The sequence below is a fragment of the Stegostoma tigrinum genome, chromosome 3 (assembly GCF_030684315.1).
Source record: "Stegostoma tigrinum isolate sSteTig4 chromosome 3, sSteTig4.hap1, whole genome shotgun sequence".
Classification (NCBI taxonomy): domain Eukaryota; kingdom Metazoa; phylum Chordata; class Chondrichthyes; order Orectolobiformes; family Stegostomatidae; genus Stegostoma; species Stegostoma tigrinum.
Window position 1 is genome coordinate 126,990,835 of NC_081356.1, and position 144,179 is coordinate 127,135,013.

Here is a 144,179-nt window from a genome sequence, read left to right on the forward strand (position 1 = left end):
CCTAGCACTGTGAGGCAGCAGTGCTAACCACTGAGTCACCATGCTGCCCAATTTGGCTGCTGCATTTTCTGTATTACAGCAATGACCATACTCCAAAGATACTTCTGTAAATATCCCAAAGTTAAAAGCATGAGAAACTTCAAATGCCATAAATGGCTCTCTCTCTCTCCCTCTCCATCAGATGAATTTTAATTTGGGTTGAAGACAAGAATGCGACCTGAACTGACCTCCAAGGAATTGCAGTATAAGATAAGAAGGTGCCTTCCCTTCAGATGGGAGAATACTTTATACATTAGCACAAGACCAGAGGAAATAGGAACAAGAGTAGGCTATTCGGCCCCTTGAGCTTGCTTTGCCATTCAATAGAATCAGTGATCATTGATCTGACATGCCTCATGTCCACATTCCTGTGTTTTCTCCTTGATTCCCCTGCAGATCAAGAACCTATCTCAGTCTTAAGGATACAGACGGACACTGCCTCCATAGCTGTCTTAGCGAAGAATTCCAAAGACTGTCAAACCCCTGAGAGAAGAAATTCCTCTCACCTCAGTCTTAACTTGGGGTCCCATTATTTCGAGACTGTCCCATGGGGGGAAATGTCTCTCAGCATTTACACTGTCAAGCCCCTTCAGGATTCTGTATATTTCAATGAGATGACATTGCAACCCAAATTAGTTCAAGCTACTTTCACAAACACTTTCAAAAATAACTAAAATATGAATGGTTCAGAACAAGGCTGAAGGTCACACATAAACAGAAATAATTGCAGGACTGAGCGGTTTGTGCTCCTGAGTGAAATGATGAGTCACCTCTTGAATGACACAAGTCAGATTTAAGTGACACAGGTGCAAAATTGGACTCTTGTCTCATCATTCAATTGATTGATTCCTCATTGATTAAACATGATGGATAATGGGACATTTCAGGATGTATTCACAGAAGCAAAAGCTTGATCATACGTTCAACACCCTCACCCACGCTAGACTCCTCACCTCCGCACCTTCCCCTTCCCCGTCTCCCTATCACCCCCATCCCAACATCCACCATCACCCCTACTCTCGGAATCCCAAGTTCCTGATGAAGGCTGAAGGATCTGCACAGGCGAAGATGTTCTCTTTTGGATGAGATGTTGAACCAAGGTGTCATCTTTCCTCTTGGATGATATTGACCGATGTCGTTTTGAAGAAGAGAAAGTGTGAAAGTCAATTACCACATTTTCCCCAATAAAGCGCCTAGAGAAACTATTTCATTCGCAATAACGTGTCTTGACCGTATGAAGTAGGATGGGATCATGAAACAAATGCCATTCCATCAAATAATTACCTTCCTGAAGACATTGTGGCTGCCATAATTGATTTGGATTGTTTCCATGATGCACTTTATACATTGCACAGCTATTACTCCATGAGTATGACCTCTCCGCTTTTAATTCAAGGGCTGGACTTTATGTGATCACTCTTGAGGTATTTTCAACAGGGTGGGAACTAACATAGAATGGGCTCCCGGACTATCATCTTTTCCTTCACTCATTCCTGAGGAGATACACACTGGGTGGGCATTAGAATCAGCAGCACAGCTTGCCAACTTTTATTAAAGATTTTTTGATCTTGACATCAAGTCAATATTCAGCATTATCCAGTTAGTGCGGGCAAGAGGGCAGGAGCACTTCTGGGATACGAGGTTGAGAAAGGATAAGAAAGAAGAGGGCGGCATTCATGAGGGTGGGTGCATAATGGACAAACCCTCTGCATATTGGGGGCAATCCCAGCAGACTAAATGTGATGGACACAGAAATAGTGGACCCACTGTTTTCCACCTTCTAAAATTCTGCAGGCTCTGGAACAGTCCTGGCATGTTAAAGGAAGGCAAACGTAACCTCACAGTTTAAACGGCAGAGGGGAGAGAATTACAGTATGGTTAGCCTGACATTAGCCAGTAATAGAGAAACAGCTGCCATCTATTATAAAGGTTGTGATAACAGGACACTTGAAAATTATCAATGGGAGTACACAAAGTCAGCAGGAATTTATGAAAGGGGAAATCTACAAATTGATAAGTTTACTGGAGTGTTTCGAGGATTTACCTGGTGGGGTAGTGCATGTGGTATATTTGGATTTGCAGAAAGCTTTTTACAAAGTCCCACAGTATTTTTTATGAATCAAATACATCAAAATCACAATCAGCACATGGGATGGGTGTTAATATACATGGAAGGCAATGACACTGTTATGTACAGTAGGATGAATGCTTGGGTTTCAGATATTCACACAATATGTTAATGATTTGGTCAAGGGCATTGAGGGTAATATTTCCAGGTTTGCTGATAACACAAACGAGGGAGGAGTTGTGACGGCATAAAGACGTTTCAGGGATATTCTAATAAGTTGATTGAGTGGATCACATGACAGATGCAGTATTCATAGAAACTCTATAATGTGAAAGCAGGCCATTCAGACAATTAAGCCCACACCAATCCTCCAAAGAGCATCCCACTCAGACTCATTCTCCTACCATACAATCCTGTATGTCCCACGGCTAACCCACCTAACCTGCACATCCCTGAATTCTACGAGTAACCTGCACAGCTTTGAACTGTGAGAGGAAACTGGAGCACCCGGAGGAAACCCACGCAGGCACGAGGAGAATGTGCAAACTCCACACAGACAGTCACCTGAAGATGAAATTGAACCCAGGCACCGTGAGGCAGGAGCGCTAACCACTGAGCCACCGTGCCGCTCCAAATGTGGATAAAGGTGAAGTTGTTCATTTCAGTGGGAGAAACAGAATATCAAAGTACTTTTTAAATGGTGTTAGATTGAGAAAAACAGGAATGTGCAATGGAATAGGGTGTCCTTGTCCACCAGCAATATGAAGCATACACATGTAGCACGCAGTTAGGAAAGCAAATGGTAAGTTGGCCTTCATTGAATGAGGGTTCAAGTCGAGAAGCAGGGATATCTAATGTCAGCTGTACAGAACCATTGTAAAACCACACTTGCAATACTTTGTGCAATTTTGTCTCTGTCTAAGAAAAGATTCATTTGCCATCGAGGGAAGGTTTACCAGGCTGATTCCTAGGATGAGAATGAGGGGGACAATCAACTGGATGGCAGCAAGTGTAGAAAGAGAAGCAGAGCTAACGTTTTGAATGCAGTTCTTCTTCCGAACTGAGTTCTAGGATGGCAGGTTTGTCTTATGATGAGTGACTGAGTTGACTGTCATAATGGGAACCGCAGATGCTGGAGAATCCAAGATAACAAAGTGTGAAGCTGGATGAACACAGCAGGCCAAGCAGCATCTCAGGAGCACAAAAGCTGACGTTTCAGGCCTAGACCCTTCATCAGAGAGGGGGATGGGGTGAGGGTTCTGGAATAAATAGGGAGAGAGGGGGAGGCGGACCGAAGATGGAGAGAAAAGAAGATAGGTGGAGAGGAGAGTATAGGTGGGGAGATAGGGAGGGGATAGGTCAGTCCAGGGAAGACAGACAGGTCAAGGAGGTGGGATGAGGTTAGTAGGTAGGAAATGGAGGTGCGGCTTGGGGTGAGAGGAAGGGATGGGTGAGAGGAAGAACAGGTTAGGGAGGCAGAGACAGGCTGGGCTGGTTTTGGGATGCAGTGGGTGGAAGGGAAGAGCTGGGCTGGTTGTGTGGTGCAGTGGGGGGAGGGGACGAACTGGGCTGGTTTAGTGATGTGGTGGGGGAAGGGGAGATTTTGAAGCTGGTGAAGTCCACATTGATATCATTGGGCTGCAGGGTTCCCAAGCAGAATATGAATTGCTGTTCCTGCAACCTTCGGGTGGCATCATTGTGGCACTGCAGGGGACCCATGATGGACATGTCATCTAAAGAATGGGACTGAGTTGACTGAGCCTGTATTCACTGGAGAAATGAGAAAGATTCAAATAGAAACATATGGAATTCTGACAGGGCTGAACTTAAGGATAACATTCCATTGACCAGTGCTCCAGAACAAGGGGTCATGGCGGACCATTTCACACCAAGATGAGTTAAAATATCTTCACTTAGAGGGTGCTGAGCCTGTGGAATGCTTTACCACAGAAGGCTGTGGATGTCAAATCACTGAGTGTTTGAGAAAAAAATAGATTACTAGAAGCAAAAGACATCAGGTGTATAGGGGCTAGATGGGAAAATGGTGTGGAGATAGAGGATCCATCATGTTTATACTGAATGGCAGGGCAGGCTCAGTGGACCAAAAGACCTCCTCCTGTTGCGCTAGTAGGAACTGCCAAAGCGGGAGAATCTGACATAACACGGTGTGAGCTGGATGAACACAGCAGACCAAGCAGCATCAGAGGAGCAGGGAAGTTTGACGTTTTGGTTCGAGACCCTTCTTCAGAAAAAGGTGGTGTGGAAGCCAACCTTCCATCCATGGACTCCATTTACACAGCTCACTGCTGCAGAAAGACAGCCAACATCATTAAAGACCCATCACACCTTGGTAATGATCTCCTACCACCTCTTCCATCAGGCAGAAGATGCAGAAGCCTGAACACACGCACAAGTAGGCTCAGGAACAGCTTCTTTCCAGCCAATATCAGACTGTTGAATGGACTCTAGCCTCAAATGTTGTGACCAGCAATGTAATCTGTATGCCTCTAAATCTTTTTGACCTGTACATCCTTTGCGTACTGTGATCTGCCTGTACTACTCATAATCAGAGCATTTCACTGTATTTGGGTACACATGACAAAAAAATTATTCAATAAAATCAATAAAACCTGTCTATCTCAACCTTCAATATACTTCCTGAGCCATCACCCTTTGAGAGAAGAAATTCCTCCTCATTTCTGTCTTAAATATAGGGCCTTGTATTCTGAGATCATACCCTGTGGTCCTAGACTTTCTCACAAGGAGAAACCAATCTTTCCATGTCTACCCTGTCAAGTCCTCTAAGAATCTTACTTATTTCCATAAGATCACCTTCCATTCTTCTATATTCCAATGACTACAGGCCCAATCTATTCGATTCTCCTCATAAGAGAGTCCTGCCATACTTGTGATCAGCATAGTGAACTTTCTCTGGACTGACACCAATGCCAATATGTTTTTCCTTAGATAAGGGGCCCAAAACTATTCTGTGTTTGGAATAACTCCACAAAGGCCAGTGTCCCATCACGAAGTCACCCTTTATGCAGACATGCACAGTACATGAACTCTGACCAGCTAGCTCAGGGCCAGTCCCAAGAGTGAGGAGAATCCCTGACACTCCTGTTTATATCTGTCAGCCAAGACTCCTCAATTGGCTCAGGTTAACAACCCCAATCAGGGAACTCGTACTCAATGAGATCCACCTGGTCAACCTCATTCCAATCGCTACAGTATTCCCGTTGTTCATACCTTGTCTAGTTTTAGAAAAATCTCTCTACTTCTTTAGTTCATTGCTTTTGAAATGAAGACCACATTCAATTTGCCTTCCCTATCACACTTTGAATTAGATACTAGCTGGGAGAAGAAAATATTGAAAGGAGATGTGTTAAATATTCAAACCTCTAAGGGGTCTAAAAAGAGCAGATGGAGATTTGTGAACATGATGGCACTGATTTAAGATGATTCAAAAAATGAGGGCTGAGGTATTAATTCCTTTCAGTCTTATTGTTTGCCAGAGAAAAGCATCTCTACAATCTATCATTTAATTTTTTTTCAAATTGACCTGTTCAGCAATGTTATTTTATGCATCTGGAGTACATAAGACTTGAACCCAGGCCTCCTGGTCCTCAGGTAAAGACATTACTACTGCACTACAAGAGGCTCTGCCAACTGTTGACCCCATTCCAAGTTTTGCCTCAGATCTTCATTGCTTTAAACTCAACCAGTAGCTTTATTTTTCACAGCCTGTTGGGCCACCAGGATTAAACATCAACAACAAACTGTACTTATTTAGTGCCTTTAATGTAATGATACATCCAAAGATGCATCACAGGGGAGGAAGAGTTGGATAGGCTTGGCTTGTATCCACTGGAGATTAGAACAGGTAGAGGCAACTTATTGAAACCTGTACAATCCTGTGAAGTCTTGACATGATAGATGTGAAAAAGATTTCTTTTCCTTCTCAGGGAACTAGAATTCAGTGTACAAATATCTGCAATCACCCATTTTGAAAAAATAACATGGCGAAATTCTTTTCTCAGACAGTCATGGTTCTTTAGAACACTTGGCGAGAAGGTGAGGAAAGCAAAGGCTTTGAGTATGTTGAAGGTAGAGTGGATAGACTCTTAGAAATCAAGAGGGGTTGAAACGGTATCAGGGGAAGTTAGAATGTGGATTTGATGTTTAGGGTCTGACTTGCTGACATCTCCTACTTTTGTGACCTCAAAAGCAGTTCAGAAGCTACAAACCCTGCCTATTCATATACCAATCCTGACGCCTTTTAAATATTATAATCGTACCAGCCTCCACCACTTCCTCTGGCATCTCATTCTACACACACACTATCCTTTACTTGAAAATGTCGCTCCTCAGGTCCCTTCTCACCTAGACCTACGCCCACTAGTTTTGGACTCCCCTACCCTAGGGAAAACACCTTGGCTCTCCATAGAAACATAGAAACACAGAAGATAGGAACAGGAGGAGGCCATTTGGCTCTTCAAGACTGCTCTGCCATTCCTCATGATGGTGGTTAATCATCCAACAGCCTAATCCTGCTTTCTCTCATAATTTTTGATCACATTCACCCCAAGCGCTATATCTAGTCGCTTCTTGAATACATTCAAGGATTTGGCATCAATTACTTCCTGTGGTAATGAATTCCACAGGCTCACCCCTCTTTGGGTGAAGAAATATCTCCTCATCTCCATCCAAAATTGTCTACCCCGAATTCTCATACCATGACCTCTGGTTCTATACACACACACCATCGGGAGCATCCTCCCTGCATCTACCCTGTGCAGTCCTATTAGAATTTTATAAGTCTGTATGAGATCACCCCTCATTCGTCTGAACTCCAGCGAAAACAATCCCAATCGAGTTCCTCTCTCCTCATACATCAGTCCGGCCATCCCCGGAATCAGCCTGGTAAACCTTCACTGCACTCTCTCACAACCTATCTATGCCCTCATGATTTTACAAACCTTATAAGGTTCCTAAGCCTCCAACTATTCAGGCAAAATGCCACAACCTATTCAGCCAAACCCTATAACTCAAACCACCTGGCAACATCCTCGTAAATTTTTCCTGCACTCTCTTAAGTCTAGCTACATTCTTTCTTTGGAAAGGCAATCAGATTGTACACAGTATTCAAAAATTGACATCACCACTTTCCAAACTTTCAACCTTTACCATCCAAAATGCAACAGACACGAAAGCAAGGGGTGAACACCGCCCCCTGCAGGTTCCCCTCCAAGCCTCTCACCCTCCTAACTTGGAAATATATCATCTCCTATTCACAGTCACTTGGTCAAAATACTGGATCTCTCTTCCTTACAGTACTGTTTAGGAACTGCAGCAACTCAAGAACATCACCATCATTTCAAGGACAATTAAAAATGGGCAATAAATGTTGGCCTAACCAGTGACTTCCACTTTCCATGGAGCATTAAAAAAAATGATTTGCAAATGGCTCATGATAGACAATTCCAATCTCTTTAGTTTATTTGGGTAATCCAGTGAGTGCCTCTCATTTATGTTTGCTCTTCACAGGCCGCGGGATTCCAGTGGCATGAACAACTGCAGAATATAATGGAAAGTACATTGGTTGAATTCCATCCCTTTGTTTATCAAAGAATTCAAATGAACAAATGTTCTGCATTAAATAAAATCCAAAAGAACTGTGATAATGGGAACTGCAGGTGCTGGAGAATTCCAAGATAATAAAATGTGAGGCTGGATGAACACAGCAGGCCAAGCAGCATCTCAGGAGCACAAAAGCTGACGTTTCGGGCCTAGACCCTTCATCAGAGAGGGGGATGGGGAGAGGGAGCTGGAATAAATAGGGAGAGAGGGGGAGGCGGACCGAAGATGGAGAGTAAAGAAGATAGGTGGAGAGAGTGTAGGTGGGGAGGTAGGGAGGGGATAGGTCAGTCCAGGGAAGACGGACAGGTCAAGGAGGTGGGATGAGGTTAGTAGGTAGCTGGGGGTGCGGCTTGATGTGGGAGGAAGGGATGGGTGAGAGGAAGAACCGGTTAGGGAGGCAGAGACAGGTTGGACTGGTTTTGGGATGCAGTGGGTGGGGGGGAAGAGCTGGGCTGGTTGTGTGGTGCAGTGGGGGGAGGGGACGAACTAGGCTGGTTTAGGGATGCAGCAGGGGAAGGGGAGATTTTGAAACTGGTGAAGTCCACATTGATACCATATGGCTGCAGGGTTCCCAGGCGGAATATGAGTTGCTGTTCCTGCAACCTTCAGGTGGCATCATTGTGGCAGTGCAGGAGGCCCATGATGGACATGTCATCTAGAGAATGGGAGGGGGAGTGGAAATGGTTTGCGACTGGGAGGTGCAGTTGTTTGTTGCGAACTGAGCGGAGGTGTTCTGCAAAGCAGTCTCCAAGCCTCCGCTTGGTTTCCCCAATGTAGAGGAAGCCGCACCAGGTTCTACACTTGTCCCCACACCTCCTCCCTCACCCCTATCGCAGGCCCCAAGATGACATTCCACATTAAGCAGAGGTTCACCTGCACATCTGCCAATGTGGTATACTGCATCCATTGTACCCGGTGCGGCTTCCTCTACATTGGGGAAACCAAGCGGAGGCTTGGAGACCGCTTTGCAGAACACCTCCGCTCAGTTCGCAACAAACAACTGCACCTCCCAGTCGCAAACCATTTCCACTCCCCCTCCCATTCTCTAGATGACATGTCCATCATGGGCCTCCTGCACTGCCACAATGATGCCACCCGAAGGTTGCAGGAACAGCAACTCATATTCCGCCTGGAAACCCTGTAGCCATATGGTATCAATGTGGACTTCACCAGTTTCAAAATCTCCCCTTCCCCTACTGCATCCCTAAACCAGCCCAGTTTGTCCCCTCCCCCCACTGCACCTCACAACCAGCCCAGCTCTTCCCCCCCACCCACTGCATCCCAAAACCAGTCCAACCTGTCTCTGCCTCCCTAACCGGTTCTTCCTCTCACCCATCCCTTCCTCCCACACCAAGCCGCACCCCCAGCTACCTACCAACCTCATCCCACCTCCTTGACCTGTCCGTCTTCCCTGGACTGACCTATCCCCTCCCTACCTCCCCACCTATACTCTCTCCACCTATCTTCTTTACTCTCCATCTTCGGTCCGCCTCCCCCTCTCTCCCTATTTATTCCAGCTCCCTCTCCCCATCCCCCTCTCTGATGAAGGGTCTAGGCCCGAAACGTCAGCTTTTGTGCTCCTGAGATGCTGCTTGGCCTGCTGTGTTCATCCAGCCTCACATTTTATTATACAAAAGAACTGTGGCTGCTGTAAATCAGAAACAAAAACAGTAATTGCTGGAAAAGCTCAAAAGGTCTGGCAGCATCTGTGAAGAGAAATCAGAGTTAATGTTTTGGGCCCGGTGTCGCTTCCTCAGAACGGAACAGAAATGTTCTGCACAGATTTTCATTCAAATTCCAATGACCTGAATTTATTGCCGCATTGTTAGTCTTCGGTAATAGGAAATGTTAATGAACTAGCAGGTCTGTTTATGCCCTGCTTAATTTCACTATCATTAATGATTGCCCTCTTTGCACAGTTGAGACAGATCCATTTCAAATGACTCCTACAGACAGAGCTCACCTTATTTTGACAGTTATCCACCTTCTAATCTCAAGTCACACAAAGGCAACAGGCCGAATGGTATATAGATTTTGTGCATTCTGTAGAGATTTCCAAATGTCAAACTGTTTCCATAGCATTGAAAAGAAATATCAAGAAATTATTTCTTCTCTTGATGAGTCAAGCTCTAAAAATTGGAGCTGGGACATCTCAGAGGGAAACCAGCAAGTATTTTCTTAGAATAGAGTCCCTGCAGTGTGGAAACTGGTCCCACATGGATCCTTGGGGCATCCCACCCAGACCCATCCCCTTATAATCCACCCAGGCTACACATGCATGAACACTACAGTCAATTTAACATGGCCAATCCACCGACCCTGCACACCTTTGGACTGTGGAAGGTAACCCATGTAGACACAGGGAGAATTTACAAACTCCACACAGACGAGTCACTTGGGATAGGATTGAACCTGGATCCCTGGCGCTGTGAGGCAACAGTCCTGGCCACAGAGCCACCGTGTTGCCACGCCACCCTGAAGGGGTGGGAGGAATTCAGACTTTTCTGTCTCCCCAGAAATGTGATGACATTAGACAGATTCCGGAAATAATTATTTGGGAATGACTCTGGGAATGAGAAATCTCAGTTACTAAAATAAAGATTGGAGATGGTGGGACAGGTTTTCCTGGAGAAATGTAAGTCTTGGAGGAGCCTTGATAGCAGAATTCAAAATCATGAGGGGTTTGAGTGCAGAAGGAGAAACTTTTCCCATTTGTTTAAGAATCAGAGGGCACATTCTGAAGGAAATTGGCAAATGAATCAATGGAGCCATGAGGAGGAACATTTCTTGGAATAATGGGTGACTTTAACTTTCCCAATATTGATTGGAAACTCCTTCGAGCAGAAGATTTGAATGGAGCTGTTTTTGTAAGGTGTGTTCAGGAGGGTTTCCTAACTCAGTACGTTGACAGGCCGACGAGGGGAGAGGCCATTCTAGACTTGGTGCTCGGAAACGAGCCGGGGCAGGTATCAGATCTTGTGGTGGGAGAGCATTTTGGTGATAGTGACCATAACACTCTCTCATTCTACATAGCTATGGAGAAGGAGAGGATTAGGCAAAATGGGAGGATATTTAATTGGGGAAGAGGAAACTATGATGCGATTAGACGTGAGTTAGGAAGCATGGACTGGGAGCAATTGTCCCGTGGTAAAGGCACTATAGACATGTGGAGACTGTTTAAGGAACAGTTGTTACGAGTGATGAATAAATATGTCCCTCTGAGACAGGCAAGAAGGGGTAGGATAAAGGAACCTTGGAGTGACGAGAGCGGTGGAGCTTCTCATCAAAAGGAAGAAGGTAGCTTACATAAGGTGGAGGAAGCTAGGGTCAAGCTCAGCTCTAGAGGATTACAGACAGGCGAGGAAAGAGCTCAAAAATGGCCTGAGGAGAGCCAGGAGGGGGCACAAGAAAGGCTTGGCAGAACGGATTAGGGAGAACACAAAGGCATTTTACACTTATGTGAGGAATAAGAGAATGGTCAAAGAAAGAGTAGGGCCGATCAGGGATAGCATAAGGAATTTGTGTGTGGAGTCTGAGGAGGTAGGGGAAGCCCTAAGTGAGTTTTTTGCTTCTGTCTTTACGAAAGAAACGAACTTTGTAGTGAATGAAACCTTTGAAGAGCAGGTGTGCATGCTGGAACGGATAGAGATAGAGGAAGCTGATGTGCTGAAAATTTTGTCAAACATTAAGGTTGACAAGTCGCCAGGCCCGGACCAGATTTGTCCTCAGCTGCTTTGGGAAACGAGAAATGCAATTGCTTCGCCACTTGCGAAGATCTTTACATCCTCGCTCTCCACTGGAGTTGTACCTGAGGACTGGAGAGAGGCAAATGTAATTCCTCTCTTCAAGAAAGGAAATAGGGAAATCCCCGGCAATTACAGACCAGTAAGTCTCACGTCTGTCGTCTGCAAGGTGTTAGAAAGGATTCCGAGGGATAGGATTTATGACCATCTGGAAGAGCATGGCTTGATTAATTGCAGTCAACACGGCTTTGTGAGGGGCAGGTCATGCCTCACAAACCTTATCAAGTTCTTTGAGGATGTGACTAGAAAAGTTGATGTGGGTCGAGCTGTATATGTGGTGTATATGGACTTCAGCAAGGCATTTGATAAGGTTCCCCATGGTAGGCTCATTCAGAAGGTCAGGAGGAATGGGATAAAGGGGAACTAGCGGAGGCTTGGAGACCGCTTTGCAGAACACCTCCGCTCAGTTCGCAACAAAGCGGAGGCTTGGAGACCGCTTTGCAGAACACCTCCGCTCAGTTCGCAACAAAGCAGAGGCTTGGAGACCGCTTTGCAGAACACCTCCGCTCAGTTCGCAACAAACAACTGCACCTCCCAGTAGCAAACCATTTCCACTCCCCCTCCCATTCTCTAGATGACATGTCCATCATGGGCCTCCTGTACTGCCACAATGATGCCACCCGAAGGTTGCAGGAACAGCAACTCATATTCCGCCTGGGAACCCTGCAGCCATATGGTATCAATGTGGACTTCACCAGTTTCAAAATCTCCCCTTCCCCTACTGCATCCCTAAACCAGCCTAGTTCGTCCCCTCCCCCCACTGCACCACACAACCAGCCCAGCTCTTCCCCCCCACCCACTGCATCCCAAAACCAGTCCAACCTGTCTCTGCCTCTCTAACTGGTTCTTCCTCTCACCCATCCCTTCCTCCCACACCAAGCCGCACCCCCAGCTACCTACTAACCTCATCCCACCTCCTTGACCTGTCCGTCTTCCCTGGACTGACCTATCCCCTCCCTACCTCCCCACCTATACTCTCTCCACCTATCTTCTTTACTCTCCATCTTCGGTCCGCCTCCCCCTCTCTCCCTATTTATTCCAGCTCCCTCTCCCCATCCCCCTCTCTGATGAAGGGTCTAGGCCCGAAACGTCAGCTTTTGTGCTCCTGAGATGCTGCTTGGCCTGCTGTGTTCATCCAGCCTCACATTTTATTATCGGGGAACTTAGCTGTCTGGATACAGAATTGGCTGGCCAACAGAAGACAGCGAGTGGTAGTAGAAGGAAAATATTCTTCCTGGAAGTCAGCGGTGAGTGGGGTTCCACAGGGCTCTGTCCTTGGGCCTCTACTGTTTGTAATTTTTATTAATGACTTGGATGAGGGGATTGAAGGATGGGTCAGCAAGTTTGCTGACGACACGAAGGTTGGAGGTGTCGTTGACAGTATAGAGGGCTGTTGTAGGCTGCAGCGGGACATTGACAGGATGCAGAGATGGGCTGAGAGGTGGCAGATGGAGTTCAACCTGCGAGGTGATGCATTTTGGAAGGTCGAGTTTGAAAGCTGATTACAGGATTAAGGATAGGATTCTTGGCAGTGTGGAGGAACAGAGGGATCTTGGTGTGCAGATACATAGATCCCTTAAAATGGCCACCCAAGTGAACAGGGTTGTTAAGAAAGCATATGGTGTTTTGGCTTTCATTAACAGGGTGATTGAGTTTAAGAGTCGTGAGATATTGTTGCAGCTCTATAAAACTTTGGTTAGACCGCACTTGGAATACTGCGTCCAGTTCTGATCGCCCTATTATAGGAAAGATGTGGATGCTTTGGAGAGGGTTCAGAGGAGGTTTACCAGGATGCTGCCTGGACTGGAGGGCTTATCTTATGAAGAGAGGTTGACTGAGCTCGGACTCTTTTCATTGGAGAAAAGGAGGAGCAGAGGGGACCTATTTGAGGTATACAAGATAATGAGAGGCATAGATAGAGTTGATAGCCAGAGACTATTTCCCAGGGCAGAAAAGGTTAATACGAGGAGTCATAGTTTTAAGCTGGTTGGACGAAAGTATAGAGGGGATGTCAGAGGCGGGTTCTTTACGCAGAGAGTTGTGAGAGCATGGAATGCGTTGCCAGCAGCAGTTGTGGAAGCAAGGTCATTGGGGACATTTAAGCGACTGCTGGACATGCATATGACCACAGAAATTTGAGGGTGCATACATGAGGATCAATGGTCGGCACAACATCGTGGGCTGAAGGGCCTGTTCTGTGCTGTACTGTTCTATGTTCTATGTTCTAAGTACTTACAGTCAAGAATGCACTGCCTGAGAGTGTGGCCAAGGCAGTGTCCATTGGAAGCATTCAAGCGAGATTGGATTGTAGTCTGGGACTGCAGAATGCGCAGCACAGAGGGGAGAATCATATGAGGCGCATTGCTTGTTCAGAAAACCAGCGCAGACATATTGTGCCAAATGGCCTCTTTCTGTACAGTCGTAATCCTATGATTCTATGATCCAAAAGACTGTGGACTCCAGAACAATTGGAGCCTCCATACAGCGCTTGATGATCTGGTGATGTGACAATGCGAATGGTATATCAAGGGTCTGGTGATGTCACTGTGAATTGTGTATCAAGAATCTGGTAATGTAACACTGAATGGTGTATCAAGGGTCCGGTGATGTCATTGAATGGTGTTTCGAGGGTTTGGTGATGTTACTGAGAATAACGTATCAAGGATCCAGCGATGTCATAGAAAGGTGTATTGAGAGTCTGGTGATGTCACTGCAAATGGTGTATCAACAATCTGGTGATGTCACTGTGAATAATACTTGTAGTGTTATAAATGATCCTTTTCAATGGCTTTCCCCAAATATAATAGGAGAAATCCTGGATACTATAGCTAGAGAGAGATAAAAAGAACTTTCAGGAAAGGTTGAAGCCACATGGTTGACAGAAGAATGAGAGAAGGAAACAAAACACTCCAGAACTTCTTCACTCAGAGGATTGTTAATCTATGGAATTCCTTGCCCAGTGAAGTAGATGACGCTTTTAAAGCTAAGGTAGATTTTTTTTGAACAATAAAGGAATTAAGGGATATGGCGAGGGTGCGCGTAAGTGGATCTGAGTCCACGAAAAGATCAGCCATGATCTTACTGAATGGCAGAGCAGGCTCGAAGGGCCAAACGGCCTACTCCTGCTCCTGGTTCTTATGTTAAGAACAAGTTTGGCCTGGATCAGATGCAAACTAGCACCAACCTGTGAAAACCAACACAAATCAGATCACTTCCACAGGCTTCAGGTACATAGAACATAGAACATTACAGCACAGTACAGGCCCTTCGGCCCTCGATGCTGTGCCAACCTGTCATACCGATCTCAAGCCCATCCAACCTACACTATTCCATGTACGTCCATATGCTTGTAAGCCAGCTCCTTCTGGGTAAGGAGCACATGCAGAGGTTACAGTCTCTGGAATTATACAAAGGAAGCTTTCCAACTGAGTCACAAGGTTATCAACGAGTGGCAGCAGCTGTCGGTGCTGTTATTCCCGGGGAATTATTTTGATGCACTATTTTTGGAACAGAACTACACACTGTTATTGGCCATGGGTTTTCTTTTTCCCCTCATGTCTCTCGCCTCCCCCAGGAGTTAGAATTCCCAGAGGTTGGCTGAGCTACCGGGTGACAGGTTGACTGATGGCCTATCAAAATAAATAAAGGTGCTGGAAACACGAACAAAATACCCACGGGAATTCCTGTGGAGTGGCTTGGTGGCTCAGTGTTTGGCACCGCTGCCTCACAGTGGCAGGAACCTGGGTTCGATTCCAGTGTCAGGTGACTGTGTGAAGCTTGTACATTCGCCCCGTGTCTCTGTGAATTTCCTCCGGGTGCTCCAGTTTCCTCCCACAGTCCAAAGATGTGCACATTAGTTGGATAGGCTGTGCTAAATTGTCCATAGTACCCAGGGCTGTTCGGGTAAGGTGGATTAGTCGTGGGGAAGGCAGAATTATAGGGGTAGGGTAAGGTCTGGGTGAACTGTTCTTTGCAGGGGCAGTGTGGACTCAATGGGCCAAATAGCCTGCTTCCACACAGTAGGCATCCTACAAGGAAAAGGACTGGACAAACGGTTAGCTGGTCAGTCAGAGGAGAGAAAGAAAAGGGGGCTTAGGGTTCCCAGGCATGACCTGCTTTAAAAAAAGTCTTCGTTGACAGGAGATGGACATTGTTTGCAAGACCACCATTTACTGTCCATTTCAAATTCCCCTTGGGAAGGATATACTGAGCTGCCATCTTGAATCATTGTGGTGCAGGGACACCCATGATGCTGTTAGGGAGGAAATTCCAGGATTTAGATCCAATGACGACACTGAAGCAACGGTGGTATATTTACAAATCAGGATACTGAGTGGCTTGGATGGGAGCTTCTCTCTGTTGGTATTCCCAAATATCTACCACCCTTACACTTCCAGCAAGTAGAGCACATGGGTTTGAAAAGTGCTTTCGAGAGTTTGGTGAGTTGCTGCAGTGCATCTTGTAGAAAGCGCACAGAGCTGCCACTTGTGATAAAGAGAGTGAACCGTTGAGTCAGATATTAGGGTGAATCTTTCAACAGAATTCAAATTAATATTACAGACAAGAACATTTATGAGGAATCAGATCATCAGAGATGAGGAGAATAAACAGGTAATCAATCAAAGGTACAGACAGAAACGCACTCACAGAAACACTCAGGGACACATACAGCTACAAATACGAAGACATATCAACTTAAAAATGCAAAGAATCACGGGTCCATTCATACGCAGAAGAAACACAGAAACACACTCCAGGCACACACCTACGCATCTCAACTCATACAGAAACATAAACATACTCTCATACCTGGGCTTACAGAAACACACAGTCACATAGAAATACAAAATGACAACAAACCTACATACACAGGAACACGTCATTAACACAAGAGCCACTAATTTATACCCCAGTGAAAATGTCAAATAAAAATCACATCAGCTGTTTCTATTGGTGCAGCCTTGAGTGCAATGGCTGTTGCTACTAACAATGGTGTTTCCAACCCAGAAAGGCTCTGCATTTTGATGCAATTGAAATCCTGCATGAACCAGTCTGTAATCCCAGCAGGGCAGAGGAAGGCATCCACTTTAGAGAACGCTGCCAAAATTTTTCAGCTTCACCCAGGGGAGAGTTCAATTCCACATTCCTGTGTTACATAACATCAGGGAGGAGCCGCAGTCAGATGGGGACTTGTTTACCTTCTCAGTGACTTCACACGAACGTGGTTCCTGATCAGACACCAGGCTGTCAGGCTGGCTTTGCTGCCTGGGCCAGAGAAAGGCCCAGGGAGGATCAGCTCCGAGCACAGGAAGATGTCAAAAATGACAGCTTCTCATCCTGCTCAGGTAAACATCTGGTGACAACTGGTGCAGTGCAGGAGGGATCTGCCAAACATTTCCAAATGAAACTACCCTGACAGTGTAGCATAAGGCCATTCAGCCCATCCAGTTCTAAACTGGCTGCTTGGAAGAGCTTCCCGCTCTTTGCTCCATCTGCTCCATCTTCACAAGTTTCATAGAACATAGAACTTAGAACACGGAACAGTGCATGCCCTTCGGCCCACGATTTGTGCCAGCCTTTTACTCTAATCCTAAAGTCTATCTAACCTCCACCCCTAACTTATACTATCATCCATATGCCTATATTAAAAGTTTCTGCTTTTCAAGCATCTATATCCTCTTCCCATTTGCAAATGAGTATTGATTCTGCTTTCACTGTCTTTTCCTCAACCTTGGAAACCCGTGATCTGTGAATTGAACAAAGATAGACTTAGTCTTCATTTTTTTTAATATATGATTTCTATCATTATTATAGGTGCTGGAATATGGCGACTTAAATACTTTTCACTGCAATTTTTCATAAAAGTACAAGTGGCAGCAAATTACAATTCTATTCTATTATCAGGGGACAATTTTCTAAAATCTCAGAAATACACATATCTGCTTGTATGCAAAGGTGTGGATGGAGTTATTTTCTCTCCCCAGCATTTAATCTTCCTGGAGGGGCAGAAACTGTAACATCATGGTAGGGAAGAGTCCCACCTCTCTGGGCAGCTCCATTACTATCCAGCATGCCACAGAAAGTGGGTTCAATGTGAGAACAGGAGAGGTATTGTCAGCTCTCAACGAACTTAAAAAGATTAACTACAGCAATAAGCTTCCATGAAAATGAAGTTTTAAGTTCCATTTTATCAGTATGCTTTCCATTCACTTGCATGAAACCTGAAATCCGGCCAAGGAAGGGAACTGGATACCTTCGATAGCAAGTGTCTCTGAAGAATTCTAGGTACACACTGGGATTATATACGCCATGTGAGCATTCCTCACCATAGATCTCCTTGTTCTCTGAGGTTGTGTGTGTGGCTGGTCATCCTGGAATTGGTTTGCTGTGACCATCCTCTTTTAGGGCAGGCATCCATGGAGCTCACTTGGTCTGATGGTAGTAGAAGAAAATCACCATTTAAACCAACAAGAAAGCTGCTCTTACAGTCCCGACAGTGTGGAAGCAGGCCATTCTGCTATCGAGTCCATGCTGACCCTCTGAAGAACATCCCAAACAGACCCACACTCTCCACTCTATCCCTGTAAGCCTGCATCTCCCATGGCCAATCCACCTAACCTACGCATCCTTCGACACTATGGACAAGTTAGCATGGCCAATCTGCCTAGCCTGCACATCTTTGGAGTGTGGGAGGAAAGCCACACAGGCACAGGGAGAACGTGCAAACTCCATCCAGTCGCCTGAGGGCAGAACTGAACATGGCCCCTGGAGCTGTGAGATAGCAGTGTTAATCACTGAGCCACCATGCCACTCCTGCTCTTGTTAGCAATGTACAGGTTATACAGATGTGGCATAATTTAAAGTAAGCAGTAAGGTTTAGAGAAGATCATGAGGAATACCTTTTTCACTCAGAGGCTGGTGGGAATCTGGAATTTACTGTCGGTAAGGGTGGTAGAGGCAGACACCCTCATAACATTGAGGAAGTATTCAGGTGTGTATTTGTGATGCCAAGGCTATGCACTGAGTGCTGAAAACTTGTTTTTATTCATTCACAGGTTGAGGGCATTGTTGGCCACACCAATCTGATTGCCCAGAGAGCAGTTAAGAGTCAAACATATCGCTGTGGGTTTGGAGTCACATTTAGGCCAGACCAGGTAAGGATGGCACCAGTGTGCTAGATGGCCTTTTCTGACAATCAACAATGGTTTCATGGTCATCATTAGACTGTTAATTTCATATTTTTATTGAATTCAAATTCCACCACCTGCCATGATGGGATTCAAATCCAGGTCTCCAGAACATTACCTGGATCCCTGGATTAACAGTCATAGAATCCCTACAGTGTGGAAGCAAGCCATTCAGCCCATTGAATCCACAACAACCCTCTGAATGGCATCCCATCCAGTCCCAGCCCCATACGTTATTCCTGTAACCCTGCACTTCCCATGGTCAAATGACCTAGCCTGCACATCTTCGAACTGCGGGAGAGAGCTTGAGTACCCAAAGGATGCTCGCACAGACACAGGGAGAATGTGCAAACTCCAGACAGGCAGCTGCCCCAGGGTGGAATCGAACTCAGGTCCTTGGCACTGTGAGGCAGCAGTGCTAATCACTGAGCCACTATGAGTCCAGTGAGGCCATTACCTAAATGGAATTGAAATAGTTTGAGGGTTGTTTTTGACTGGTACAGATTTGATGTGCTGAAGGGCCTTTACTTTGTTGTAGGTCCCTATGATTATGGGTCTATGGACAATGACCATGGGCAGTTACTGAATGGACGACCATCGTCCCCTTGCCCACCTCCATTTGGAGGCTAGTTTTCATTCCTTCCAAGAACAAAAGCTCCTTAATTTCCAAAATAATAGGGTAGCAAGGAGCCCAATGAATCTTTGGCTTTTTTTGCTTGTAGAAGGCTCATTACTACAGCAGCACAGTTAATTGAGGTCTCATGCCACACACGAAATTCAAATATGGAATCCTAAAAGGACACAGTTTCAAAGGGAACTCTAAATTTCAACAGGTGAAAGCAAGAACTGCCGATGTTGGAGTCAGAGACAACACAGTGTGGAGCTGGAAAAACACAGCAGTCAGGTAGCATCAGAGGATCAGGAAAGTTGACATGTTGGGCTTCTGAAGAAGGGTCTCGAACCAAAACATCAACTTCCCTACTCCTCTGACACTGCCTGACCTGCCAAGTTCCTCCGGTTCTACAATGTGTTGCCTCTAAACTTAAACATATTGCTTAACTAGAGTTTAACTTAAAGAGATTAACCGCCTTGTTCATAGCAATCCATTAGGATCAAGGATGAATTGTCGCCACTTAGATTCAATGCCTTCTGAGATGACTGATAAGTCCAGTGTTTGATTTACAGACTCTGCCATATGTAGGGGCAGATGACACTTAGAGGGTTAGGTCATCGGTTTGTTTGAAGGTTAGCTGTTACCAGTCAGGGAATTTGTGACACAAAAGTCTAAGAAAGTGAGTGTAGCCAGCACAGGAACTCATGAAGCTTCCAGCACAATAGAGATCAAAATATATATAAGCAGGATTCAGAGACCTTATGATTTAAGGGGGCAAATTCCGCCATGGCTGTCGAAAGAAGTGAGAAAAATCAGTGGCCTAGCCTCTGGGCACAGTTTGGTACTCAGTGTACAGGTTAAAGTATCAATGCTAGTTACAGTTCATTTAATAGCAGCCTTGGTCTGTGAGTTCAAATCCCACACGGAGAACTTAATCTCAAGGTTCTAAAGCATCATTCTTTCAAAAGGGAAGTTATAAAAATACCATGACTTCCCTCATAAAGCAGATTTATCTGGTCAGCCTCATGTTGGAATTTGGTCATGATCTTGCTTTGTGAAAATTGGCTGCCAACTTTCCTACATTGCAGGTTAGAGTCACACAGTGTGGAAACAGACCCTTCAGTCCAACCAGTCCATGCCGACCATAATCCCAAACTGAGTGAGCCCACCTGCCTGAGCTTGGCCCATATCCCTTTCTTATTCATGTACATTTACAAATGTGTTTTAAACATTATAGCTGTACCCACATCCACCACTTCCTCTGGAATTTTATTCCAAACATGAACCGCACTCTGTGTTAAAAAAAGTCCCTCTTATCTTTTTCAATCTTTCTCCTCTCACCTTAGAACTATGACCCCTAGTCTTGAAATGCCCCACCCTGGCGAAAAGACACCTGTTATTCACCTTATGTATCAAATGGAGATACCGGTGTTGGACTGGGATGGACTAAGTCAGAAATCACTCAAAACCATGTTATAGTCCAACAGAGATAGTAGGAGCTGCAGATGCTAGAGAATCCGAGATAACAAAGTATGGAGCTGGATGAACACAGCAGGCTCTGAGATAACAAAGTGTGGAGCTGGAAGAACACAGCAGGCTAAGATGTGCTCCTAAGATGCTGCTTGGCCTGCTGTGTTCATCCAGCTCCGCATTTTGTTATCCCTTATAGTCCAACAGGTTTATTTAAAATCCTAAGTTTTTGTAGCACTGCCCTTTCATCAGGTGATGTGATTTTAAATAAACTTTTGGATTATAACTTGGTGTCATGTGACTTCTGGCCTTATCCACGACAGTTATGACATAAGTGATATGCAAACTGGGCTTTTTTTTATTGTTACATAGGGATCGAGGAATGAGAAACTGATTCAACTGCAGTCTTCAGAAAGGAATGGATAAATGCTGGAGGCAGAAGGAAGGTTGCAGTGATATAAAGAATGAGTAGGTGAGTAGAACGAAGTGGCTGCTAGTCAAAACAACCAGTCCAGAATTGATAGGCTGAAAGTCTCCACTCTGTGTTTGCTAATCTGCAATGTTGTGATTTTTAGCAGTGCTTTGTTCATTCTGTCCATTTCTCTTTGTAAACAGAACAGCAGAGAATTTATCTCTGAGACATTAAAAACAGCTGCTCTTCCTAATGAGCAAAGCCAATAATTCATGGTATTGGAATTCATCAAGTAGTCAAATGGCTTTCTTCTCAATTCCACACATTTATTAGTCTTTTGGGTATCACGTCCCATGACACTGTCCATCTTTCAGTGGAAGTGAAATAGATCTGTGTTGTTGAATGACGCCCATTAGTTGCTGCAGAGTTGTGACTCATAACACCAATAAACCTGTTCAATTATTTATGAGCAAGGCCCGCAAAGTAATTGCAAGAGGAAAGATCGCAAGTGTTAATCTTATTTTTACACGGGATGTCAGCACGGCCAACATTTGTCACCCATCACTAGCCTCCTTTGAACAGAATGACTCTATACACCGTTTCACAGGGCAGTTAAGGGTCAACTACGTTTCTGCGTGTCTGGCTTTACATGTAAGCCAGGCTGGGAAGGATGGCAGATTTCGCTTACTGAGGCACATTGGGGAAGAGATGGGTTTTTTTTAAGGTGGCTTCTAATTCAATCTATTTCTTAACCCTAAATGGAAATGTTGCAATGTGAGATATATGAGGGCGGCATGGTGGCTCCGTGGTTAGCACTGCAGCCTCACAGCGCCAGGGACCCAGGTTTGATTCCAGCCTCAGGTGACTGACTGTGTGGAGTTTGCACATTCTCCCCGTGTCGGCGTGGGTTTCCTCCGGGTGCTCCGGTTTCCTCCCACAGTTCAAAGATGTGCAGGCTAGGTGGATCGGCCGTGCTAAATTGCCCGTAGTGTTCAGGGGTGTGTGGGCTATAGGGGGATGGCTCTGGGTGGGATATATCAAGGGGCGGTGTGGGCTTGTTGGGCCGAAGGGCCTGTTTCCGCACTGTGGGAAATCTAATGTAATCATATATGAAAGCACATTTCCACACAAAATCTGCAATGCCGTAACGAGTGGTTTGAGGGATAAATGTTGACAAGGGCACTGGGCATAGCTATAGCCTTTCTTCAAACTACCAGTCGCAGGGCCTTTCACATCTACATCAAAGAGCAGTTGTGACAATATCTAATGTCTCATCCAGGAAATAGTTTCTGTCACACAGGAGCCCTTCAGAACTGCGATGGGAGCGAGTCACATTGGGTCCTGGGTTGGGACTCGAACCAGCAACCTTAATGCACCCTTCGAACACAGGGCTTTTCATATTCAGCTAATAACCTACCGAATGCCTATTTAAAAAGTTGTTTTTAACATGCTTAATGAAACATTCTTCCAGCCAAAACCCTCCTTGCAGACCACGCCAACCACAAGCCCCACACCTCCAAAGGGTCAACAACAAATTGAAAGAATGTACGCTGTTCAAGACCTTACTGTCCTCAAGTATTTCACAGTAGCAACCATTTAAATAAAACCTAGCACTGATTCACACATAAGGTGATATTAGGACCTGGATGAAGAGGTAGAATTTAAGGTATGCCATAACATGCATGAAGCAGAGAGATTTAGTAAGGGAAACCCAGAGCTTTAAGCCCCAGGCTGATGAAGGCATAGCTGCTATTATCACAGAATTCCTACAGCGCAGAAGCAGGCTATTCATCTCATCAAGTCCACACTGACCCTTTGAAAAGCATCCCACCCAGAACCAACCCACCCCTAGAACCCAACATTTCCCATGGCTTCTCCACCAAATCTGCATACCTTTGGATTCTAGGAGGAAACCCACACGAATACAGGGAGAACATGCAAACTCCACACACAGCATTGTCCAAGAGTAGAATCAAGCCTGTGTCCCTGGTGCATGGAGGAGGTGTGTTAACCACTGAGCCACTGTGTTGGTGGATGGAAAAAACTGAACGAAGAAGAGCCAAGAGTTGTAGGTGACCAGAATTCTCAGAGGTTTGTAGGGTTGGCAGAGATAGAAAGGGATTTGAGGACCAGAATGAGAATTAAGTTGAACTTGAAATGAAGATATTACTAACCATTAAAGAAGAGTTAATGTAACAGAAAGATGGGCATTGATAGTTTGAGTGGACCAACCAATCCATTATCAGCCACTAAATGGACATCATTAGTAGCTTTCGGTTCTCCCAGGCTGATCATTTTTATCCCTCCCTTTTCCAAGATCAACAATTTCCACCGAATTGGAAGTAAAAACAGGAAGTGCTGGAGAAACGAAGCCCAAGTTAAATCAAAGAGGTTTTGAAGAAAAGTCACATGGGATTTGGAACATTAACTCTGTTTTTCTCTCTCTAGAGTCCTGCTGTGTTTCTCCAGCACTTTCTGTTTTTATTTCAGATCTCCAGCACCCACAGTATTTTGCTTTTATGCAGCTGATTGGAATATGAAATGGTTGTTGCGTGAAGTTAATAAATAATTCACATTTGGAATAAAAACAAATCGAAGAGGCATTCTGTCCAGGAAGCTCTTTGGGAAATCATTGTGCATTCTTTCAATTTCATAATTGCCTGCATTTAGTGAGCAGCACCATGCTGTTTAATTAAATGCTCCAGCAGTCAGATTGTGCAAGGAAGGCAATGGGGCCTCTTATTCCAAATGTTAGGTCATGTTGTTATTAAATTATTCATTCGTGGTATGCAAGTGTTGCTGTATTTATTGGATATCCCTAATTGCCCTTGACAATCTGCTTTGTTGAACTGCTGCAGTCCATGGGGTGTCAGGATGCCCACAGTGCTGTTAAAGACTGAGAGTCCCAATGACACTTATACAGTTTTTGATCTGAATGGTGTGTGACCTGAAACTTTCAAGTCGTGGTGTTTCCATGTTTGTCTTTTTTTAAATTCATTGGTAGGATGTGTGTTGCTGGCTGGCCAGCACTTAAGTGCTCACATCCCATAATTTCAGTTTTTATTGCCCACACCTAGTTGCCATTGAGAAGGTGGTGGTGAGCTGCCTTCTTGAACCGTTGCAGTCCACCTGCTGTAGATGGACCAGCAACGCGCTTTAGGAGGGAATTCCAGGATTTTGACCCAGTGACAGCGAAGGCTTGTCACTGAAGGCTTGTCACTGTATTTCCAAGAAAGGATGGTGAGTGGCTTGGAGTGGGACCTGAAGGTGGCGGTGTTCCCATGTATCTATCACCATTGTCCTTCTGGAAGGAAGTGGTTGTGGGTTTGGAAGATGTTATCTTACGATCTTTGGTGAATTTCTTGGATTGTACACACTGCAGCTGCTGAACGTCAGTGGTGGAGGGAGTAAATGTTTGTGGATGTGGTATCAATCGAGTGGCTGCTTTGTCCTAGATGATATCAGGTTTCTTAAGTGTTGTTGGAGCTGCCTCCATCCAGGCAAATGAGGAGTATTCCATCACACTCCTGACTTGTGCCTTGTAGATGTTGGACAGGCTTTGAGGAGGCAAGAGGTAAGATACTTCCACTTCACTTGTCAAGTGGAAGAGGTCGCATGTTTCAAAGGTACTTTTGCAAATTACTGATTGGCATCTCGTGACAGTGCACACTGCTGCTAGTGTGTTGGTGGTGATGGGAGTGAACATTAAAGGCATTCAATGGGATACCATTCAGGAAACTGTAGCAGGAGCTGAACCCACCCACTCAGTTGGCATTACTTTTCATTAACACATTTGACACAATTAGTGCGCATTGTACATTCTGGGCATTCAACTGAAATTATTAATAAATTACTGATAAATAATATTACCTGTGCTCATAAACCTTTTTCACTTGGAAATTTCTTCAATTGGTGAACTCTAGAAATAGTTTCAAAGTACTGGGGACTGTTGTTGTCCACGTGGCTCGAAGAAACATAGAAACACAGAGAATGGGAGCAGGAGGAGGCCATTCAGCCCTTCAAGCCTGCTCCGCCATTCATCATCATCATGGCTGATCATCCAACTTGGTAGCCTAATCCTGCCTTCTCCCCATGACCTTCAATCCCATTCGCCCCAAGTGCTATATCATTCAATGTTTGGGCATCAACTACTTCCTCTGGTAATGAATTCCACAGGTTCACCACTCTTTGGGTGAAGAAATGTTTCCTCTTCTCCGTTCTAAATGGTCTACCCCAAATTCTCATATTGTGACCACTGATTCCGGACACTCCCACCATCAGCAACAGCCTCCCTTCACCTACCCTATCCAGTCCTGTTAGAATTTTATAAGTCTCTATGAGATCCCCCCTCATTCGACTGAACTCCAACAAAAACAATCCTAACCCAGTCAATCTTTCCTCATACGTCAGACCCACCGCCTAGTAAATGTTCGCTGCACTCCCTTGACAGCAAGAGTATCTTTCCTCAGAAAAGGAGACCAAACTGCACACAATATTCTAGTACGGTCTTATCAAGGCCCTATAACTCAGCAACACATCTCTGTTCCTGTACTTGAAACCTCTCGCAATGAAGGCTAACATGTCATTTGCCTTCTTTACCGCCTGCTGTACCCACATGCTTACCTTCGGCGACTGGTGCACAAGGACACCCAGGTCCCAACTGCACAGTCCCCTCTTCAGTGAACGACATTTACATTTCTCAGACGGTGAGTTCAAATCTCAATCCAGAAATCTGAACACAAAGTCTGAGATGGCATTTAGATTGAGCGTGCATTTCCCCGTCTTTCAGCTGAGGTGTCAAACCCTGACTGCCCTCTTTGTTAAAAATTAAAGATCTCCTCACTGTCTTGAAGAGCAGTAGAGTTGTTTCTGGTTTCCTGGATAATATCTATCCGTCAGTGGGAATATGTGGGAGCTCGCTGTGTACAGTTTGGCTGCTGATTTACCTGTTGCTAAAATGCTATTTGGGATAAAGAATAAAGTGGTGCAAATTTCAGGCTGAGGTGAGTAGCACAGTGGTTCAGTGGTTAGCACTGCTGTCTCACAATACCAGGAACGTGGGCTCAATTCCACCATTGGGTGAACATCTACGTGGAGTTTGCACATGTTCCTCATGTCTGCATGGGTTTCATCTGGGTGCTTTTCCTCCCACTGAGCAAAGATGTGTCCGTTTGGTAAATTGGACATGTTAAATTGCCCAGGAATGTGCAGGCCAGGAGGAGTATCTGTGGAAGTTGTAAAATTACAAGGATAGGTCAGGGTGGGGAGGGTGGGACGCTTTTTGGAGAGTTGGTGTGGACTTAGGCTGAACTGCATGCTTCCATGCTGTATGGGTTCTTCTGTATAGAGGAATTTCTCTTCTCAAAGAGTTGTGAATCTTTGGAACTCCTTACCACAGGGAGCTGTGAGGGCTGTGTAAATTTAAGGCTAAGATTGTTAGGTTCTTGATCAGTTAGGGAATCAAGGGATATGGGGAAAGATCTGGAAAATGACATGAGGAATCTTGGATCAACCATGATCCTGGTGAATGACTGAGCAGGCTCAGGGGGCCTATCCCTGTTCCTGTTTCTTATGGTCTGAAGATGGGAATAGTTCCGTATAAAGTCCAATCTCAACAGACATGAGGTCTACCAATTAAGTTAAGCTCAGACAACAGCAATTCGTATTTGTAGGATATGGGCCTTATTGACTGGGCCAGTAATTATTGCCCATTCTTCATTGGCTGGCAGAAGGTGATTGTGAGCTGCCTTCTTGAGCTGAAGAAGTCCTTGGGGTGTAGGAACACCCACAATGCTGTTAAGGAAGGAGTTCCAGCTACACCAAAGGAACAGAGATATATTTCCACTTCCAGATAATAAGTAGCTTCAAGGTGAGTATGCAGTGGGTGCAAGTGTCTGGTGAAGCTACCTTTGTTCTTCTAGGTGATAGCAGTCCTGAGTTTGCAAATTCTGCTATCAAAGTAATCTTAACAAGTCGCTAGAGTGCATCTTTTGAATAGTATACACTGTGCATCGGGAGTGAAGGGAGACAATGATTAAGGCAGTGGATATGATGCCAATCAAGTGGGCTGCTTTGTCCTGGACGGCGTCAAGCTTCTTGAGTGATGTTGGAGCTGTACCCATGCAGGCAGGAAGGGGTGGATTCTGTCACACTCCTGACTTGTCTCTTGTAGACGGTGAAGAGGCTTTGGGGAAATCAAGAGGTGATGTATTTGCCTCACAATTCCCAGTTTCTTGTACTCGCAGGAATTATATGGCTGGCCCAGTTTACTCGAATATATGAACAAACATAGAAACTCTCCTCCTTCAAGGCTGCTCCACTATTCACTATGATCATGGCTGATCATCCAACTCAATGAGCTCTTCCTGCATTTCCCCCATATCCTTTGATTCCCTTTAGCCCCAAGAGCTATATCTAACTCCTTCTTGGCATCATACAAAGGGACAGTAGTAGGCCACTTGGTCCTTCAGGCCTGCTTCAATAAGATTGAAAATGGAGCATTGAATACAAGAGTCAGGGCATGATGTTGCAACTTTACAAAACATTGGTTAGATCACACTACGAGTGGGGGTGGGTCTGGGTGGAATGCTCTTCAGAGGATCAGTGTGGACCCAATAGGCTACATTCAATTCTGATTGTCTTTACAGGAAGGATTTGGAGAGGGTGCAGAAGATGTTTACCAGGAAGCTGCCCGGATTATGGGGTGTGAACTATCAGGAAAGGCTAGAAAAACTTGTGTTGTTTTCTCTGGAGCTGTGGAAGCTGAGGGGAGACCTGATAGAAGTTGAGAAAATGAGAGGCATAGGTAGGGTTGACATCAGAATCTCTTTCCCAGGGTTGAAATGTCTAATACTAGAGGGACTACATTCCAGGTGAGGGGGGGAAAGTTCAAAGGAGACATGAGGGATAAGTTTTTTGCACAGAGAGTGGTAGGTGCCTGGAACGCATTGCCAGGGATAGTGGTGGAAGTAGATACAATAGGCATGTTTAAGGGGCTTTTAGATAAGTGCATGAATATGTAAGGAACGGTAGTATATGGGCCATGGGCAAAAAGAAGGTATTTAACTTTGGCACAACATTGTGGCTGATGGCCTTGTTCGTGTGCTGTACTGTTCTTTGTTTTATGTTCTAAGATCATGACTGATCTGATTTTAACCTCACTCTACAGCTGATATCCAGTTTCTCACAATGTTGATGGTGATGGATTCAGTGATGGCAATGCAGTTGGAGATGGTCTGTTAGTAGGGAATCTCACTTGCCAAAGATCAACCCAAGCCTGAATGCAATCCAGGCTATGTTACAGGCAGGTGCAGGTGGTTTCAGGAAAGAAAAGTTACAAAGAAAACAGAGCCCAATGGTAATTCATATTTATACAGTTTCTTTAGTGTAATGTGGGTCAAAGTGCTTCACAGCAGTATTGTAAATATTTACATTCATTTAAGAAGCGTTGGTTTTTATCAGTGCCTTCAGAAAGATAGAGAAGCAGAGAGGTGGAGGAAGGGTATTCTCAAACTAGGGCCGACACAACTGAATGTACAGCTACAAATGGTGGAACAATAAAAACTGGAGATGGTCAAGAGGCCAGGAATAGATATGGCAGGCAAACAGGAAGAACACAGCAAGCCAGTCCTGAAAAAAGGTAACACCTAAAACTTTGACTTCTCCTTTCCTCCAGATGCTGTCTGGCTTGCTGTGTTCTTCCAGCCTCCTCCTCGTCTACATTGGACTCCAGCATCTGCAGTTCTTTTTTGTCTCTAATAGACATGGCAAACATCTCAGAGGGTTGTGGGCTGGAAGAGACGACAAGGATAGGGTAGGATGGAAGCATGGAGGGATTTGAAATAAGAACGTGAATTTTACAACCAGGAAATTGCTGAGTAAGACTGGAGACAAATGAACAAAATCCACAAGGAATATAGGGTAAATAAGTGTTTATTTCAATACAAGTCGATTCTTTTCCAGTACACCTCAGCTGTCGGCCAACTCTCAGTCACACCAGTATATGGACTGCAGTCAACAATTACACCCCATGTGGCAATTTAGTACAGCTATTTGTATGTCAAATAAAGATTAGCGTGTCTGACAGAACAAACTACATTCATATCAAGTTGCATAGGTATTTGGTTAATCTTTTCTCTGGTGAGAATACCCTAAAGCAAGGCCAGCTTGCTATAGCATCAACAAATAAAACTAGACATTTGTAACATGAAGCAGAAGGCCAGCAGAGGTTAGAATTGCTCCAAATTGATATGACCCTGAAATGACACAAAGGGACACTAAGGAACAAACACTTAATACCTTCCTTGGAAATAACACTTTCTGCCATGGCAGCAACCTCCAGACACCATTATTCTATTTTTCCCTATTGAAAATAAAAGTCAACAGAAATTTATGATTGTAAGACATATCACCTCTTCAGTGAGCGATCAGGTGGTCAGGAGCTGTAGTCCGACCTTTTCTCATGTATTTCTTTACATTCGTGGCTGACCCTCTCAGGTTTCAGATGGTCAATGATCAGAGGGAACCTTTACAAGTTAGCCAGCAACACAGCAACGGGAACTCTTCTCACTTTCCTCCAAAGTCTTCACAATAAAGTATTTTGAAACAGATGGGTCACATTAGCCTTGAACACTGTTGTCTTTCGCTACTGTTTTTAGCACATCTGCTCCAAAGCACAACAAGCTCATTAATGTGTAGAATTATACCAAGGCTTACCCTAATTCCTATTTCCATTAGATTTTAGTTTTGCACACATCAATGGAAGAGAGAATCCATTATTAAACAAATTCCCAGGTAACCCATATGCTTATTTCATATTCCTGAGAAAAAGTACTGAAGAAAATTATTCTTGTGGGTGTGAACAAGGGGCATTATAATTTGCAATCCTTTAAAGATCCCAGGGCATCGATGCTTCAGTCAAAGAATGGAGTACCCACTGGACAAAACATGTGAAAGGTTAAGATATCTGATTTACAAGAAATGCAGCAGGAATACACTGATCACATGCTATGCTAGACTGACTATGGGAGAAATCACTTGAGGGTCTTAATAGTTCACTGGAAAGAGAAGCATAATATCCACAGGCATTTCTCTGCACACATTATCGAGAGCTATTACTTCTGAGTAAACATTGCCATGGAGCCTTTGGGAAAAGCCTTTATAAGTCAAGCTGAGTTTGTTAGAGGTTGCTGACTCAATCTGTGTGCAGGGAGAAATCATGACAAAAATTGTGTGTCATATTAGACAGAATAATTTGCAAAAATATTGCTGTGCATCTTGAGTATTAGCATCCTACAATTGCCCCACCCCTGCCACACTATACTTATGGGGTAGAGGGAGTTACGGAGTTCAAAGTTTCACTCCTCTTTGAATGACAAATTGCTTCTTGACAGCACCCAAGAATGGTCTGAAGTGATGGGTATGTTCCCCTATTCTGAAGTCTCACAAAACAGCACAGTTCATAGTATTTATAGACATAGTAAAAGTGTCTAAAGTAATATCCTGCAACTGCACTGCTTAACAGTCTACATTGTATTTATTTTTGTTTCTGCACAGCACTGGGGAACACACACTTCAGCCACGGAACCTGAGCATAATGAAATCACCAGGTATTAGCTGTGAGCAGGTGGGATTCCAAGCACAGAGGCCTAACTAGACAGGGAGATGGCTCGAGGAAAGGGAGAACGTTATGAGAATGGAAGTAAACACTGTAATTCTGAAATAAATGCAGAAAACCTCAGTGAAAAAAACATTGAGAGTTGGCAAGAACTGCAGATGCTGGAGTCAGAGACAACACAGTGTGAAGCTGAAGGAGCACAGCAGGTCAGCCAGCATCAGAGGGGCAGGAAAATTGACGTTTCAGGTCAGGACACTTCTTCAGAAATGACTTTGTCAGCCTACTGGAATCTTCCAGTGAAACTCAATGCAGGCTAGAGGGACAGCATCTCATTTTCCAGCCTTCCAGAGTCAACATTGGTTTCAACAACTTCAACCCATGAATTCTGTCATTTCAATCCCATTTTAATTCCTTTCTTTTCTTTTGGCATATGCTAGCTTGAATTTAAATTTTCCTGCTTTAGCTCTCAGTGAGAGTTGGTCACTTTGATGACATTCATACTCACTCTGGACAAACACTTTGTTTCTTATTCCATGACTTTGCCATCACGTAAATCCTTTATCCTCATTTAAACTCTTTACCCTATTCCAGCCTTCCATTTTGTTCTCTCCAACATGATGAAACCCATCCCATTCTCTCAAAGGGCTGGATTGGCTTACTCTTATTGCTGTTTTCTGTGCTTCTATTTCCACTCTCCTTCAGTGCCCAAAGAAGATTCATACTCAAATTTAAACTTTTTTTAAGTTATTCATTCACAGGATATGGGAGTCACCTACTGGGCAGTGCCTTCTTGAACCAGCACAGTTCATGCGGTGTAAACATAGCTGCAGTGCTTTTAAGAAGGAAATTCCACTGAGTTACAGTGATCGAACAGCAGTATCATTCCAAGTCAGGATAGTGTGTGGTTTAGAGACATCTACTAGCCTTGTCTTTGGAGACAGGTTCTCTCATTACAGATACTGTCAAATCCACCAAGCTTTGCGGCACCCTCCACCTTTATTACATAATAAGGGGCAATTCTGCAAAGCATTCTCAGACACGAGTGAAGCCTCGCCTCACAGAATTGCCATGTGCATGGATTTTTTAAGTGTGTTGCTCCATTATCTTTATTTCCTCTTCTGCTATTACATGAAAAAGCTGCAGTTGGCCAAATTAGTCGCACATTGCGTTGCTGCAGTAGGAAATCTGGCAAAAACCTTTCATAAAAGCAGCACAGTGGCTCAATGGGTTAGCACTGCAGCCTCACAGCAGCAGGAACCCGGGTTTGATTTCAACCTCGGGCGACTGTCTGTGTGGAGTCTGCACATTCTCCCTGTATCTGTGTGGGCTTCCTTCGGGTGCTCCGGTTTCATCCCACAGTCTAAGATGTGCAGGTTAGATGGATTGGCCATGCCAAATTGCCCAGAGTATCCATGGATGTGCAGGATTGATGAATTAGCCATGAGTAATGCACGGTTACCGAGATAAGGTAGGTCTGGGGTGGATGCTCTTTGGAGGGTCTCTGTGGACTCAATGATTAGTCTGCTTCCCCACAGTCGGGAATCTATGATTCTAAAAAGAAGCTGACAAGAATTGATGTCGATGTTATTTTGTCAGACAATCCAAGCTGTGCCCAGTTCCAACAGATCATATAACTTCGCTCAAAGCACATCAGGAGAGTGCGACCAGAAATTGTGACAGTGACAATACTGCAGGAAGTTAGTGTGACATTAACAGGAAATGCAAGTCTCTTATGTTGAGTTCCATCATGGCAGGGAAATAGGGATAGATGGCGTGGGTTGGAGAGTGTCTTTGGATCAAGGTAATGCAAGTCCCAGTTTCTAAAGCTGAATCATTTCATTCCTGCATTCATCAGATGCAAGAATGCAAAATTTCAAATAATCACAACAGTTTTACAGTGCAAGCTAAAAGAACCATCACTCATTTTTCCCTCTGTGTAAATTGTTATGGTCATTTGAAATTTGGCATTCTTGCATTTAACCTGATGATTTAATTTGATTTGATTTATTGTGTCATGTGTCCGAAGATGCAAAAAACCTACCTCAAGAAACAGCCAAAAGCATGCAGGTTTTGCACCATTAGATGCAGGAAGCTCCCATCTCCAAGCAACCAGAGGGTTGAAACCAGGATGCACCAGCAGATCATAAGCAGCATGTGTTTGCTATTGGAAAATCCACCTGAATAGAGTGCATGCTATACAGGCAAATTAGCCTGCTTCCCCACAGTAGGGACTCTATGATTCTAAAAAGAAGCTGACAGGAATTGAAGTGATGTCAATGTTATTTTGTCAGATGATACAAGCTGTGCCCAGTTCCAACGGATCATATAACTTCGCTCACAGCACTTCAGGAGAATGTGAACAGGAAATGTGACAGTGACAATACTGCAGGAAGTATTGTAGGAAGTATCAGTGTAGCAGAACAGAGCGCAGAGTCACAGAGAAGGTGCAGACAGAGAGAGATCAACATTAACATTTGAGAGGTCCATTCAAATGATGAGTGCAAACAGATTCGGCAAGGTGTCTCTCTTTGCTGTGACATTAAAAGTTCCATAATACCTGGTGGCATTTTCACTTTGCAGTTCAAGATTTAGACAAAGAAGCAGAAAAACAGAGCTGTTTCAGTATCAAGATTTCTCCATCACCCAGACAGCAGAGCTGGGACAAAAACTAAACTGAGACATTTCATTAGTATCACTTCAGGAGGGGAATAATTACAGCAGATAAAACAGCCAGAGACTATTTCCTAGGGCAGAAATGGCTAGCACGAGGGGTCATAGTTTTAAGCTGGTTGGTGGAAAGTATAGAGGGGATGTCAGAGGCAGGTTCTTTACGCAGAGAGTTGTGAGAGCATGGAATGCGTTGCCAGCAGCAGTTGTGGAAGCAAGGTCATTGGGGTCATTTAAGAGACTGCTGGACATGTATATGGTCACAGAAATTTGAGGGTGCATACATGAGGATCAATGGTTGGCACAACATTGTGGGCTGAAGGGCCAGTTCTGTGCTGTACTGTTCTATGTTCTATGTTCTATGAACAGAGACATCAGAAACTAATGGGAAAAGTCAGAACAGAAATGACACACAGCCTAAAGATATTAAATGTATCATAATTAGACGGCTGATGCTTAAAATAGTTAATTAAAAGGTGCAACATAAATGTAAATTCCCGTAATTCTCGATAGGACATCTAAATAGTAACATGCTCGCTGTCTTTCCACCTCCTTGAACCACTACTTATAGTCATTCAGTCTCTTCTAGTACTTTGTGAGAATAAGCTGAGACCAGGCTATTGAACCCAGTGGCATCAGCTGGCCAGTCTGCTTCTGTCCTCACCCAATGCCCATACTTGCCCAGCGTTTAGCAATGGGCTCAGACCTTGGCTTTGATATTTCTTTCTGCAATATCTCAGGTGTGCGGTGACCAAATACTGCAACCCTACGACTCTGCCAGAGCCTGTGAAGTGATCTCGACTCACCCACCAAAATTCCATGTCCCTACGGACTTAACCAAGCAGCCTCTGAGGCTCACATTAACACCACTGGCATAAAACACCAACATATTGGAAGACTCTAGCTGGTCTTTCATACCAGCCCCAAGCTCAGACCGTCTCACCAGACATTGATGATATCCGACACCCCAGTTCCTCCCCTTCCCCACTGCTGTGGCCATGTTATCTCCCAACAGGGAAGACAACAGAATATCCATGGATCAATAAAAGGAGGGCAGAAACGTCAGCAACAGAGATCTTGCAGGGCAGTGGTTTGCCAGTGAGCCAGAAGTGTCCCAGGTTAGAGTTCCACTCCAGCATTTGAGAGCTATGGGAGGGTCCTTCATAACATGGCCGAAGAAGGGTAACCTGTAGTTCCTTGTGATTGGCCTCTGGCAGGTGCTAAGAGCAGCAGAGTATCCTGATCAGCCATCCCTGGTGTGGGGTGGTGCTCCTCAACCTTTCACCTTTGGCAAAATGAGATAGTAACCAGCACCAAGCAAAAACCAAGTGAATGAAACAGGCAAAAGCATGTGGGTTTTATCTCTCTCATACAGCATTAGATGCAGGAAGCTTCTATATCCAGGTTCCCCGGGGATTGAAACGAGGATGTACCAGTAAATCACAAGCAGCATGTGTTTGCCATTGGAGAATCCACCTAAATCGAGTGCACTCACCAACTGAGTTGTAATCAATTGTCAGAAAATGAAGATTGGTAATACTTCATGAACCACATCATAAGCTACCGTTCACCGCTGATCACATGTTTCAAAGCTCGACAATTTCCTAATATGTTTAGTGTCCTGGTTTTTAGTGGGAACAGAGAACTTCTACTCCTTACTTCTTCACTTCAGAACGTGGGGCCATTCTTTCGAGTCTGTTCTGAGATTCAGTTAGATAAGCTTAACTCCACTTAGCCCATCCAAGTCTCATATCCTTTAGTAGCCTTGCTGAACAAAAACATAGAAATATAGAAAATTGGAGCATGAGTAGGCCAATTCACCCTTCATGCCTGTTCTACCATTCAGTGTGATCACAGCTGATCATCCTATACAGTGCCCAATTCCTGCTCAATCCCCATACCCTTTGATCCTGTTAGCCCTCACAGTCAACTCTTTCTTGAAAACATACAATGTTTGGCCTCAAATGCTTTCAATGACAGAGAAATCCTCTGGCTCACCACTCTGATTAAAGAAAGCTCTCCTCATCTCAATCCTAAGTGCCTAACTGGCATCTAGTTCAGGACTTGCCAGGCATCAGAAACATGCTGCTTGTCTTTACACTATCTAGTCCCTGTTAGAATTATACAGGTTTCTATGCGATCCCACTCATACTCTTAAATCCCATTAAATATAGTCCTTGCAAATCCAGTCCCTCTGCATCCATCAGTCCCAATCTTCCAGGAATCAGTCTGGCAAATCTTCATTGCATTCCCTCCATAACCAAACCATTCTTTTTCAGATAAGCAAAATGCGCAAAATACTCCATGTGTGGTTTTACCAAGGTCCTGTACAATTGCAGCAAGACATCTCTGCTCCCGTACTGAAATACTTTTGCTATGAAGGCCAACGTAGCATTTACCTTTTTAATGTCTGCTGCAATTGCCTGCTTATGTTCAGCAACAATCTTAGGTTAGATGTTTCCTAAAGATTCCCAGCAGGCTTCTGAGGTTTTCCTAATTTTACAGGAAGAGTTAAGCTTTTGAACAATGACCTGATAAGCCTAACCCGAGGTCAAAAAGCATCATCTTCACTTTTCTAGAAGATGGAAGATTAAGAAGCACTTGACAGAAACATACATGATTCTGAAGGGTTTTCACTGACTGGATCTGGAAACATGCTTCCTCTTATGGGAGAATATAAACTAGGATGCCCTGATTAAAAATGAGGGGATTAAGACATATCAGATGAGATTTTTTTTTCCCTCAAAGGGACATGATGGCTTGGAAATGTCTTAATCAAATGACAGTGGAAGCACAGTCTTTGAATATTTTTAAAGACAAAAGTGAATTCTTAGAATCATAGAGAAGTAGAGCACGGAAACAGACCCTTTGGTCCAATTCATCCAAGCCAAGCAGATTTTCTGAATTTATCTAGTACCATTTGCCAGCATTTGGCTCATATCCCTCTAAACCCTTCCTATTTATATACCCATCCAGATGTCTTTTAAATGTTGTAATTGCACCAGCCTCCACAGCTTCCTCTGGCAGCTCGTTCTGTACATGCATCAAACTCTGAGTGAAAAAAATTGCCCCTTAGGTCCCTTTTAAATCTTTCCCCTCTCACCTTAAACCAATGCCCTCTGGTTTTGAACTCCACTACCCTGGGGGAAAGACCTTGGCTGTTCACCCTATCCATGCCCCTCATGATTTTATAAACCTCTACAGGATCACCCCTCAGCCTCCGACGCTCCAGAAAAAAATAACCCCAGCCTATTCACCTTCTTCCTATAGCTCAAACTCTCCAAATGCGACAACATCTTTTTCTGAACCCTTTCAAGTTTCACCACATCCTTCCTATAGCAGGGAGGCCAGAATTGAACGTAGTATTCCAAAAGCAGCCTAACCAAAGTCCTGTACAATCACAACACAACCTCTCAACTCCTATACTCAATGCACTGACTGATAAAGGCAAGCATACCAAACACCCTCTTGCTAATCAAAGCGGTGAAAAGTTATCAGGGCTAGTTGGAGTAATCAGGGGTCAGTCATTGAGCAGGCTCAAAGGGCCTTCTCCTGCTCTAAATTCATACATTCTTATGTAAGGCCTACTGCTAACTTTAACTTAAAATTGCCATTCTTTGTTCTGATCCCTAACTCTTCACCTGCATCACCAGCAGTTTCATGCTCTCTGTTCTATCAAATCCTTTAATAAGGTGATAGCGCAGTGCAGAGGAAAGTCAAATAAAAGCAAAATACTGTAGACATTGGAAGGAGAAACAGAAAATGCTGGATAAAAGCTTGGCAGCACCTGTGAAGAGAGAAACAGAGTTAAGCAGGGAGATGATGGCCTGGTGGTATTTTCACTGGACTGTTAATCCAATAGACCTGGGTTTGAAATGCACCACCACAGATGATGAAATCTGAATTCAATAACAAAAATCTGGAACTGGGAGTCCAATGGAGGTCATGAAACAATTGTTGCGAAAAAAACCATCTGGCTCACTAATGTCCTTTAGGGAAGGAAATTACCATGTTTACCCCAGCTGGCCTACATGTGACTCCAGGCCCACAGCAAAGTGATTGACTCTTGACTAGGGATGGGCAATAAATGCTGGCCTAGCCGGCAATGCCCTCATCCTGTGAATGAATAAAACAAATTAATATTCTGGGTCTAAAGATCTGCAAATGGAGCAAGTGTGTTGTTAAGAAAATACCTTTTCACCTAGCGAACTGTTAGGCTCTGGAAAACACTGTCAAGGAATGTGGTGCAGGCAAGTTCAGTGAGGAGGGCGTTGGATGGTTTTTTTGGATAGAAATAATGTACAGATGTATAAGGGCAGGTGGGGAAGCAAGAGGTCGGCACAAGATAATGAGGGTCATTTCAAGGGCCAGTCATGTACCGAGGGGGCGAATAGCCTCTTTTTGCACCATAATGATTCCGTGACTTCTTATTAGAACAGAAGGGTGGCCATTTGTCCCATCAACTCCGGGCTGGCTATTTCAAAGAGGAATACTGTTTCTCCCACACTCCCCCTCTTTCCCTGCAAACATTTTAAGCACCTCAACGGGATCAGTCTTGTAAATACCACAAAGGAGCTCAAAGCTAAATCACTGCAGCCAGCCCCCTTCCCCAGCACATAGTTTAAGCCTTTTTCCTCCCAGATGACATTTTTTGTGGGAACCTGCTCTAAGGTGCAGCACTTAGAACTGAATGCATCGAAGCATCATACGAATGAATAGCTCCAACTGGATGCCTGTTTGTACAAAAGTACATACTGGGCACAATTCCAGTTCTGAAACAGCACTAGCTTTCATTAATCACCACAGAAAACAAGCTACTTGTGTCACTTCACAGGCAAAGTGATGTTCCCACCCTGCAGAAAAACAAGCTTGCTCACAAACGGTATGGCAGCGTCTCTTGAAATCCTCTTTTTTTTCTGACTGGGGCTATCTGCAGCCTTCTGGCACCCCACCCGCACCCTTCCTCAAGCCCAGATCATCCCCAACACCGCCCCCACAACACCACTGGTCAATGCAGCTCAGCACCGAAGGTTTTAATCAGTCACAGAGTTGCATAGCACAGAGACAGACCCTTCAGTCCAACTTGTCCATGCCGACCAGATATCCTAAATTACCCTGGGGAAAAGATGGTAGCTCTGCATTCTCTCCACAAATGCTGTCAGGCCTGCTGAGTTTCTCCAGCAACTTCAGTTCAAAAAAGAAGCAGCCAGTTTGCCCAATCTCCCACTGTCTGCGTGGGTTTCCTCCGAGTAATCTGGTTTCTTCCCACGGTCCAAAGATGTGCAGGTTAGGTGAGTTGGCCATGTTAAACTAGCTGTAGTGCCAGGGGCTTGTAGGTTAGGTATGTCAGCCATGGGATATGTGGAAGTAACAGGGAAAGCGTAGGGGGTTTGCCCTGGGTGGGATGCTCTTCGGAGGGTCGGTGAGGACCTTGTGGGGCCGAATGGCCTGTTTCTACACTGTAGGGATTCTATAAACTCTAAAGGCAGCTTTCACTCAACTGAGAATTATAACCTGCAGCACTGGTTGAACAGGAACCTTTCAGTGTATGGGAGTCATAGGTGGAGCTGGTGCCAAAATAGGCCCTTTACACTTTAAGGGCATGTAGCCAGTTTCCTGCACAGTCTCCTGATATATGCACAGTCCTTCTTTTCTGACGAAACAAAGAGGCTTGTTATTTGTTACACCTTTCCAACAGTACGGATAAAGGAAAGCCTAGAAAAGCAAGGTGATCGCTGCTTGGAAATTCTTCAATGCAGCCCTTCATAAAAGCAGGCAGTTATATCTACTACAATATTGTGCCGGAAAAGTTCGCTCTATTTATACCTCCCTCCGCTGCCAGGAGCTTGTAGGAGCAAAGCCCTCTCTTCAATTGGTGGGCCCAGCAGCACCCACGGGAAATCAAGGCAAGCTCCCACCTCAGGTCGAGGCAAAAAGATCCCATGGAGAGGGGCAACAATTTACCATCAATTCTCCTTCACCAAGGATTTAAGATCTGCTTCCTTGTCAACGTCGCTGTCTCTGGGGAGGCTGCTGCACATAAATCGGGCTGTCGACGGCCTTAGGGCACCGCGAAACATCCGGCAGGGTTGCGGCAGACGCTATACAAATGCAAGCCAGGCTGCCCGTTCGTTGCAAGTCCTCATCTCCTCGGCGGTTTGGGAGGTTGGGCGGGGAGGGGGTGGTGGTGAGCTGAAATCTTTTCGTCTCCCTGTGAATACTCCTGCAGCATCAGCAGTAAATAAAACGCTCCTCCCCCTCCCCTCACCAACCCTTCCAATCCAGTCAGCAGGCGAAGCTCATTTTATTTGCAAGAGGTGGGTGTTAATTATATAAAAAGCCCATACCATATGGAAGTAAAGTAAAGATTACTGTCAGTTTGGATAATTGACAGTAAGAGGCCTAAACCTACCCTTTATCAAAAGGAAAACTGAAGGTTTCACACATAAGACAGCTGGATTCATAGATAACTCTAGGTTCTGCAGCAATCCCTGATCATCCCTTCACTGTCTGTTACCAAAATACATCAGACGGAAAAAAGGCCATGACATAAATATCTTCTCAACACTAAAAAAATGTTTCTCAGGTTAGGCTTTCACTGACACAGCAGACTGTGTAACAATCTTAAATCAGCAGATTACACTGACATTTGTACATGGCATTTATTAGACCTTTTCTCCAGTACTGTGTTCAGTTCTGGTCGCCCTCTTGAAGAAGAATATTATAAAGCTAGAGAGGGTTCAGAAGGGATTTACCAGGATGTTGCCAGGAATGGAAGGCTTCAATTACAAGGAGAGATTGAATAGGCTGGGACGTTTTTTTTTCGCTGGAGCATAGGAGGTTGAGAGGCGACTTGAGAAAGGTTTATAAAATCATGAGGAGCAGAGATAAGGTGAATGGCAGGTTTTCCCTTGGGTTGGTGAGTTGAAAACTAGGGGACATATTTTTAAGGTGAGAGGAGAAAGATTTAAAAAAAAAGACATGGGGGCAATTTTTTCACGCAGAGAGTGGTCAATGTGTGGAATGAACTGCCAAGGGACCTGGTGGTTGCAGATACAGTTACAACATTTGGGTAAGTCTTTCTTCCCTTTATCCAGTCATGGATTGTGGGCATCGCTGACAAAGCAGCATTTATTACCCATCTCTAATTGCCCAGAGGGCAGTTGAGAATCAATCACATTGCTGTGGGTCTGGAGTCACATGTAGGCCAGACCAGGTAAGGATGGCAGTTTCCTTCCCTAAAGGGCATCAGTGAACGAGATGGGGTTTTCCAACAATCAACAATCAGTTTCATGGTCACCATTGGATTGTTAATTCCAGATATTTTAATTGAATTCAAATTCCACCATTTGCTGTGGTGGGATTCGAACCCAGAGTCCCAGAACTTTATCTGGGTCTCTGGATTAACTGTCCGGTGATAATACCACTAACCCATTGCCTTGCCCAAGTATACGAATAGGGAATATTTGGAAAGATATGGGCCAAGCGCAGGCAGGTGGGACAAGGTGAGTTGGGAGTATGGTCGACATGGGCTGGTTGGACCGAAGGGTCCATTTCCGTGCTGTCTGACTTTTAAGATAAAATTCTTAAGATTACACATCATTTAGCAACACAACCAGGAACTTTTTATTCCAAATCCACCCCCTGCCCTCTCTCCTGTGGTCTGAGATATTTTCTGGATCACGTGATACAGAGATGTTAATACGCACCTCAATGGCAGGTGGGGCTTAAACCTGGGCCTTCTAGTTCAGAGGTGAGGACACTATGACTGCACCACAAGATCCTAACCTTTGATGTTCTCCACTGCACTCAACAAGCTTAGGATGTAAATTGAACCTTTGGAAAACACGAGTAATTTACTAATAGATGAGAACAAAGAACACAATTTGATGAAGGGGACATAAAATGTTCTGCTGTGTGTAACAACACTCTGGATGGATTCAAAACAAGGAACAAAAAAAAATGAAAATTAAACCAGAAACTCTCTCATGCAGTCAAGTGACAGCTGCCCAGACAGAAACATGAGTTAACGTTTCAGTTTGCTGAACTTTCATCAGGACTCACTGGCAAGCCATGTTTAGTCAAATGCAGGGAAAAGGAGTTAAGTGGGTGAAGAGAGGGGACAGGCAGGAGTCTCTAAATGAATCAAAGGGGGTGATGATGAGAGAGGCAAAAAAGGTGAGATAGTGGAATAAATAAATGAACAGAGTGAGGGGATGACCCTTTAGAACTGAGATGAGGAGGAAATTCTTCAGCCAGAGCTTGGTGAATCTGTGCAAGTCTTACCCCAGAGGGCTGTGGGTGCCAGTCATTGACAATATTTAAGACTGAGATGGACAGGTTCTTGATTAGTAAAGGGATCAAGGGTTACGAGGAGAAGGCACGGGAATGGGGTTGAGAAACAGCTCAGCCATGATCGAATGGGAGAGCAGACTCGATGGGCCGGATGGCCTCATTCTGCCCCTGTAATCTTATGGTCTAAAAGGTGGGTGCAGAGGATGGCAGCAGCAGGAAGATTTAAACGTTCTAGAGAGGAGTTAACTCAGTTTATCTCCCCCCACACGGTGCTGCCAGGCCTGCTGAGATTTGTCAGTATTCTCTGCATTTGTTTCAGAATATCGAAGGGAATTGGGACAATGCAGTAAACTACATAAAGCTCCTGAGGCCAGGGAGCTTGATAGGGGAAGGCGAGTTGGCGGGAGCGGCGTGAATCTGACCATTGAGAGCAGGACATACTCCCACCAGCTACAGCCCACACCTCCCTCCTCCCAGGGTGCAGTCACCAAACCTTACCAACACCTCCCCCATCCCGATGGGAAAAATGGGGCGCCCACACTGAACCTCAGGACAGAGAAGTTACGCTAAGTTTTATTCAGACACTGTTCTTGAAAACATTGGGAACAATGCACTTTCACCAGACAGAGGATGCTGGAGTAACTCAGCTGGTCTGGCAACATCTGTTGAGGAGAGAGAGAAATGGAGTTAACATTTTGAGTCCAATATGATTCTTCTTCAATCTCAGCATTTCCAAACATGAGTGATGCTGCCCAGGGATGCACAAAGTGTGCAGTCACATTTGACTGATCCTTCTACGACAACGGTTTCAGGGAGCAAAAGAGACATTTGCATCATATTGTTAATGGTCTACTTTCCCGCATTATGTGGCTTTCGCTGCCTTGGCCTGCAATCATTGACCATCCCAAATTGGCTTTGGGAACAGAGGTTTGCTTTCCAGGCCTAGGGACAATGAAATAGAGTCTTTACAGGGAGTAAATTCCATTCCATTCTCCCAGTTCCACTGTCGCATCTGCTCTGATAATGCCAAATTCGACAAGGGAGCTTCCGAAATGTCCACCATCTTCCTCAGCCAAGGATTTCCCCACCACCCATGGTTGCCAGGGCCCTCAGTTGGGTCTGACCCACCTCCTGCACTTCAGCCCTCACCCCCTCTCTCCCTTTCCACAACAGCGATAGGGTTTAGTGGTTAGCACCGCTGTCTCATTGGTGCCAGGGAGCTAGGTTCGACTCCAGCTTCAGGTGACTCTCTGTGTGAAGTTTTCACATTCTCGTCATGTCTGTGTGGGTTTCCTCCAGGTGCTCCAGTTTTCTCCCACAGTCTAAAGATATGTGGGTTAGGTGGATTGGCCAGGCCAAATTGCCCATAGTGTGCAGGATACACGGGCTAAGTGGGTTAGCCATGGGAAACGCAGGGTATCAGGGACACGGTGATTATTGAGTTAGGTGGTACGCTCTTCGGAGGGTCAGTGCAGGACTGATGTGCTGAATGGCCTCTTTCTATGATCCTACAACAGCTCAGCTCACAATACTACTGGAATATTATTAAATGCTGCTGGCCTCCTTTAAGACAATGTTCCAACAACCTCAAAAATTGGAGGTTTCAAAATACAGAGTGTGTCTAATTGAATGGTTCTGCAACAAGGTACATTTGGATCACTGTCAGAGGCCATGGGTTTATCATACCTTGAGCTGTTGAATTAACCTAGTTGCCCATGCACCACCACTATTCCCACCCAGAGCAACCCCACTAAGCAAGTTTCCCAGTATATTCAAAACCGATGATAGTCTTCCGATCTCTGCTGGATGATGAGGAGTTGGCAATGATGGGGAACAGCCATATGCGGTGCCATGTCATTAAGTGAGGACAGATTTGATTTTGGGTTAAGCTATTGATTAATGACAAAATGATTTGGGGTCACCGTCTTGCGCAAGGAGATGCCTCAGATTCTAATGAAGAAGGGAGATTCCGATATTCAGGACCAAAATTTGTGCCTTCAAATCCTTCTATGGCCTCAGACTTTTGTACAACTCTTTGCTTACCCATTATATACTCTTCCAGCCTACAACATTATTCTAGTTTGCCTTCTTCTGCATCACAGCTCATACCTCCTGCCAATCTCAGCCCCTTGCCAATTCCATCCTAATTATTGTTCGGGACGCCTCCAGCTGCCTAGCCCCTAAATGTCTCTGTACCTCTCTTTTCTCATTTCCAACACTCTTTCTTGACCAAGACTTTTGTTCCCTAACCTAAGATCCCATTCTGTGGCTCAGTGTCAATCCTTGTTTCCTCTTTGGCTTCTTGGGATGCTTTGTTATATTAAGGGCTCCACGTAAATGTAAAGTAGTCACTATGGACGACATGACTCCCTGGTTTCTTGGCATCCCACAGGGGAGAGACCGGATGAAGTTACTGAGTTGTACAATACTTTGACTGTCTACACTCAGCATTCCTGACATCATAACATCCTTGAAGGACCCTGCACTGATATGTAGCAATTCTCAACTGGCAGGAATTTTAGAGCTTCAGTTGACAACCAACAGAGATTAAATTACCAGTTAGGACTAGAAATCGCTAAAGTACCACAGCTGTGAGCTGAAGCAAATATTGTGTTCGGTGGCCTTTGATCAGATATGAATTTTAACTTTTTTTTTAAACATTCATCAAAACTTCCATCAGAAATAATTACTCGTCCTGAGTTGGTTTTGACCAGGGCTTCCCAAACTGTGCTTCAAGATGAGATTTTAACATGGAACTTGGGTGGAAAGCTAACTGCTGTTGGTCCCTTTAAATTCTTAGATTTTCTATTCATTGGTCTGACCTAATGGACTACTGTCTGGGGCTCAGTTGTTGCTGTGAGAAAATAAGCCAGTGCACGTGTTTTGTTTTCCCATCTGCCTTTCCAGCAATGCACCCAAGTTAAAATTGCAAACACATCTCCTCACTCCATTGCAACAACAAGAACTAGCTCTCCCTCCCCTCCCGTCCCCACTCGCTGAAGCCTGTCCCCCATTTCTCAACAACTCCTATCCCCAACACATTTCCCCGACCGTTTTTTCACCCTGCGGTCACCCGAATTCCGAGGTTGTGAGACGTTAAAGTGAGGTCAGAATGTTAGGGAAGTATTTCTTTAGACTGAACAGTTTGCTAGGTCATATCAGATGGGCAGAGTGGGAGGTAAACAGATTGGCACAGGACTGATGTCACATTCATAAAAAAATAAATCGGTCAACGTGACCTCTTCCCTGAAGGACCCATGTGAATCTGGTTAGGTGTGTAACTACAGTCAGAAATGAAATTCTTTGCATATTTTGAAAATTTACTCTAAAGATTACAGAACCTCTACTAGCCCAACTACATTTTAGCGTGCAACATGTCTGTGACAACTAATAATACAACATTGGAGTCACTTTTACTGATGCCAAACTCTTAATAACTTGGGTTATTTGTTTTATTTCCAAAGAGTTCAAATTCTCAGATTAGCAGGACAGGGTTTGAACTAACAAACTATTAATAACATCTTTTTTTAAACCATAATAAGCTCAGATTCTCACACTAGCATGATGGGGTTTGAACATGAGAAAGAACCTTCCCCTTTTTTTCCCCCCTCATTTGTTTTCCCATCGCCTTGTCAGCTTTAGTTCTGTGGATAGCAGCACTACAGCACAAACTCAATCATGACACACAGCCTTGTACTGGGGAAGTGATGCCCTGCCTTCAGATGTGACAGTGAACTATGTTCCTCCCTGCCCTCTCAGGTGGCTAGTAAAATGGGAGACAATCACCCTCTGTCACTAAACAAATGGCTCAGACCTACAGATAGGGGAATTTCAAATCATAGAATCCCTACAGTGTGGAAACAGGCCCTTCGGCCCAACAAGTCACACTGACCCATCCCCCTATAAATCCACCTCATCTAAACATCCCCTAACACTACGGGCAATTTAGCATGGCTAATTCATCTAACCCACACATCTCTGGGCTGTGGGAGGAAACTGGAGCACCTGCAGGAAACCCACAGAGACACAGGGAGAATGTGCAAACTCCACACAGACATTTACCCGAGGGTGGAATCGAACGTGGGTCCCTGATGCTGTGAGGCTGCAGTGCTAACCACTGAGCCACTGTCACCCCATCATTGGCATGTTTAAAGTTTGTCTTGATAACAGTAACCACATGAATTTTCTTAAAAACCAGACTGCGGATGCTGTGAATCAGGAACAAAAACAGACGTTGCTGGAAAAGCTCAGCAGGTCTGGCAGCATCTGTGAAGAAAAAACTCAGGTAACTTTTCAGGTCCAATCATCCTTCCTCAGAAATGATCTGTTTATGGCTGAAAAGCCCAACCGATCCACTCACATTAAGAAAGACACATGGAATTTCCCTACAGTGTGGAAGCAGGCCATTCGGCTCAGTGAGTGCACACCAACCTTACGAATAGCATCCCAACTTGACCCACTCTATCCCTGTGACCCTGCATTTCCAATGGCTAATCCATCTAGCCTGCACATCAGGAGGGAAATCTGCCATCCTTACCTGGTCTGGCCTACACGTGACTCCAGACCCACAGCAATGCAGCTGACTTTTAACTGCCCTCTGAAATAACCTAGCCGAGCATTCAATAATTGCTGGTCTTGCCATGGGTGCTCAAATCCCGCAAAAAAAAATCCAGAGTCTTTTCTTGTGAAACTCTGGAAAAGCACGGAATTCTGCTGGACTGATATTCACTCCCAAATCAAATTGCTGCATCAGGTTGATAATTTGTGGCAGCTTACTGTGTACAAACCTGCTGGTGTGTGTGTGTGTGTGTGTGTGTGACAGTGTCAGAAATGTGCAAAAAAAAAAATTTAAAGTGCTTCAGAGATTTTGAGGTGTTGAAAGGTGTGTTTCAAGTTTTTTTTTAAAATCTGTAAACAGGAATTCTCAGGCTTTAAAAAAGTGACCTCCATCTAAAACCGCCATATTCCCGGTAATTTACAAGTGATCTTTTTTGCCCCTTCTCCCTTTCTAAAATCAGAAATAGTTTTCTTGTGCGTTAAAATTACACTGTGTTCTGGAAATTTAGTCTAAAGATTACAGAAATTCTACCGGGTCACCTACATTTTAGTACAAAGCATGTGTTTGATAACTGTGTGTAACAACTGATATACAACCAAACCAGCTGTGTGCAAGGCAGTGAGCTAAAACGGCCGGTTTAAATTGTTCAATGGACAGTGACATTTACCCAAAAGAATTTTACTGAGAGGAATTTCGAAGTGGGAGTTCATTTTTTGTTTTAAAATAAAAACTCAAAGTAATCTATTTTCCCCAAATATGTCAATCACCTAAATATGATGTCAGTGATAACCTAATGCAACAGAATTTAAACAGAAACCCATGCATTATCATAATTGTCTGCTCTTCCACAATGATCTTCTTCCAGTTAAGGCTAATTTTATTCATCGGTGATCCCACCACACAGTAGCCAAAAGGGGTGATCCAGTTTTGTGTGACAGCTACACATGGCTCTCGTATATGACCCGAGGGGTTTTCCCAATCACCCCTGGCGTCACAGAGTTGCTGTTCTCCGCTAAGACAGAGGTGGCGCAGTTGGCTTTTTCGGTGACCACCGTCACAACTTTGCCGGCACTCTCCGTCACCGTCAGCCCGACCTGGGGGTTACTTTCTATGGGTGCTGGCACCGCCACCGCCTCCTTGGCCTCTTGCTCTGGTTGGCAGGCACCGACCGGTCGGCTCTGCCCCTCTCGTTTATCCCCAGCCGTCAGAGGGTGCACCGACACCTTGATCGCAATGTGCTGGGGCTGCTCGTGCAAAGATGATTCGTCTGAGTCCCCTGCTGACGAGTTACTGCGTTTTAAAGAATTTGGTATCGAGTACACCTCATCTGGAGTTTCCTGACTTGCTGGTCCAGCTCCCACATAGATATGGCTCGGCTCCTCCATGCCCACGGCTTCCATTATCTCCTCCACGAACATCTTGCAGTTCATGATGAGAGGGGGGAGTGGGACGCTTCTGGCAAGCTCCTCGATGTAGCGGGCAAACTCCATCGTCTTAAACTGGGTGACTTTGGCCAACTCCAGGGTTTTGGCAGAGGTGATGATCGGGATACGCTTGGCAATTTCAAAGGCCTTTTGCAGTTTCTCCGCTCCCTCGGTCCTGAAGAACTCATTGATGGCTTTCTCGGTCTTCTTGAGATGACTGCTCATCATGCACAGGCGTGTGATGTTCAGGATCATCACAATGGTGAATGCAACAAGGCAAACAATCATATAGTATACACCCATATCCCCCGAGGTGAAGACGACTCTCAGAGTCACAGTGTAATTGACACTGCCATAATGGTTCGAGGCTACACAAGTATACTTGCCTCGGTCACCAAACGAAACTGTGGTGATGTTTAACAGTCCACTGTCCGATATCCAACAATTTTCTGGTGAAACAATAGAGAAAAATCCTTTAAATCATTCAATCAGGAAAGCGATCACTAAATTTAAATTTAAAAATCTACCCTGCATTTATGGTTCCCTCATGGCCTCTGCCATTTAGAAGGACAAAGGCAGCAGATACTAAGGAACACCGCCAGCTCCAAGTTCCCCTCCAAGTCACTAACCATCATGACTCGGAAATATATTGCCGTTCCTTCACGGTCACTTGGTCAAAATCCAGGAATTCCCTCCCCTAAGGCATTGTGGGAGTAGCAACAGCACATGGACAGTGGCAGCTCACCCCCAGCTCTCAGGGGTAACTGGGGGTGGGTAATAAATGCTGGGCCCAACCCAGTGATGCCCACATCCTACAATTAAATATTTTAAAAATCTCTGTCCTTCTAACTTCACGTTATCTACAGGCGGGTGACATTGAATTTGTGAGAATATCATTGGATTTGCAATCCAAAGGCACATGGCAATAATCCAACCCTCTGGGGATACGGGTTCAAGTTCCACGATGGCGGGTAGAGGAGTTTAAATTCAATGAATAAATCAGGGATTCATGGACTGTGAAACTGATTGTTGTAGAGACCCACCTAATTCACTGAGATCTGCCATCCTTAGCTGGTCAGGCCTATATGTGACCCTGGACTCACAGCAAATCTGACTTGAGGTCAGGATTACTATGGATGGGCATCAAATGTAAACCTTGATAATGACAGCCTCTACCCATGAAAGTTTAACTGAAACATCCTTGTTGCTGAACAAAGTGCTCCTGTTTGGAGCACTTCACATTGTTCTATATCAGTCACTAGTCTGCCCAACCAACTGGTGTGTTCAAATCCATTAATGTTTTTGTGTTGCATTTTATGCCAGATACAAGAGTTTTGTACCATAGGCAAATCTAACCACCCCGATTGTAACTCCTGCTCCCAGATTATTAGTAAAACTATTAAACTAAACAACCTCTGTCAGAACTCACAAACAATATTCTCCTAGGGTGGCAGAAATAATTGTTTCACTAGACTTTGTCTATGCCCGCCTTTAAATATATTTACTGATTCTCACTTCCTGTTTCCAGTTAACAATATTTTTTTTTAAAATTGTGTAAAATTGGCCAATTTAAACAACAATCCTAGGCCCAGGCTGTCATTATTTTTAAAAATAATGACACCCTGGGCCTAGGATTGTTGTTAAATTGGCCATGACACTGGACGGTATGGAACTTTGAAATAATTTGCGTATCTCCCAAGTTCACTTCTGTCACCAACCTCAGTTGTTACAATATTCCCCAAATAATCCATAAGGCAAATTGATAAAACAGCAGGAATAGGCTACATGGTCTGTTCGGTCTGGTCTAGGCTTTCGTAAGATCACAGCTGCCCTTTCTTCTCAACACTAATTTCCCCCTGATCTTCAGATTCCCTAATTCCAAGAGATAATTGTTCAAACCTGTCCCACATTAGGCTGCAACATTAAATTAGATCAGATCAGGTGACTTGAACACCAAAAACTGTTGCAAAATCTGCTAACAGTCTTCAGGCAGGCTCCTTCAAACTGACAATGGTTTTCACATACTCGGCAACAACCCAAAGCATCTTAGTTTGTGGACACTGTGATTACAGTCATTGTAGTAATGTAAAAAGTCTATTTGAGTATTTCAATGTTCCACAAGCAGCATTGTAATTAGGACCAGATAGTCTGCTATTATGACCCCAGGAAGAACTCCAATCTTTTTTAATAATATGCTCACGGGATGTGGGTGGTGCTGAATGGACCAGCATTTATTGCCCATCACTAAATGCAGAGGGTGAGGGTGGAGTGTTAAGAGACAACCACATTGCTGTAGGCCTGGAGTCACATCTAGGCCTGACTAGGTAAGGATGGCAGTTTCCTTCCTGAAGGGACATTAGTGAATCAGATGGTTTTTGTTTTAAAAGCCAAAATCAGCAGCCAGCTCTTAGATTAGAGATAATGGGAACTGCAGATGCTGGAGAATCCAAGATAATAAAATGTGAGGCTGGATGAACACAGCAGGCCCAGCAGCATCTCGGAGCACAAAAGCTGACGTTTCGGGCCTAGACCCTTCATCAGAGAGGGGGGATGGGGTGAGGGTTCTGGAATAAATAGGGAGAGGGGGGGAGGCGGACTGAAGATGGAGAGAAAAGAAGATAGGTGGAGAGGAGAGTATAGGTAGGGAGGGGATAGGTCAGTCCAGGGAAGACGGACAGGTCAAGGAGGTGGGATGAGATTAGTAGGTAGGAGATGGAGGTGTGGCTTGGGGTGGGAGGAAGGGATGGGTGAGAGCAAGAACAGTTTAGGGAGGCAGAGACAGGTTGGACAGTTTTGGGATGCAGTGGGTGGAGGGGAAAAGCTGGGCTGGTTGTGTGGTGCAATGGGGGGAGGGGACGAACTGGGCTGGTTTTGGGATGCGGTGGGGGAAGGGGAGATTTTGAAGCTGGTGAAGTCCACATTGATACCATTGGGCTGCAGGGTTCCCAAGCGGAATATGAGTTGCTGTTCCTGCAACCTTCAGGTGGCATCATTGTGGCACTGCAGGAGGCCCATGATGGACATGTCATCTAAAGAATGGGAGGGGGAGTGGAAATGGTTTGCGACTGGGAGGTGCAGTTGTTTATTGTGAACTGAGCAGAGGTGTTCTGCAAAGCGGTCCCCAAGCCTCCGCTTTGCAGAACACCTCCACTCGGTTCGCAATAAACAACTGCACCTCCCAGTCGCAAACCATTTCCACTCCCCCTCCCATTCTTTAGATGACATGTCCATCATGGGCCTCCTGCAGTGCCACAATGATGCCACCTGAAGGTTGCAGGAACAGCAACTCATATTCCGCTTGGGAACCCTGCAGCCCAATGGTATCAATGTGGACTTCACCAGCTTCAAAATCTCCCCTTCTCCCACCGCATCCCAAAACCAGCCCAGTTCGTCCCCTCCCCCCACTGCACCACACAACCAGCCCAGCTCTTCCCCTCCACCCACTGCATCCCAAAACCAGTCCAACCTGTCTCTGCCTCCCTAACCTGTTCTTCCTCTCACCCATCCCTTCCTCCCACCCCAAGCTGCACCTCCATCTCCTACCTACTAACCTCATCCCACCTCCTTGACCTGTCCGTCTTCCCTGGACTGACCTATCCCCTCCTACCTCCCCACCTATACTCTGCTCTCCACCTATCTTCTTTTCTCTCCATCTTCGGTCCGCCTCCCCCTCTCTCCCTATTTATTCCAGAACCCTCACCCCATCCCCCTCTCTGATGAAGGGTTTAGGCCCGAAACGTCAGCTTTTGTGCTCCTGAGATGCTGCTGGGCCTGCTGTGTTCATCCAGCCTCACATTTTATTATATAGCTCTTAGATTAGATTTTGTTTCTAAATTCCAGAATTTCTGCTTTTACCGTGGTGGGATTTGAACCCAGACACCAGAACACTAGCCTAGTGTTGTGGATTATAGCCCCAGCAATATTACCACAAATAAGATTGTGGGATTTTTTACATTTACTAATGGAGGAAGGCCAGGTCTCAGGTGAAACATCACCTCTGGCAATGCAGCATTTTTAACGACTGCCCTGGGTCATAGCCTGCAGGGAGACGGTGGGATAGCAGTCATGTCATACACCTCTGCATTAAAAATATTCAATGATCTAGCCCCACTACATTCTGAGGTCGAAAGTCACACAACTCCCAGGCGAAAAAGGTATCCTCATGGTTGTCCTAAAAGGTGACCTCCAATTTTAAAGCTGTCTCTTGGATTGGACAAACTTGGTTTGTTTTCATTTGAATGACAATGGATGAGGGGTTGGCCTGATAAATGTTTACATAATTACGAGAGGCATAGTTGAATAGTCAGAGCCTTTCTCTTGAGGTAGATGAGTCAATTACTAGGCAACAAAGATCTAGGTAAAAGTTTAAACAGATGTGAGAGTCATTTTTTTTTACAGAGAAGACGATGAGTGCCTGGAATATGCTGCCAGAGGAGTTGGTGGAGGCAAGTGCAACAGCAAATTTTAAGAGGCATTTTAACAGAAATATGAATTGGCAAAGAACAGAGGGACATAGACTGCATAGAGGCAAAAGGTTTTTAGTTTAGAAAGACATCATGAGTCAGTGCAAGCTTGGTGGGCTAAAGTGCTTACCCTTGTGCTGCACTATTCTTTGTCTCAGTTTTGGGCTTACCCACAAGAGATTATACCATGTCCACATCTAAGTTGACAAGGCCTTTCAGGACCTAATACATCAATCACCTCACTCTTCCAAACTCCAGTAGAATCAAGCCGAGTCTGCATGTCCTTTCTTCGTAAGACAACCCACTCATTCCGGGCATCAACCAAGTAAACCTCCTCTAATTCACTTCTACATCCTTCCTCAAATAAGGAGGCCAAACGTGCTCGCAGTATTCGAGATGTGGTCTCCCCATTATGACTGAGGAGTAACAGCCTTACTTTTATGTTCAAGTCCTCTTGTAACAAAGAAAGGCCTCTCATGAAGGCTTCTTTACTACATATTGAAACCTTGCATTTATGCAACACTCATAACTGAAGTAAAAGATCCCAAAATGCTTCACAGGATCATATTCAGGTCAACACTAATATTGAGCCAAAGTAGGTGAGTTTAGGATAGGCAACCAAGAGATTAGTCAATAATGGGTTGGATGGGTGGTTTGAGAAGCAGAGTGATGGCCAACGGTTGGGGTTCAATTCCCACCACTTCCTAAGGTTACCAGGAAGGACTTTCCTTCTCAACCTCTCCCCTTCACCTCAGGTGAGGTGATCCTCCTCCAGTCGTCTATCTCTCTCTCTTGATTTTTAGGAGTGGACTGTCCTCTGGGACTATGGTGACTATTCCTTTGCTCCTATAAAGTCATAGAGCTGTGCAGCATGGAAACAGACCCTTTGGTCCAACACAGACCTTCAATCCAGCTATCAGAAATGTGGAAGATAGGGAGACAGAGAGAGAAAGGTGGTGAAACAAAAAGACCTTGAGGAAGTAAGCTCAAGATTTGATTTGATTTGATTTATTACTGTCATATTTAGCTAGGTACAGTGAAAAGGTTGATTTGTGTGCAGGACGGACAGAGTGCATTAGGGTAATTGAACACAGCAAGGAATACAATGCTACAGCTACACAGAAGGTGCACAAAAAGCAAGATCAACATTAAATATAAAATAGGAGCTGTCCATTCAGAGAATGAAGGGAAGAAGTTGTTCTTGAATCTGTTCATATGTGTAAATAAACTTTCATACATTCTGCCTGATGGAAGTGGTTGGATGAGAGTATAACTAGGGTGGAAGGGGTCTTTGTTCATGTTTTCCTAAAGCAGCAGGAAGTATAGATGGAATCAATGGATGGAGTAAAGTGTTTAAGGCCTGCACTGCTACAGGCCAATGGTGAGGTGGAAAAAATGCGAGAAGTGAGAATTGGAAGAGGGTAGGGGGCTATAATATTGGAGAAGAGATAAAAGAAAGAAGGCTACAGTAGGAATTCTGAAAGTCGAGGCACTTCTGTTCTTATGGTAGCTTGAAAATGGGTTTTTTTGGCACCTTTACCTCTTTGATTAGTAAATCATCAAGCAAAGTGTTAACATCTGTCATATTTGCAAATCATTTGATGCAAATTAATAGGAGTTATGAGAATTTAATAATTGATGGATTAGAATGAATGTCGTAAAGATGCATTAATGTAGAACCTTCTGGTGTCCCAAAGCACTGTGCAACCAATTAAGCACTTCTGAAACACAGCCACAGTTGTAATGCAGGATAATGGCAGTGGATTGGCACACAGCAAGCTCTCACAATAGCGATTACATAAATGAGTAAGCCATCTATTTCAGTGATTGAGGGAGAAATATTGAAACATAGGAGCAATAGTAGGTCATTTGGCCCTTTGAGCTTGCTCTGACAGTCATGAAGATCATAGTGCGTTCCTGCTTTCTCCCCATTTCTTTTCATCCCTTTAGCTCCTCCTGCTATATCCAACTCCTTCTTGAAATCATACAATGTTTTGGACTTGATTGCTTTCTGTTAAAGTGAATTCCACAGGCTCCCCACTCTCTGGGTGAAGAAATTCCTTCTCATCTCAGTCCTAAATGATTTACCCCATAACTTCAAACTGGTCCCCTGGTTCTGGAATCTCCCTTCATTGGGAACATGTCTCCCTTCTGCTGGAATATCATAATTTTCTGAGATTCACCCACCTATCCCCCTCCCCCAACCATTCTCCTGAACTCCAGTGAATATAATCTAATTAATATAAATGACTTAACCTCTCCTCTTACATCAGCCCTGCCATCCCAGGAATCAACCTGGTAAACTTTCAGTGAACTCCCTCTACAACAAAAACAGACTTCCTCAGATAAGCAGAGCAAAACTGCATACGATATTCCAGGAGTGGTCTCACCAGGGCCCTGTATAAGTGCAGCAAGACATCCTGCTCCAATATTCAAATTCTCTTGCTGCAAAGGCCAACATATCATTTGCCTTTTGACTGCCTGCTGCACCTGCATACTTACCTTCAGAAAACACCAAAGGAACTGCGGACACTGTAAACCAGAATCAAAAACAGGAGTTACTGGAAAAGCTCAGCTGGTCTGTCAGCATCTGTGTAGGGAAATCAGAGTTCACGTTTCACTTCACGGTGACCCTTCCACATCGCTTACCTTCACTGACTGGTGCACGAGGACGCCCAGGTGTCAATGCCCATTTCCCTCTCTCAATTTATTGCCAATTCTGTTTGAACAATTTCAAGTTTATTCACAATGTACTGCATCTGCCATGCATTTGCCCACTCACTCAACTTGTCCAAATCACAAAGAAGCATCTCGACATCCTCCTCACAGCTCAGCCTCCCCCCAGCTTTGGGGCAGGGTGATGGGGAAACTCTGATTTTCTCTAAATATTACCATGGGGTCTTTTCTATCCACTTGGAAGCACTTTAGTTAAAAGCATCATCTGAAAAGCAGAACATCCGACAGCACAGTGTTCTTCCAATGCTGCACTACCAGTCCAGTTTGTGTGTTCCCCTAAGGTATTGACTCAGACACAAAGTTAACCTTGAACACGGTATCACAACATTTACATGGAGCACTCAAGGCTCCCAGCAACTTGATAATGCAGGAAACAGCTGCTAACGTCCCAATTCTGCAGTAGATGCCCATCTATCAAAGACGTGTGAGCAGAAGTCACAAGCCAGGGTAAAGAGATATTCCACAACACAAGGGAAGTGAAAAGCTCTTATGGAATGTAAAAAGATATTCATCGATTTGAGGCCATTTACAATGTCAACATGGCTCAGTAAATAACTTTTTTAAAATTCATTCACGAGATGTGGGCATCTCTGTCCAGGCCAGCATTTACGGCCCAGAATGCATTTGAGATTCAACCACATTGCAGTGGGTCCGGAGTCACATGTCAGTCAGACCAGGGAAGGTGGCAATTTCCTTCTCTAAAGGACATCAGTGAACCAGATGGGTTTTTTCGACAAATGACAACAGTTTCACGGACCCTTAATCCCAGATTATTTTTTAAATTCAAATTCCACCATCTGCCATGGCAGGATTCGAACCTGCATTCCCAGAACATTAGCTGGGTCTCTGTATTAACAGTTCAGTGGTAATACCACTCAGCCATCTCCTTCCCTGGGGAATAAATAAAGACAAACCAACCCCTGCCTTGGGACCTTGCCCGGATCCCCAAACTGAGGCTGTTTATGGAACCAGGTTTCACCCTGCTTGACTATTTTAAGAATCTGTCACCTTCAAAGTCCCTGGTCTAGCGTGAAACTCATTGGGATTCTCATTCTCATCGGAAGAATTAATGCAATTGACTGCGCCTCATGGTGACAGAGATTGCACATTTATCAGGCATTAATGCCCAGTCGCATTCCTCCTTTGCCCGGATGGATGACTGTCCCACTGAAGCAATTAGCAGGAATGCACAATCAGCAACAGGCTCCATAATCACATTCCTAGAAGACCTTCAGGCTACTTGAAAAAAAACACCAGGTAATGTGCCACAAGGGTCTCTGGAAAGTGCTAGTTTACAGCAACTTTCTTGCAATCTTGAGGAGGGGTCAACTGGGGTCACTGAGTCACTTATGCAGTTTAACTGAAGTGAAACGACACCTTCAGACTCAAATAGACTTAATCCACCAAAGCCCCATCTTCCCCATCCACCTAGCATTCAGGTTCAGTCCCAATATTTGTGTAATAGGAGTGCTTCCCCTCTCTGGCAGTTGCACTACATATTTGAGGTCAGCATTTCTTGGCTATTTGATTTTCAAGGATAGTTAAAATAAACTCTGGCCAACAAAAGACAGATTGACCTGAATGTATATAGAGACCTTCACAACCTCAAAATATCCCAAAGTTTTATAGCCAGTGAAGTAGAGGTGTAGAGCTGGATGAACACGGCAGGCCAAGCAGCAGAGGAGCAGGGAGGCATACATTTTGAGCCTAGACCATTATTGAAGGGCCTAGACCCTCTGTCAGCCTCCCTGCTCCTCTGATGCTGCTTGGCCTGCCATATTCATCCAGCTCTACATCTTGGTATCTCAGATTCTCCAACTACTATCTCTCGCCAGCCAGTGAAGTACTTTGCTATCAGAAATGTGGTGCCTAACCTGTGCACAGCAAGATCACATAAACAGCGATGTGATAATGACCAGAGAAGAACATAAGAAGCAGCAGCAGGAGCAGGCCCTCTGGCTTGTTGGGTCTGCTCCGCCAATAAGTAAGATCATTGTTGATCTTTTCATAGACTTAGTTCCACTTCCCTGCTCGGTCACCATAACCCTCAATTCTTTTGCAGTTCAAAAATCTACCTGTCTTTGCCTTAAAAACATTCAACAGAGTAGCCTCAACTGCTTCACTGGGTATGGAATTCCACAGATTCACAACCCTTTGGGTGAAGAAGTTTCCCCTCAAAACTCAATCCTATGTTTGCTGTGGTCTTCTAACTAAAGTTGGATGATGGATGAATAGAGAGAGAGAGAGAATATGAACATATGAATTAGGAGCAGGAATAGGCCACTTGACCCTTCAAGCCTGTTCAACTATTCAATAAGATCATGATCAATCTACATTCTTGCAACCCACAATAACCTGTCTCTCCTTCGTCAAGAATCTCTGTTTTTAACACCCAAAGACTGTACTTCCACTGCCTTTTGAGAAAGTGATTTTAAAAGACTCAAGCCACCGAGAGAAAAAAAAAATTTTATATGGACAACCCCTTGATTTTAAACTATGTCCCCCAGTACCAGATTCTCCCACAAGCGGGGACATCCTCTCAACACCCACCCAGTCAAAATTTCTCAGGATCTTACTTGTTTCCATCAGGTCAGGTACATAAATCCTTGGTTGAACATCTCATCAACGCAGCAGCTGCAACATTGAAGCACTCTTAGTGCTGAATCATAGAATCCCTACAGTGTGGAAGCAGGCCATTCGGCCCATCAAGTCCACACTGACCCTCCAAAAAAACATCGCAGCCACCACCCTATCACTGATACCCTGCAGTCACCGTAACTAATTGACCTAAGCCTGGTCACTGTGGGTCGCTTAGCATGGCCACCTGACCTAATATTCTACCTAACCTGCATATTTTTGGGCTGGGAGGAAACCTGAGCACCCAGAGGAAACCCACGAAGACAGTGGGAGAATATGCAAACTCCACACAGACAGTCGCCCAAAGATGGAATCAAACCCAGGTCCCTGGCACTCTGGAGCAGGAGTACTATCCACTGTACTACCGTGTAGCCCTGTGCTGGTATAAAGGCTGGATTTTGTACTCTGGAGTGGGCTCACAAACCGAATCCACAGATTTATGATCCCACAATGAAAATGCTACCTGGCTGACTTCTACCATTTTAAAATGGTACCATGAAATGAACATTATAATTGCGTATTGTTGACAGACAGTTTTTTTCGCTTGTAAATGAAACCTGAACCCCAAGTTGTAGAAAGAGAAGATAAAGTGAAACACTGCATGTTATTTTTGAACTTTACTTGTTTCCTTTAAGATGGAGCATACGGTCTTTGTAATAAGACAAGCCACACCATTATTATTGGTAAAGAGAAGACATTTTTAAGATAGATGCTCTTCACCTTCCTGTTACATGAAACTATCATTTTTATTTTTGGATAATGCCAGGGACCGACTATTCATGCAATAAAACAAAGAACCGCAGATGCTGGCGATCTGAAACCAAAACAGGAAGTGCTAGAGAAACTCAGCAGGTTTGACAGCATCTGTAGAGAGAAACACAGAGTTTACATTTCAAGTCCAGTGATCCTTCATTAGAGCAGAACATTCCGAGCTTGGTCTCCGATTTCCAGAGTTTTTTTTTGGTATTTTTGTTATTTCTTCAATAACAGAGAGGATACAGCAAGGAAACAAGCTCTTTAGACTAACCAATCCATGCTGAACATAATCCCAAAGTAAACTAGGCCCATATCCCTCCAAATCTTTCCTGTTCATGTACTTATCCAAATGAACATTGCAAATGTGCCAATATCCACCATTTCCTCAGGAGGTTCATTCCACATGTGAACCACCCTCCATGTAAAAAAATTGCCGCTCATGTCTTTGTTAAATGTCGCTCCTCTCACTTTAAATATTGTGTCTTGAACTCCCCCATCCGAGGGAAACGACATCTACCATTGACCTTAACTATACCCCTCATGATTTCATAAACTTCTAAAAGGTCACCTCTCAGCCTCCTACACTCCAGTGGAAAAAACTCGCAGCCTATCTAGCCCTTCTGTATATCTCAAACCCTTTCGATAGCCAGAGACTTTTCCCCAGGGCAGGATTGACTGCCACGAGGGGTCGTAGTTTTAAGGTGTTAGGAGCAAGGTATAGAGGAGATGTCAGGGGGAGGTTCTTCACCCAGAGAGTTGTGAGTGCATGGAATACTTTGCCAGTGGTAGTCGTGGAAGCAGAGTCATTAGTGACATAAGCGACTGCTGGACATGCACATGGACAGCAGTGAATTGAGGGGAATGTAGGTTAGGTTATTTTATTTTTGGATTAGGATTATTCCAAGGCACAACATCGTAGGCCGAAGGGCCTGTACTGTGCTGCACTTTTCTGTGTTCTATGTTTTCACCTGACAACATCTTGGTAAATGTCTTCTGAAATATGGACAGCACCTACAATCTCTTGGTCGCTGGATTGTGGGGGCAAGTCCGACCCCAGGAACTTGTACACAAAAGTCAGCATCGATACCTCTAGCACAGTAGATGAAGAATCCCCACAGCACGGAAACAGACCATTCAGCTCATTGTGTGAATGCCGACCCGCTGAAGGGCCACCCACCCTGACCCATTCCTGTAACTCTGCATTTTCCTGGTTGATTCCCCTAGTCTGCCCATCCCTGGGTAATTTAGCATGGTTAACCCAACTAACCTGCATTTCTTTAGGCTGTGGGAGGAAACCCACACAGACGCAGGAAGAACGTGCAAACTCCACACAGACAATCACCTGAGAGTGGAATCAAACCCGGCTCTCTGGCACTGTGAGGCAGCAGTGCTAACCATTGAGCCACCGTACCCGGTTTTTAAAGAAGCACTGCCTTTCAGATGAAATTTTAATCCAAACCCCCATAGGTGGATGCAAAACATACAGACAAAGATCTACAGCACAGAAAAAAAGCCCTTCAGCTCATTGAATCGGTGCCAGTCAAAAATAAATACCTAACTTTTCTAATCTCATTTTCCTGCACAATTATAGCTTCTTATGCCTTGGCATTGTAAATGTACATACAAATACTTCTTCAATACAATAAGAGATTCAGTCTCTACCACCATCATAGGCAGTGACTTCCAGATACCCACCATCAGGGTAATATTTCAAACAAGACAGGGAACATCTCCGCAGTGTACTGACCCAAACGTATCCCTCAGTTAGGCATCATAAAACAGCTTGTCATTATCGCCTATCTGTGGGAATTTACTGCAAGTATGAAAACCGGATGCTGCTTTTCCACCAGTACAATAATAGCTACACTTCAAAACATTCCGCAACGGCCTGGAAAGCACTCTGGAGTTGTGAAAGATACCATTTCCACCCCAAGTGTTTCAACTCTCTTTACACACATACAGAGCTTGAAGTGATCTGGCAACATTTGAATGTCTGCAAATAAGCCAACAAGTGTCACGTAACCTACTGAAAGCCACACAAAGCTAACTTTAGAAAGAGAAATGTGCACTTCATTGAATCAAATCTTCCACTTACGCTCCCTGTACACGCTTCCTTCAAGCCTTGTACTCTTACCAGGTTATAAACAAAGTAAAAGTGCCAGTGGGTGGCAAGGCAAATTGCTAAGATTGACACACTGTGCAAAGAAACAGTGGGGGTGTTCTATAATTCCACACACATCAAGCTCCTGACTGAAGTTGGGCCACATGGAAAGCAGCCAAGCAGCATGGAGGCACTTTATCACCTGGGGAAGGGAGAAATGAATTTGCAAATTCACGTGAAAGGCCATTTCATATCGTCAGGATATCCCAAAGTACATGGCAACAAATTAAAAGAGTTCTCACTATTACTACACAATTAATTAGGCACAGCAGGGTGGGCAAGCAACAATTGGGAACAAAAACCTGTCAACATGAGATAGTAGGAACTGCTGATGCTGGAGTCTGAGATAACAGGGTGTGGAGACGATGAACACAGCAGGCCAGGCAGCATCAGTGAAGCAGGAAAGCCGACATTTCAAGTCTGGGTTTCTGAAGAAGGGTCCAGACCCGAAACGTCAGCTTTCCTGCTTCTCTGATGCTGCCTGGCCTGTTGTGTTCACCCAGCTCTACAAGCTGTCAATATGTTTCTTTTTAGAAATTGTACTGATCCTGGGAGAACTGCTGGCCACAACGATTCTCAATTCTTTTTCTGTTGGCGTCAAAGGATCATTTACATCTCCTTAACGACCTGAGAGACAGCACCACTGATAATGCAAAGTATACCAGCCACGAATGTACATAACTCAGGTGTCAGAGTGGGATTCAAAATCTCGACATCTTGGTTTCAGATGGTGAGAATGCAGCTGACTTGAACTGAGCCACATTATTCACATCACTGTCAGTAATCAACAACCAAAGAACAGATTAGCCCCTTTAGTGGTGAAAGGACTGAGAAAGTGAGACAATTTTGGGAGATCTTTCAAGGCCTGAATGGACCCCTTCATGGCTGAAAGTTCCCACTATCCTATGATAAAGAATAGGGGATCCAAATTATGAAAAGATCCTTCCAACTGTCTCAATTTCAATTGAAACCTGAAGATGTACTTGAATTGGCTCACAAAAAGAACAATATCATCACCTGAAGAGATAATGGGAACTGCAGATGCTGGAGGATCCAAGATAACAAAGTGTGAAGCTGGATGAACACAGCAGGCCAAGCAGCATCTCAGGAGCACAAAAGCTGACGTTTCGGGCCTAGACCCTTCATCAGAGAGGGGGATGGGGAGAGGGAACTGGAATAAATAGGGAGAGAGGGGGAGGCGGACCGAAGATGGAGAGAAAAGGAGATAGGTGGAGAGGAGAGTATAGGTAGGGAGGTGGGGAGGGGATAGGTCAGTCCAGGGAGGACGGACAGGTCAAGGAGGCAGGATGAGGTTAGTGGGTAGGAAATAGAGGTGCGGCTTGAGGTGGGAGGAAGGGATGGGTGAGAGGAAGAACAGGTTAGGGAGGCAGAGACAGGCTGGGCTGGTTTTGTGATGCAGTGGGGGGAGGGGACGAACTGGGCTGGTTTTGGGATGCGGTGGGGGAAGGGGAGATTTTGAAGCTGGTGAAGTCCACATTGATACCATTGGGCTGCAGGGTTCCCAAGCGGAATATGAGTTGCTGTTCCTGCAACCTTCGGGTGGCATCATTGTGGCACTGCAGGAGCCCATGATGGACATGCCATCTAAAGAATGGGAGGGGGAGTTGAAATGGTTCGCGAGGGGGAGGTGCAGTTGTTTATTGCGAACCGAGCGGAGGTGTTCTGCAAAGCGGTCCCCAAGCCTCCGCTTGGTTTCCCCAATGTAGAGGAAGCCACACCGGATACAATGGACACAGTATACCACATTGGCAGATGTGCAGGTGAACCTCTGCTTAATATGGAAAGTCATTTTGGGGCCTGGGATAGGGGTGAGGGAGGAGGTGTGGGGACAAGTGTAGCACTTCCTGCGGTTGCAGGGGAAGGTGCCGGGTGTGGTGGGGTTGGAGGGCAGTGTGGAGCTAACAAGTGAGTCACGGAGAAAGTGGTCTCTCCGGAAAGCAGACAAGGGTGGGGATGGAAAAATGTCTTGGGTGGTGGGGTCAGATTGTAGATGGCGGAAGTATCGGAGGATGATGCGTTGTATCCGGAGGTTGGTGGGGTGGTGTGAGAACGAGGGGGATCCTCTTGGGGCGGTTGTGGCGGGGGCGGGGTGTGAGGGATGTGTTGCGAGAAATGCGGGAGACGCGGTCAAGGGCGTTCTCGACCACTGTGGGGGGATGTTGCGGTCCTCTTCCCATCTTCCCACTGCAGCATCACACAACCAGCCCAGCTCTTCCCCTCCACCAACTGCATCCCAAAACCAGCCCAGCCTGTCTCTGCCTCCCTAACCTGTTCTTCCTCTCACCCATCCCTTCCTCCCACCCCAAGTCGCACCTCCATTTCCTACCTACTAACCTCATCCCACCTCCTTGACCTGTCCGTCTTCCCTGGATTGACCTATCCCCTCTCCACCTATCTTCTTTTCTCTCCATCTTCGGTCCGCCTCCCCCCCTCTCCCTATTTATTCCAGTTCCCTCCCCCCATCCCCCTCTCTGATGAAGGGTCTAGGCCCGAAACGTCAGCTTTTGTGCTCCTGAGATGCTGTTTGGCCTGTTGTGTTCATCCAGCTTCACACTTTGTTATCATCACCTGAAGAACTCACATTTACCACAGCTTCAAGGAAATAGCCATCCTTTCTATGCAAAAGCACAGGGGAATGAGGTTAGAACAGATAGCTCCAATACAAAGCAAACACTGACACAGACCAGGATAATAAAATGTGAGGCTGGATGAACACAGCAGGCCAAGCAGCATCTCAGGAGCACAAAAGCTGACGTTTCGGGCCTAGACCCTTCATCAGAGAGGGGGATGGGGAGAGGGAACTGGAATAAATAGGGAGAGAGGGGGAGGCGGACCGAAGATGGAGAGTAAAGAAGATAGGTGGAGAGAGTGTAGGTGGGGAGGTAGGGAGGGGATAGGTCAGTCCAGGGAAGACGGACAGGTCAAGGAGGTGGGATGAGGTTAGTAGGTAGTTGGGGGTGCGGCTTGGGGTGGGAGGAAGGGATGGGTGAGAGGAAGAACCGGTTAGGGAGGCAGAGACAGGTTGGACTGGTTTTGGGATGCAGTGGGTGGGGGGGGGAAGAGCTGGGCTGGTTGTGTGGTGCAGTGGGGGGAGGGGACGAACTGGGCTGGTTTAGGGATGCAGTAGGAGAAGGGGAGATTTTGAAACTGGTGAAGTCCACATTGATACCATATGGCTGCAGGGTTCCCAGGCGGAATATGAGTTGCTGTTCCTGCAACCTTCGGGTGGCATCATTGTGGCACTGCAGGAGGCCCATGATGGACATGTCATCTAGAGAATGGGAGGGGGAGTGGAAATGGTTTGCGACTGGGAGGTGCAGTTGTTTGTTGCGGACTGAGCGGAGGTGTTCTGCAAAGCGGTCCCCAAGCCTCCGCTTGGTTTCCCCAATGTAGAGGAAGCCGCACCAGGTACAGTGGATGCAGTATACCACATTGGCAGATGTGCAGGTGAACCTCTGCTTAATGTGGAATGTCATCTTGGGGCCTGGGATGGGGGTGAGGGAGGAGGTGTGGGGACAAGTCTAGCATTTCCTGCGGTTGCAGGGGAAGGTGCCGGGTGTGGTGGGGTTGGAGGGCAGTGTGGAGCGAACAAGGGAGTCACGGAGAGAGTGGTCTCTCCGGAAAGCTGATAGGGGAGGGGATGGAAAAATGTCTTGGGTGGTGGGGTCGGATTGTAAATGGCGGAAGTGTCGGAGGATAATGCGTTGTATCCGGAGGTTGGTAGGGTGGTGTGTGAGAACGAGGGGGATCCTCTTGGGGCGGTTGTGGCGGGGGCGGGGTGTGAGGGATGTGTTGCGGGAAATACGGGAGACGCGGTCAAGGGCGTTCTCGATCACTGTGGGGGGGAAAGTTGCGGTCCTTGAAGAACTTGGACATCTGGGATGTGCGGGAGTGGAATGTCTTATCGTGGGAGCAGATGCGGCGGAGGCGGAGGAATTGGGAATAGGGGATGGAATTTTTGCAGGAGGGTGGGTGGGAGGAGGTGTATTCCAGGTAGCTGTGGGAGTCGGTGGGCTTGAAATGGACATCAGTTACAAGCTGGTTGCCTGAGATGGAGACTGAGAGGTCCAGGAAGGTGAGGGATGTGCTGGAGATGGCCCAGGTGAACTGAAGGTTGGGGTGGAAGGTGTTGGTGAAGTGGATGAACTGTTCGAGCTCCTCTGGGGAGCAAGAAGCGGCGCCGATACAGTCATCAATGTACCGGAGTAAGAGGTGGGGTTTGGGGCCTGTGTAGGTGCGGAAGAGGGACTGTTCCACGTAACCTACAAAGAGGCAGGCATAGCTGGGGCAGTTCGCAACAAACAACTGCACCTCCCAGTCGCGAACCATTTCCACTCCCCCTCCCATTCTCTAGATGACATGTCCATCATGGGCCTCCTGCACTGCCACAATGATGCCACCTGAAGGTTGCAGGAACAGCAACTCATATTCCGCCGGGGAACCCTGCAGGCAAAGCGTTCCATTTCCTTACTACTCTCTGAGTAAAGAAACTACCTCTGACATCTGTCCTATATCTTTCACCCCTTAATTTAAAGCTATGCCCCCTCGTCGTGCTCGCCGTCACCATCCTAGGAAAAAGGCTCTCCCTATCCACCCTATCTAACCCTCTGATTATTTTATATGTTTCAATTAAGTCACCTCTCAACCTTCTTCTCTCTAATGAAAGCAGCCTCAAGTCCCTCAGCCTTTCCTCGTAAGACCGTCCCTCCATACCAGGCAACATCCTAGTAAATCTCCTCTGCACCCTTTCCAAAGCTTCCACATCCTTCTTATAATGCGGTGACCAGAACTGAACACAATACTCCAAGTGCGGCCGCACCAGAGTTTTGTACAGCTTCACCATAACCTCTTGGTTTTGTGCTGTTAATTCATCTAATTTGTTGTGAATACTATGAGCATTTAGATAAAGTGTCTAGATTAGAACAAAACACATTCAGAACAGTACTTTTTTTTGGCTTTTGTGGGGTAAACCACACTTGACTGGACAGGGCATCAAAGCCCCTTGGACAGCACCTTCCAAACCCACTGCCACTTCCATCGCAATGGACGAGGGCAGCAGTCACATGGGAACACCATCCCCCTGCAGGTTCCCCTCTGAGCCACTCACCGTCTTCGTTTTTGAGAAGGATATCAGAGCTGAGGGACTCCAATTATAAGATCAGACAGGACAAACTGGATTTGATTTGCATTGGAGGTAGAGAGCTGCCCTTATACAAGTTTACAAAGTCATGAGGGATATAGACAGGGTTGATGATGGATGTCTTTTCCTTCGGAAGTGCGATTTCAAGACTTTGGGCACGTTTTTAAGGTTACAGGAGAGAGATTTAAAAAAGGCATGAGGGGCTTTTCTTGTTACACAGTGGGTGGTTCGCGTGTGGAATGAACTTCCTGAAGAAGTGTTGGATGTGTATATAGAGCATTTTAAAGACATTTGAATAAGTACATGAATAGGAAAGACCAAACCAGTAAAGGAAAAGTTGTCTTCATTCAGACAAGATGATTGGGAGGATATCTGATCAAGTGTTTCAATACCACGAGGGGCCTGGACAGAGTAGATGAGGACAAACTGTTCCCAGGAGCAGGAAGGTCGAGAAGTAAACCAAACTGGTTTAAGGTGATTGGCAAAAGAAGCAAAAGATTCTATGAGGTTAGAATCAGGAATGCACTGCTAGGGAGAGGTGGTGCAGGCAGATTCAACAGAAGTTTTAGAGATACATTTGGCAGAGAAAAATGGCATGTTTGGATGAGGGTGTGAGGCTAGCTAAATTGTTCTGGCAGAGAACCAGCATGAACTCCATGGCCCAAATGGCCTCCTTGAACCATTCTCATTGTAACTGCTGTATTGAACATTATCATTAAGTCTGCTTGGAGCTATGATCTAAAATGCACCCTATTTCAAGAAGAAAAAAATTAATCCTTGTCTTATTTTTTGTTTTAAAACCTTGCAATCTGTGCCCTGTGATTACTGGACCTTCTGCCAGTGGAAACTCCTCCTCTGTGTCTCCTGTCTAATGCCTCGTGATTTTGAACCCCTCCATCGCACAGAGTCATAGTCACACAGCATCGAAACAGATCCTTCAGTCCAACCAGTCCATGCCAAACATAATCCCAAACTAAAATAGTCCCACCTGCCCGCCCCTGGCCCATATCCATCTAAACCTCCTGCTCCTTATCTTAAGATTGTACCTGCCTATACTAGGGAGAAAAGCCTTTCCCTATCTGCCCTATCTATACTCCTCACAGCATTGCACGTCTCAATCAGGTCCTCCTGTAGCTGTTCCGCTTGAAGGAAAATAACTCCAGCTTAACTCGTCTCGCTCTTCATAGCTGACTCGCTCCAGCCTAGGTAACATCCTGGTGAACCTCCTCTGCACCCCCTCCAGGACAGTCACATCCTTCCAATAGGTCGGGAGCAGAGACTGCACACGGCTCACCAGCTGTGGCCTGGCTAACATTATATCATAGCTCATAAAATCATAGAGTTATAACATTATATCATAATGTTATATCCAGCCCTGCTTTTGCTTTCAATGCACACTTTTCACCTTCTACAAAGCACTCACAATTGGATCATTACTTACAAAAGGAGGAGGGTACTGAGGCCAACCACTGACTCTTACAGTGTTAGCATTGGTGCCACAGGCCAACTATAATTCAACTGCTTAAAGGGAGGTAATGGCCTAGTGGCATTATCGCTTGTCTGTAATCCAGAGACCAAAATAATGCTCTGGCGACCTGGGTTCAGATCCCACCAAGGCTGATATTAGAATTTGAATCCAATAAAAATCTGGAATTAAGACTTTAATGATAACCATTTGTCAGGAAAAACCCACCTGGTTCGCTAATGCCCTTTAGGGAAGGAAATGCCATCCTGACCTGGTCTGGCCTACATGTGGGTCCAGACCCATAGCAATGTGGTTGATTCTTAACTGTCCCTGAGCAATCAGGGATGGGCAATAAATGCTGGCTTAGTCAGTGACTCACTCATTCTGTGAATTAATCTTCCTAAAAAAAAAATCACTTACACTGTCTAATTAATTGCTTTGAGCTGCAATGCTATGACAGGGGCAGTGCCAACATGGCTAACTACACAAGGGTTTCATTTACAGCCAAGAGTCAACATGACATTTCTGAACTAACCACTATGGTTAAATGAACACCAGTCTGGTTCCTGCCTCCTCTTGAGCAGTAGCATGTGGAAATTTGTGAAATGCCAACAGAGACCTATTCACATTTCATTAAAGCAAAGGCAGAAAATGTTGAAAATACTCAGCAAGTATCCAGGGAGAGACAGACAGACTTAGTTTCTCCGGTTGGGAATCTTTCAGGAGAACTGGGAGATGGTACAAAGACTTAGCGGAGAAGGTGTAAATTAAGGCATGACCTTTGGGCCAACCTGCTCCTGAGTCACAAGATCGTTACAGCACAGAAGGTGGCCACTGTGCTTACACCAGCTCTTCAAACAAACATCATCACCATTCCAGTACCAGTCTCATGTTCCAGTGGCCACGTTCCTGAATTGTTATCCTTTTGGCATGTGGCCTTGTGGCACAGTTAGTGGTTATCCTACCCTCAGGTCATTGAGTACATTTAAGACTGAGATAGATAGGTTCTTGATTATCAAGGGGATCAAGGGTTACGGGGAGAAAGCAGGAGAATGGGGTTGAGGAACTTATCAGCCATGATTGAATGGCAGAGCAGGCTAGATGGGCTGAATGGCCTAATTTCTGCTCCTATGTCTTGTGGTCTTATGGTCTCTATGTCAGAAGCTCGGACTTCAGCTCCCATGCTAAGCCTGGTTGGATACGGAACAGCCATAGATAATACATTTCGGAAACAGACCCTTTGGCCCACTCGTCCATGCTGATGAAGTTTCCTAAACTGGATGAGTATACAAGATAATGAGAGGCATAGATAGATAGAGTTGATAGCCAGAGACTATTTCCCAGGGCAGAAATGGCTAACACGAGGGGTCATAGTTTTAAGCTGGTTGGTGGAAAGTATAGAGGGGATGTCAGAGGCAGGTTTTTTACGCAGAGAGTTGTGAGAGCATGGAATGCATTGCCAGCAGCAGTTGTGGAAGCAAGGTCATTGGGGTCATTTAAGAGACTGCTGGACATGTATATGGTCACAGAAATTTGAGGGTGCATACATGAGGATCAATGGTCGGCACAACATTGTGGGCTGAAGGGCCTGTTCTGTGCTGTACTGTTCTATGTTCTATGTTCTATGTTCATTTGCCTGTATTTGGCTCATTTCTCTCTAAGTCTTTCCTATCCACGCATCCATCCAAATGTCTTTTCAAGTTGTAATTGTATCCACCTCTACCACTTCCTCTGCCAGCTCTTTCCATACATGCACCAGCCTCTGTCTGAAAAAGTCGCCCCCATGTCCGTTTTAAATACAATACAATGCAGTACAGGAACAGTCCCTTCGGCCCACTGAGCCAGCACTGATTCTTAGTTAGTTAGACCCACGACTTATTGCCCTTGCATGGTTCCTATTCCTCTGTTCACCTCACGTGTCTATCAAGATATGCCTTAGAAGTTGCTAATGTGCCTGCTTCCACCACCTCCATTGGCAATGTGTTCCAGGCACCCACCACCCTCTGTGTGAAAAGTTTTCCCCACACATTTTACCGTCTCTCACCACAGGCTCACCATCCTCTGGGTGAAGAAATTTCCTATTCGTCTCAGTTCTAAATGGCCTGCAGTGTATCCTTAGACTGTGACTCCTGGTCCTGGATTTCGGGACTCCACTACCTGTGCTCGTCCCCTCTTTATTCAGGTCACAAAACATAGTGATGGAACAGGGCTTTGAGTTAGAGGGAAGGGACAGTGAGGGAGGTTCAGGACCAGGCAGTCAAATGTTGGAAGCAGACCTGTGTGAATGGTGTTATCCCAGGATTGTCACTGTAGGTCGGACCAGGTAAGGATGACAATTTCCTTCTCTAAAGGACATTAACAAACCAGATGAGATTTTCCCCAACAATTGGCAATGGTTTCATGGTCATCATTGAACTCTTAATTTCAGATATTTTTTTAAAAATTGATTTAAATTCAACCATTTGCCACAGCAGGATCAGAACCTGGATCCCCAGGGCATTAGGCGTGTCTCTGGATTAATATTCCGACAATAATACCTCTAGGCCATCACCTCCTTTGTGAAATTTGTGCACTACTTTACCAAAAGGGCTGTCAAGGCTGGGACATTCAGTAAATTCAAGGCTGCAACAGACAGGTTTTTAATCAGGGAAGAAATCACGTGTTGTGGGAAAAATCAGAAATGCGGAGTTGAGGGCTATCAGACGAGCCATGATCTCTTGAATGGCAGAGTAGACTCAACGGGCTGAATGGTCCAATTCCGCTACCACATCTTGTACTTTGCCTCATATCTCTGCTCAACATTCTGCCAATCCCCTCAAATCTGTGATCCCCACCCCAACTCAGATCCCTCCCTGAGTCCCCTATCCCTCCTCCCACTTCTCCACTAGGGGATTTAAAGGAGCTTCCCTTTCAATTGGTTTCTGCCTCCCTGTGCACGTGCTCAAACCCACTGACTTTACTTCAAACCCAGATTCAGCTTGGTCATCAGAATCCCTTTATCTGCAGCATGTCCCTCTAGACAAGTACATTAATCAACTGCTCTTCAGAAATGAACATCAAAGTGATCTCGTGGCGAGGGGACATCAGATCCAATTTTGACTCCAATTTTAGCAAAACAAAGAGGCAAGCTGAAGCCATGAGCATTTGTCTCTGCCCAATCTATTGCTGGGACCTTGTGCGCAGCAAAGAGCTGCAAATCCAAGGTGAGTAAGCTCATTCTTTATGCTCAGAGCACTGCGCAACTTTGCCTCGGAAGGTGGGTCTTTGAATATTTTTATGACAGAGGCGGATTGATTTTTGTTAGGCAGTGGGGCTCAAGAGTTATTGGGTTGGGGGAAGAGCATGGGGGAATGTGGAATTTAAAATACAAACCAGTCAATCATGATCTTACTGAAGGGCCGAATGGTCTATTTCTGAGCCTATTTCACACATTGGTACCTTCTACACCAAACTATTTCTAATTAACTGATCATGGCCATTTGTTCAGCATTGCATAGCAGGGAGAAACAGTAATGCCGCAGCAAACGTCACTAGGAAAGTAACCAAAAGAGCCACGTTAACCTATGAGGTTGCCAGTTCAAATCTCATCATGCTAGTCAGTAGAACTCTGAAATTGTCTCCCTAAACCACTTTGCCCCTCTCTCTTTCAGGCACTCCTTAAAACCCAAGGCCCCAACCAAAACTTTTTACCAACATCCTGCACCTCTCTGTTGACCTGGTGTCTAATTGTTCTTAATAATGCTGCTGCTTAATAAAATGTTAACCATATAAATAGATTGTGTTGTGGTAGTGAAATGCTGTTGTACATAAGCTTTATATTTTGGAGAAGGCCCTGGCACCTCAAACACTAACACAACATCCAAATCACCATTACTCCATTTGCCTCCTTCAACCTCTTTCTCTTTAACTGATCTAATCGTGACTGTTGAGATAGTTTAACTGTGTGTCCAGTCACAAGAGGTGATGGGGATGGAGACAGACATGAAAATGGGCTCTCTTAAGTTCTTAATTCTTTATAAAAAATAATAACCTTAATTTGAGCTGTCAACTGCAGAGGCCAGTTTCTGTCTAACCTGTTGCATTCCTTCCATACCTTAAACACCACTATCAAAATACCCTGCAATCTGTTATGTTTGAATTAAGAAAATGCCCTTGCTCAAACTTTTCTTCATGCTTGTAATTCCTCACCCAAGCAGTGTCCAAATCCTTTACATTTTCTCTTTACAATGTTGAATACAAAACTGCCCTACAGCCTTGGTCATTGTAAGAACTGCAGATGCTGGAGTCAGAGACAACAGTGTGGAGCTAAAGGAACACAGCAGGCCAGGCAACAGTGGAGCAGGAAAGTTGATGTTTCAGGTCGGGACCCTTCTTCAGACTTTCTGTCTTAAACGTCAACTTTCCGGCTCCTCTGATGCTGCCTGGCCTGCTGTGTTCCTTCAGCTCCACACTATGTTATACCCTACGCTCTTATTCATTATTGTGTCAGACAGGTTTAATAGAGGCAGCAGAAATCATTAAGGTTTAAGATAGAGCAAACAAAGAAAAATATTTAGACTGGCAGGGTGGGCTAATAACTGGAGAATACAGATCTAAGTTAATTTAAGAATGAAGGATCAGTGTTTTGGAAAGAGTAGATTTTGCTTTAAATGCAGCAACTTATTCTGGACAGGAATATGTTGCTTGAAAAGGGTGATAGTCTATAAATCTAGAACGATTTTAACTTTTTCTTGGAGTTTTATCAACTTAAAATGCTGTCTTTTGAAGTCATGTGAATCTGCACATGCAATTTCTTCTGCTTACTTGCAGTATGAAGTCTACTTCTATTCAAAGCAGAGTCACCTGAGTGTCTTTTGTTAAAAGCATGATGTATAATCTCATGTTTACTGATGCCAGATTTTGGCTGACACTAGCAAACCTGTTACCCAGATTTTATAAATCGTCACTAAACTTCCCATTTATTTGCATCAAATTCCAACACCAGTCACCCCCGGCCTCTGATATGAGGAACAGAAGCTGCTCAGGCCAGAAAACCTGGAATCTTCACCACTTCCAGCAGCATAATTAAAACTTCCCATAACTCCAAATCAGTGTTCTTCCTGCTAGCCAATTTTTAATGCAGTTGGCTACTCTACGTAATTTCTAATCTCGTAATCTCACCTGTGTCTGAATGGTACCTTATTATCCACTTTGGAATCTACGTTGGCCAGTTCTAACTAGTTTATCCGAATGCGTGGTCATTAAAACTTTAATTAGAGACTGTGCAACTTGCCAAACACAAATGTTAAATGAACTGGTCTTTAATTTACCAAATAGTTACTGACTCTTTCTATAGAATAAACATTACTGTGAGGACATTTTTGTTCTATGGCACACCCAATAACGTCCTGAAACTTAATTACTGGGCCTCAGCAATATCCTGTCTCTCTCCCCTGACTCGAGACTCTAGGATGTGTTTTGTATTGCTTGGGGCTCACTGACTTATCCATCATTTTTCTTTTCTCCTTCATAAATTCACTTGTCCACTTCCAGTCACTTCCACATCCTTCTCTATGAAAAATGAGGCACTTCATAAATGAAAGCGTACCATTTTTCAGATGATCCAGAACAGCATTGTATTTGTAATTTTACCCAGTATTCTAATCAAAAGAAACATATCACTTGGTAAATTCTACCTTTAACTGTACCATGAGTTTCATTCTTTATGAGGAGTTTCTGTAGTTACCTTTATGATTGCTTGAGCTCATCCAAAGCTCTGATGTCTACCAAATCCTGTTCACTCATCGTCTCTTTGCAAGGTGACCTAAATTGTCTCCTCATTCAGCAATGCCTCAGTTTTAAAATTCTACTCCTTTTATTTCAATCCCTCCATGATCTTACCCATCCCAAACTCTATGATGCTCTCAAACTTTACAGTGATTTCCTCTCTCCCCACTCAAGGCCTCTGTACTCCTTCAATTCAGTCTTATACATCTCCAATTATCATTCCTTGGAGATCATTTGTTGAGCTACCAAGCCCCAGCATCCTGTATTACCTTCTAAGCCTGTCAATTTCTTTCATCTTTTGAGACAGTTCTTAAAACCAACCTTTTTCACCAAGCTTTAATAGCTTCTACAGTGAAACTATATTTGACAATTCCTTTGCTCAACACCTGAGCAGTTTTACTGCGTTAACAGCACTACATAAATGCATGTTGTTGTTGCCAAGTGCTACAGAATCACTACGGTGCAGGTAGAGGCATTTGGCCCATTGAGTCTGCACTGAACATCCAAAGAACATTCCACCCAGACCACAACCTCGCAACCTATAACACCACATTCCTCACGGCTAGTTCTCCTAGCCTCCACATCCATGGACACTAGGGGCAATTTAGCATGAACAATCCACCTAACCTGCACATTTTTTGGATTGTGGGACAAAACTTATGCAGGCACAGGGAGAATGCGCAAACTCCACACAGTCACCCAAGGGTGGAATCAAACCTGGGTCCCTTGTGCTGTGAGGCAGCAATACTAACCACTGAGCCACCGTGCTGCCCTGATCAATGTGGCCAACAATCCAATTTATAAACTGTACCCAAGACAAACGTATGTAGTGACTCTGTAAAAATCTTGGTCCTAGTAAAATAGAGGTCAGAGTGTTCAGGGCCCATTTACTATGTAAAATGCAATAATGTCTTAGACTAAGTTGTAAGAGACTCTAAGTGTACAGAGAAAGGACTTAAGGCTAACATATGCCTGGCTCTTTTCACACCACCTGAAAAATTCTTGATATATTCCACCATATGGCCCTAAGACACAGGAACAGTAGACCATTCAGCCCATCAAGCCTGATTGATCACACACAAGGGGAACGACCTATCACCATCCACCCTGTCAAGTCCCTCAAGAATCGTTCTGTGCTACAGCTTTCTGCAGATTTTCTCCACTTAAACAATATTCATCTCTCCTATTCTTTCTATCAATGTACAAAAACAATACCATTGAAGGTCAGTGTGGACCTCATGGGCTGAATAGCCTGGTCAGGATTCTGTGATTTAGAACAGCACTACGGGAGTGCCGCACTGCTGGAAACTCAGTCATTCCGAATGAGAAATTAAACAGGATCAGTCCTCTCAGAAGGACATAAAAAATCTCAGTAATATTTTCAAAGGAGAGCAGGAGCGTTTTCCCTGATGTCCTGGCCAATATTTATCCATCAACCAGCATGTCTAAAAAAAAAGTCATCATTATAACATTGCTCCCTCTGTATGAATTGGCTATTACATTTCCATTACATCAGTGGCTGAACTTCAAAATGTATTTAATTAGGACGTCTCCAAGTTGTGAAATGCACTTCTTGGTTTCTTTGCGTAAGGCACCATAGGCTAAACTGCTGATTATTAACAATATTTAAAGGTATAATATGACCTCTTGTACCATGGAATTTTACCTTGGCATTAATAGATTTCAAAAGTCCATTCACAGCTTAAAAAACATTTTGATTGGGAACCAAAGGGCAACAATTGAAGCTATTTGGTCAGCTAAGCAGATGAAGAAAATATGTTTCAGGCAGTGAGTTGTTATGATCTGCAATGCACTGCTTGAAAGAATGTTTAGAATTTGGCTCAATCACAAATTTGAAAAGGGAATTTAATAACTATTTGAACGTTTTTAAAATTGCAGGTTAACGGGGAAAGTGCAAGGGGACAAAGTCTAATTCCACAGGTGCTCCGATGTCCCTACAGAGGCAAGTTGGGTCAAATATCCTTCCTCTTCCCTACATACTAACCTTTTACACAGCACAGTTTCAAGGAAATACAATGGGAGCAGTCACACGTTGCAATCATCTCCACAAATGAGGCAGTTCTGCTAATTAAACAGCCATCAGCAACTTTGCACTGTGCCTGATCGCGACACCAGCACACAAAACCAGTTCTTCCAGATAAACACACCCCACACAAAACTTCAACTAATACCAGGTTCAATTGGTATTCAGGAGAGCAACACACTGGCATAGCAGAGTGAATGGACTGTGCTCATAAACACACTGATATTAATCAGTTGAACTTCAGTAGCCTTTCTTACAGGTTGCCTGGAATCCAGCTTTTGGACTGCATAGTTTTGATGGAACTGCGCTCAAGCAGCTTAAAAACTGATCACACTGATATACCTCGGCACACAGCAGGGTCAACCAGAGAGGAAGTGTCGAGGGAAGTGGCAAGGGAAGCTTCTGAAGATTTGCATTTGCTCATACAGCCATTGTCCTGCTTTCAGTGAGGGCAACTTACCAACATCCAAAATAAAATCACTGCTTGGCTTTTCTTTTCACACTTCTGCCATTTTAAAGTGGAAGATCCTAAAATTTAAATGTGGTTCTGTAATAACTGGGAGGTGGGTGTGGGAATGGAGTAAGTATTAATGAGATAAAGTTTTCTTTGTGGTTTTTATAACTTTAAGGGTTGTTTCCCACTGAGCAGAAGAGGTCATGGAAAGATTTTGAAAAAGTATTCAGAGCATCACATTTTGGTAACAGAAACAAGGACAGGATTTATCCAATTAATGGTGGGGCCCTGGGTGGTGTTGTAGAACAGGGAGACCGAGGGGTTGAGGGACATAATTCTTTGAAATTTGTGTCACAGACAGGGTGGTTAATAAGATGCTTAGCATACTTGCCTTCTTTGTTCAGACTTCTGAGTACAGGAGTTGGCATGTCATGTTGAGGTTGTACAGGATGTTGGTGAGGCCACTTTTGGAGTACAATGTGCAGTTCTGTCATCCTGTTACAGGAAGGGCATTATTAAATCGAAGAGAGTTCAGAAAATGTGTGCCAGGATATTTCTAGGAAGGCAGAGTTTGAGGTATAAAAATAAGCTTGAAATGCTGGGTCCTTTTTCACTGGAGCTTAGGAGGTTAAGGTGTGACTTTATTGAGATTTACAAAATAATGAGGGGCATAGATCAGGTGAATGAAAAAGGGTCTTTTCCCTCGGGTGGGGGAGTTCAAAACTAAGAAACATATTTTTAAGATGAAAGGAGAAATATTTAAAAAGGATATGGGGAGCAACTTTTTTGGACAGAGAATGGTTTGTGTGTGGAATGAACTTTCAGAGAAAATGGTGGGAGCGGGTACAATTAACATTTAATGACATTTGGACAATTCATGACCAAAAAAGACTTGAAGGGATATAGGAGAAACGCAGGCAGATGGGACAAGTTTGGGAACATGGGTCATCATGAATTAATTGGACCGAATGCTGTTTGACTTTATGACTTCTGAGAGATGTTAACAGTTTCTTCCTGACAAATGTGAATTATCACTTATCTATTGGCAGGCGGGTCAGTAACCAGAGAACACAGATTTAAAAAGGACTGACCAAAGAACCACAGAAATGACAATGGAGAATGCATTTTTTGAAGCAAAGTGTCACTAATTATTTAGAACTCACTGCCTGAATAAAATAGATTCAACAGGAACATTTGAAAGGGATGTGTACAAATACTTGTAAAGGAAACAGTTGCAGGAATAAAAGCAGAAAAAACATAGAAAATAGGCCATTTGGCTCATTCAATACAATCATGGCTGATCATCCAATTCAGTCTCCCATTCCCTCTTTCTCTCCATATCCTTTGGCCTATTCAGCCCAAAGAACTACATCTAACTCCTTTGAAACAATAGACAATAGGTGCTGGAGTAGGGCATTCGGCCCTTCAAGCTAGCACCACCATTCATCATGATCATGGCTGATCATCCACAATCAGTATCCTGTTCCTGCCAATAGACAGGAAACATTTGACATTTGACCTCAATTGCATTCTGTGGCATAGAATTCCACAGACTCGCCTCCCTCTGGATGAAGAAACCTCTCCTCATCTCCGCCCTTAATGACCTAAACAATGTCCTTAGATAATGACCTCTTAGTCTGGACTCCCTGGTCACTGGGAACATCCTTCCTGCATTTATCTTGTCTAATCCTGTTAGAATTTTATACGTTTCTATGAGTTTCCCTCCCCAAACTGCCCCTTCTCCTAAACCCCAGATGATATAGTCCTAATCGATCCAATTTTTCTTCTTACATCAGTCTCTCCATCCCAGGAATCACTCCAGTACTACAGGAAAGAGCAGGGAGAGTGAGACTAATTGGATAGTTCCATCAAAGCGTCCATGACTGACTGGATTCATAAAGTGCTGTTTCATTCAATGGTAAACCAGCTGAGATTGCTTGTAAACACACTATCTGCCCTTTGCAACTACTGTAGCTTTAAGTCCGGGGTCCCACCAGTATTATAACAAGTTATAACCCTCCAAGTTAACCAACCTCCTGACTTGGAACTATATCCTTCGCTGTCACTGAGGTCAAAAGCATGAAACTCCCTCCCTAAAAGCTCTGTGAGTGCCCCTATGCCCTGTGAATGGCAGCAAATCAGCATTACCACCTTTTTCAGGGCAATTAGGGATGGATACAGCTGGCCCAGCCAGGAACGCTTACATCCCAAGAATGTATGAAAGGAAATGGGGGATTGGAGGCATTGTTCCACTTTGTGACTTTTTAAGCTGTGCTTTCTGACTTTGGTTTCACCTCAGAGAGGAGTCACGTTCCAACTTACCACTTTCCTGGTTCAGCAAGCGGCCGTTGGAATTGTACCACTGAATCTGCGGCTCAGGGTTGCCACTTACATTGCAGTTCATCGTCACGCTGACTCCCTCTTTCACAATGATGTGATCCAGGCGGGAGGTGATGAACGGCACCCATCCTGCCCCCTGCTCCGTCATGTTTCCACTACTGCCATTTCCACGTTGGGCAACGACATACAACCAGCAGCTGACGGTCAGCAGGAAGAACCTGCCATGCAAGCTAATCAGCACAGGCATCCTCCTATCAGGTTTTTACTTGGATTTGCTTGCCATTAAACATTTGCGTAAGGGATACCTTTTCCCCATGTTAAGATGCACGCAGCGTTTCCACTTAGATACAGGCTATGGCTTGCAAATTTTAATGAGCCATGTTCAAAATCGATTCAACCTAGAAATTAAAAAAAAAACTTTCAAATGGGTGCAAGAACAGAGAAGCATGCTTTGCACAAATATTTGAAGGTGACACGACAAGTGAACATTAACTGCGAACAAAGCCTATGGGGTCCTGGGCTTTATAAACAGATGCACAGAATACAAAAGCCGGAAAGCTGCACAGAAGCATAGAAAATAGGTTCATAAAATCCCACAGTTCAGACCAGGCCCTTCAGCCCATCACGTCTGTACTAACAACAACAACTACTCTAACCTAGTCACACTTTCCAGTACTTGACCCATAGCTTTGAATGTTAATCTCAAAAAAGAAGTTGGTTTGGCCCCAGCTAGAGAGCTGTGTCTTAATTCAGGTGCCACACTTGAACAAGGACATGAAGAATTTGGAGAACTTGCAGATGGGATTTGCCTGAATAGTACCATGCATGCAGTTGCATGGACAAAACAAGGCAGCCTAGATTGTTCTTCTTAAGACAGAGACAAGAAGGAGGACCTGAACGAGATTGTACAGAGGTGTTCGAAATAATGAAGGGTTTAGGCTAAGTAAAAAGAAAATTCCTACTATTGAGTGAGGTGTAGATATTCAGAGAGTACAGTATTGAAGTGACTAGCAAAAGAGCCAGAAACAACACAAGGGGAAAACAAACAACTTGCATAACATGTGATAAGGTGTTGTAACACAGTGCTTGATTCAATGTTGCAGGGCAGCATCATGGTAGGTCTAAAAGAATATTTAAAGGGGATAAAAATTTGAAGGAATGTGGAGGAGGGCCTGCAACTGTTCTTCAAAATAGCCGGTGTAGACTCAATGGGGCTGAGTATCCTCGTTCTACTCTGAACAATTTTAAGGTACATATATAAACACCTCAGAACTCAGATACCATTAAACCGAATCTAATTTCTTTCCACTGTGCCTGTTCCAAGCTCTGAACAATTACGGTAGGTCTCTCACCAGAGACAGTGAGTGAAAGGACTTCAGATTCATTACAAAAGTTTGCTTGTAAAACAAAGCATATCAAAGATCACAAAAGAGTGTGTTAAAGCCGTACTGACATGAAAAATATTGGCTGTTTCAGTGGTAGGCTACACAGCTAACATATGCAATGATCTATACCAGGTATTGGCTATATCAGAGGATATACTCAATTAGGAATATTGAAAGAATCTACTATATAAATCGAGGCCATTCAGTTCCTTGTATCTGTGCTTACCAAAAAGAGCTACTTGTCAAATCCCATTTCCCAGCTCTTGATCTATAACCTTTTAGGTTATAGAACCTTAAGTGCATATCTAAATATTATGTGGCACATAGAACAGATTAGATATGCAACCTGATATGATAAATATGTCCCTATGGGAAGCATATCGTGACATTGCATTATCAAGGGGGCTATGTAAGATGCTGATACATATAAAGCATACATGACGATATTTTATACAGGTTATTCATGTATATCGCATGAATCTGTTGTAGTAAATGCAAGCTTATGGAGTGTGTGGAGGTGTTAAACAGCCTATTCCTTACTCTCTGTGTATAATGGGAAGCAGGTAGCGTTAGCTGACAGTAACGCAGGTTACTCACCAGCTGATTCCTGTCCTACACAACGGCAGTACTTTGTCCTCGTTCTCCTCTGCATGCACCAAGCTTCGGAAGACCAAGTTCCCCTCCTTTCAGTCTCTCATTGCACTCGTTCTGTAATCATTCACGGCGCGTTTAGTAAGCATTTTTTTTAAAAATTAGAGGTTAATTGATTCGATCCTGTCTAGCTGTGTCTCTATCTTTTTTTTCTAACTTGTTGCAATTTTGCTTTCTGCATTGAGCAGTCACCCCTTCCCCTCTCCCTCTCCCTCTAACTGGAGGAGCTGATACCCCTGAACTGGGTTATTTTTTAAAGTGACTGAGATGCGTCTCAGCGCTTCTGCTGCCTCCGCTACACTCACTCACTGACGGCACAGTCAGACCTGCCGCCCGGGAGGCTGTATATAAACATCAGCGCCCAACCACCGGCGGCTGTGGCAGGGACCGCCCCATAACCTGAATGACCTGCATCTTCACTGCGCGTAGAGCGCCGCCCCAACCCGGGACTCTGATTGATCAAATGCGCGCACTCCTGCCCGCCCCTTCCAACCCTCGCCCTGGAAGCTGGTTATTGAAGATGCGCTACATTCCTGCCCAACTGTCGGTGCTGTGCGGTGGGTTGATGGGCACCGGGGTCTCTCAATCCATAATCCCAAATGAAGGATTTGCATTTATGTAGCGCCTCAGGACCTCGCAACGCAACCAAAGAAGTACTTTTAAAGTCCAGCCACGCAATAAATATGGGAAGTGTAGCAGCCAATTCGCTCTCAGAAAACTCCTGATAGCCATGACACGACACTCAGTTAATTAGCTTTTCTTCGGTGATATTGCTAAATGACATTTTTCTTTATATGATGTGTGCTTTTATGTTTGGCCAACATTTATTGTACTTAGTACACTTCACTGGACAACAGAGCAGTGCTGTGAAAGCTTGTGATTTCAAATAAAAAGCAAAAGAACTGCGGATGCTGTAAATCAGGAACAAAAACAGAAGTTGCTGGAAAAGCTCAGCAGGTCTGGCAGCATCTGTGGAGGAGAAAAGAGAGTTAACATTTCGGGTCCAATGACCCTTCCTCTGAATAAGTTCTGAGGAAGGGTCACCTGACCCGAAACGTTAACTCTGATTTCAAATAAATCCTGTTGGACTATAACCTGGTGTGGTGTGACTTCTGACTTTGTCCATCTCAGTCCAACACCAGCACCTCCACATTGTAGCACTTATTATAGTGAATAAAAATGAGAAAAGACCTAGATTACAGGATGATATTAGACCAGCAGGTCAAACAGACTGAACAAATACAAATGGAACTTAATCCTGGAAAGTGTGATGTGATGCAATTGAGGACTCCAAGGGAGTACATGTCAAAATGTTAGGACCTTAGGAAGTACAAAGAATCAGAAGAGCCTTGATGTACATCTCCACAGATCCTTGAAGTCAGCCAGACAGATAGATAGGTGGTTAAGAAGGCATATGGGATATTTGTCTTCATTAATCAAAGCTTTACATTCAAGAGCAGGGAACTTACGCTGAGCTGTATAAGACATTGGGGTTAGGAGACAACTAGAGCACTGTTTGCTGTTCTAACCACCATACTAGAGGAAGTACGTCATTGAAAAAGAGAGAGTGCAGAGGAGATTTACCAGAATGTTGCCTGGGCTGGTGCAATTCAACAATGAAGAAACGTTAGATAGGCCGGGCGTGTTTCCTTCAACCAGGGAAGACTGAAGGTGTGGTGGGAGAGTCCTGATTAAGATGCACATAGATATGAGGGCATAGACAGGGTAGGCAGGGAGGTAACATTTCCCTTTTGTCGAGGGGTCATTACTGGAGGAGGTTTAAGGTAAGGAGGAGCAAGTTTAGAGGGGACTTAAGTGCATTTTTGCACCTAAAGGGTGGTGAGTATCTGGAACTCACTGCCTAAAGAGGTGGTCGAGGCAGAGATAGAGGTAGACCGTCAACTTAATTTAAATGAAGAATTATTTAGGTGAGCAACTGAAACACCATAACATATAAGGCTACATGCTAAGTGCTGGAAAGGGTGTCTAGAATGAATAGTTGTTTGATCACTGGCATTGACACAATGGACTGAAGGGCCTTTTGCCATGCTGTTAAATCTCTACAACTCTATCCCTAATTATACTTTGGCTTCCTAAGGTTATTTCAGAAGGTCGTTGTAGGTTAACCACAATCTGAGAGTCTGGAGTCACATGGATTGGACAACCCAACTCAGAGATCAAAATTGCACAGACGGAGCCACACTATCTGACTCCTTAAGACAAGCAAAGATTCAAACATGAGGTAGTCCCCTCCAGACTATCCGAACATTCAGAAAGATCATTGTTATTCTGTATCAAAAGTCCATTTGCCTACCTGAACACACTAGAGCGCTACTGAGGCAGCACTGCACTGGCAGAGGTGCTGCTTCTCAAGTGGATATTAACCTGAGATCCCTTGTACCTCTCAAGGGGATGCAAAAGATCCCACAATATTACTTTAAAGAAATGTTTTCTTTGGCCAAATTTATCCCAAAATCAGCTCAGAGAAAACAGACATCCATTGTTACATTACTGTTTCAAGAGTTTGCTGTGCACAAATTAGTTGCAACATTTCATACATTGCAACAGGAGTGATACTGCAAAAATACTTCCTTGGCTATGGGACATGGTATTGAAAAGTGACATATAAATGCAAGCCTTTCTTAAACCGATATGCCTTGACACCTTCACCAAACAAAAATCCAGTCTTAAAATAAATTGTTAAATCTGACATTGGTACTTTTATGTTTATCTAAAATATTAAGGCATGGGGGTGAAGACGGATTTGGGTTAGGCACTAATAATTATCTCATTGCATTGCAGAATTTGCTCAAGGGCTAAATGGTTTCTTCCTGTTCCTATGTTCAGGCAATAGATTCCTGCACAGAATATTTATAATTTTCAAGACAAGAAACAGAAAATTGTGGAGAAACTCAGCAGACCTGGCAGCATCTGTAGCAAGAGAAACACGAAGTTTTGTTTTGTGACCAAACCTGCTGAATTTCTTCAGCACTTTCTGATCTTCTTTCAGATTTCACAGCATCTGCAGTTTGCTTTATTATAATTTTCAAGATCTTGCTTGAAGGAAGCAAGACAAATTTTCTTATTGATGGAAAAATGAGAGATGGATCTAACATTGTGGGAGGACCTATTCTGTAAACCAGCGAGTTGGATGAACTTAGTTGAGTGATATGTAGCTTTTTTCGCAGACACCTCAAAACATCATAAAGTACTTCACAGATAATGAAGCACGTTAGGATTATTAAATAATAACTGCTTTAATATGGGGAAACATAGCAGCCAAGTTAAAATCTGCAAACTTGCAGAAGGAAAGCACAAGCATATAAATGATGGATATCTCTGTGTTGTGTGTTGATTGTGGGTCAAATGTTTGACAGGATAAGAAGGAGAACTCTCTTGACAGGCATCATGCAATCTCTTACAGCCAGCCAACTGGGCAGACAGAGATTCAGATTCATGTCTTTTCTGAAAGACAGAGATTCAGACAGTGAAATGATCCAAGGAAGACATACATTTGAAAAGCTACTTTCACCAGCTCAGAGATAGTAGGAAGTGCAGATGCTGGAGAATCTGAGATAATAAGGTGTAGAGCTGGATGAACACAGCAGGCCAAGCAGCATCAGAGGAGCAGGAAAGCTGATGTTTTGGGCCTAGACTCTACTTCAGAAAACAAATTCATCAGCTCAACTAATTCCAGCTGTCCAATGTTGTAATGTGGGATAGTGCAATACCCCTTCAGCCAACTTACATGCTCCAAGAATCTATAGAGTGCAACTTGAAGCTGCAACACTTTAGTTTCAGAAGTAAGATTACCCCTGGCTGTGAACTACGGCTGACACTAACTGGAAATGCAAGACAATTTCAAATGTAAATTAATGTGATTCTTGTGATAGACTGCAAGACATGGCTTGTGAAAGGGAGTATTCTTCAACTTGTCAACAGGAGAATTTAGCTTCAGGCTTTTTAGTTGCTCCCAGAATGTTTTTTTTAATTGTTATTTGCTGTGGCAAAAGCATGTGGAGTTGCCGACCTACCCATCTCAGAGAAAGAACATAGATGGCAAAAAAATTAACTTAAATAGTGGGATTTAAGAGCTCACAATGCCCCGAAGCAAATTTATAGTCAAAAAGGTATATTTGAAAGGTTGTAATACAGAAAACAAAGCAGCCAATTTATACAAAGTAAGCTCTCCCAAACAGCAATTCTGTTTGTTTGAGGGATATGTAATAACCAGAGAATTGTTTTTGGAAAAGAAATTGCCTTGCTATTGGGGCATAGTGGGCTTGGAGAGATGGAGTAAGGGGAAATGACAGAGTAAAAGCCAAGCAAGAGAGATAAACTTCAGGAGGAAATTTGGCACAAACTGAAAAAACGGTTCAGCTTCTAAGATCACATATTTTGCACAGCTCTCCCACAGCCCTGATAGTCATGCTCGCGTGTCCCAACCACTGTGAGTTTGTTGTATTAACTATGCCTGTTCTAGGGCTGTTGCAGGTCAGATAGTTTGTGGTACTCATAGTTAGCTGCATATAAAATTAGGTCATGTCACCGCTCTACGTGCATTGCCCTGGCCAATTGGAACTTTGTGCCAAATTGAGGGGATTTGGCAATGCTTATCATAAAAGGGAAGGGAAAAAAAGGCAACGTCAGCCAGGTTGTAACTTTCTCCAGTTGGATTTAACACTTGAAGAGGCACATTAACACATCAGCACTGTTAATACATGCAGAGTATAACACTAAAAAACAGTGCATTCACAATTAATACACAATGCAGTTCTAGTGTCTTTGAGTCAAATATTTGGGACTGTAGTCCTCAGTGCATTGATACTATTCCTGCAGAATCTTCTTCATAAGCCAACACTGCAATGCTGTCACTGCAGTGCTGTGCAGGCACATTTTTCTGTCGTATTTGCTTAACATGAGTACCACAGTAAGTACAATCAAAAAAGAATAGCTTATATTTACATAAAGCCTTCGGCTTCTCAGAATAACTCATAAAAACAAGGTTTGTTGCATGATAACAATAAATAGAACTACATGTGGTCAGGCATTGCGACCAGGTTCTTAATTTTCTATTCAGTCACAGGATTTGGACATCTTTGCTAGGTCTGCGTTTATTGATGGTGGCACAGTTAAGAGTTAACCATAATGATATAGGACCAGGGAAACATGCAGGCCCGGCCAGGTAAGAATAGCAGGTTTCCTTTCTCAAAGACATTAGTGAGGCTGATTTTTTTTAACACAACAGTTAACAAGCCTCTGGTATGTTACTGGGTCCGAAACTTTAACTTTGATTTCTCTTCTCAGATGCTGCCAGACCTGCTGAGGTTTTCCAGCAACTTCTGTTTTTGTTTCTGATTTACAGCATCCACAGTTGTTTGTTGTCAGTTTTTAGTCTATGTTAGCCTAGGCTCTGCACTGCAAATTCAATGGCATCACCACTATGACACCACCTCGTCCCAGATGCATCCGTTCCCTCCAAAAGTTAGACTTGATTCCACACACGTGCTGTGTGTGATATAAGCACAATGGGTGGAGCTTGCATAATGTGAACTCTAATCCCATTGCTTTATACAACAAATGAAGCATTCAGTGATGCACAGCAAGATCCAGTAGGCAGAAATAAGATGGATACAATAAGTTTGACTGATAAAAACCAATAGAACTGCAGATGCTGTAAATCAGGAAAAAAAACAGAAGTTGCTGGAAAAGCTCAGCAGGTCCGGCAGCACCTGTGAAGAGAAAAAACAGAGTTAACGTTTCGGGTCCTGTGACCCGTTTTGATTAGAAGAACAATGTTAACCCACACAACAAAACAGCATCTTCAAAATGAGCACACTTGCATCTACCTGAAGCTGTTGACAGCTACAGTGTAACACGGTGACAGCTTCAACAATGTCGCATTCGGCCAGCGCTGCACTTGAGAGTGAGCCCAGATGTATGTGCTCAGATCCTGAAGTGGAACTTGAAATCCACAACCATTCAACCGGAGGACACCAGAGCAGAACAAAGCCATTCAGCCCACTAAGTCTGCTCCACCATTCAATGAGATCATGATTGATCTGATAAGCCTAAATTCCACTTGCCTGCCGAGCGATTATACAAAAATCTCTCTCATGCTTGAATATACTTAATGACACGGCCTCATCAGCCCCCTATAGTAGCCTTTTGACATGGAAGATGTTACACTGTAGATAAGAAGTTGATAAGGGGTAAAACTGGAACCAATCTTTGCAGACACTGATGAGTTTTTATTTACAGTGGTACTCATTATAAGCTTGTGCCCTCAAACCCAAGAACCATGGTTACAGTCTGCTGTTACATATAGGAACACAGGTGAATTCCAGTTGATGCACACCACTTAAACACATTTCAACATCCAATTACCGTACAATTAACAAGAGATGGGTCAAATTGACCCTGCTTTCTACCCACGTCAGTCCTATCTGGGGTATGCTAGACTCATCTTTCACTTGTACCCACACTAAATGTTTCCGGTTCACTTGAGTGTCCCTGTTTTCAATGTTCCTATTAACTGTAACTAACAATCTATCACAAATAGTACCTTTAATAACGTTTCCCAAGACTCTTCACAGGAACATAAATTAGACAGCATTGTCACTCAGCCAAACATCTACTTCCGGCAGTTAGTTACATTTATAAACTGCCTTTAACATAACAACATGTCCCATGGTGCATCAAAGGAGAAATGTAACCAAAATCTGATAATGAACTCTCTAAAGAAGTTTAGGGTGGTAGGTCAAAAGTTTGATAAAGGCTTACATTAGAAAGGTGAAGAAAGACATAAAGGGACAGCAAGGTTCAGAGAGTCAATTCCAGAACATTTGGACCAGACAGCTGAAAGCTTGGATCTGATGTTGGTTCGGAATGCTCAAGAGGAGAGGATTGGATAAGTAGGGTCTAGGCCCGAAACGTCAGCTTTTGTGCTCCTAAGATGCTGCTTGGCCTGCTGTGTTCATCCAGCTCTACACTTTGTTATCTTAGATAAGCATAGTTATCTTGTGGGGATGAAGAGATTCCTGACGTAGGGAGGAGTGAGGCAATGAAGAGGTTTGGAAACAAAGATGAGAATTTTTAAAATCAAGATGTTGGTTGACCAGGAGTTCATGTAGTTAGGGGTAATATATGAACAGAACAGAATAATAGAAGGACACAGGCAACAGAAGTTTACAGAGTGAAGAATGTGGGAGCACAACCAGAAGGAACGCATTGGATAGCTAATTCTGAAAGTGATCAACAGCAGATGAACTGAGACAGGGTCAAATTCAGGCAATTCACCAAATATCTTTCAACAGGCCCTTCAAACCCCCAACCTCTACCACCTGGAGAAGAACAAGGGCAACAGATGCAGTGAAAGAACTTCATTCCAAGTTACACATTTTTATGACTTGTAGCTAGATTGCCATTCCTTCACTGTCACTAAGTCAAAATCATGGTGTTCCTGAACCGAGTAGATTAGAAATGACCCATGGTAGTCAGCAAAAGGTTTGAGTTATCAGGAAAAGCTGGATATTCAATGACTCGAAAAACATAAAACTAGAACTGTCTTTACCTTACTGTTTGTGTAGACACCCTTATAAACTTTATTACCTGTGTTTGTGTGTCGGGGTTTGATGTCACATTTTCTTATTTTTCTCGGGCTTGATAGATAATAAAGCTCCACTCTCTTACACTCAAAAAAAGGCTTGGAATTAGCTTTCCTTCATTTTCAGTCTGGTAAACTAAATTTGTTTGGAAGTTGGCAGTTACATTCTTATAAATAAATAAAAATATTTGTGGTGATGATTTTAAAGGGGAGGCGAGTTGAACATTCCTCCTTACTCGGTCGCTATGAACCATCATCTGCCTGGAGAACCATTTCAAAGTGAAGAGTTAAAACTCTCCCTCCTTCTCATGCCCCCGTACCAGGCTGTGCCCCAGCCCCAAGGCCCCCAAAGCTAGCCTATGACACTTCTTTGCCCATTCATCATTATGAATCATATAAAAGCAATTAACTATATTTTAATAATTTTAAAAGCTTTCAAAAATTCACTTCTTTTCACTTGTTACAAATTAGTAAAAATGTCAACCATTCAGACCCTTTAAAGTAACAATAGCAGAAACTGGAGATATTTGAAACTGTTTAACCTTATGTAAGTAAAGACTCTGCAAAAGGGTCCTCTTATGGCACAGTGATAGTGTCCCTACCCTTGGACTGGGAGGCCCAGATTCAAGCCTTACCTGCTCGAGGGGTGTGGAATAACACCTTTGAACAGGTTGATTAGGAAAATAGATTAATTTTTAAAATTAAATATTCTGCAACTGACAAAAGAGATGAGGAAAGCCAGAGGTATAATTGAGGAAAATTTCCCTGTGGCTCATCTGTTTCAATAAAATAATGGATGCCTCAGTTCTCAGCCCAGGATCGATAGTAGATGGTCCTGCATTACTGGACAGTTTTAGCTCATGTCAGCCGGATCCTGTAATGTTCATGTGATCCATCTATGGATCTATCTATCTATGTTTCAAATTTGCACCTTTTGAATGAAAGGGAGTGGAGAGAGGAACGGAAATGGTAAAATGGACAGGAGAGATTAACAGGTGCTGGGAGGAGCTAAGGCTTTCAAAGTGTAGCTGACGATGTGATTGAGCAATTTGAAGTGCTACAAACATAGAACAGTACAGCAAAGGAACAGGCCATTCAACCCATCATATCTGTGCCGACTGTGATGCCGTTCTAAACTAATGCCATCAGCCTGCACATGGTCTGTTTCCTTCTATTTTCAACCTGCCCATGTGTTTGTTCAAATACCTCTTAAACATTGCTATGGTATCTGCTTTCACCACTTTCCCTGGCAGGCACGTTCCAGGCATCTCCTGCCTTCTATATAAAAAAAACTTGCCTGCAAATCTTGTTTAAACTTTTCCCACAAATCTTAAGCCAATTGGTATTTGACGTTTACACCATGAGTAAAGACTACAACAATCCACGCTAGCCACACCTCTCATAATTTTCCATACTTCTATTAGGTTGGCCCTCAGCCTCCAAACCTCAAGTGAAAACAATCCCAGTTTGTCCAACCTCTCCCTAAACTCCAACATCCTCGTAAATTTCTTTTGCATCCTCTCAAAAGCCTCCACATCCTTGCTATTTAGTGGCTGCCAGAATGGCACACAGCACTCTAATTGTGGCCTAACTAAAGTTCATAGAGCTGTAACATGACTTGCCAATGTTTATATTCAATTCCCCAACCAATGAAGGCAAGCATGCTGTATATCTACTCTACCACCTCATCCACTTGTGTTGCCACTTTCAGGGAGCTGTGGGCTTGCACATCAACTCTCCTAACTGTCCAGCCATTTACTGTATACTTTCGTCTTGCATTTGACATCCCAAAATGCTTCACCTCATACCTGTCCAGATTAAATTCCATCTGCCATTTCTCTGACCAAACTTCCAACTGATCCATGTCCTGCTGTACCCTTTGACTGCCTTCCTCACTATTCACAATTCTACCAATTTTTGGGTCAGACCACATATATTTTTGTCTAAATCAATTGTATCTATTACAAACAACAGAGATGACAGCACTGATCCTTGTGGAACACCACTGGTCACAGACCTCTAATCAGAAAATGTCACTCCACAACTACTCTCTGTCTTCTGTGACTAAGCCAAATTTGTATCTAATTTGCCATCTCACCGTGGATCCCATGGGACTTAATCTTCTTGTCAAATGCTTTAGTAAATTGCAAGCAGACAACATCCATTGCCCTATTGTCATCAGCCATCTTCATCACTTCCTCAAAACACTCAATCAAATTTGTGAGACAAGAACTCCCACTCACAAAGTCATGCTGACTATCCCTAATAAATCGATTTATTCCCAAATGAAAGTAAATCCTGTCTTTAAGAATCTTCACCAATAATTTCCCTACCACTGATGTAAGTGTCACCAGCCTATAATTCCCTGGATTATCCATTTCGCCCTTTTAAACAAAGGAACAACAATGGCTTCTCTCCGGTCTTCTTGCTCATGGATAAACAGGATACAAAAATCGCTGTCAAGGTTCAGAATCGACCCCTTGCCTTCGTCAGTATCCTGGGATAGATCCCATCAGGCCCTGGAGGCTGATCTACATTAATGTTTTTCAAAACACTCAAAACCTCCTCCTTTGTAATATCAACAAACCCCAGAATGTCAACATACCTCACCCTAATCTTATCATCATCCATGTTCTTCATCTAAAGACCTCACCCACTTCCACTGGCTCCAAGCATAAATGCCCTGGTTTGTCCTTGAGTGGACCTGTGTTTTCCTTAGCAACTGTCTTGCTCCTTATATAAGTATAACATCTCTTGGGATTCTCCTTAATCCTACTTGTCAAAGACATTTCATGGACCTTTCAGCCCCCCTAATTCCTTGTTTAATTTCTTTTTTGCTTTTTTCATATTCCCTAATGACCTTGTCTGACTTCAGCTTCCAATATATATGTCTCCTTTTCATTTTTGACTAAACTTTCAGTGTCTCTTGTCATCCATCGTTCCCAAATTTTGCCAGCCTTATGTTTTATTCTCACAGGCACATGTTGGTCCTGAATTCTGATTTATTGGCCTTTAAAACACTCCCACATATCAGAAATGGATTTACCCTAATTATCTGTCCCCAATCTAATTTCTCCTGCTCCTGCCAAATATTGTTGTAATTAGCCTTCCCCCAGTTTCGCACTTCCACTCAAGAACCAGTGTTATCTGTATCCATTACTATCCTAAAACTTAAGGAATTATGATCGCTGTTCCCAAAATGCTCCCCACTGAAACTTCAATCACCTGGCCAGTCTCATTACCCATTACAAGGTCTGGTACAGCTGCTTTCCTAGTTGGACTATTCGCATACTGATTCAAGAAACCCTCCTGGATGCACCTAAAAAAATTGTGCCCCATCTAAGCCCCTGGCACTAAGCGAATCCCAATCAATACTGGGGAAGTTAAAAATCACTCACTACAATAATCCAAACAGAATGTAGTGTGACAGAGAGACACACACAAGAGGAGCATTGTGGGAGTTCGTGTACTAGCAGCATACTTTTGAATTAAACAGTATTCTGATCATAAATTGTGGTCAATTGAAGTTATTTGCCAGGTTTCTTAAAAAGTGCCACTCCTCCCAAGTCACCTTCTCCACTTTTTTTTCTATTCATTTTGTGGAATGTGGGCATCGCTGGCTGGCCAGCATTTCTTGCCTATCCCTAGTTGCCCTTCAGAAGGTGGTTGTGAGCTGCATTCCTCCTGCTGTGGGTTGACCCACAATGCTATAAGGGAGGGAATTCCAGGATTTTGACTCAGTGACATTGAAGGAATGATGATATATTTCCAAGTCAGGATGGTGAGTGACTTGGAGGAGAACTTGGAGGTGATGGTGTTCTCAAATACTTACTGCAGATGCTATTTTTTGGACAGTTGTACAAAGTGGAAAAGAAGAGATTTCCCCAAACAAACAGTGTGAGTAAGGCACAGTTAAAGATAAAACACTAGTGTTGCTCAAAACACAGCTGGACCTTGAAACAAATCAAATAATTTCTGCTCGTTGCCCTCTACATTCTCAACCTTTGTCAGTTGTATCTTATAGGAGCTCCTATCAACCTGTTTAAATTCATTAACTACAGGTGTGGCAATTGTGGACTGATAAGCCACAGTGTAATTTTATCAGCAAGGTATTTGCTTTACATAATGTCAATGAAATTGTGCTTCTTGTTTCATTTATAGTTTCAACTTTCAGTTGTCGGCCAGTCACAATTTATGAGCTTCCCTGAGACTCATTGCTAATGACACATCAAGCCCCCTTCATAAGTTGTAAGAATTATTTGTATTTGTGTGAACCAAATGTTTTATTTCTCATTCAAACAAGTGTATCACCAAAATTTAGGGCCCACTCCTAATTTTCCTTCTCTGAAGGCAAAGCTGAGCCACCTCCTTGAAAATAACTCAATGGATTCTAGGGCCATTTCAGTGAGAGGGTAAGAGTCAACCACAATGCTGTGGGTCTGGAGTCATACGTAGGTCAAGAATGAAAGGTACATTTGCTTTCCTAAATTGTGTTCGTCGTGGGTTTTAATAACCAACATGGTAATGCTCGCCTTTTAATTTCTATAATGTTAAATGAATTTAAAGTTATTCCAAGCTCTATTCATTTACAGCCTGTGGCTTTTGCATTGTTTGCCCAGATGGTGGTTCAGAAGTAGGCACATTGCTGTGGGTCTGGAATCACATCTAGAAACAGACCAGGTAATGATGGCAGATTTCCTTCCCTAAAGGACATTTGTGAGCTAGATGGAATTTTCCTGATAATTAACAAAAGTTTCTTGGTCACAATAAGACTCTTAATTCCAAATTGTTTCTATTAAACTAAATTCAAATTCAGGGCTGAATTTCAACCCAGGTGTCCAGAGCATTAACTGAGTGTCTAGATTAATAGCCACTCAATAATACTGTCACAGCTTATCAGGTTTTGTAGCATTTTAACGTGGACTGCTTCAGTATTGGAGACGTTGCAAATGGTGATGTACATTATGCAATCATTGGCAAACATTCCCACTTCTGACCTTACGATGGACAGAAGGTCAGAACTGATGAAATTGCCAAAGGTGGTTGGGCCTAGGGCACTACCTTGAGGAACTCTTGCAGACATTCTTGGAGCTGAGATGGCTGACCTCCAAAAACCACCACCATCTTCCCATGAGCCAGGCGTGACTCCTCTGATTTCCATTTCTTCTGTTTTGCTAGAGCTCCTTGATGCCACCGTCAGTCAAATGTAGCCTTCTGTCAATGGGCAGCCACTCTCATTTCCCTCCAGTTTAGCTCTTTTGCACATGTTTGAGTCAAGGCTGTAAGCGGTCAGGAGCTGAGTGGTCCTGGCAGAATCCAAACTGGGCATCACTGAGCAGCCTATTTCTGAGCAGGCGCTGCTTGATAGCACTGTTGATGATACCATCCTTCACTTTATTGATGTTGGGCCAGTAATTAACTGAATTGGATTTGCTCTGCTTTTTGTGAGCTTGACATACCTGGGCACATTTCCAAATTTTCTGGTAAATGCCAGTGTTGTAGCTGCACTGGTGATAGCTTGGCTCGGTCACAGCTAGGTGCTGGTGCACAAATCCTTGATACCTTTGCTGGGACGTTGCCAGAGCACACAGCCTTTGCAGTATCCCGTACTTTCAGCCTTATTTTGACGTCATGTGGTGGGGTGAATCAAATTGGCTGAAGACTGGTATCTGTGACATTGGGGACCTCCAGAGGACACTGAAATTGATTGTCCACTCGGCATTTCTGGCTGCAGTTGTTGTGAATGCTGCAGACCTATCTTTAGCGATGATATGCTGGGCTGTCTTGTTATGTTTGAGCTAAGTTCAGTGCTACACATTAAGTGCCTGCTTTGATAGATGCAAAGGTGAAAAGCAAAATTCAAAATATTGTAATTCTGAACAGTTCAAGTGGAGTTCAACACGAGCATTATCCGCAGAAACACTTACTCAATCAGGAATAATTTATAAAATCCATAACCTTCATGCCAGCTCTAAAGCATTGACTAAAATAATTGCGATTTTCATTGGGTAATATGAGTGGCATATTAATATAGAATGAGGTTAAAATAAATGCATTTTCTTTTTTTAAAAATGGGAGTCTCTGTGGTAGGAATCTGCTGCTACAGCATAGGAAATGTCAACTGATTTTCCTCTAATTTATCTATTAATGGCAGGTAGGTGTTAGCGGCAGCATGTTTACCTTCCCCCACCTTTAATCTGAGTGGTTTGTTAATCCATTTCAGAGAGTATTTAAAAGCCAACCACATTTCTGTGTCCGCACATGTATGCCAGACCAGGACAGGGCAGGAGACCACCCTCCCTGAAGGACATTAGCGTGTCAGATTGTCGACATGAGGCCAGCTTTCAACTCTATATTTGATAAACAGCCTTTACCGACCTTTCTATTCTTCTTGAAGCTCTGATACCCCTTAATATTCAGGATCCCCGACCCTTGTCATCCTGCAGTTGTGACACTCTAATGGTACTACCAATTTGTTGACTTAGTTATGATTCACTGTTGGCATATTTTTAGGTTTTCCTCTCTCTTTCTCTTCCTGCTGTTCTCTGACCCTCATTCCCTATATCACTATTTTACCATTTCAAACAAAACAAAGCTCTTTAGTTAATCCCCTGTGTCATTAGATTTCCCCAAGAAAATTACAATTGTGGCGATGAAGGTGCATTAGGTATTGTTATTGTTTTGGAACTTGGTTCTAACATGGGAAAATGATGTACAGCTTCAGGTTTGCCCTGTGTTCCTGCACTGCATTCACGAGAAACACCATCATTTTAGACTCATTTTAGGTTTGTTCTTTTAGTGATGCTGAAGTTTGTTGGCACATGCATTTGTCTGATTGTTTGAGGTGAATAGTTCAATGCATCAGAAACAAGGGTAGAAAAGGCCAAAAAAATTTGCTCTTGTCTTGTGAATACCATAACATCAGGCAGCATGAGAAAGGTCTGTGGGAGCATAAATTTGATGTTAGCCCAGCAATCACCAAAAAAATCAGGACCGGGGAAAGAGTCCTGAATGGCTCAGAAGAAAACTCAAAAAGCAGAAAACTGCTTTAGATATGAAACACCTATGCATTTGCCCTGAAAGTTTTTTTAAGGATCATTAGCAATTAAGCTCCAGAATTCAATTACAGCAATGCCACCTGATCAAAGAACTTTAAAACAGAGACATGGTGACTGGGTGTGCTGTATGGTTGTTGTTAAGGGTAAAAGATTATTCTTGATATCTGTAAGAAGGCTGTTTCATACAATTCTTACTAAGAGTAAATATTGTTGGTGCCTTTTTGTGTGTCACAAATTTTGATACACCTTTGTTAAAATTGCCTCTTGTGAATCTGATCGGTGACTAACCACAACATTAAATTTACTGCAAAAATAAAACCTTTTGACTATCAAACGAGGTCACACTCTGGGGTCTGACTTTTCCTGTATTACCATCAGGTGAGATCATAACACTGCTCTTCCAACAGCTGGCCCTACCTTCAGTGAACTAAAGACATCAATCATTCAGAGATGGGAAAGTACAAGATACAGTCATAGAGTCATACAGCCTTACAGCACAGAAACACGCCCTTCGGTCCTACTCATTCATGTCGACCAAATGCCCTAAATAAATCTAGTCCCATTTGACAGTATATGGCCCATATCCCTCTAAACTCTTCCTATTCATATACCCATCCAGATACCTTTCAAATGTTGTAATTGTACCAGCCTCCACCACTTCCTCTAGCAGCTCATTCCATTCATGCTCCACCCTTTGCATGGATGAATTGCCCCTTAAGTCCCTTTTAAATCTTTCCTGTCTCACATTAAACACATGTCCTCTAGCTTTGGACTCTGCTACCCTGGGATAAAGATCTTGTCTATTCACCCCCTATCCATGCCCCGCATGATTTTATAAACCTCAATGAGGTTACTCCTCAACCTCCAAGGGAAAATAGCTCCAGCCTAATCGGCCTCTTCCTACAGCGCAAACATTCCAACCCTGGCAACATTGTCGTAAATTTTATTCTGAACCCTTCCAAGTTTCACCACATCCTTCCTATAACCGGCAGACTAGAATTGAATGCAATATTTGAAAAGTGGCCTAACCAATGTCCTGTACAGATGCAATATGACCTACCAACTCCTCTACTCAATGCACTGACCAATAAAGGCAAGAGATGTGCAGAGAAGTAGATGAAACAGACAAACTAGTATTAGGCAATAGGGTTCATTGAATTGTCTGTCAATTGTGACAGTAAGATTAAAGTCAGATATACCTCTGAATACCATTCATTTTATTATTTAGTCCTTATAAGGAATACAGTGTTATAAAAATGCCAAGCCTGAAGACAGTTATGATCCTGCCTCCAATCAATCTGTCTTGATCTGAAACACATGGATGTGGCCATAAAACCATTTGACAGTAGAAAACTACATCTATAGGGCTTCTGTATGACTTGATATTTATTTATTCATAGGATGGGGGCATCACTGACTGTGCCAACATTGATTGTACATCTCTAATTGCTCAGAGGTCAGTTATAAGTCAACCACATTGCTGTGGGTCTGGAGTCACATGGAGGGTAGACCAGGTAAGGATGGAAGTTTCCTTCCCTAAAGGGCATGAACGAACCAGATGGGTTTTCCCAACAATCAGCAATGGATTCATGGTCATCACTAGACTCTTAAATCTAGATTTTTATTGAATTCAAATTCTACCATCTTCTGTGGCAGGATTCAAACCCTCCACTGACCCCTTCACCCGCCTCCAACACCTCCACTGACCCCTTCACCCGCCTCCAACACATAGAACATAGAACATAGAACAGTACATACAGCAGGTTTTCTGCCGCCTTTGCCTCCACACTTACTTCTTCAACCGAGAGCCTAACCCTCCCTCCACTGACCCCTTCACTCGCCTCCAACACAAGTACTCCTCCTGGACACCACCCACAGGCCTCCTACCCTCCCTCGACCTCTTCATCTCCAACTGCCGTCGAGACATTAACTGCCTCAACCTCTCCACCCCTCTCACCCACTCCAACCTCTCCCCCGCAGAATGGGCAGCCCTCCGCTCCAACCCCAAACTCACCATCAAACCCGCAGACAAGGGTGGCGCAGTGGTAGTAGGGTGCACTGACCTCTACATCGCCAAGGCCAAACGCCAACTCTCTGACATCTCCTCCTACCGCCCCCTTGATCATGACCCCACACCCGAGCACCAAACCATCATCTCCAACACCATTCATGACCTCATCACCTCGGGGGACCTCCCACCCACAGCCTCCAACCTTATTATTCCCCAACCCCGCACGGCCCGTCTCTATCTCCTTCCCAAAATCCACAACCCTGCCGGCCCTTGTCGACCCATTGTCTCAGCCTGTTCCTGCCCCACCGAACTCATCTCCACCTATCTGGACTCCATTTTCTCCCCTTTGGTCGAGGAACTCCCTACCTACGTCCATGACACCACCCACGCCCACCACCTCCTCCAGAACTTCCAATTCCCTGAAACCCACACCTCATTTTCACCATGGACATCCAGTCCCTATACACCTGTATTCTGCATGCAGATGGCCTCAAGGCCCTCCGCTTCTTCCTATCCCGCGGGCCCGACCAGTCCCCCTCCACCGACACCCTCATCCGCCCAGCAGAACTTGTCCTCACCCTCAACAACTTCTCTTTCGATTCCTCCCACTTCCTACATACAAAGGGGGTGGCCATGGGCACCCGCATGGGCCCCAGCTATGCCTGCCTCTTTGTAGGTTACGTGGAACAGTCCCTCTTCTGCACCTACACAGGCCCCAAACCCCACCTCTTCCTCCGGTACATTGATGACTGTATCGGTGCCGCCTCTTGCTCCCCAGAGGAGCTCGAACAGTTCATCCACTTCACCAACACCTTCCACCCCAACCTTCAGTTCACCTGGGCCATCTCCAGCACATCCCTCACCTTCCAGGGCCTCTCAGTCTCCATCTCAGGCAACCAGCTAGTAACTGATGTCCATTTCAAGCCCACCGACTCCCACAGCTACCTAGATTACACCTCCTCCCACCCACCCTACTGCAAAAATTCCATGCCCTATTCCCAATTCCTCTGCCTCCGCCGCATCTGCTCCCATGATAAGGCATTCCACTCCCGCACATCCCAGATGTCCAAGTTCTTCAAGGGCCACAACTCGCCCCCCACAGTGGTTGAGAACGTCCTTGACTGCATCTCCTGCATTTCCCGCAACACATCCCTCACACCCCGCCCCCGCCACAACCGCCCAAAGAGGATCCCCCTCGTTCTCACACACCACCCCACCAACCTCCGGATACAACGCATCATCCTCCGACACTTCCGCCATCTACAATCTGACCCCATTGCCCAAGACATTTTTCCATCCCACCCTTGTCTGCCTTCTGGAGAGACCACTCTCTCCGTGACTCCCTTGTTCGCTCCACACTGCCCTCCAACCCCACCACACCCGGCACCTTCCCCTGCAACCGCAGGAAGTGCTACACTTGCCCCCACACCACCTCCCTCACCCCCATCCCAGGCCCCAAGATGACTTTCTATATTAAGCAGAGGTTCACCTGCACATCTGCCAATGTGATATACTGTATCCATTGTACCCGGTGTGGCTTCCTCTACATTGGGGAAACTAAGCGGAGGCTTGGGGACCGCTTTGCAGAACACCTCAGCTTGGTTCGCAATAAACAACTGCACCTGCCAGTCGCGAACCATTTCAACTCCCCCTCCCATTCTTTAGATGACATGTCCATCATGGGCCTCCTGCAGTGCCACAATGATGCCACCCGAAGGTTGCAGGAACAGCAACTCATATTCCGCTTGGGAACCCTGCAGCCCAATGGTATCAATGTGGACTTCACCAGCTTCAAAATCTCCCCTTCCCCCACCGCATCCCAAAACCAGCCCAGTTCGTCCCCTCCCCCCACTGCACCACACAACCAGCCCAGCTCATCCGCTCCACCCACTGCATCCCAAAACCAGCCCAGCCTGTCTCTGCCTCCCTAACCTGTTCTTCCTCTCACCCATCCCTTCCTCCCACCCCAAGCCGCACCTCCATTTCCTACCTACTAACCTCATCCCACCTCCTTGACCTGTCCGTCTTCCCTGGACTGACCTATCCCCTCCCTACCTCCCCACCTATACTCTCCTCTCCACCTATCTTCTTTTCTCTCCATCTTCGGTCCACCTCCCCCTCTCTCCCTATTTATTCCAGTTCCCTCTCCCCATCCCCCTCTCTGATGAAGGGTCTAGGCCCGAAACGTCAGCTTTTGTGCTCCTGAGATGCTGCTTGGCCTGCTGTGTTCATCCAGCTTCACACTTTGTTATCTTGGATTCTCCAGCATCTGCAGTTCCCATTATGACAGTCAACTCAGTCACTCATCATAAGACAAACCTGCCATCCTAGAACTCAGTTCGGAAGAAGAACTGCATTCAAAACGTTAGCTCTGCTTCTCTTTCTACACTTGCTGCCATCCAGTTGATTGTCCCCCTCATTCTCATCCTAGGAATCAGCCTGGTAAACCTTCCCTCGATGGCAAATGAATCTTTTCTTAGACAGAGACATAATTGCACAAAGTATTGCAAGTGTGGTTTTACAATGGTTCTGTACAGCTGACATTATCTCTGCCCAAAACATTGTCTGGGCCTCTGCATTAACAGTCCAGCAATAACACCACTTGGCCATCGCCTCTCCATTTGGTGATGCTGTTAAATTGCCTTTACTTTTAACGATGCTGTAAATCTCCAGCATCCTCCATGTATTGCAATTGGGCTGGAATGTGTGCCATCTAGTGGCACCATACTTAGTGCAACAACACCAACAATAACTTGACATAAGAAGAGGAAAACACTGCAGACACTGTCAATCTAAAACAAAAACAGAATGTGCTTGAGAAACAGAGACTGTCTCTGCCAGTGATGGTCATCTAATTCAGCTTGAGATCGATGTTGTTGGAGACTGCAGGGACTGACTGTCAGTAAATATTATCTCTTATTATGCATCAGAGATAATGGGAACTGCAGATGCTGGAGAATCCGAGGTAACAAAGTGTGAAGCTGGAAGAACTTAGCAGGCCAAGACTTTATACAAAGCTACTGGATAGAAACATTTCCCAATTGTTCTGGTAGTTACATCAACTTAGATCATTCATGTAGATTATCTTCTTTACATATCAACAAAAACACTGTACACTAGTTTGCCCCCAAATCTTTGACTATATTTTGTACATTATTTACATTAGCTTACATTCTGCAGGTCTGGGAAAACCTGTGGGGAGAGAGACAGACTTGATGTTGCAAAACCAAAGGGTGAGAGAGTATGGCACGGTGGCTCAGTGGTTAGCGCTGCAACGTCACAGCACCAGGGACCCAGGTTCGATCCCAGCCTTGGGTAACTGACTGTGTGGAGTTTGCACATGCTCCCTGTGTCTGCGTGGGTTTCCTCCCACAGTCCAAAGATGCACAGGCTAAGTGGATTGGCCATGCTAAATTGCCTGTAGTATTCAGGGGTGTATGGGTTATAGGGGGATGGGTCTGGGTGGGATGCTCCAAGGAGCGGTGTGGACTTGTTAGGCCAAAGGGCCTGTTTCCACACTGTAGGGAACCTAATTAAAGTCACGGGTTTTATGCTGTTCCATTCAATTTAAGATGTGAAATCTGTTGCTCTCTGCACAACATGATATGGTATTTAATGTAGCATAACTCACCTCAAGGCACTGCTCACAAACGCTATAGGTAAAATTTGACACCATATATAAAACATAAGATTTGACACCAACATGAGATTAGGATAGATGGCCAAATTCTTGGTCAAAGAGATACATTGTAAGGTGCAACTAGTTTAGGGGATGAATTTCAGAGCTCAAGAGTCTTGACAAGTGCAATCCTGATGAGCAAAGGTGGAGTGGTTAACATCAGGAGAGAATGAGAGACAATAATTAGAGGTTATGGTCTCTCAGGCTGTAGGGTACTGAGGAGTGTTGGCAAACAGAGACCTCAGACTGCAGGTTCATAGTCCCTTGAAGGTAGAGTTAGTGGTCGATAGGTACGTGCCTTTATTGGTCAATACATTGATACAGGAGTTGGAAGGTCATGTTGCGACTGTACAGGATATTACTTGGGCCACTTTTGTTATATTGTGTTCAATTTTGATCTCCCTGCTTTAGGAAAGATGTTGTGAAACTTAAAAGGGCTCAGAAAAGATTTACAAGTATGTTTCCAGGGTTGGAAGGTTTGAGCTATAGGGAGAGGCTGAATAGGCCAGGACTATTCTCCCTGGAGGTCAGAAACTGAGGGGTGACCTTATTAAGGTTTATAAAATCATGAGGGACATGGATAGAGTGAATAGCAAAGGATTTTTCCCAGGGTAGGGGAGTCCAAAACAAGAGTGCATAGGTTTAAGGTGAGAGGGGAAAGATATAAAAGGACCTAATTGACAGGTCGGCACAACATCGAGGGCCGAAGGGCCTGTACTGTGCTGTAATGTTCTATGTTCTATGTTCTAACATTTTCATGCAGAGGTGGTGAGCTGCCTAAGGAGGGGAACAAGCCTAGAATAATTGCAACATTTAAAAGGCATCTGGATGGGTATATGAATAGAAAGGGTTCGGAGAGATATGGACCAAATACTGACAAATGGGACTGAACTAATTTGGGATATCTGGTTGGCACGGATGAGTCGGACCAAAGGGTCAGTTTCTATCCTGTACAACGCTATGTCTCTATGAATCTGTGACCTTGCAGGTTTGTAAGGCTGGAGGAGATTACAAAAACAGGAAGGGACGAGGGCACAAGGGAATTTGAAAAGAGGGACAAGAATTTCAAAATTGAGCTAAAAGCAAGCCAATAAAGGTGAAGTAAAGGCAATGAAGCAATGATGTGATGGATGAATGGACTAGCTGCGGGCTTGAACATGGAGCACGGAGCTGTGAATGGGTTCACACATATGGTGGGCACAAGGTGGGTACTCAGCAGAGCTTTGGAATTATTGCACCTGGAGGTAAAAGGCACAAATGATGGTTTCAGCAGTCAATGAGCTGAGGCAGTGGGAGAATGAGTGATGTTATGAAGGCACAGGTAAGTTGTCTTGGGGAGGGAGAGGATGCGGAGTTAGAAACTCACCCCAGGGTCAAATAGAAACATCAAAAGCAGTAAATAATAGCCCAAAGTGGATTTCATGAGGGCCAGCAGCATGGTGACAGTTTACAATAATCTTAACTTGTGTATCCAACTACACACCAATTTGTACGCAAAACCTCTCACACCCAAAACCCACAGCCCTCTTGCTGATTATGAGTTAGGGCTCCTGAGTTCAACAAGTAACCACCATTGGCATTGGGCTAAATTATATATAAAAGTAACGCGTCAGACCAATAATGTAGGCTAATCTACTCAGTTATGTATATTTAAAGATATAATAACATACAGAAGCAAAGAAGTGATAATAAGCAAAATTATATGTGGCATATATAAACTGAGTTGACCATATATATAGAAGAAGCAGATTACCTAAACCGTGAGTTACAATTAGCCATGATCATATCAAATGATGGGGTAGGTTCAATAATCTGAATGACTTACTCCCTTTGCTGACCTGGTGACATCTTAGGCATGGTCTGTAGATAATGCTTTATGTGAATCACTTAGTAGGAGAAAGGAAACTAATGATATTGAAAACCGCTGGTGATTTTAGGGCATTTTTCTTCTTCAAAAATCAGACACCTTGTTTTCAATAGTCAGACAATCAAAATGTTAAAAGACTAAGTGGGTCAGGTAAAAATGACAGCCCAGACTCTGCAATTTGAGTTTGCCGTTGTTGGATGGGGAGGGGAGGGGACAGGGTAAGAAGTGACCAGCCAGGATGAACTCAGAGAAGATAAAATGGTCCGAGGAAGTAAGGAGACCCGGCATCAAGAAAGGTTCAAGAATTTAGTATTTGCCTCCAACCTCCCTTTCTCCCACATGTCTTCCACTCCATCACTTGTGTCATTCCCCATCCAGGGCTAGCCATGCCAGATCATGCTGACACTTGCCACCAACACCCATCCCCCACAACCCGATGCCTCTCCATGAGTCCTGCAGCTCTTCGTGCCAGAAGTAGCCACTGTCCTACCATCCAACCCACCCCAGTACTTTCCTCCAGCCACACCGACACCCAGATCAATGGGTTTATTATCATGGAGAATCAGGCAGGCAGGCACGTACATAATCCTCCCTGGGGGTCATAAGGCTTTGGGGATGATATACTACTTCTGACAAGATTATGACTTCAAGTTATCAATACAGGACCCCGGGTGACGTCCCTTCGTGCAGGTCCAAAGGTAAACTACACTGTTGACTAAACCATCCATTCTGTCCAGTGGAAGGAAGAAGATCCCACTGCAATATTTTGGAGGAGGAATAGAAAGTCTCCCTCTCATGCCCTGACCACCGGCCCAGAAAATTTATGATCATACTGGTGGGATCTTACTGTGCTTATCTTTGCTGCTACATTGCCACTGTGATTACAGTTTGAAGGTGCTTTATTGGATAAAATGCACTAATTGTAGCGAAAGGTGCTATGAAAATGCAATCTTTTTGTGGGCCGTGACAAGGACCAGCAAAGACACTTGCCCTGCCGATTCCCCACTCCCATCCAAAAAGAACGAGAGTATCTTTGGTCCGCCTCCCCCTCTCTCCCTATTTATTCCAGTTCCCTCTCCCCATCCCCCTCTCTGATGAAGGGTCTAGGCCCGAAACGTCAGCTTTTGTGCTCCTGAGATGCTGATTGGCCTGCTGTGTTCATCCAGCTCCACACTTTGTTATCACAGAGAGTATCTGACAACTGGGTCTCAGGATTAATAGTCTAGCCATAATACCAAGGGACCATTGCCTCCCCTCTGCTCACGTTAAAAAAGAACACCATATAGCTGCCAGCTCATTTTTTTTGTTGTTACTGGGATACAGGTGTCACTGATGGGACAGATATTTATTACCCGGCCCTAAATACCCACAAAGCATTTAGAATCAACCACATTGCCATGGGTCTGGAGTCACATGTCATCCAGGCTTGGCGAGGGTGGCAGATTTCCTCCCCGAAAAGGCATTGGTGAATCAGATGTATTTTAAAAATAATTGATAGTGGTTTCACAGGAGGCAGAAGTCTGGGTTCAAATCCCACCTGCTCAATCTCTGAACAGGTGGAGAAGAAAACATCCTTTGTTCCAGATTTTTATTGAATTCAAAATCCACCATCAGCCATGGCGAGATTGAAATCCGTGTGGCCTGGAATGTTGGCCTGGGGTTCTAGATTTCTCTTCCAGTGGCATTCCCACTACAGCAGTAGGCCCTCATGCAAGAATGGAGCTTCATTCCCAGCTTGTCTGTGGCTCAAACCAAATCTGAAGCAAGAAGATGCCTCAATGATGAAAGAGCCCACCACATCAGTGCAAGACATAAGGCTGAAGTATTTGCAGCAGTTTTCAGCCAGGAGTGCCGAGTGGGTGACCCATCTCAGCCTCCTTCAGTGGACCCCAGCATTACAGATACCAGTCTTCAGCCAATTTGATTCACTCCACGTGATATCAAGAAACGGTTGGAGACACTGGATACTGCAAAGGCTACGGGCCCTGACAACATCCCGGCAATAGTACTGAAGACTTGGGCTCCAGAACTTGCCGCTCCCCTAGCCAAGCTGTTCCAGTATAGTTACAACCCTGGTATCTGATCAGCAATGTGGAAAATTCCCCAAATATGTTCTGTACTCTAAAAGCAGGATAAATCCAACCCGGCCAATTACCGCCGCATCAGTCTACTCTCGATCATCTGTAAAGTGATGGAAGGTGTCATCAACAGTGCTGTCAAGCAGCACCTACTCAGCAATAACCTGCTCAGTGACACCCCGTTTGGGTTCCGACAGGGCCACTCAGCTCCTGACCTCATTACAGTCTTCGTTCAAACATGGACAAAAGAGCTAAATTCCAGAGATGAGGTGAGAGTGATGGCCCTTGCTATCAAAGCTGCATTTGACTGAGCACGGCATTGAGGAGCCCTAGTAAAACTGGAACCAATGGGTATCAGGGGACAAGCACTACGGTGGTTGGAGTCACAACTGACACATAGGAAGATGGTGGTGATTGTTGGAGGTCAATCATCACAGCTCCAGGACATCTCTGCAGGAGTTCCTCAGGGTAGTGCCCTAGGCCCAACCATCTTCAGCTGCTTCATCAATGACCTTCCCTCCATCATAAGGTCAGAAGTGGAGATGTTCGCCGATGATTACACAATGTTCAGCGCCATTTGTGACTCCTCAGATACTGAAGCAGTCCATGTTCACAGGCAACAAGATCTGGACAATTGCCAGGCTTGGGATGACAAGTGGCAAGTGACATTCGCGCCACACGAATGCCAGGCTCTGACCATCACCAATAAGAGACAAGCTAACCATTACCCCTTTTCATTCAACGGTGTTACTATCGATGGTGTCACTATCACTGAAATGATACTATCAACATCCCGGGGTTATCATTGACCAGAAACTCCGCTGGACCCACCACATAATCACAGTGGCTACAAGAGCGGGTCAGAAGCTGGGAATACTGTGGCGAGTAACTCACTTCCTGACTCGTCAAAACCAGACCATCATCTACAAGGTACAAGTCAGGAATGTGAAGGAATGCAGCCCACTTGCCTGGATGGGTGCAGCCCCAACAACACTTAAGAAGCTTGACACCATCCAGGATAAAGCAGCCCACTTGATCGGCACCGCATTCACAAGCATCACACTCCTTCCATCAAGGGCAACTAGGGACAGGCAATAAATGGTGGCCAGCCAGGGACAACCACATTCCCCATATGAATAGGGAAAAAAAGAACAAAAAACCAGAGTACCGTTCAAATGGATTGAGACTGTAGAACCCAGCTGGGCTGAGGGAGCTGAGTATTCTTGAAGTTGAATCACAAAATGTTAGAATTTGAGTACAGCAAATAATTAGAACTAGAACTAGAATTAGAATTAGCTTTACTGTCACAGGTGCTCATGCGAGTACAGTGGAAAGTTTACATGTCATCATGAAAGGGGCCATCTTATGGACCAAGGTACCCAGGTACAGATTCTGAAATACAAATTCTTCAGGAAAAAAATTAGAAAGAAAAAGACATAAAACATCCAGCATAAATCAGAAAAATAGAGAAATAAGAGTCTAGAATAACAGTTCTTTCAACCCAGGCCCTGCTGGCTTCATCTTGAGTTCAGGAGTCAGAATCCACCCTGAGGCTGGACATTCGAGTGCACATTGAGACCAGGCGTTTGAGATCACGCTGAAGCCGGGAGTTTGAAACCGCACTGAGGCCGGGAGTTTGAGACCGCACTGAGGCCGAGAGTTTGAGATTGCGCTGAGGCTGGAAGTTTGAGACTGTGCTGAGACCGGGAATTCGAGACTGCGCTGAGGCCGAGAGTTTGAGATCGCGCTGAGACCGGGAATTCGAGACTGCGCTGAGGCCGAGAGTTTGAGATCGCGCTGAGGCTGGGAGTTTGAAACCGTGCTAAGGCCAGGCGTTTGAGATCTCGCTGAGGCCGAGAGTTTGAGACCGCGCTGATGCTGGGAGTTTGAGACCGCGCTGAGGCCGGGAGTTTGAGACCGCACTGAGGCCGGGAGTTTGAGATCACGCTGAGGCCGGGAGTTTGAGACCCCGCTGATGCCGGGAGTTTGAGACCGCGCTGAGGCCGGGGGTTTGAGACCGCGCTGAGGCCGGGGGTTTGAGATCGCGCCGAGGCCGGGAGTTTGAGACCCCACTGAGGCCGGGAGTTTGAGACCGCGCTGAGGCCGGGGGTTTGAGATCGCGCTGAAGCCGGGAGTTTGAGACCCCACTGAGGCCGGGAGTTTGAGATCACGCTGAGGCCGGGGGTTTGAGATCGCGCTGAGGCCAGGAGTTTGAGATCGTGCTGAGGCCGGTTGTTTGAGATGGTGCTGAGGCCGGGAGTTTGAGACCGCGCTGAGGTCGGGAGTTTGAGACTGTGCTGAGGCCGCGAGTTTGAGATCGCGCTGAGGCCGGGAGTTCGAGACCGCGCTGAGGCCGGGAGTTTGAGACCACGCTGAGGCCGGGAGTTTGAGATCGTGCTGAGGCCGGGACTTTGAGACCGTGCTGAGGCCGGGAGTTTGAGACCGCGCTGAGGTCAGGAGTTTGAGACTGTGCTGAGGCCACGAGTTTGAGATCGCGCTGAGGCCGGGAGTTTGAGACCGTGCTGAGGCCGGGTGTTTGAGATCGTGCTGAGGCCGGGAGTTTGAGATTGCGCTGAGGTCGGGAGTTTGAGACCGCACCGGGGCCGGGAGTTGAAATCCAAGCTGAAGTTGGGAGTCTCAGTCCACACTTTGAAAGTGGCTAAAATGCACTAAATATAGCGAAAGGTCCTAGGAAAGTGCAATTCTTTTGTAGGACATGATGAACACCAGCAAAGGCACCTCCCCTGCCAATCCCTGGGCCCTATCCGAGAAGGAAAAAGAGATAATCTCACAACTGCAAAGGTCTGAGAGAGGTTCCCGTCAACGTCCTCACAAGGTTTCTCACACTCACTCCGTCAGTGCAGCTTGTCGGTCTTTGTTAAAACAGACCACTGGATCTTTAACCCGACCTCCTGTGGGAAGATCCACACAGGATTAGCTGGGCACCCTTCAGGATGTGTGCCAGAAGATGGTGGGTACCCTTCTTCAGGAGAAAGCACCATTCTCTCGTCAACAGGACATAGAGCAAAACGAGTCACAGTGACGCTAGATTTCCCCAGGAGATACCACGGTGATAAAGAGCTGCTCAATTCCAAAAGCAAATGTTTCACTGCTGATCCATTTTTTGTTTTTTGGTTATTGGGATGTGGGTGTCACTTATTGGGCCAGTATTTATTACCCATCCCTAATTACCACAGGGCATTAAGAATCAAGCACATTTCTGTGGGCCTGGAATCATGTGAAGCTGAGACCAGGAAAAGACAACAATTTCCTCCTCTGAAGGGCAGGGGTGAATCAGAGGGGTTTTAACTACCATTGACAATGATGTCACAGGACCCAGGAAGCCTGGGTTCAAATCCCACCTGCTCCAGAGGTGTGTAATACATCTATGAGCTAGAGGACTTCGGTGAACCGGGAAAGATTCAAAAGGGACTTGAGGGGCAACGTTTTCATGCAGAGCGTGGTGTGTGTATAGAATGAGCTGCCAGAGGAGGTGATGGAGGCTGGTCCATTTACAGCATTTAAACAGCATCGATGGGATCTGAATAGGAAGAGTTTAGCGGATTATGAGCCAAATGCTGGCAAATGGGACTAAATTAGTTTAGAATATCCTGTTGGCATGGATGTGTTGGACAGAAGAGTCTGTCTGCATGCTGTGCATCTCTGTACAGGTTGATTAGAAAGACATCCTTTATTTAGAGATTTTCATTGAATTCGAAAATTCATCATCAGCCATTGGTGGGATTCAAATCCATGTGGCCTAGAATGTTGGTTTTGGGTTCTAGATTTCTCTTCCAGTGACATTCATAGATGTTTGATTACTCTAGGTCAGGTCAGCACAAGGAGGGGGAATGTGTTGGGTATTCTAAAAGGCATTAGGGTGGACGAGTCCCCAGGTCCAGATGGGATCTATCCCAAGTTACTGAGGGAAGCGGGAGAGAATATAGTTGGATATCTTTGCATCCTTGAGCACAGGTGAGGTCCCGGAGGACTGGAGAATTGCTAATGTTGTCCCCTTGTTTAAGAAGGGTAGCAAGGATAATCCAGGCAATTGTAGACCGGTGAGCCTAACGTCAGTGGTGGGGAAACTGCTGGAGAAGATACTGAGGGATAGAATCTATTCCCATTTGGAAGAAAATGGGCTTATTAGTGGTAGGCAGCATGGTTATGTGCAGGGAAGGTCATGTCTTACCAACTTGATAGAATTCTTTGAGGAAGTGACAAAGTTGATAGATATGTGAAGGGCTTCATTAAGGCATTTGATAAGGTTCCCCGTGGTAGGCTGATGGAGAAAGTGAAGTCGCATGGGGTCCATGCTGTACTAGCTAGATGGATAGAGAACTGACTGGGCAACAGGAGACAGAGAAGTTTCTCAAAATGGAGAACTGTGTCCAGTGGTGTTCCACAGGGATCCATGTTGGGACCAACATTGTGTGTGATATACGTAAATGATCTGGAGAAAGGTATAGTTAGTCTGATTAGCAAGTTTGCAGATGACACTAAGATTGGTGGAGTAGCAGGTAGTGAAGGGGACTGTTGGAGAATGCAGCAAAATATAATCAGATTGGAGAGTTGGGCAGAGAAATAGCAGATGGAGTTCAATCCAGGCAAATACGACTCCCCTCTCCACCTATCTTCTTTTCTCTCCATCTTCGGTCCGCCTCCCCCTCTCTCCCTATTTATTCCAGAACCCTCACCCCATCCCCCTCTCTGATGAAGGGTCTAGGCCTGAAACGTCAGCTTTTGTGCTCCTGAGATGCTGCTGGGCCTGCTGTGTTCATCCAGCCTCACATTTTATTATCTTAAATACGAGGTGATGCATTTTGGAAGATCCAATTCAAGAGCAAACGATACAGTAAATGGAAAAGCCCTGGGGAAAATTGACGGGCAAAGAGATCTGGGTGTTCAGGTCCATTGTTCCCTGAAGGTGGCAATGCAGGTCAATAGGGCATACAGCATGCTTACATTCATCAGACAGGATATTGAGTACAAGAGTTGGCAGGTCATGTTACAGTTGTATAGGACTTTGGGTCAGCCACATTTGGAATACTGCATACAGTTCTGGTCGCCACATTACCATAAGGATGTGGATGCTTTGGAGAGGGTGCAGAGGAGGTTCACCAAGATGTTGCCTGGTATGGACGGCGCTAGCTATAAAGAAAGGTTGAGTAAATTAGGATTATTTTCATTAGAAAGTCAGAGATTGAGGGGGGACCTGATTGAGGTCTACAAAATCATGAGGGGTATAGACAGGGTGGATGGCAAGAAGCTTTTTCCCAGAGTGGGGGACTCAATTACTAGGGGTCATGAGTTCAAAGTGAGAGGAGGGAAGTTTAAGGGAGATATGCGTGGGAAGTTCTTTACTCAGAGGGTGGTGGGTGCCTGGAACACGTTGCCAGCAGAGGTGGTAGATGGAGACACAATACTGTAATTAGATTAGATTCCCTACAGTGTGGAAACAGGCCCTTCGGCCCAACAAGTCCACACCGCCCCTTGGAGCATCCCACCCAGACCCATCCTCCTATAACACACACACCCATGAACACTACGGGCAATTTAGCATGGCCGATTCACCTAGCCTGCACATCTTTGGACTGTGGGAGGAAACCGGAGCACCCGGAGAAAACCCACGCAGACACAGGAAGAATGTGCAAACTCCACACAGACAGTTAACCGAGGCTGGAATCGAACCCGGTTCCCTGGCGCTGTGAGACTGCAGAGCCAACCACTGAGCCACAGTGCCGCCCAACATCTTTTAGGATGTATCTGGACAGGTACATGGATGGGCAGGGAGCAAAGGGATACAGATCCTTGGAAAATAGGCAACAGGTTTACACGGAAGATCTGGATCGGTGTAGGTTTGAAGGGCCTGTTCCTGTGCTGTAATTTTCTTTGTTCTTTCATTCCCACTACACCAGCAGCTCCCCAGGCAAGAATGGAACTTCATTCCCAGTTTGTCTGTGGCTCATACCAAATCTGAGACAGGAAGATGCCTCAGTAAACGGCAGAGGGGAGCTGACTGCGTCCCTCAGGCGGAGTCGATCAGTTGACTGACTGTGCCCCTGTGGCAGAGGAGAGGAGCTGACTGTGTCCCTCTGGCGGAGGCGGAGATCTGCACCTCCCAGTCGCAAACCATTTCCACTCCCCCTCCCATTCTTTAGATGACATGTCCATCATGGGCCTCCTGCAGTGCCACAATGATGCCACCTGAAGGTTGCAGGAACAGCAGCTCATATTCCGCTTGGGAACTCTACAGCCCAATGGTATCAATGTGGACTTCACCAGTTTCAAAATCTCCCCTTCCCCTACTGCATCCCAAAACCAGCCCAGTTCGTCCCCTCCCCCCACTGCACCACACAACCAGCCCAGCTCTTCCCCTCCACCCACTGCATCCCAAAACCAGTCCAACCTGTCTCTGCCTCCCTAACCTGTTCTTCCTCTCACCCATCCCTTCCTCCCACCCCAAGCCGCACCTCCATCTCCTACCTACTAACCTCATCCCACCTCCTTGACCTGTCCATCTTTCCTGGACTGACCTATCCCCTCCCTACCTCCCCACCTATACTCTCCTCTCCACCTATCTTCTTTACTCTCCATCTTCGGTCCGCCTCCCCCTCTCTCCCTATTTATTCCAGTTCCCTCTCCCCATCCCCCTCTCTGATGAAGGGTCTAGGCCCGAAACGTCAGCTTTTGTGCTCCTGAGATGCTGCTGGGCCTGCTGTGTTCATCCAGCCTCACATTTTATTAACTGACTATGTCCCTCTGGTGGAGGTGGCTGATTGACTGACTTTGTCCCTCTGGTGGAGGGGGGAGCTGACTGTGTCCCTGTCACGGAGGACGGCAGCTGAATGTTTCCCTCTGGCGGAGGCGGTCAGTTGTCTGACTGTGTACCTAGGCGGAGGAGAGGAGCTGACTGTGGCCCTGTGTCGGAGGCGGGGAATTGATTGACTGTGTCCCTCTGGCGGAGGCAGGCCGTTGACTGACTGCGGCCCTGTGGCGGAGGCGGAGAGGTGACCGTGTCCCAGTGGCGGAGGCGGGGAGCTGACTGGTTTGGGGGTGTGTTCAGTGTGTCTCCGTCTTTATTCTGCCGCCCGGGTAAAGTCGCGTTTGCTGAATATGGCGGGACGCGGGAAGAGGAAGGCTGCATTCAGAAGCTCCGAGGTAAATGGATGAGGATAGTCTGGTGAATACGGGATTGTTTTCAGCGTGATACACTGTAGCTCCGGAAGTAACAATGTGTCCCAGGGATTAAAGAGCAGCAACATTGTTTCACTAAATGTTACTAACAATGTCTTTACTAAAGTGTTAGTAAGTCTCTCATTGCAAAGATATTAGATGCGACAATGGAGCAGATTCTTTGCTCCAGTGCTGTTTTGGATTAAGTGAGGCATTGACCCCATAAGCCTTACCTGCACCATTTATTTTCAGATAAATGTGTGATATTTTTGACAAAAGGAAAGGTATTGAGTGTCTCGCCTATATCAGAGGGAAGGGTGGAACAAGACTTCTGTCAACTAAAATGACGACAAAGAACTGCGGGAGTTGGAAACAAACAAAACCAGCCTCAACACAGCTGGTCTGGCAGCATCTGTGGAGAGAGAGAAAACAAGAGTTAACGTTTTGAGTCACTTCTGTCAATTGTATGTTTCTGTGAAAGGCCACGTGTTTTTTCAGTATTTTTTTACAAAATATGTGCAGAAACCTCCACTACCCAGGATACAGGGAGTAGACTTATGGGGAACTATTAAAAACAGCAAATTCCCCTCCAAATCACCAGCAACAAAGGTGAAAACGTTATACAGTGTCTCTTTTGTTCATTTGTTATTCAGCACAATGTGGGCACCACTGACAGGAACAGCATTTGTTGACCATTCCTAATTGCCCTTGAACTGAGTGACCTACTAGACCATCTCAAAAGGCAGGGTTAGAAAATAAAAGAATGAGAGGTGACCTTATTGAAACATTCAAGATTCTCAGGGACTTGGCAGTATAAGCGCAGAAAGATTGTTCTCCCATATGAGAGAGGCTTGGGCCAGAGGGCATCTGTAAGTGATCCCACTTATTGACTGTAGTTTTGCCTTTGATGCCACAATTCCAAACAAACTAATCCCCAAACTCTTAGAGAACTAGGTCTCTGCTTCCCCCCTCTGTAACTGACTCCATCTACACTTCCTGCTGCCTCGGGAGCTGTTTTAGTGTTTTGGGAATGTTGCAGTGTTTACTGTTTGAATTATTTCAGTTTTCTTTGTGATTCATTTACCTCAGTCTAAGAACCCGGTAGCTGAAGATGGTAAGAAGAACCGAGGAGAGAATTCCAGCATTCCTGAGGAACTGCGACAAGAAGTTCGGGATCTCTACAAGCTACAGATGCCAGAAGATTTTTATCACTTCTGGGAATTCTGTGAGAAGCAAGATCCAGAGAATCCATGCGGTACGCAACCCCTGACCCCGTCTCGATTAGTGTTCTCAATGCAGAAACCAGTCAGGCATCTGTGGCTAGATGAGTGGGAGAGGTTTAGGGAGAGAAGATCTCCTGAAGATCCCCCTTCCCACTTGCTCCAGTACTTGTACCCTTAAAAACCATCAGCCCAGTCCTAATTCATGAAGTTCCTTATGGCCTGGTTTGGTTGAGAAGAGAAGTAGTTATCTGTGGTACACATGGAGTCAGAGGTTAGCCATGTGGATACCGGCCCTACAGCCCATCTTGCCCATGCCACACAGTTTCCACAATTAATCTAGTCCCATTTGCCTGCATTTGGTCCATATCCCTCCATACTTATCCCATCCATGTACCTGCCCTCTGGACTCTTTTGTTTTTAGTCTCTCCCCTCTGACCTTAAACTGTGGAGGCCATTCTACCCCTGATGTCTGTGCTGGATCTTTGGAAAAGTGATTTTGCTTATTCCCATACCCCAACCTTGACCCTGTAGGTTCCTCATCCTCCAGCATCTGTCCATCTTCCTTCAAAGATCGTGAAGTAGCAGAATTCTATCTCTGCAGAAGCTGCCAGACCTGCAGAGCTTTTCCAGCAATTTCTATTTTAGAACATAGAACATAGAACAGTACAGCACAGAACAGGCCCTTCAGCCCACAATGTTGTGCCGACCATTGATCCTCATGTATGCACCCTCAAATTTCTGTGACCATATACATGTCCAGCAGTCTCTTAAATGACCCCAATGACCTTGCTTCCACAACTGCTGCTGGCAACGCATTCCATGCTCTCACAACTCTCTGCGTAAAGAACCTGCCTCTGACATCCCCTCTATACTTTCCACCAACCAGCTTAAAACTATGACCCCTCGTGCTAGCCATTTCTGCCCTGGGAAATAGTCTCTGGCTATCAACTCTATCTATGCCTCTCATTATCTTGTATACCTCAATTAGGTCCCCTCTCCTCCTCCTTTTCTCCAATGAAGAGAGACCGAGCTCAGTCAACCTCTCTTCATAAGATAAGCCCTCCAGTCCAGGCAGCATCCTGGTAAACCTCCTCTGAACCCTCTCCAAAGCATCCACATCTTTCCTATAATAGGGCGCCCAGAACTGGACGCAGTATTCCAAGTGCGGTCTAACCAAAGTTTTATAGAGCTGCAACAAGATCTCACGACTCTTAAACTCAATCCCCCTGTTAATGAAAGCCAAAACACCATATGCTTTCTTAACAACCCTGTCCACTTGGGTGGCCATTTTAAGGGATCTATGTATCTGCACACCAAGATCCCTCTGTTCCTCCACGCTGCCAAGAATCCTATCCTTAATCCTGTACTCAGCTTTCAAATTCGACCTTCCAAAATGCATCACCTCGCATTTATCCAGGTTGAACTCCATCTGCCACCTCTCAGCCCATCTCTGCATCCTGTCAATGTCCCGCTGCAGCCTACAACAGCCCTCTACACTGTCAACGACACCTCCGACCTTTGTGTCGTCTGCAAACTTGCTGACCCATCCTTCAATCCCCTCGTCCAAGTCATTAATAAAAATTACAAACAGTAGAGGCCCAAGGACAGAGCCCTGTGGAACTCCACTCACCACTGACTTCCAGGCAGAATATTTTCCTTCTACTACCACTCGCTGTCTTCTGTTGGCCAGCCAATTCTGTATCCAAGCAGCTAAGTTCCCCTGTATCCCATTCCTCCTGACCTTCTGAATGAGCCTACCATGGGGAACCTTATCAAATGCCTTACTGAAGTCCATATACACCACATCCACAGCTCGACCCTCATCAACTTTTCTAGTCACATCCTCAAAAAACTCGATAAGGTTTGTAAGGCATGACCTACCCCTCACAAAGCCGTGTTGACTGTATTTGATCAAGCCATGCTCTTCCAGATGGTCATAAATCTTATCCCTCAGAATCCTTTCTAACACCTTGCAGACGACAGACGTGAGACTTACCGGTCTATAATTGCCGGGGATTTCCCTATTTCCTTTCTTGAAGAGAGGAATTACATTTGCCTCTCTCCAGTCCTCAGGTACGACTCCAGTGGAGAGCGAGGATGCAAAGATCTTCGCAAGTGGCGAAGCAATTGCATTTCTCGCTTCCCAAAGCAGCCGAGGACAAATCTGATCCGGGCCTGGCGACTTGTCAATCTTAATGTTTGACAAAATTTTCAGCACATCAGCTTCCTCTATCTCTATCCATTCCAGCATGCACACCTGCTCTTCAAAGGTTTCATTCACTACAAAGTTGGTTTCTTTCATAAAGACAGAAGCAAAAAACTCATTTAGGGCTTCCCCTACCTCCTCAGGCTCCACACACAAGTTCCCTATGCTATCCCTGATCAGCCCTACTCTTTCTTTGACCATTCTCTTATTCCTCACGTAAGTGTAAAATGCCTTTGTGTTTTCCCGGATTCCTTCTGCCAAGCCTTTCTCGTGCCCCCTCCTGGCTCTCCTCAGACCATTTTTGAGCTCCTTCCTTGCCTGCATGTAATCCTCTCTAGCTGAACTTGACCCTAGCTTCCTCCACCTTATGTAAGCTACCTTCTTCCTTTTCACTAGAAGCTCCACCGCTCTCGTCATCCAAGGTTCCTTAATCTTACCCCTTCTTGCCTGTCTCAGAGGGACATATTTACTCATCACTCCCAACAACTGTTCCTTTTAATTTCTGATTCACAGAATCCACAGTTCTTTTGGTTTTTATTCAGGTTTCAGTGGCCTTGGGTGATTAGAAGTTTTCAGCGTCCTTCGGTAAAATGGAGGTATACAGTTGTACAGAAAACCTTACGACACCCCACTCCAAGAAAGAAATAGGTCTGGCAGAATGTATAGGTGAGATCGTTCTTCCATCTCTGTGTTGCCTCATGCAGTTCAAAGGCCAGTCTGCACTAGCTGATGACTTAAATACATTCTGAAGATGTGTTCAGACCCGAAGCATCAGCTTTCCTGCTCTTCTGATGCTGCTTGCCCTGCTGTGTTCATCCAGCTCTGCATCTTTTTACCTCAGATCTTCCAGCATCGGCAGTTCCTACTATCTCTGACTTAAATACAAGATACTTTTATTCATGGTTAGGAAATGCAGCAGTTGATTTTTTACAAACGTCTGTTCCTGTGGGATGTGGGCGTCATTGTCTAGGCCAGTGTTTATTGTCCATCCCTGAGAGTCAACCACATTGCTGTGGGCCTGGAATTGCATGTAGGCCAGACTGGGTAACGATGACATGTTTATTTTTTCCCCTTAAAGGACATGAGTGAGGCAGATGGGTTTTTGTGACAATCGTCAATGGGGCAGATTTTTATTGAAATCAGATTGCACCATCAGGTCTGATGGGATTTGAACACGGGTCCTCTTGATGAGAGTGGCACGGGGTCTTACTGCATCTGAGAGAGAGGGTGGGCCAGCTCAACACTACACTTGAAAAGCAGCAGCTGAGGTCAACGCAGCACTCCGGTGCTTCCACAGGACCGTTGGCCTTGTTTTCCCCGTTGTGGTGTGCAGCCTGAAGCCCACGGTCACCTCGCCCAGAGGTGAGACTACTACCTGCTAAGCTGCGGCTGACGCTAAATAAAGGGACACCGAACTCATGGGAGTTGATGCCTCCCAGACAGAATGAGGGAGTGAACAGTTTATACAGAAGGGTTTGGTTTGCTCTGACCTGAAATGCCGTTTGCCTTTCTCCTTCTCTGTAGAGGCACTAAAGTCCAGCCTTGGACTGCGACTTGTTGGGCCATATGATATTCTGGCAGGAAAACACAAAGCAACAAAGAGATCAGAGCCTAATTATCTGTTGCACTGGCGTTACTTCTATGACCCCCCAGAATTTCAGACCGTCATCAATGGAGACTCTGAAACGCAACATCACCTTGGCTACTTCAGGTAACTGTGGTCCCCAGGCGCATTGATGAGAGTGAGAGTGGGATTGGGCCTCCTGTGTTTCATACTCGGCTGGGTCCCTCAGATTTGTAAGCAGAAATCGTTCTCAGCATGTGGGCTTGGTCAGCATTTGTTACTCGGCCCCTATATTTCGGTGACAAAGCCGTTTTCCAGAAGCACTGCAGCCTGCAGAGTGGGGGTGGGTGGGGGAGATGTGGAGTGGTAGGAGTTGAGTGCACCCAGAGTGCTATAAGGAGAGGAGTTCCAGGATCTTGACCCAGTAAGAATAAAGCAAGATAACAAAGTGTGGGGCTGGATGAGCACAGCAGGCCAAGCAGCTCCTAGTCCTGAGTCAGAATGGGGTGTGGCTCGCAGGGGAATTAGCAGCTGATGGTGTTTCCATGAGCTTGCCCTTCTTGACCGTTGAGGTAGGAGAGATTGGGGGGTATTGGAAGGTGCTGACATAAGAGCCTTGGTGAGTTATTGCAGAGTGTCATGTAAATGGTACACACTGCTGCCATTGTGCATTGACGCCACATCCACGACCAGTCAAACAGGCTGCCATGTCCTGGATGGAGTTGAGCCTGTTGAATGTTGTTGGAGCTGCGCACGCTCAAGGAAGTGGGGAGTATTCCATTACACTTCAGTGACTATTTTGTATGTGCTGTTTACAGAGATTCTCCAGATGAATTGCCGGTATTCGTAGGGGCAAACGAGGCAAAGAACGGCTGCTCGGTGGTTCAAATGGGAAACAATTTGTTTAGTGCAGTGAAGTATGTACGTTTCTGCTTCCTGTGGGGCTATATGTAACTGATGGTAGTGGGAGGGTGTGTGCTGACATCTGGTCAGAGGCTCATGGTTTGTGTCCCATTCTGAAAAATCTGGGCTATCATCCCAATGTAGTACTGAAGGAGTGCTCAATGGTCAGAAGTGGCATCTTTTTAGATCAGACACTAAAACAAGATCCTGCCTGCCCTGACAGATAGACAAACCTAATCCTGCATTACTATTCTAAAGATCATGTAGGCCAGACCAGGTAAGGACAGCAGTTTCCTTCCCTGAAGGACATTAGTGAACCAGATGGGTTTTTCCAACATTCAGCAATGGATTCACGGTCATCATTAGATTGTTAATTCCAGATAATTTTATTGAATTCAAATTCCACCATCTGCCGCGGTGGGATTTGAACCTGGGTCCCCAGAACACTACATGGGTCTCTCTGTCTAGCGATAATACCACTAGGCCATTGCCTCCCCTCTACTATGCAACGGATTAAGAGTTGGCCACATTTGAACGTAGAACATTACAGCACAGTACAGGCCCTTCGGCCCTTGATGTTGTGCCGACCTGTCGTACCGATCTCAAGCCCATCTAACCTACACTATTCCATATATGTCCATATGCTTGTCCACTTTATTTGTATGGGGGCTGGAGTCAAACGTAGGTCAGACAGGATAAAATTGCCTGATTTCCTTCCCTAAAAGATAATGAATCGCTTGGGTCTCATCTCCTTCACGCTCACTTCTCTGAAAATTAATTTTTACAGCTTAATTTGCCAGCTTTTGGATTATGAACGCTTGTCACATTACCCTGCTGCACCCTTAGTATTTTAAGCAACAATTTTGTCATTAATAAGCTTTTCTGTCTTTAAATTGAAAATCATCTAACCCATATCAGCTTACCCCCTTGTTTTTAAAAAAAGCTTGTTTCATTGCGTGGAAAGTTTTGTCACATTCTTTTGGTTTACTGGGTAGCACAGAGTCAAAAAGGTAGAGTCCCATTTCAGAAGATCTAGGCTGTCATTCTAGTACAGCATTGAAGGTGTGCTACACGGCCAGAAGGGCCTCCTTTCATAGTATTTTATATGACTTGATCTGCCATTATCTTGGAGCAGGTGATGTTCCCCTGGTGTCCTGGCCAATATGTTACTAAAACTGAGCGTTTGTCACACCGCTGTGTTTGGTGGATCAAACATTTCTGACCCTTGGTTGTTGTGGACGGTTGCTTGGAGTCTCCTGTTCTCTTCAGGTCTGCGTGGGGAACTGCTCCTAAGGGAATGGTGTACCCCCCTTTTTTTGCATTGTGCGTCCTGACCCACTGGCCGTTGTGGAATGTCCAAGCCCCTGACCGTCTATGTTTTACATATTTTTTCACTTTATTGTGATGGGGAGAGATGGTGGGTGGAATCGAGTTAAAAATGTGTGCAAATTGTTTCTAAGTTTAGCTGTTTTCCACTTTCATTTTTGTTTCCCTTCTCCCTTCCGTCCCATCACTCCTCTGGTTTACAGCCTCCTTCTGTCCAGAAGACTGAAAGAAATGGGTAATAGAAGTCAGAGCAGTGTTTTGAAAGAGCTCGAGACCAAACTGACTACAGTAGCGAAGAAATTAGGTTATTCCCTAGAACAGAAAACTAAAGAAATGAAGCAAAGGGATAGGAAGGTAAGCTTGTAACATACTTCCAGAACATTCCCTGCATGTACTGGTGTGGCATTATGTTTCTGGTTAACTGTGACCTGCAGTGACTGACAACCTCACACTTATTCGGCAGAAAGCAATCTACTTCAGTAGAAAATATAGAAAGACAGAATGTCTCTTAAGTGGTAAGAGGTTGGGAAGTGCAGGTGGCTAATGGACCTCTGTTAATGGTCCTCATTCAATAGTCACTAAATTTTGAAAGTGCAGCTGCAGCAAGTAATGATGAAGGCAAGTGTTGCATTGGCCTTCAACATAAGGAGATGTGAGCTCAGGATTGAAGACAACTTACTGCAATTACATAGAGCTTTGTTGTACCTTTTTCTCAGGGTATATAAATACCTGCTTGGCAATTAAACATTAGTGAAAGGAGACGCGATGAAGAAATTCCATGTACCAATCTTACTGAATCCCCGAGGTGCCATTGGCCCTGTGCCTCTGATCTTAACTGCTGCACCCTGGCCATCTTGCATTCATCAGAAGGAGGTGTGATGTTGGGTTTGTAGAATATACATCCCAGTCTGGCCAAGTGTATCAAACAACGTGCCTTATCAACCATTCTCAGTGGGCCGCAGCCAACTTGTACTTGCAAGCCTCAGAAAAATATACCTACCGATAGTTAGATGTGATTCTGCTATTGGAAGTCACTTGTTTAATAATCCTGACAGTGCTAAGAGTTATACTGGAAACCAGTTGTCAGATTTAAGCCTAGGGCTTTTGTGAATGCTAGAAGCCGCACTCAGGATTCTGTTTGATGTAAAAAAGACAGGGGTTAGTATGTTCATTTTTAAAGAACGTTCATGAGACGGCCAATTTCCTGCTGCATCCCCACGGCAACACACTTAACAAACAATCTAATGAAGGTTGACAGTTCCTGCTGCATTTCTGGGCCAGTGATGGTTTAAACCATTGGCACTGTTTTTCTCATTGTTTTATACACTCTATCCCTTTTGTGTTTCTTGCATTCTGGTCTTGATGAATGAAGGTGAAAAGATGTGATGACTTGTCTCCTTTTAGTAAATGATTAAATTGTATTGAGCCATGTCTCGTTTTGTTCACTTGTGATGTGGATGTTACTGAGAATTTATTGCCTCACCCTAACTGTCCTGGAGAAGGAAGTGGTAACCTGCCTTTGTGAAAAGATACAGACCTTGGGGTCCTGGATGAGACCACTTCTGCAGTATTAATCTCCTTAACTGTGGATATAAGTGCCATTGTAGGAGTGAAAGGGAGCTTGACCAGAATGAACCACAGAATGGCAGATTTGACTTGGGATGGCTTGAGGAGACTGGGTCTCTATTCCATACAGTTTTGAAGAGTAAGGGGTGATCTTATTGAAACTTACAGAATTCTTGCAGTGTGTGTCAGGGTAGATGTGGATGGGATTTTTATACCTGTCTGTGAATTTAGAATCAAGGCACATCCCAGGATAAGGAATAAGCTAGTTAAGAATGAAATAGGGAATTTCTTTACTCGGAGGATGGTGAAGCTGTGGAAGTTTAATCTTTGAGCAGGCTGAAGAAAAAATTCCCTTGATTTCAAGATGCTGGTGATTTTGATGTGTGGAGAGTGCAGGAAAGCAGCATTGAGGTAGCTTCCGTTCCTATCTAGCTGAATGGTGGAGCACACTTGATGTATTGAATGGCCTACTCCTGTTCCTATGTTCTGTCTGTGACCCGCTGTCTGAGGATAAAATTCAGATATGACAGCAAGCACTGACTCGGCATGAGGGAATTCACCATCCGTTGAAAAAGCCTATGTTGCCAGAATCCCGTAGGCTGCTGTCTCATTAGGGAGAGGTGACTGCTGGGGAGTTTAACCTCAGCATTAGCATGAATCAGCTGGTACAGGATTTGAACCCACTCTGATGTCATTCTGCATCGCAAATTAGCCAACCAGCCAACTGAGCTATTGCGTTTTTCCACCACATTCTTATACGAGCCACATCTGAAGTGCTGCTAAAGTTGGATTCCACCCAATCAATTCCCACACTGCCCTGTATTGCATCTTATCTCTGTTGTTGGCAGAAAGAACCCATGAGCATATTGCATACAGTGATCGAGAGTTATGAACCATAAACAAGAGTGGGCCACTCGGCCCATCAAGCCTGCTCCCCCATTCTAATAAGAAAGTGGCTAATCTGATTTTGACCTCAATTCTACATTCCTGTGTATCCTCAATAATCTTACATCCCCTTGATAATCAAGAATCTGCCTTTAAAAAATACTTAGATATTCTTCTGAGGAAGGGAATTCCAAAGAGACAGCCTCTGAGAGAAAATAAAAATCCTCACCTCTGTTTTAAATAGGCAGCCCTTTATTTTTTAAATTCTGATACCACCCCCCCCCCCCCCCCAAACTGTAGATTCTCCTACAGGAGGAAATATCCTTTCCACATCCACTCAGTCAAGGCCCCTCAGGATCTTACATGCTTCATTTAAGTCACCTCTGACTCCTCTAAATTCCAGAGGATACAGGTTGAGCCTGCCTAGCCTTTCCTGATAAGGCAATCCACTCATGCCAGGTCTTGGCCTGGTAAGCTTTCTCTAAACTGGTTGACAACTATTCTCTGGTTTACTTCTCAGTACAATACCATGACCAATCAGAATAAACCTGGGTTTTTAATGTTAACCAAAGCTTGGCAGTTAACTGTCAGCCATCATTTAACTGGTGCATCCTCCACTCTGATGTGCGTACCAATCAGTGTCAACTTGTCAACTAATCGACATAATATTCTCATCCAGCAGAAATAGATTGTTTCTGACAAACGATCGCTGGACTTAAACGATTGATTCTGTTCCCTTATTCACAGATGCTGCCAGACCTGCTGAGTTTCTCCAGCACTGTTGAGTTTTTGTTTGCAAATTGTTTCTCTTTATGTTGGTATTTCTTACGAATTGTCCCAATGACCATAACCTAAAAGTTTTGGCAAAATGTTTTTTTTCAGCAGTTCTGCATTTAAAGCCCAGATTCCCCCCCCCAGTGGTCTCAGGATTACAAGTCCAGTGGCGATCACCGAGCACCTCCATCTTTCTGTTGTTTTCTGGTACCCAAGGCAAACTGTCACTGTTATGTGTGAGCCTGTACAGTGAATAACTGACAAAATGCTCCAATTTAAAAAGATACTGCTGTTGTTTAGAGGGACTGCAAAGTGTCTGTCTGCCGATCTATCTGCCTTCTCTGGGGGCAGGTGTATAAGGATGAGCCATACTGTCGTGAAGTAGAACAGGGTCAATTCTTCCAGTGCCCTGATCGATACTTATCCATCACGCAGCTATGTTCAAAACACACAAAATGAGAAATACTCAGCAGGTCAGGCAGCATCTTTGGGGGAAAAGTGAGAATGAATGTTTTAGGACAAGTGATGAGCCTTCATTAAAACTTGGAAAGATAGGGATGGGATGGATGAATAGAATTTCCAACATCTGCATTGTCTTAATGTTGATTTACTTGGACTGGGATGAAGACGTCATTGACTGGGCTAGCATTAATTGCCCATCCCTAATTGCCCAGCCAGTAGTTAAAGCAACCATAATGCATACCATAGTCACATGGAGACCAGACTAGGTGAGGATTGCAGATTTCCTTCCCTAAAGGACATTAGTGAGCCAGATGGGTTTTGCTGACTGGTCATCATTAGACTCTTAATTATGGATTTTTAAAAAATTGAAGTCAAGTTCCTGCCGTGGCAAGAACTGAACCTGGGATCCGAGCTGTTTGTTTGAGTCTCCGGATTAATACTTTAGTGATAATACCACAAGACCATCTAGTTCCCACACCTAGAGATGCATCAGGTAGACACTGCGTTCCAATCTCTCTCATTGACAGCTAGTGTTTGCATATCACTCTTGCAGCATGACTGGAGACCTCAGCTCATCTTCGATCACCCTCTTTTCAGCGAGGCTGGAGCTTAGTGTACGAGTCATTGGGTAGGCCACAGAAACAGGAGCTGGGTGACATGGCCAAACCAGCTGAGCCATCTTTCGTTGACATTGGACATGCCCAGAAATATTCTGTTGTGACAAGTGATTTTGCATAAATGATCTATACTGATTTGTAAGCCCTATACAGACTGAGAGGATGTTTTCCCTCATGGGAAAGTTCAGGGTAAATAATTTAAAACTGAGATGAGGGGGAATTTCTTCTCTAGGAATTGAGTCTTTCAAACTCCTTGCAACAGAGAGCTGTGGGGGTGAGGTCCTTGTGTATAATTAAGGCAGAGATAGATAGATTCTTGATGATTAAGGGAATCAATGGTTTTGGAGAAAGGGTAGAAAAGTGCATGTGTGGAATGTCGGATCAGCCAGGATTCCATTGGAACAGCCTACTTCTGGTCCTATTTCTTGTGGCTTTTATTGTACAAGCTTTTTCAACTGTGGTATTGAGGCAGATAATTAAACTCTAATTCCTTCCTAAAGACCACCAAATGTTCTTCTATAATTTGAACTGCAACATAAAATTATGTTGGTTCCATGCTCGGTTTGAACATCTGTGTTAATTATGTAAAGTTGTTCACAATTTAAGCAGGATCTTACAGGTAGCATCCAGTTTGGATACAAAGGTGTTGCACAGCAGCTGCTCTATTTGAGGGTGTGAACGAATTCTTTAGTTGGCCTAGGGTCCTTCCTATTACAATAGTACAATAGCCTGTCTAATCTTGAGAACCTGTATTTAGCTACAGTTGTGTATTTATTGGTGATAAACAGTGTGTAGGAGCTGGTACTGAGAGTTAAGAGGAAACACCTTGCAGCTATACACCAGACCTGAGATTAATCAGGAGCAAGGTTATGAAATCTTCATTTGGTATTTTTCTACATTTTGAATCTCATGTATATTGCCCACAGGCTGCGTCAGTAGTATAAAAAAAATTCTGCATGTTCTTTGTGACAGGTTATTGGTGATCAAAGAAGCATTCATCAAGCTTTTATTTTGGCAACTCTGACATCTCTGTTGTCATCTCTGACTTGTTGAAGTAAAAGTGCCACAGATACAATCATCTATCCTTCATCACTTGTACAGTCACTTATCAAAGTTATCAGTCCCTCAGTCTGCGCCTTTGATATTAATTATATATTCTACTATCCTGTCTGTGCAGCAAGATGCAGTTGATGTTTAATGGATAAAGAGACTATGCTGTACAATTTTCAGTTGAATGTTAATGTGCAGTTTCACAATCTGAGATTGACTTTACTCCACACCATACAGGAAGTCTATCTCCTCTGTCCTTCACTTCCAGGTTGCTACCAGAACCTTTCATGGAGCTGGTTTGGTTGTTCCAATCGATAAAACTGGTGTAGGTTATAGAGAGCTTCCTGAAACGGATGGTAAGTTTGTAATCTTTACTGTTCTTCTTTGTCCATGGATACTTAAAAATGCATAAGCCACATAGAAATTGCAATGGGAATTTGTTGAATGTGTGTTTTTGTCTTTCCATTTAAAACTTCTGGTGTTCAGGATCAGTTCGGTTGAGTAATAAGTCACTACTGCATCAGAACAGGCCATTCAGTTCATTGAGTCTGTGCAGGCTCACTGTTGAAAGGTTCAGTAAGTCCCTTTCCCCCAGCCCCCACTACTACAAGTTTATTTCCCACAAATTCCCATCTCATCAATCATTGTCACCACATCCATACCCTTGCAGTCATTAGATTCCACATCATTACTATTCAAGGCTGATCAAGAAAATCTTTCAGCCCCGCATTCCACCTTACATCTTCTCTAAAACTCTAAATCTATGTGTCTGCACCCTCTCCCCAGTCCTTGTACCATCATCTAACATGCAGCTTTCCTTCAGCTGCCTTTATCTAAATACATTGTAAATATCCTAATCACCCCAAAGCCACCTTTTTCTTTCAAGAATGAGAAGAATCACAGCTTCTCCAGTTTCTTCCTGTGGTTAAAGCCCAATCATTCTTAATGCTGTTCTGGTAGATGTCCACTGCACCCTCTCGAGTAGACACACTTTTGTCCTAAATTGTGGTGACCAGAGCTGAATGCAATATTCCAGGCATGCCTTAGAGCTTTCTAATGTTTCGGCTTCGGACTTTGCACATTGTTCCAAGTCTACCTCATTAGGAAGGGAGTGACTGTGGTGCGGTGCCTATGGGTTTTTTTTTTAAATGTCTGTTCAGACTGTGAAAATGGTCTGCTACTTTTGCGATGTTTAGTTTATACAGGTACAAACTGTTGTAGGTATATTCCCTGTTCACAAGCCCAGGCTTGATAAGAACTGTGGCTGCCTACCTTCAGTCTCCCTGGGTTGCAGTCAGCTCAGTGCAGGTGGAATGGAGAATCGAACATGGGATCTTCCAGGGAAATGTAGCTCCTTCCGTTTTTCTTCATCATCTTGGTTTTATGGAATATTAAAGGTTTATTTTTCAGCATTTTGTGTCATCACTGCAGAGACCTGTGCTGATGCAGCTCTGTTTGAAGTGTTTCCTTCCTAGTGAGATGTTAAACAGGCTTCATCTGGTCTTTCCGGTCGACGAAATATATCCCACTGCCATTATTTCAAAGGGAAATTCGCCCTAATGTCCTGGTTGATGCTTATCCTTTGACCAGCTTCCAAACCTTTTCAATATTACAAAGCATGAGACCTATGAGCAGAAGAAGGCCATTCATCCCATTGACTCAGTGCCCTCATTCAACGAGATCACGGACTGATCTGCTGATTTTCAGCTCCATTTTCTTGTGTCTTCCCATAATGTCTGATTCCCTTACTGATTAAAAATCTGTCTATCTCAGTCCTGAGTATACTTAATGATCCAACCTAACAGCCCTCTGTACCAGGAGGTAAAGAATTCCAGAAATTCACTACTGTCCGAGAGAAGAAATTTCTCCTCACCTCTGTTTAAATGGATAGCCCCCTTAGTCTGAGAAGATTCTGTCTGGTCCTAGACTCTTTCCCCAAGGGGGAAACAACCTCTCTGTGTATCTACTCTGTCAAGTTCTCTAAGAAGCTTAAGTCTCCAATAAGGTCACCTCTTATTGAAACTACAGGAGGTCCGTGACTTATGAACATCTGATTTATGATTGCAATCCCTTTAAAGGGGTGCGATTTCAAAGATCTGATGTATGAACATTTTCTGTACTTACCCAGTTGCTTCTCTTTTTTTCCCTCAATTGCACTCCAACCTGCTAACAATTTGACTTGCAAATGGACTTCACAATGGAACCTGTTCACCATCAGGGGACTGCCTGTATAGCAGGACCATGTTTATAGGAGATAACAAGGTGTAGAGTTGGATGAACACAGCAGGCCAATCAGCATAGAGGAGCAGGAAAGCTGATGTTTTGGGCCTAGACCCTTCTTCAGAAAAGTTCAGAAAACTTCCATGTTTATAGGATTTTGCTGTTAGCACATTTGCTGCAGCATTCCCTGCATGAAATTAATGAGGACACTTCGTGATTGCTTTACTGGCTGCAAAGACCTTTTTTGAGGTCATGAAATGCAGTGTAAGCCTTTCTCAAAATGCCTTTGTGAAAGGCAGGCACAATGTGCTATATTACACAGTCCCCATTGTGAATGGGTTCCATTCTGGAGTCCGTTCACAAATCAATTTGTGCACAAATCAGAAAACAACGCAAGGACAAAGTAAGAATGAGGAAATGCTCATCTGTCAGATCTTTAAAATGACACCCTTGAGTGGGATTATGTTTGTAAATGTGAGCATTTGTATAATCAATCTTTCATCCATCTGGGCTTGGAAAAAATAACGAGTGTCTCTCTTATTTTCCAAACAAAAACCTGACAGGAAGTCTGAAAAAGATCTGTAAAGCAATTGTAGAAGCTCCAACTGATGAAGCCCGGATTAAAGCATTTGCCCCAATTCAAGAAATAATAACCTACGTTCAGTTTGCAAATGATGAATGTGACTATGGAATGGGCTATGAACTAGGAATCGATCTTTTCTGTTATGGATCGCATGTGAGTAGATGAAGTTGGAATCCAGCATTGTTTTCAACATTTGAACCTAACACACCCTCCTTCCAACTCCACAAACCCTTGGTGTGACACAGTGCTCAAAATTCACAGGCTAGCGGACAAACCTAACCCTGAAACCCCTGGGAAAATTTTCACCCGCGAGACAAGTTGCCCCTGTGTGTAGAATGGAAGGGTGTGAAGCTGCTGTGTAGTCACATTCTGGCTATCTCCCATGTTTCTGCTGATTGGCAAACACAGGAGGGATAAAACCAGACTGCGAGTGGAACAGCAGGTGGGGTGTCTCAGTCAGCGCTGGTAGTGAGGGAGTTTTGGGTGTGGGTGGGGGATAGCCCAGGCCATCGTCCAGGTTGGTGAGTGTTTACTTTTTGGGGCGGGGATGGTGCAGTGGCCAGGACCTAGAGCTAGTCACTATTTTGCCACGGTAAAGGTCAGGTGGGTAGGTCAGTGTATAATGGGGAGGCTGCTAAGGGGAATCAAACTCATCAGGGTTTCAAAACTGACAACAAAGCAAACACATGGCTAACTAGTAGCTGGGAAACTTAAAATCACTGTGGTAATTAGTTGCTCACAAATAAATATGACATTTCTAGTGTAAAGCTGCTTATGTTCAGGAGCTACATTATGAGGAATATATTGGATGCTATGGTCACGGACACTGTCAAATTTTGAATTTAAATCTGATATTCAGATCTAAGATGTATCAAAAGGATTGTTAATATCTAGTTAGTATATTTTAACTATCTGAATATGTGGTGAAACAATATCAGCTGTGAGCTCTAGTTTGTAGAAGCTGTGTATAAGGTGATGGGTTCTTATGTGCAGAAATATGATAGTTATTTCAGATAAAAAAACTTCAGCCATGTATGCCTGTTGTTTGATACCAATTTACACATTGTAGTGTCTAGGAAATTAATGCTTTTGTTGCTGCTTTGTATGACGTAATTGAAAGTAACTTTATGACCATGATGATATCACTCCCAGTGGAAAACATTGGCAGTTGTACAAGATAAAATTTCGGTGTTGAGTCACATAATAGGATGAATCATATTCAAGCAGTGGGAGGAAACAAAAGTGGATGAGATATTCGGAAGAATTTTGAGCTCTGTGTTCTTGTATATGTACGCCAGTCAGAAAAATATGGTTTTCATAAAAAGTAGCGGATTTTGTAAGATAGTGATTAGTATTCTATCCACCCTCTACCATCAGTGCACAGTAACAGCTGAGAGTCCCATCTATGAGATGGATTGCAGCAATTCACTGAAGCTTCTGTAATAGTATCTCTGAATCCTATATTGTTACTTCAATGGCAGCAAGCGTCTGGTGTTAATGGGTTAACAACCTGGATCTCTTTATCCTCAGCACAGACTGTAGCATATCAGCACCACTTTCTTAACCGATCTTGGGAATGGACAATAATTGCTGAACTTATAAATGCCGAGGAACTTTAAAAACACAAGCAATTTATAATGCTTCAGCGATATAGTACAAAAGTGGTGTTGTTGACAAAGGTGCTGAATTTTTAATCCATTGAATTAAGCATGTAATTTAATATATTTTAATACCATTTATTTTAGAGTTTGGGTTTTGAACACGTAGGTGCTGGTCTGAGACTGAGGGGTTTATTGGTTAACTTGTCTATTTCTGGAGCTATAATTTTTTTAAATATAGTATGAGAGGTCCTGGGTGAGGATGGAAATATGTTTGCATAGGGGAAGTTTTGAGCAGAGTAAACAGAAGAGCATTTAACTTGCTCTCTGATGAAGGGTCTAGGCCCAAAACGTCAGCTTTTGTGCTCCTGGGTTGCTGCTGGGCCTGCTGTGTTCATCCAGCCTCACATTTTATTATCTTGGATTCTCCAGCATCTGCAGTTCCCATTATCACAGCATTTAACTTGCTTTCGGGAAGAATCAGGATTTTTTTTTAGGGGATGGCCGGGATGGGTGAGTTGTACAGAGATTGGAAAGCTTTTGGTTTTAGTTTGTTGAAGTCTTGGTTGAAGTTCAGATAGATGAGTTAGCTCAGAAAAGTCAAGAAATGGATTATCTCAGTGTAGGCGTTTGAAATTAAAAGTTTCAGACCACAAATGTTTGGTTCCATACTAAAAAGGTTATTTGAAGCTGAGAAAGTCTAGCCCAAACCCATTAGTGTGACTCGTCAAGAAAAAGGCATTCAGACTCTTAAAACAGGGAATGAAAAGCAACACTTAAACTGCGGCTGTGATGTCGAAGGAATTATCTCTCTTTGAGTATTGGGAAAGTTGTGTTGGGATAGATGGCATTGTATTTTACCATGTGTTTTGAAATCTTTCAAATTGTTATACGTTAAACAGGTTGGCTTATTGTATTTGACGTAATAAACTTGTTTTATTCCATGCAGCACTGTGTGCTTGCGATGAAAGGCCACCTTGTTTTATCATATTTTGTTATATTCTGGGATTGAACTTGGCTGGTACTAACATCTGCTGGGATCAAGAGCTGCACATGATAAATCCCTTTAGGAATTTATTGCCCATCATGAATTATTCTGAAGTAGGTGGTCCTGAGTTGGCTTCTTGAGCCACTGCAGCCCAAATTGTGTAAGGACACTCCTCAATACGGTTAGGAAAGAGCTTCCAGGATTTTAGCACATTGACAGTGAAGGAATAATGTATTACCAAGTCAGGATGGTGCGTGGCTTGGCAGGAGCTTGGAGGTGGTGGTGTTCCCATGTATCTGCTGCCCTGGCCGTGCTGTCGAAGGAGCTGTGGTGAGTTCCTGCTGTGCATTGTGTGTATGGTACACACTGGAAAGGGCTTTGTGGCATTTGAGAAATAAGATGGTGGATTAAAACCTTTTTTAGCTGTTCAAAAACTGAATAGCAGGATTATGATTCTTTCACAAAGACTTTCTTCTTGCTTCCTTTTTCAGTATTTTCACAAAGTAGTGCAGCAGTTGTTACCCCTAGCATACAAGCTGCTGAAGAGGCACCTGTTTGCTGAGATTATTGAGGTACATTTGGTCAACAGAAATTGGAATGATCTGGACCAACTGACTGTTTGATGTTTGCCACAAAGAAATCTGAATCTTCATTTAAAAAAAACTGGATTTACAAACCTACTGCATAAACTAGAATGTTCTGTCTGCATTGTATACTGTTTATTTTGAAGAAACAATTTAACTTTTTTTAAAATAATAAAGATCCTTTGACATTGGTTAAGTGCTTGTGACCAGCTGCTTCATTTAGTTTAGCGGCTTTGTTATACATGTATTAATGCACAAAGATGTACCTAAAGAACAGTACCAGCTTTGATGAACTTGTACTTGAAAGTAATTCATCATAGGAACACCATTCAATACAATTATAGTTGATCAACTACAAGGATTTTTTCCACACTATCTGCATTCCCCCTTACGCTATACCATATCGCAATTTGTCAATCTTTTAATGATAGCAAACATGTTTCCCACAGCCACTCTGACGGAGTTCTAAAGATCGTCAACCCTTCGTGTAAAATTTTGCTCTCAGTCCTAAGTGGCTTCCCTCTTATTTTGAAATAGTGATCTCTGGTTCTAGGCTCTGCACGCAAGGGAAATATTTTCATGGGATCACCTCTCAACTCTTCAGAACTACATAAGAGAAGTTCAGGGTTTCCCAATCTCTCTTCATTGTACAGACTTGCCTGCATGGAATTAAGTCTGGTGAACCTTTGTTGCATTCCCTCCATAGCAATAAAATGGAACCAAACTGCATAGTACTCCAGGTCTGATCTAAATTTTCTATACAACAGAAGCACGATTTTCTTACTTCTGCATTGAATCTTCTTGCAATAAAAACTAAAATATCATTGGTTTCCTAATTGTCTATTGTACCTGCATGTCACCTTTTAGTCACATTGACAAGGACAGCCACATTCGTACATCTGCACTTACTTACTAAACTCTTATCAGTTAAGGAATACCCTGCATCTGTTCTCCCACCGAACTGGATAACTTTATGTTAAATCCACAATCGTCCATCTGCCATGTGCTTGCCTGCTCACTAAGTCCAAATCCTCTTGAAGCTGTTTGCATCTTCCTCATCACAAATATTCCTATTTGGCTTTGTGTCAATCTAACACTGTGACCCCTCCTGTTCTGTACCCCTTTCAAGCTAATTTAGACCCTTCCCAACAGCTACGGCAAATAATCTTCTGGAAACTGAGTCCAAATGTTATGGTTGAGCTCACTAACTGAGACTCCACCTGCTCCATACCAGGTCTCAAAGCCACAGGGACCTGATGCTATCACTCCCAAACCAATTCACCAGTCAGTTCTCTGATTGTTTTTGTTCCAAAGTTGCTGGAAAAGTTCAGCAGGTCTGGCAGCAACTGTGAAGGGAAAAACAGTTAACGTTTTGGGTCCGGTGACCCTTCCTCAGAATGGAGGGTCACCGGACCTGAAACGTTAACTTTGTTTTTTTCCTTCACAGATGCAGTCAGACCTGCTGAACTTTTCCAGCAACTTTGTTTTTGTTTCTGATTTACAGTATCTGCAGATTTTTTTGTTTTTATCTGATTGAGATGTTGGCCCTTCTTTCAAGGAGGTTGGAGAAGAGGAGTAGAGAAATCTTCCTGCAACTGTACTTAACTGCATAGTGCTGTTGAGACCACAGCTGGAGTATTTACAGCTGTTTTGGTTCCCCCTATTAAAGAAATATGTTTCATTAGAGACAGTTCAAAGAAGGTTAAGCAGGATGATCCCTGGTATGGATAGATGTCTTATGTGCAAAGGCTAAGCAGGCTCTGACTTTACTCACTGGAGTTCTCTCACTTGGATAGAGAACAGGCTGGGCAACAGCAGACAGTTGTAGTGGAAAAGGGTTTCTCAAAATGGAGAACTGTGACCAGTGGTGTTCCATAGGGATCCGTATTGGGACAATGTTGTTTGTGATATATGTAAATGATCTGGAGGAAGGTATAGAGTTTGCAGATGACATTAAGATTGGAGGAGTGGCAGGTAGTGAAGGGGACTGTTGAAGAATGCAGCAGAATATAGATAGATTGGAGAGCTGGGCAGAGAAATGGCAGATGGCGTTCAATCCAGGCAAATGCGAGGTGATGCATTTTGGAAAATCCAATTCAAGAAATAACTACACGGTAAATGGAAAAGTCCTGGGGATAATTGATGCAGAGAGATCTGGGTGTTCAGGTCGATTGTTCCCTGAAGGTGGCAATGCAGGTCGATAGAGTGGTCAAGGCAGCGTACGGCATGCTTTCATTCATTGGATGGGGTATTGAGTACAAGAGTTGGCAGGTCATATTACAGTTGTAGAGGACTTTGGTTCAACCACATTCGGAATACTGTGTACAGTTCTGGTTGCCACATTACCAAAAGGATGTGGATGCTTTGGAGAGGGTGCGGAGGAGGTTCACCAGGATGTTGCCTGGGATGGAGGGCACTAGCTATGAAGAGAGGTTGAGGTGAGTAGATTAGGGTTGTTTACATTAGAAAGACGGAAAGTAAGGAGGGAACCTGATTGAGGTCTACAAAAATCACGAGAGGTATACACAGGGTGGATAGCAAGAAGCTTTTCCCCCCCAGATTTAGGGACTAGGGGTCATGATTTCAAGGTGAGAGGGGGAAAGTTTATGGGAGATACACATGGGAAGTTCTTTACACAGAGGGTGTTGGGTGCCTGGAAAGCAATGCCAGCAGAGTTGTTAGAGGTGGGCCGACAGCATCATTTAAGACGTATCTAGACAGATACGAGTGGACAGAGAGCAGAGGGATGCAGATCCTGGAAAACAGGTGACAGGTTCAGATAGAGGATCTGGATTGGTGCAGGCTTGAAGGACCAAAGGGCCTGTTCCTATGCTGTAATTTTCTTTGTTCTTTGAGTTTAGAAGAATGAGAGGTGGTCTCGATAAAACATACAAGATTCCTGAGGGGTTTGACAGTATAAATGATGAGAGGTTGTTTCCCTTCAAGGGAAAGTTAAAGACCAGAGTGCTGGGTCTCAAACTAAAGGGGTACCAATTTGAAACTGCAATGAGGAGGAATTTCCACTGAGGATTACACGTGTTTGCAACTCCTTGCCACAGAGAGCTGTGGGGTTATTGTCCTTGTGTATACATAAGGCTGAGATAGATTGTTGATCAGAAGGAGAATTCAGACGGTATCGGAAAGAGCAAGAAATTGGACATGAGGAACGGGGGATGAGCCATGATCTCACTGAACAGCAGAGCAGACGTGAGGGTCTAAAAGGCCTCCTTCTAGTTGTTTATTATGATTCAATTGCAAAGAACCACAAGGTGTGATATTATCCCAATAAAACATCCAACAAAGGTTTAACTGTTTTGACAGAGAATTTAATACAATATATTATACAATTGAAATTTCACAGTAACCATAATTAAGCACGCCTTGAGAATCAGAAATTCTAATACACCAGATATAAATAAAAAACATCCAGGTTCCAAATTAAATACAATTCTAGGCAACATCACAGGTTAACAAAGACAAAGCATTCTTCATTAACCAAAAGCAGGGCAACAGATAACTGGACATGGGCGGCAATCTCTCAGGGTCTTCCTTTAATACCTTCCATAATGTCTGGCAGCTACAGTAGATGCTACAGTTCCCACATAAAAGCAGAAAATGCCAGAAATACACAACAGGCATTTTTTAACCCAGTGAGTGTAGAAGACAAGAAAACTTGCTACCATTAGGAGTTTTTGAAGCAAACAGCATTGAGGGATAAAGGAATAGAAAGTTATGCAGATAAGGTGGGAAATGTCTTGTCCAAAGCATAGACGATGGAACGAATCTGTTGGGCTGAGAGGTTTGCTTCTGTTTTAGATATTGTGAGAGAGACACATCACTATCCAGTCCAAAGATGTGCAGATTATGTTGACTGGCCGTGCTAAATTGCCCAGAGCGTCCAGGGGTGTAGAGGCTAGGTGGATTAGCCATGGGAAATGCAGGGTTATAGGGACAGGATGGGATACTCCTGCTTCCACACTTGATTTTCTATAATTCTGTGATAGCCAAAAAGAAGGTAATAATATCATGTTGGTGATCTGATACTTTGTCAGAATTGAACTTGGTCATCATCTGTACCCTAAATTAATAGTCCAGATTGGATGATGACTGCAAGGAACCAATTTACTGGTAATTCTATGATATTCTGAAGTGAGCTCACACCAAGGTTATTTTATGCTCTCAAGCAAGCTCGCAACTGTTAAAAATGCTCAGCGGGTTTCAGTCTTTGACAGAACAACATGGGATCTGCAAATCAAACTTAATTCTGTATATAGACAGTGTAGGCTACCTTTCAATTTAAGTATTTGAAGGTGTAGTGCAAACTTCAAGTCATTTAAGAAATGTTTTTCAAGGAAGTTTATATTTCGCTGAAAAGTCCCTACAAACAACTACCTGCAGTTATGAGATGCCTCTTAAAATAATTATCTTAAAAGACCAATTTCTTCAAAAAGCTTACATATGAATAATTCAAGTATCGCAGCCATATCATGTGAAGTCAATTTAGCTGAAACAGATGATCCCGACTATTTTGTAAAATTGCCAGAACTTCCAAGTAGTAGTCATAATCATGTGAATTCAAAGTCCTAAAACTAAATTTGATGCATATTCAAGACAGTTTCAATGGCAGAATTTGACCATTGATGTCAACAGTAAACATTTATCTAAAGGATGAAACTTTACCACCATAACTTTCTAAAAACACAAAGTAAAAAATTCCAGTTAGAATAATTCTAATGATGCAAATGAATATTAAAACAGAGGTGACTGACTACTATTAACCCCGATCTGGCAGATACCCAATTACTTGTGCTGTACTGAACTCACTAGGATAGATGTGCTGTCAAACATTATGTACAGACAATTAGGAAATTGCTACCATTCGTCTGTCATGAATATAAGTTATTGCAAAGGGGTTAAGCAAAAATCAAGCCTTTTTTTCATTAATAGACACGGTGAAATTCCTTTAAAGAAGTATTTTTTAAAAAATGCAGGGACGGAAAGAAATTGTTTCCTTCAGAAACTACCAACCTCAGACTCCAATTATTTCTTACATGCCTTGTCAGAAGTGTTTTTTCTTAAACTTTTGATTTCGGTTTCGTACCTTTGCATTTTGTGCCTATCATAAGCAGTCTGCTCTCAATGTGGACATTACACTGAAGTGCTGTTCTGACCAGATACACATACAATATCTGGAATTGTACTAATATGGGAAATTGCCTGCTTCACTGAAGAAGGTGTTCATACAATGCGAGATCAAGGGCCCTCCAGCTTTCCCAGTACAGAAGTGGGTAAGAGGTTCGGAAAATGAGCAGAGCTGAACTTAAACTCCCACAAAGATTCGAGCTGCCAATATATTTCCTACTAAGATGCAACACCCTGAAGGTAGTTGCAGGAGATGGCTTGCTTCAGTGCTGTCCAGGATACACCGACAAATCAATGAATTAGCAGGGTAATTCAGGTGTAGTTAAAAATAATCATTTCTGTACAATATTTTTCCACCATCGCTATATCTTAACTTTTAGTGGCACATTTCAATAACTTATAAAATCATAAATATTTAGGTGTAGAATTTTGTTGAAAATAATGGATATCAGATTTAATACTGAAGTGGGCCATCCCTGTCAAACTCCTACATCAAAGCAGCTTCCACTGCCTACTAAACTGCGAAGACACTTTTTGCTTTCCCTCTGCCATGCTGAGCTGAAATCTTGAGCGTTTAGATTGCTGTGCTCTTTAGCAGGTGGACCTCTTCCTCACTTTCCTCAGGATCCTCCTCTATAGTGTTCAGTTGAACATGATTGACTCGGGATCTTGGTCTGCCATTTGAGCCATGTGACGGAGGATGTCCTTTTTTGTTATAATGCCAAGGAGACGCCTGGAAGGGACAAATGGAACAAAAGAAAAAGCACCGTTCAGTGTGATGACTTGAACTGCAGAAGTAACAGCAGGGGCAGGATAGAACAGGAGGGGGAAAAAAGGGTGGGAAGTAACAAGGAAAAATGTTGCTAATCCCATCGGTGAAGATCGATGCCAACACAGGACTCATGACTCCAAACCCACAGCTCAGATGGAATGCCTGGAAATTTTACAGGTTAAAAAGATAATTCAGATTTATTTTGTTAATTTCAGTGGCTCAAATAAGCTATACTGTGTGGTATTAGCAGCAAGATTCAGCAAGGAGATGGGGATGAGTCCTACAAAATTATTCAGGGAAAGAAAGTGGAATGGAGGAAAAAGGTGGGCTACAAACCCAACTGATCTGGTTAGTACTCTAACAGCTGCAGGATGCATGAAACGTGAATTGTGAACAAATTTAGCATGAAGCACCTTTGGATAAGGGTTGAGGACAGGAAATACTGCACTGATCATTCCTACAACTAATTGAAAAAGGTAACAATTGGTGGAAGTAAATCACAGGTGCCTAAACCTGCAGAGGGGAGTAAATGGTTGATACATACCAAATTCCACTGCAAATCACCAAACAAACTGGAAAGTGCTGGCTATGAGGTGTACAGGGTCTTACACTGTAGGAGTCTTGACTGTCAGCTATAAAGCATAAAGTATAACGTGCATGCAACTATACATATGTAAAGTGACAAGGCAAAAAAACGCAACAACTGAAAAGTTTTAAGATTTACCAGCAATATCAGTTCAATCACAAAGTATGAAGTATGGTCAGAATCCGTAATAACTTGCTTAAAAAGTGCTGTGCACAACTTGAAAAATAAATGCATAGTCTTCTCTGTGATTAACTCAAACATATATGTGCACTACAATGATATCCCATCATTATTTGCCCATATTTTCCATTATGCAATTTCTGTCTGTGCTGCAGAAAAAAAAAGTAGACCAGTTGGATTAAAAAGCCTGCTTCTGAACAGTAAACTATATGTAATAACTGAAAGGCAACCAAAGACATGACTGTTTACAGAACAGGTTAAATGACTTCTAAACAGGTCGTGAAGAACACAGGTTGAAATGTGATTCATTAGCTCTTGGATTAAGCCAATTACTGATTTTTGGCCCATTTCAGTGGTGGGCAAATGGACTGGAGTTTAATCCTGCGGCAGTACAGGCAGTTTACATAGGAGGGGATAAATGTGATAACGAACGATGAAAATATAATTTTGTGAATCGACCGCAATTTTCCTACATTGGTGCTGGAGCAAGCAAACACCTATGGCCTCCACTTTTTAACCAGCCCTGGAAAGGCTGGACCCTATAAGAACAACCAGTTCCAATCTCCACTCTTGAAATCTCCAATCGTTTCTTCCTGAGATTTTTAGAGGGATGCCAAAGGCCACCTCACCTGGATAGTGCCTGTCAGCAACTACAAAGTTCCAGAGAATGCACATGACCAAGGCTGTTATTGTAATGATGGTCTGGATCATGACCCATCAACAAACTCACTTTAAAAAATGAAATAGAGCGAATCTCAAACAGGGAGCTCAAAAGGAACAATCTTAATCTAACCTAGAGATCTGGAAATTTATGGAGCAGGGACTTTAACCTCCTGCCTGAGTTTACTGTCCATTTATGCCAACAGTGTTTAATGATATTGTACGGTGTGCAAAGCCAGCTATTCCACTCAAACCCATGGGTTCCCTGCCCAAAGAGCTAAGTTAAAATTGACTCCAGATTTCAACACTGCTGAGGTTATATTTTAAGGGAATTAAAGGCGTATTCCTTTGCTCATAAGTCAATTTGACAGCTTCAGTTTTTTTTCTCCTATTCTTTCAAAGGATGGAAGAAGGGGGTCACTGACAACGTAAACTTTTGCTACCTGCAGCTTCAGGTAACTGTGCTACCACACACAAGTGCATCATGGCTTCGGCACAATGCATTTCTGGACTGGTTTTATATACTTGCAAGGCGAGGCAAGCAAAGTTATATTAGGTACGGGACAGGAAAAGACTAGCCGGTCTGTTCTCTTCGTGATGCTTCATGACAAAATACTTCTATCATGCCTCTTTCCAACCACCCTCCACCTCCTTCCTTCCCACAACCATGAACTCCCCTGACATGGCAAGAAAAGTGTTTAACAAACTGGGGCCAAAAAGGGGATAGATGCTTTGGAAAATGTCTTCCTCAATTTAGAGAAAGCTGTGCTTTCCTCTACACACAATGCCACAGGGACTGCCAGCTGTTCAAGAAAATGATCTATCTCCATCAATACCATATCAAGGGCTAACAAGGGACCAGCATTCACCTGTTAGCAGTCTAAGAAAGAATTTGAAAAGGTTTATGATTGATCCTGTTGTTGAGTGCTGGAATTGGCATGGAGAATGCTGAGAGCTATTAATAACCACTTCATATGTGATTCTGAGACATTCAACTTACACCACTGCCACTGAGTTTATTTTGCCATGTCAGCACTCCAAACAAAAGCTTGTACTTAAGAGTTGTCAAAAAGTAATAAAGTTATTATAGACACAAACACTAGGTGGCTTATAAATGAGGTTGCATCGAGAAAAGAAAAGCTAGAGATACTTCAACAAGTTACTGGCTTTCCAGAATGTCAGTATGCAATCAGACTGGGCAGGCGTACTTTCACTCACCTTTAGCCCATGGCAGGGGAGAAGGAAAAATAAACAGCAATCAATTTGCACCCGTGCAACTATCTTACCCAGTAATAAAAGTCACTGATCACCAGCGGATTAAATCCACCAATAACTTGCATTTACAGACCACCTTTAATGTAGCAACAGCCCCCAAAAGGTACTTAACAAGAGTGATACCAATAAAATCATTTCTGACACCAAGCCACAGAATAATATATCAGGGCAGATAATCAAAACCTTTATTCAAAGGAGGCAGATGTTGAAGACTATTTTAAAAACAGACAGGTGGAGATACATGGGAAGGAATTTCAGAAGCTATGGCCAATGCAGCTAAAATATACCAATGCTGGGAAACATTAAAATAGGGATATGCAAGGAAGTTGGAGGGGTACGGACAACACAATGGCCTGAGGGGCTGGAGGTGAACAGAGAAAAACAAGGCATGAGAGGACTTGAGAACAAGGAGGACGATTTTAAAGATAATAAAATGTGAGGCTGGATGAACACAGCAGGCCAAGCAGCATCTCAGGAGCATTTTAAACTTGAGTTGCTGTTGGATCTGACATCAGCAGGAGTAAAGACGCAAGGTAAACTAGATTCAGAAGCAAGTTAATATATGGGCAATAGAATAAGTTTATGTGGGATGGAACATGAGCCTTACAGAACGGCCAGTCTACAAGTAAAAAAGGCATGAAGGTTCCTGAGGGTGACATCATAGAGTAGGAAATGGTTAGGCTTAGGAACAGAGCAGATATGTTGTTGAAAGCTTCGCTTGGTGTCAAACATAAGCCAAGGTGTAAATAGCTCTCACTAAGCTTAAGGCTGAAATTTGAGGCCACAGCCGGTGAACATAGTTCTGGAAGGGACCAAAATCAATGGCTCTATCTTCTCAATATTTAGTTGAAGGAAATTTTTGCATATTCAACAGTTATATTAAGGAGCATATATTAATCAGACAAAGACTTGTTCACAGCAGCACAGTTTTGATAAGACTATAAGATTATTATAGCTCCAGTTTTGTAACCAATTATCATCTCAGCTACTCCCATTTACAAAAGAATTCTAAGTATGTGGCGCTTTTAATAGTTTTCATATCACAGGTTTCATGCTTCCTCTCACTGCAGATTTAAAAAAAGGTTTACTCTTTTAATTGGCAGATGTGCCATGACTAATCACCAATGGCTCGACGTGCTGTTTTAGTTGCTCGAGGTGTTCTAATATGTTCTTCTTTGTGATGATCCCCAAGACATTCCTGAAACAGACCATGTTACGCTAATGACTGCGTTTTGCAATGAAAGTATATCATGTTTGAACAGCAGAAAACAGGTTGCAAAAATAATTTAGAGTAAATTGCACAACACAAATACAGCAAATTAAATGCATAAAGGCTAAAAAGAAACAACCTGTGTGCAGTTTTAAACTTTTGAATCAAGCATAGAGCCCTCTATAATGAACAAAAAGGATAGCTGTGTCTTCTTAATTTACAAGGCTTTAAGTGATTAAGCTTATAGGATATGTTTGCATTATTGGGGTTGCATGTTTTACAGCATTATACTTTCCAGGCCTCAGTCATGTGATTTTGTTATCCCATCACTACTGTCTCTGTCTTTGAAGCTATCTTCTAATGTACTAATAGCCAATATAAAAACTAGCTCATTTAAAAAATTTTAGGCAAAGGAATTACATGCAAATGTATTATAAGTTTGTAAGTTAGTATCCACGCAGAACAACTTATTGTAATTTATCAAATTTCATTTCAGCGTTCACAATCTTTTAAGACGACATAGCAATGCGCTTTTTTCAATGACACATTTATGCTGGGTCGGAAAAATGAGTTGTCTGAGGTAAAATTATTTTTCAAAAGTTAGGAGGACGGGGATGTGGAGAAACATGCGCATCATCTTTCAAACTCTTCATCAAAATTTTAACCTTACTACAGTATCAACATTGTTTTTCCTGGATTTATATAGGATTATTTATATCTTGTTTTTGAAATAACCACAAGGTATCATTCTTCCCTAATCCTATTTGATAATTTGACTGTAGTGTTAGTACTGAACAGGAGATCAAGAATGATTGAAAACTAAAGGAGTTAGACCTGCTCATTCTGTTATACTGAGATAGCAAGGTGTAGAGCTGGATGAACACAGCAGGCCAAGCAGCATCACAGGAGCAGGAAGGGTGACGTTTTGGGCCTAGACCCTTCAGAAATGATTTCTGAAGAAGGGTCTAGGCCCGAAATGTCAGCTTTCTTACTCCTCTGATGCTGCTTGGCCTGCTGCGTTCATCCAGCTCTACACCTTGTAATCTCAGATTCTCCAGCATCTGCAGTTCCTACGATCTCGGAAACAAATCTGTTACACTGTAGCTTATGGAAATGACAACCCATATCGGTTAGTCAAAAGCAGTGAGCTTTTAGCATTGCACTGAATGACAGGAACAGCATGACCTTGAATTAAACACAGAACAGCAAGCAGCACAGAGACATGGGTTGATAGAATGCAAGCAGATTCGCACAGGTGCCCATACAACGCAAGATCACTGATGGTAATCATACTGCTGGAGAAAATAATGTGCAGGAATCAGGTCCTGGACAAATGACAGTCACTTCACCAGAATCAGAGTGGTGGTACAACGCGGGGTAACAATCACAGCACAGCGAGTCATTCTGGGCTGCACTTGAACATCGCCTGACAGCTGTCTGCAGCTCCAGAAGTTTCATAGCAGATTCTTGGCCACCCACCAGCAGACAAAGGGAACGATGGATGAAAAGCTGACAGAAAATGTCAAAAGAGATGACTTAAGAAAATTCCACAAAAGCACTTAATAATCTTTTCTTTTTATTCACTAAGTTAAAGCCCGCTGCAACTGCTCCTGCAATTATTATTAAAAGATGACAAGAGTTATTGGCAGAAAATAGTCAACAATCCAAAATACTTTTGAAGAGATCAGTTCTCTAGGAGTACATGAAACTTTTCTGAAACTCATTTTGAACTTACTCCCTTTCATAAACAGAATCTTGAAAGAAAAGATACAAATCAATATTTAAAATGAATGAAGAATTTGTTCCTTCACCATGTACACTATAAGGACAACACCACAGTTCTTTCACTTCAAAAGTATTCCCATGGTTTGAAGTGCTTTGGAGTGTCCTGAGGTCATGAAAGGCACTATATAAGTGAAACTCTTCTTTCTTTTCAAATGACGCAGTGACTGTAGGTGAAATTCACAGACAGGTGTACAAAAAAGCCAGACTCAATCAGTAATTCATAGTTGGGTGTTGATAACTTGTCTCTAGGAAAACTTGAGCTAGGTTTCGTTCATAATTAATCTAACGAAATTAATTTAGATGCCATAATGGTTTTACATCTGCAGCTGATATTACTGTATTCACCTCAATTGAATGGTGGAGGTATAAATCATAACTCGGCAGTTTCCCAATTAGCAGTTTTGGCAGTTAAAAATAGCTCCTACGTGTTGCACATACCACAGTCTGATTGAAGAAAATCCCTTTATTGAAGCCAACAATAAAGTAGTGGAATGCTGTCCATTGCTTCCAGCCTCAGCGTATAGTATTCCAAATCCTCACCTTCATAGAGGATTCATTCTCTGAAAATGGTCCAACCAATCTTTAGGCTATGCTTTCAAATCATGTCTTGTTGTATGGATTCTACTTTGCAGCACATCCTCCACCTTGAACGGTGAAAGACCTAGTTTTCTATCTCAATGCTGCCTCTAACAATTCTGTCTCAAAATCCCTTCACTTCATTATATGTACTGTCAACTTCAATAGTCTTCAATATCTACATCCAGGACTTTCTTTTTGGCCACTTTTTCTGAATTTGAAATACCTTCACTAGTTCATGAAAGAAGAGGGGACTCAGGGTTTGAATTCCTTCCTCTTCAACAAACGGTAAAGTGCTTTACAATTACCAGTCATTGGTTTTCAGCGTTTCCAAGTTCATGTCATTATGTCTCTTTTGATCTCTAGAGATTCACCTGAATACTTAAACAAAAAGGTCAGTTCCACCTGATTTTAAAAAAAAATTATTCATTCGTAGCTTATGAGCATTGCTGTTTGGCCAGCATTCCCTGTCCCCAGTTGCCCTTGAGAAGGTGGTGGTGAGCTGCCTTCTTGAACTAATGCAGTCCACCACTTTAAAACACGCTGCAATGTTTACAGATTCTCTTCACAGATGCTATCGGATCTGTTGAGCCTTTTAATTTAATTAGTTTTGCAATGATTTCAATTGCACCAGAATATCAGATAAAATAAACCCAATGACATTGTTTAATAAAGCAGTTTTGTGCATGTACAGGCAGAACTTCTAAATATAAACGATACTTAGTTTATGTTACCACTAGTTTCAGCCTAAATGCAAACTTGTTAGCGATTTGTTTCAATATAAAAATGATATACCTAAAGTGTCCATGGGTTAATTTCCAAGACAGCAGTAGACAGGCATAGTGACTGAATGACTTAGTGACCAAGTTGAGATCTGCAATGCTTCTTCATATGTTAGACCAAGTTTGAATCATGAGTTAGACCTGAGGTTTCGTTTACGAGATCTTTCACAAAGTGTCAAAAGAAATTTTTTGGGAATAAACAACAATATTTTTCAAAAGTCTGCAAGATAGCTTATTTGCGAAGGACTGTTCTCAGCCACTATACCATCATTCCTATCGAATAACAAATTAATGCAGACAAATAACCCAACCTAACAGTGCAGCCTGTAAATCAGTCAGCAGAGGGCAGTCACAGCACAAGATCGCAAAAACAAAGTAACAGGAAACACATTAAGGGAATCTTAGTTAGCAACCAGCAAACTACAACAAATTTCCTAAACAGAACAGGTCTAATCCCTTAGAGTCAGTGTATTTCTCTTTATTCATTCATGGGAGGAGGACATTGCAGGCTCAGCCAGTGTTTTTGCCATGCTTAGTTTCCCTGAAGAAGGTAGCAGTGAGCTGCTTTTTTGAAACGCTATTGTTGGGAACAGGATTCCAGGACTTTGACCAAGCAACATTCAAAGAATGGAGATAACACAATGTGGAGTTGGGGGAACTGGCCAGACAGCAGAGGAGTGGAAAGTTGACGTTTCAGGTCGGGACCCGAAAGGTCAACTTTCCTGCTCCTCTGATGCTGCATGGCCTGTGCTCTTCCAGATTAACACCATGTTATTTCTGACTCCAGCAGCAGCAGCTTTTACTGCTTCATTCAAGGAATGTAAATACCTTTCTAAGTGTGCATGCTGTAATGTGGAGGGACCTGAGAGGTGGTAGTGTTCGTTGGAAGGTGATGCCCTGCTGAGTTGTTGTAGGACACCTTATGGATGCTACACAATGCTGTCACTGTGATGAGGGTGTTAAAGGTGGTAAATGGGGTGCCAGTAGAGCAGGCTCTTAATGGTGCCAAGCATCTGCACTGTTGTTGGAGCATTCATTCAGGCAAGTGGCGTGTATTCCATCACATTACTCACTTATGTTTTGTAGATAGTGAACAGGCAGTTGGGAAACAGGAGGTAAGTTTTTCAACTTAGAATCCCCAGCCTCTGACTTGCTTGGTCCAGTTCAGATTCTCGTCAATTTTAATCCCCAGAATGCTGATATTCCCATTATTGACAATCTAATACCACTGAGTATTACTGGATTCTCTCTAGTTAGAAATGGCCAGTGTCTGCTACTACTTGTGCGGCATGAATGTTGTTGCCTGTTGTCAGCCAAAGGCTGGATGTCGTTTAGATCTTGCTTCAAGGAGAGAAATGCGTATACTGCTAAACATT

At 44.1% G+C, this 144,179-nt stretch overlaps 3 protein-coding genes across 16 annotated transcripts in view; 1 reads left to right on the forward strand and 2 right to left on the reverse strand.

The window, feature by feature from the left end:
* Positions 1 to 42,361: 42,361 nt before the first annotated feature.
* Positions 42,362 to 80,131, reverse strand: mfap3l (microfibril associated protein 3 like). Its single transcript, XM_048526888.2, has 3 exons — positions 79,758 to 80,131; positions 77,758 to 78,173; positions 42,362 to 48,241 (listed from the first exon to the last, which is right to left on the reverse strand). The coding sequence occupies exons 2-3, from the start codon at positions 78,020 to 78,022 to the stop codon at positions 47,307 to 47,309; spliced, it is 1,200 nt and encodes a 399-aa protein (XP_048382845.1). The 5' UTR covers positions 78,023 to 78,173; positions 79,758 to 80,131; the 3' UTR covers positions 42,362 to 47,306.
* Positions 80,132 to 110,772: 30,641 nt separating this feature from the next.
* Positions 110,773 to 130,009, forward strand: LOC125449714 (histone PARylation factor 1). Of its 4 annotated transcripts, none has more exons than XM_059644877.1 (8): positions 110,773 to 111,271; positions 112,376 to 112,541; positions 116,240 to 116,426; positions 117,098 to 117,196; positions 118,727 to 118,862; positions 124,131 to 124,218; positions 126,646 to 126,818; positions 129,743 to 130,007. In XM_059644877.1, exons 1-8 carry the CDS (start codon positions 111,227 to 111,229, stop codon positions 129,872 to 129,874), a joined length of 1,026 nt encoding a protein of 341 aa, XP_059500860.1. In that variant the 5' UTR covers positions 110,773 to 111,226; the 3' UTR covers positions 129,875 to 130,007. The 4 variants fall into 4 exon arrangements, with proteins under 4 accessions (XP_059500860.1, XP_059500859.1, XP_059500861.1 ...); XM_059644876.1 differs by having other exon boundaries at positions 118,712 to 118,862; positions 129,743 to 130,003; XM_059644878.1 differs by lacking the exon at positions 117,098 to 117,196 and having other exon boundaries at positions 118,712 to 118,862; positions 129,743 to 130,009.
* Positions 130,010 to 133,139: 3,130 nt separating this feature from the next.
* clcn3 (chloride channel 3) overlaps positions 133,140 to 144,179 on the reverse strand; it is a 129,693-nt gene continuing 118,653 nt past the window's right edge. For 8 of the 11 annotated variants that reach the window (XM_048527443.1, XM_048527444.1, XM_048527445.1 and 5 more), the window contains 2 exons: positions 139,573 to 139,648; positions 133,140 to 135,710 (listed from right to left, as the gene is read on the reverse strand). In XM_048527443.1, the coding sequence (XP_048383400.1) occupies positions 135,552 to 135,710; positions 139,573 to 139,648 (235 nt within the window). In that variant the 3' untranslated portion in view covers positions 133,140 to 135,551. Of the gene's footprint in view, positions 135,711 to 139,572; positions 139,649 to 140,687; positions 141,170 to 144,179 lie in introns of those variants that run through there. The other 3 variants (XM_048527451.1, XM_048527453.1, XM_048527452.1) reach the window with 2 other exon arrangements.

Coding starts and splice junctions, on each gene's coding strand:
- mfap3l (XM_048526888.2), bottom strand. CDS start 78,022: ATGCCTGTGCTGATTAGCTTGCATGGCAGGTTCTTCCTGCTGACCGTC. Junction 48,242..77,757: donor CTTGCTGAACCAGGAAAGTG/GTAAGTTGGAAC, acceptor TTGTTTCACCAG/AAAATTGTTGGATATCGGAC.
- LOC125449714 (XM_059644876.1), top strand. CDS start 111,227: ATGGCGGGACGCGGGAAGAGGAAGGCTGCATTCAGAAGCTCCGAG. Junction 117,197..118,711: donor AATTTGTTTAGTGCAGTGAA/GTATGTACGTTT, acceptor TCTGGTTTACAG/CCTCCTTCTGTCCAGAAGAC. Junction 118,863..124,130: donor TGAAGCAAAGGGATAGGAAG/GTAAGCTTGTAA, acceptor CTTCACTTCCAG/GTTGCTACCAGAACCTTTCA.